The sequence below is a fragment of the Podarcis pityusensis genome (assembly GCF_964106645.2).
Source record: "Podarcis pityusensis genome assembly, chromosome: 1".
Lineage (NCBI taxonomy): Eukaryota > Metazoa > Chordata > Lepidosauria > Squamata > Lacertidae > Podarcis > Podarcis pityusensis.
The window spans coordinates 100,887,758-101,031,936 of record NC_138028.1 but is presented as its reverse complement, the minus strand read 5'-3'; the positions used below and the strand labels follow the sequence as shown (position 1 = coordinate 101,031,936).

Genomic DNA, 144,179 nt, shown 5'->3' with positions numbered 1-144,179 from the left:
GCTTAAGAAACAGGTTCCTTTCCTCCCGGTAATTATTTCATAAGCAGAATGTGGTCTAATTACTTTGTGATTAGGAAAGGGAAACACTTCACTTCAATAAAAGTAACTAGACCAGGAAGGTGCCCACTTCAAAGAATCTGCACAGCAACAAAGCTTCCAACCCACCCTTTAAAGCAGCTGGCTAGAGTTCTGGTTGCCAGAGGATTTATTTGCAAGTTATGCCTGCGATTTTGCACATCATCTTTAAGCACATAAAGGTCAGATCAAGGGTCTCCTGGGACACAGGTGAGTCCTAGGAATAACTTAAGTGCAATAGCTGGTACAGACAAAGCCTTAGGTTAGAGCTGAAAAACAATGCTACAAGCTTAATGGGAAAATCACAAAGCCATGCATGTTTCAGTGACTGATGTACGCTTCCTATGACATGAGGCAGGTGTGCCATTATTATTAGTAGCAAGCATACATAACAATTAGATACTTAAGGTGCAAAAATATTATGTCACATATGATAGCTATTGAATTTCAAATTGTTATAAAACAGCATGTCGAATTCATTTTAAAGCCTGGTGCTCTCTGTCTTTCCAGAGTTTAGATGAGCTCTGTGTTTTATGTTTTTGTAAATCAATGCCTCCTCGTCTTTTTAGGCTATAAGGCTACAATCTGACTGTAAGGACACCCAACAGCTCCTTGTCCTTTGGCCTTCTGCCTGCACTATGTGACTGAGCATCCGCATACCTTAAAACCATCCACCCTGTCGGCTGTTATTCAGTTGCATATCACAATTTACTTCCCATTCTCTCCTCAAACATGCAACCCGGATGAGCAACAAGATGTTTCAGCTGCCATGTCATTTCAGTTTTTACATGTCGTCTCCTTTATGCATGCTCTACATCTCAGCTCATGCCTCATCTCCCCCACTTTACTGCCATGGGCTACAAGTCCAGAACAAAGCTGAGTCTCAGGGTCACCGAGAACAAGGCACATGAAGAAAAACCACACGAGAGAAAATCAATGGCCACATAAAGCACTGCTGTGAAAACTCATTTTTGATGGATTTTGCAATGGTGCTTGCTGAAGTTAACAATAATTAGAAGACGACGGATGAAATATGTACTATTGTTAACAGTGTGGATGAAGCAGTGTACAGTGTAGAATGGCTAAAACTATAAACCACACACCACCTGTAACATCTGAGTGCAACTTTCAACTATTTAGACATCTAACAGACTGCAGTGGACATCTACATTAACAAGGTGAATAAGGGATTGGGGTGCAGGGAGGGGATCCCACAAAATGTTTCTCATTGCCGCTGCTTGGAGCCTTGTTTATGTTTAGGCATATGTCACAAAATTACATAAAACACTTTTTAAACATATATGTTTTTACTCATCAGTGAAATCTTTTAGATGCTCAGAACCTGTGCTTACTATATCATTAACTGAATTTCCCCCAAAACATTACTCCAGAGTAGTTGCTATCTGTCCCTGTGATGGACTGCAGATACCCTCAGTCAATTCTTTCCACTTGTTGGGAATTTTAACAGGTGCAGCCTTTCACATATACGGCCAACAGCTACGGATGATGGGAGTTGCTGTGCAGCAACATTTTGAGGCCTGCAGGTTCCTCACCTTAGATAGGAGGCTAGCACTTCCTATAATCTGACCAGGGGCACAGAACACACGTGGTGCGGTGAATTCATTACAAGGACTGTTCCATTAGCACAAGTATTTCTGCTTCCTAGAAGGCACACTTGCCCTCTCCTCACCTTGCATGCTGCTCTGGGAGTTCTCCCAAGCCCCCAGAGCTGATGGGGGACACATGGGGAGGGGAAGGGAGAAAGCCCCATTGCACTGCCAGTTCCTGCTAGAACAGCTCATTAGTTGAATCTGGGCTGTTGTTTATCCATTTGAAGTAATACACATGACCCTGCTTACTATGGGGCATTTATTAACAGACCGTTTAGAACCTTAAGACAAAGCCGCACAATTAAATATTAAAGTGCCCTGTTATATCCAGTACCATTAGCATTGCCCTTTCCTACAAACTTTCTTCCTTCACACTTTGGAAGATGCTTCTGTTGGTATTTCTACTACGTTGTGAGGTTTATTGCAACAGCCTGAACAACTGACTATAAAAATAGTGATCTTATGATCCGAAAATAAGGTGTGAGGGCATTTTTGCACGTGACACTAATTTTTTGATCCTGTTCCCCCACTCCCATTTGTGAGCATGTGTGAATGCTGTTAATACTGAGGAATAGACCTGTTTCAATTTAAACATACATTCAACCCACTGCAGGTATTAAATTCATATTATTGACTGGGTTTCTGTCACGTTTATTAAAAAAAAAATCCAGTAAAAAACAAATCGTTGAGCAGCTATTTCTTTTGGTGCTCTTATGGGGTCCCCTGAAAGACAGGAGTGAATAAACGGGTTCACAGGCTTCACAAGTCTTGGATCTGAGCAACAATGCATGCAGATTTTACAAAACAGAGCTACTGAACAAACTGCCATAGGATATACAACATCCAGCGTGTTCCACGGTATTTAAATTACAGCTTCATATGGCCAACCCACCCTTTCCCTCATCTCTCAGATCCCCATATGGATTTGGCAGCCTAGTTTAAAAGTATAAGTAGACATAAGTGGAAATAGTGGGTACTTCAGTGGATGAGGCAATAGATAATGGCCAAAAGAAAACTAGGGTTCTTTTAACAGAAATCTATCAGAGCAGGACATCTATCAGATTAAATAAGTTCAGGAAGGAGCGTGTATTGGATAGATTCTAGAAGGAACAGAAGAACAGAAGAACATGGTATCTTATAAGAGGAGATATAAGGAAGAGTTACTGTGAGGAAGAAGGCAAAGTATAAGTCCATGATTAAGCCTTTTATCCCAGCCGGCCAAATCCACATTGAACCCATACTGGTTTTTGGAATTTTGCTTGGTAGGTTGAGCACATCTCTATAGAAAAATCACCATGGAGCCCCTTAAATCAATGTATTCTCACCATTCATTATTTATTACAGTTTTAGTTTCAGGTTTCGAAAACAATTAAGGAGAGCGTTTAGTATGAAAATTACCGTAATTGCTTGCTAATTGAGGTTATCTGCTTCACATTATTCAAAAAGCAAATTGTGTTGACACTTGTACCCAGAAATGATTACTTAATAAACAAAGTCAGAATGCATCACAAATAAAACACGGCTGTCTGCTGATGGCTACATTTATCTGGTATGAACCGTTCCCAGGAAAGATGTTAGGGAAGATGTCTTTCCATTGTTTAAACTCACAATTACAACTGAAAGACTATCTTCCTGGATTCCAGTACATGGTACATTTCACACAGTAATCAGGTAAGGGAATTCGTATTCACAGACAGTAAAAATGACCAAATTAAAAGTTTGAACACTTTATATTCCCATGCCTCTCATAGTGCCTCTTCTTTCAGAGCTGAGTTCTACAGTACATTATATGACCAAACATGTTTCTGACTTCAGAATCACCTGTGTCAATCAAACTTCAAAGAAGAGATTCCTCATTTTGATCATCCACTGATCAAACATTATTTCATCAAGATAAAATTTAGGGATTTGATCTTAGGAGGAAGCTTTTTTTCCAATTTGAGCAAAAGCCAGATTTGTAATTCCAAGAAGGGCAATACTTAGAAGGGTAATACCATACATACATAGTATACCCCATTGTACATCAAAGCTTGTTTGTCTAGACATTTTAATATGTTTTTTTTAAAACAGAGCACTGCACCGGAACACGTGAACATCAAAAATCCAGTGGCTAACTTAAGTTCTGATCCACACATTAGGCCAGTTACCCAGTAGATGAGAGGTACATTCTTAGGAATTTACAAAGACTGAATTCTTCAAGAACCCCTATATGTGATTTTCATCAGAAATGCAGAATTACAAAAGTATTGTTCTTTTATTTTCCTTTAAAAAACTAAGTTGCTTTTGAGTGTTTTTCTTTCTCTTTCAACAGTTAAAAGGTGGCTGAAATTACATACTGTTCTCTTTCATTTGGACTCTAGAGCTGAGAAGCAGCATTTTACTTTGATATTAACAAAGATATCTTAACCAGAACCACAAAAGCCCTAGTTTGGGTCCCATGGCACCTGAAAATCTGACTAAGGTTTCAGAAGATCCCATTGAATTCTGTTGGGTTTTACTCTGAGTACCCCAGGATATGTCCTTACAAACGGAATGGCTGTCATTCATTCCTAAAGGAGAAATTAAAGTTCTGCAATTGGGGGAAAAGTTGCAGTGGGGATAAAGATGTGTCTATCATTCAACAAACTTGGTAGTCAGCCATTACCCAATGCAGACACCATGGATGGGAACACAGGCCCATAGTTACCTGCCTAAAGGCAGTCACAGCAGCTCTATAGCAGATGAACAGTGTGTTTATGATTCTCTTCCCTCTCCCTCTGAAAAACTAGAAGCTGGATTCAAAAGAGGAAGGTGGAAGCTGTCATTTCATACACACAAACTGAGCAGTTTTGATGCAGGAGCAGGGAAAACATTCCTCACTCCCTTTTCAGGTATAAACTGAATAATTGTGGCTTTGCCTAGAGGAGCACAAGCTAATAAATCCTGTTTAAGATTGGACTTTGAGTTGTTTTATTAAACAGATCTATTAATACTTGGCTTGCAGTTCATGGCTGGTATATGATGTTGCAATGAAGAGCTATCAAAGGTGATTATCAACCCCCTCCACACCCTGGTTTAACATTTTCTGACTATTAAGCTGCTCACTTTGTGGAGACAATCGTTAGTGTCTTTAATGTGAAACAAAAGCTTCCGGATAAGAGCTACTGGTTGAAGATCAAATAAGCAAGACATCATTTCAGTTACAACTTCAATAACTGTAACCATGGGCAGCCACACTTTGTGCATTAATGCAGTTTAGAATTTATCAGGTACAAATATTTTGTAGTCGCTGCTCGGGGGGGGGGGAGGTTGGTTTTTTTTAAAGTATCACAAGTTTCTGATAGATAAAATAGTGTTTCAAAGTTCCATCAGCCACCATAATATCAGGCAAGGAGCTACACAGACAAAACTTGATATACACAAAGTTGCTGCAGCATTCTGTGTTCATCGCTTGATGGCTCCATCATCAGACAACAACTACCATGTGTGAACAAGCAATTACAAATCAAACCAGCATAATTTTCCTGTCACTTCAAACAATATTTTTCAGTGGAGTCAGTTCATGCATTCAAGTGCTGACTGAAATGGATTCAGGTGCTGACTGTACCTCTAAACTGAGGCTTAGATATTTTTCTAATGTTAATATACAGATTCATGTTGGGATGAATGATGCAGTGCCCTCCATATAAGTGGCCAGGCACTGTGCACTTCCCCTCAGGTCTACATATACCCCTACAGTTTTCAGCTGTACTTTTAGGATTGTACATATAAACCCTATAGGAAGGGGAGTGCTGGTTCTCACAAATTACATCTCTGAATCACAGGACTTAGTTGTGAGCTCAGTGGAGGCACTACAGCCAATACCCCACTGCTGCATACATGTTCAGTTGAACTGGGACCCAAATCAATAATTACTTTTAAAAATGTATATACAGCGACCTATTACATTTTAATAAAAAATGACTGCTTTAGGCAGAAGCAACATTTGATTATTCTTTGTCTATGGCAAGCAACACTCTTAATGCCTGTTGTAATTTAAGTTGTGTAAAGTAGAATTGACAAGCTCTGCAGTCTATGTTATTAGGCTCTGTGGAAAAAGTACACATCTCCCTTCATTATATCTTTATTGCCATCATTTTGTTAAAAGTGGTCTATACATATATACACGCATGGTTAAAAGAATCTGTTTTCTTTACTTCTCCTGTCACGTTGAGTTGGGTCACTTTGTGCCACATGATGTGATGTAATGTAACTCAATGCAAGGAGACACATGTCCCTTCTCATTGGGAATTTAAAGAAACAGAGCTTTCTTTTCCCCTGTGGGAAACTAAGCAGGTCAGGTGCCCAAAACTAGCTGTGGGAAATTTGATCAAATCTTCTCAGTTTCAGTACCTACATATTTCGACTCTAATAGCATTTTGAGCATGACATGTACATGGAAGGGAGCTGATTTTCCCAATTTTAACAAAATAATACAAATGTTACAGAATGTGTATTCTTCAGTGCCACCACTCCTCTGAGCAGTATTTTCTATATGTATTTAGCATTGCAATTCCTCCACTTCAAACAGATGCTTATAAAGAATTTGCAGTATGTCTTAGTAATCATGCAGACCTTGAGAAAAGCAACAGGAGTTATTTAAAAAGTAAAATACATCACCTTCACAAAGCTCAGGTTTTACAGGTGTTGTCCCTTGCTTTTCTCATAATGAATACATGAAGGTAAGGTAGCCTAAGAGATAATGAAGCAGCTTCACAGCTGAGGTGAAATTTGAACTCAGGTGGTTCAAATCCAGCCACTTATCTACTACAGAACACCAGCACTTTCAGAACCATGGTGACCTGTATTATTCTTCAAATCATGGTTACCATAAGATAGTTTTGGAAGTGTCCTGCTTTACTTCATAGTGTGTAATACAAAGTTTACATACAGTTATTACAATTATTGTTTCTAGGAATGTGTAATGGACCCACACATAGAGTTTGGGGTTCCATTTAGAGTTATTTGTACCCCAGTGGTCACAGCTCTCCTTAAAACACGTGTATGTTTCAAGATACAACTTCATTTCTGTGATATCCTTGGTAAGAGGGCTGTATAAACTATGCTTAATAAGAAATTATGAGATAGAAATAATAAAAAAATAACAATTTCAGATGAGGAAAAGCTAAAAGCAAAATGAACAACTCAAAAGCCCACAACCCTGTTTATTTACTTGTACAGCAAGCACCGTGTTTGCTGATAACAAACAACAAACATTCATCTAAAAAATTGTTTTCCTTGAGTTTTACTGTTCAGAGATGCTGCTGTTTATCAGTTTTTAATATACTCTTTGGAAATTGATGTGTACTTTACCCAGTCTTTTAAAAGAACCAAGAGATTCAAAGGCAGGGTAAAATACTTTCATGATTCCCCAAAGAAAACTGAGAGGGCAATTAAACAGATGGTAGCAATAAACTCACTTCTAGCACGTCAGGGAATAGGGTCCCTTATTAAAAGCCTAGCACAATGAAAGCAGGAACAAAACTCCAGGGGAACATTTTTCCTCTAGCCCATACCTTTCAACCAGGTTGTACATAAGGAACAAGATCTCTTTAGAGAACTGCTTTCATACCAAAGGAAGATTTTGAAGTAGCTCCACCTCCAGATTGCCAAGCTAAAAGCCAACATGAATGTTTAAGAGCCCCTTAAGATCTGGGAGTTGCAAAGCAAGGGTGTCTAGCCCAGAATGCATGTGCTGCAGTCAAAGCCTGAAATCAAAGGACTTAAGAATTTAGATTATGACCAAGCAATGAAGCCATATTGAGGGGGCATGCATGCCCTCATTTTATCAATAGCCCCTTTGCCAAGTTGAGAAACATGGTTTTCCTGCTTGAAGCTCAGTAAAGGGGGCGTGGGGGGAACGAGACCACGACAAAATGAAACATAAAATAGACACATCCTTAACACATGTCAGCTCTCAGCAATGTTTCACTGTGGAAAACAACACTGAAGCCAGGTGCCTCGATGCAGAGGGCTTTTGATACCAGGGATGCCAAGATTCCATTAAAATGCTAAGGAAAAAAGTTGGAAAGGAGAAAACACAGTAGATGAGTATCTTTTTTCTAGGCATCAGGCACGTTAATAGATGTCTATCATAACTATCTGTGTTGGCATCTTTTCTAAGGTACGTGTGCACGACAAATGAGGGGTGAACTGAAGAGCGCAATTTGCATACTAACATGCCACAAACTTAGATTTAAAAATAAATAAATAAGAAAAGTAGAAACCTACCAACTATATGAGCCTTTTCATGTATGCAACTCTATTTATTCTCTCTCATATTGGCTTCAAAAGGAAGGTAGTTCAGATGCACTGTGGACCATGGAGCTCATGGAGGTAGCCTGCCATTTCTGATATTGTTTGGCATTTTATTTTCTAGATTTGGTTTCTCATTCATCGGCACAGGTGAGCAAGGAATTCAAGGTGTAGGAAGTCACCGTCAGGTTCTACTCGGACTCTTCAGTTAGGTCCAAATTTTACTCAAGACTTCAGTCAATCTGCTTTTTATACAAGACTTCACTGGTACGATAACAAAAAATAATAATATCTGACTGGCACAAGCAAGCACTTTTGCAGCAGGGAAGGAAGCAAGTTGAATATTGGCTTCACCTGTAATCTCTAATGCTGCTCTGCCCCCTTGTGCTGCTGTAGTGAACTGGACTGAAAAGCAGCTTGGCTGTCTTTGTACATGAAACCCACTCTCTCTCACACACACATACACACACACATACACAAAGCCACTGTCACTTCTCACTGTTCTGGCAAGTTCAAGGTCAGTGCCTAGCTATTTTCAGCTCATCTCTTCTTGATCCATTCAGAGAGATGACAAGGTAACGTGATTTGGGGTCAGCTGTATTACAGGAACCGTTACATAAAGGGAGAAAGTAGAAATCAATCCTAGCTGACAGTGTCTTCAGGATAATCAGCGCTCACTCCATGCCGCTGTCAGCTTCCCTGCATCAAACACCATGTTACTTCTGTCAGATCTTTTTAACAGAACCATATTCTCACTTTTGGCAAAGTAAATAAATATTTCACTTGGGCTTACATTAAATTCATTGTTGGGGAACTTTACCACCTTGGCCTCTTCCAACAAACCCCCCATTACATTTGTTAGAAAAACATATTCTCTCAATATGTAAATTCTTAGCCGTGGCCATAAGAGACGATGGGGGAACGATGCAGTGTTTTTTTTAGGGGGGGTGTCTTCTTTTATACTTTCAATCCTCTCCCCCCGCAACCACAGCCACTTTTCCTCCAACTACATCTGCTTCTCGAAACGTTTGCCTAAATGATGCTCATCGCTGCGCCGATTCTAGTAAGGTTTTGCCGTAATGTTTTAAGACACCTTTCTCAATTTGTTTGATTACGATCCCTCTCCCTGAACCATTTCCTCCCTGCAACTAGACATCTTCTTCTGTGCGGAATTATGAACATATCATTTCACAAGATGGGCTGCAGTTTAGTGGCATTTCAGCGACAGCACATGGTATGTCAGTTTAGGGGAAAGAGCTGCTATTCCATCCCACCCACCTTGTGCTCCCATGAAACTGCCAAAGCCTGCAGTACTTCTCGGAAGAGCAATTTACCATAATATTAGTTGTCAGTAAATTCAAAGACAGAGCTCCTAAAGCCATAAAATGGATTAGAAGCCATTTTTTGAAAGAATTTTTTTTTTTTAACAAACTAGAGTAAGAGTATACTGTCAACAAACAAATGCTTCATCATAGCACTGTAATTTGGAATTTTAATTACCCCTCTGCTTCTGTAACAAAACAATGTCTGAACTGGCAGCCATTTGAATCTCTCACAGGTCATTGAGCATTCTAGTTAATTACTCTATGAATAGCCTGTTTTTCTCCCCTCTGGAAACACGTTTCTAATGGCAGTCAAGGTCTGACAAATGTGTCATCTACATAATTAGCTAGGAAGCAACACAAAACATTAAACATGCTTTGTGCCGACAACTATCAAAACATTTCATTTGTTGTCAATTATTCATTACTTTGTAGGTTCTGAAGGGGTTGTTATTATGGAAATAAGTCCAGATGCTAACAAGGTTAGAGCTTTTGATTCAAATTAGTAATCAGAGGACTAACTTTACCAAAAAAAAAAAAAGTATCCCCTCGTACATTTGTGGCAGCATTCAATCGGCAGTGAATTATAAACGAATTTAGCTAAGTTCAAGTTTAAAATTGTGGCAACATAGTGTGATCACTAATGTGCAGAGTTGCATCCTCCTTTGAAGTGCAAGGATCTAAGCAGAAGTAGTAAACTTTCAGGACCTTTGGCAAGACTAATTTGTACTTGGTAAATAGACTAAAATATTTTCACAGCATGACATGTCAGAACATAGGGGATAGGGGAGAGCCTGGAAATTTTCAAAACGTTTTATCCAATCTATGCATTCTATTTGATAAAATAAAATAAAAATAAAAATGATGGTGGTGACGGAGCAGCCATCCCAGCTCACACAGTATTTCATCTAGTTTTCATCATACTGCCTAACCTTTCTATCAAGGAGTTGGAGTAAATTAAATCTGGCTTTCAAAAATTGTACTGAAGATTTCTCTTCTATGAAACACCATTAGAGTGTTTTCCAGCAAATTAGATGGATAAAACTATAGGGGGGGGGGGGGCAATTTACAATGGAGGGGAATTTTAATTTGATGCCTTTGTCATCCTTACTTCCAGTTACCTGAAACTTGCTCCAACAGGCTAGGAAAAGGGACAGATACAGAGCACAGTTATTTTACCAATAACATATAGCATATCAATAAAATAGGAGAATCTCAGTATTAGAAAAAACGTAGCAAAATACACAGAAGATGCCTAGCCCTAAAGAAATGAGCTTAGACGTGTCTAACTCTGCATATGAATCAAGCTATGTGTCTTAAGTATTAAGATAATCGCTGCTAGAAAAACAGGAAAGGAAGAAATTACTGGCCAGGGAAAGAACAACAAAGTGTGATTCTTATCAAACTGAACCAAATGCTCAGATTGCTATGATTTCATACTAGCTTCCCCATCACCCTTACCCCACTTCTCCAAAATCAGAATTCAGCCCACTGCCCTTCAAAGTAAGAATGCAAACAACCAGCTGTCCAGATGAGCTCTTTTGCCTTCTCTTACTTGGCACCAGGCCTAAGTTTACACATGATGCAGAATGTGGTAGCAGAATGCATGGAAAATGGCAGCAGTATGGGCAGTAGCCTCACTTCATGATTTCCTGTATTAACAACTCCCTGCAAATAGGAAGCCAGCACAGCTGGCAATGGGCTGGGCCTTTCTTCCTGATAATGCTAGTTTCAGTTTGCAGGGAGAATTTTGTTTTATGTGGGAATATTCAAAATTGGTGTCCCTCAGCTGTAGTCTAAGGTGACACAGTCCTTTATACCACCTCAGCAGTCTTAGAGACTCATTCTGCTGTTTGCCTTAGCATTCCGTGCCACGTAGCATGGACAATTTCACCATATCAAGGTCATACCTGTGGTAAAATGGTCATCCATATTGACTTATACGTAGATGTTCTTTAGAATCATACAGTTGGAAGGGACCCAAGGGTCATCTAGTCCAACCCTCTGCAATGCAGGAATCTCAGCTAAAGCATCCATGACAGAAGGCCATCTAACCTCTGTTTAAAAACCTCCAAGGAAGGAGAGGCCACCACTTCTCATGGGAGTCTGTTCCACTGCTGAACACCTCTGTCAGAAAGTTTTTCCGAATGCTTGGTCAGGATCTTCTTTCTTGCAACCTGAAGCCATTGGTTCAAGTTCTACTCTCCAGAGCAGGAGAAAACAATCATGCTCTCTCCTCCATGTGACAGCCCTTAATATACTTGAAGATGGCTATCATATCTCCTCTCAGTCTCCTCTTTTCCAGGCTAAACATATGCAGCTCCTTCAAGCGCTCCTCATAAGGCTTAGTTTCCAGACCCTTGATTATCTTGGTTGCCCTCCTCTGCACACATTCCAGCTTTAGATGTTCTTCAAGCTGTATGGGAGCCACTTATTCATATCTGCCTCCTGTACAGGCAGGATAATATCTAAATGACCCCCTACCATGGGGGCATGGTCTGATTATATGGTTCTTTTTATTCTATAGAATCAGCACCATTCCTACAGCCCACATGGCTGGGCTACTGAAATGCTCTTGTAGCCACACAAGAACTGCTCGTGAATAAGTAATTTTTATGCAGCTGGAAAATACCTAAAGAACACCATATATTTATAACCTCAATCCTGCTAAAGTTAGAGGTAAATCCATCCAAACTGGATTTTCATTAGCACCTTATTGCTTTGATTTATATTTTGACTCGGGCATCCTTTACAGTGAAAAGTTTCATATTATAATCATGCTGTAGAAGTCACTTTTCTATGGGTTCATCCTGTGCCCCTGAATTCACATACCTACTACTACATCAGTGGGGTCTCACCAGTTGTGGTTTGTGGCTTTTAGCATTAAAGCCATAATGCGACAGGAATGAACACATAAAAAAGCAGCTCCCACCAGGGGACTGTAACATGGAAAGCAAATGGGGGGGTGGGGACTCAACTTCATCTGGATTAGAGACAAGGTTTCCTGAACAAAACCTAAACTCACTGATTAGTTTACGTCAGCTTTCTTACATGGGGGGGGGGGGGGGGAGAGTGTACATGATCATGTGTGAAGTACTATGTCAGTGTTTATTTTGCCATGAGTTCAAGCACAAAGAAACTACTCAACACCTATAGTGCAGCACTGTGTGAAGTTGATCTCAAAAATGTAAGACTTGCAGATGAAGCTGTATCTGTGTTGCCCTCAAAACATCCCACCAGGTGAGACTTTTTTCAGAATAATTAGCTGATAGGAGAATAGTCAAAATCTCACTCTGAATACTGTGCTTTATAGAACTATAGAACTGGAAGGGATCCCAGAGGCCATCTAGACCAACCCCCTGCAATGCAGAAATCTCAACTCGATCATATATGGCAGATGGCCATCCAACCTCCAAGGAAGAGTCTACCACCTCTTGTGGGAGTCTGTTCCACTGTTGAACAGCTCTTACTGTCAGAAAGGTATTCCTGATGCTTAGTCAGGATCTCCTTTCCTGTAACTTGAATCCATTGGTTTGAGTCTTACCCTCCAAGCAGGAGAAAACAAGACTGCCCATCTCTCATGTGATAGCAGTTTAGATACTGAAGATGGCTATCATATCTCCTCTCAGTCTCCTCTTTCCCAGGCTAAACCTATCCAGCTCCTTCAACCATTCCTCATAAGGCTTGGTTTCCAGAACCTTGATCATCTGGGTCCTCCTCCTCTTTACACCTTCCAACTTGTCAACATCCTTCTTAAATTGTGTTGCCGAGAACTCAACACAGTACTCCCGGTGTGGTCTGAACAAGGCAGAAGAAAGAAAGACCATTACTTCTCTTGATTGGGACATTATACTTCTGTTAATACAGCTTATAAAAGCATTGACTCATGCTAAGCTTGTGATCCAATAAGACCCATATATCCTTTTCACAAACCAGGTGTCCCCCATTCTATATTTGTGCAGGGGATCAAATGTGCCTCTCCAGGATAGCTCAGTTGGTTAGGGCGTAGTGCTGATAATGCTAAAGTTGCAGGTTCAATCCCCATATGGGACAGCGGCATATTCCTGCACTGCAGGGGGCTGGGCTAGATGATCCTCAGAGTCCCTTCCAACTCTACAATTCTATGTTTCTAGGCCTGTCTACCTGAACCTTAGAACTTTCTCCAGGCCACACCCCTCACTGGTCCTGCTTTGCACCCCAAGTGTTTTTGCCCGGCTGGAATTTGTACTTGACTTTTGCTTCCTGAATATAGTATAGAAAGGAGTGTTTAGACAGGGTGTGTAGAAACTAGCCTACTGTACAAGGGTGCAATTTACATTTGTTTGCTCCATACACTTTAGCCTCTGGCCCTGCCCACCACTGGGATGTGGCCATCAGAAGGCTACCTAGCCTTAAGTTTGAAAAGGGCCCTGCCCACCACCACTGATCTAAAACATTATTGGCATTTGTTGTTTAGTCGTGTCCGACTCTTCGTGACCCCACAGACCAGAGCACGCCAGGCATTCCTGTCTTCCACTGCCTCCCGCAGCTTGGTCAAACGCATGCTGGTAGCTTCGAGAACACTGTCCAACCATCTTGTCCTCTGTGTCCCCTTCTCCTTGTGCCCTCAATCTTTCCCAACATTAGGGTCTTTTCCAGGGAGTCTTCTCTTCTCATGAGGTGGCCAAAGTATTGGAGCCTCAGCTTCAGGATCTGTCCTTCCAGTGAGCACTCGGGGCTGATTTCCTTCAGAATGGATAGGTTTGATCTTCTTGCAGTCCATGGGACTCTCAAGAGTCCCTCCAGCACCATAATTCAAAAGCATTGATTCTTTGGCAATCAGCCTTCTTTATGGTCCAGCTCTCACTTCCATACATCACTACTGGGAAAACCATAGCTTTAACTATACGGACCTTTGTCGGCAAGGTGATGTCTCTGCTTTTTAAGATGCTGTCTAGATTTGTAACTGCTTTTCTCCCAAGAAGCAGGCGTCTTTTAATTTCGTGACTGCTGTCATCATCTGCAGTGTATGCCATTATTGGCATACATGGGGCCAATTCACACTTGTCAATGGCCCCCAACAAAAATGCATCCAGAGCAGGTGAAGTCAACTGCAGTGTGATCTGGCCCCAAAATGGTCAGCTGAATAGTACTAAAAATTCTCACTACCACCTGGTAAAATGTAAAACCTGACTGATTTTGCAAGTGGTTATATAACACCATTGTAGGCTACCACTTGATAAATGGTTATTTACATTCAGCTTGTGCTCCAGACTGTCACAGATGTTAATTTGTTGAGATAAGTACTGGCTGGGAACAGATACTTTTCAATGCTGGTCTTGAACCAACCATGAGAGCCCTTCAATTTATTCTTTCAATCTGTCAGCCAAGATTTTTTCCATTTGGACGCTGCCATTTTGTCATATAGCACCTCACGGTAAAAGTCAAGATGGAGAAGCCATATATAATCCAGTGCACTGACTGTCATGTGCAATGTCTCTGTGTTCAATAAAGGCTAAGAAAATAAGCTCTTGGGGGGGGGGATGACAGGGGAGGGACGGCATGAGGAGTAAAATAATTTTAGTTTTGAGGCAATCTGAAGCAGCAAGGTTTTTTTTTTATTAGAAAACAGAATCTTATGGGTGTCTTGCCCATTATTGCTTGAGAAAATGTTTTTGTTAGTGTCTATATTTCTCCCAGGAAAGAACAAAGTAGAAAGCAAAACAAATCTTCAAAAAAAAGCCCTTCCACTAAATATACTCTTTTAAAAATGTGTTCTAATGATCTTTTCCAAGAAGGAAATAATCCATTTTCAACTAAAATTACCTGCAGCTATAACTGGGGGAGGGGGCAGGGGGGGATCATGAAGCTAGAAACAATTTTGAAAGGACTGCAGTCTCTTTTAATTAAAACTAAACAGATTACATATTTACGCAGAAGTCAAAATATTTTGGAAGCTGATAAACCTGTAAGCCTTAATGCAGTAGAAAAACAAGAAATAAATGCAAAGTGTTACTGTTACACATGCCTGCCTGATCAACGGTTTTCACGTATTGATCTATAAATGGAGTTGACAGTCTGTGTTAGCTGCACATTTTCCAAGCAGCTCTATTTTTGTACAAAACCAATACGGGCAATTACCTTTCTTTGAGATGCCAACTCTTATCAATTCAATGTGATTTAATGTCATATTAATTAAATATCAGGATCTACTTCGGGACAATCTTCACAAAGCAAGCCTCAAACTTGACTACAAGCTTGATGTGAAGTAAACACACACAACAGCCTCGCCTCTCCTGACGTTGCTCAAAAAGCTCTACTCAACAGAAGCACCAGTAATTTTAGCAATTTTATTTGTCTCTTTGGCTAGCTGTAACTTTGGCAAGTAGTCGAGGTTCTGGGAAGGGGGAGGATAGCAAGAAACAAAGGAAAACAGCTTCCTGAATCTTTGATAGTGTATTAGAGATAAATAAGACAACCAAGTCTGTTTCATCTAATCAAAAAGAACTCTAATTCATTAACATTTTGGAATGACTAAACAGACTCTGATTCTTAATCTGAGCACCAATGAAAGACGTTACATGCTTTGAATTTGCACTGAATGAGACAAAATGCACCACTCTGAGATTTAAGAGATGAAAATGGTTAATATTCATGCACAATGAGGGACTGCATATGAACAGAAAGCATAGGAAGAGCTCTTGCTTAATAGAGTCCATGCCCAGCCTTAAGATTTGTGTAGTTGAGATAAGACATTAATATCATTTCATCTATTATGGACTAGTCTTAGCAGCATGGAAATTCCCACTGAAAACTAGGCAAAACTACAGAAGGACTAAGCATATTTTTGCTCCAAGTTGCCAGCTGACAGCACCAGTTCTATATGCATAATGGTGAAACAATTTGATCTCTATCTGAAAAATAGTCCCAGTATGTACATGTATGCAGCCATGAATGCTAAAAATACAACATGTTCTACACATCTGCAACATCAAACGAACCTTGATATTTCATGGTTGCCACAAAAGGCCTTGTACTTTTTCAACTATGTTTTGCAGCATATATTTTTTGTATGATTGGCAGCAACATCTGAAGGCTTAGACAAATTCAGTGAGTTGGCAAAGAAAAATTGGCACAGAGTCAAAAGTTCCAATACAGCAGGCTTAGTAGATTGCTGAATATGAATACAATGAAACTAGAGCTGTCACCTGATTAAAGAACTTTTAGCTGATTAATCATATGGCTTTCAATTGATTAGTTTTTAGTGAATTAAATCCACATATGTATTCTGATGAACAAATCAATTGCTTTTTTGTGGGGGGATGTAATTTCTATATTTTCAGATGGTACATACATCACAGAAACTATATCAGAAGCAACTTCCATTCTGTGTTGAGTAGTAGTAGGAAAGTCTCCTGCAATATCAAATCTGCTACCTGCAGTTCTTACAGTATGTGCATTAAAAATTACTTATGATTTTAAATAAATATCTGGTTGTCCATTAATTGGCGCACCTTAGTTGGTGAAAGTATTTTAATCCACTACAAAACTGAATGTTGCAGCCTCCACCCCCCCAATGTCCCCAAAATCTTCTACAGAGGTTGTCCCAGCCCTGCTAAAGAGATTTGTATGGGTGAGTGGTGAGTTGCATGGAATAGGAGAGGAAGGGGAATTCCTACTGTGTGAGAAGAAGTCTGTTTCACTCATCAACAGGCACCACGGGCTATCACCCTATGATTACACATCCCCAATGAACCAGAATGGATCGGTGAACAAAGTGCTGAGCTTAATAGTTATGGGTTCCGATTCTAGGCCAACTCTAGACTTAATAGCAGCTTTTCCCCATTTTTAACAAATCTCATCTGTAGAACTATGCTAATGTTCTACACATAAATACTTAAAAGCATGTTTATATATAAATGATTAACATTAAAATAGTGCTCATTAAATATTTTATTTACTACTGATGATTATTGCCCATTTGTCACCCAAAGGTCCCAGGATGGGTTACACAGTAAAGAAATCCAAATAAAACTGACAATAATTATATTTAAGTGAAATTGCCAGCAGCTATGGAGATCTACAGAGGCTGCACTTTAAAATGCTTATTGGGAAACCCTACCAAAATCAGGGTATAATCTACTCACAAATCTAGGAGAAAGACCTGTGTATGGGTGCATGAAGCTGGATACAGGTATTTCCAGCTTCCTCTGCTTTGTTCCTGCTATATTGGACTTTTGCTCTGCCAAATAGATATACATTAGTTTGGTGTTGCCAGATTTATACAGGTACACCTTTTCATAAAATCCCACGAACTGCAATATAGTTGGTGTAGCTTACAAATGTGATGGACGTAATTTAATTTCAAAAATATGGGGCAGAGAAAGATTTTTAACCTTCCCTGTTCTAGGACTCTTGACACAACAATCAACCAACATGTACTTCTGTGCAAACCGTTCCCATTCAGAATCCCACTGGTTTTTCAGGATGTGTTTTGTAATGTTTGGGGTTTTGCTTAAGACTCTGGGCCTTTCCCGTTTGCCTTTCGCCAGCCACTTAACAGACTCGCTCGAGCAAATATGCCAAAATACTTTGCATTCTGTCAATATCTAGTCAGGAAACTCTGCATGGAAAAATGAGAGAGATGAAAATACTAGAAAGAGCGAGGAAATGAGGAGCATGGCAAGCTTTCAATCTATTATATCAGAGCCAAGTTTGCATGGTGAAATGACATACCCTGCGTCTCTATAATTAGCTGCTAAGAAAGCACAACTTTTTCAGCTCCCTACAAAAGAACATAAATTGCAACTGTTATGCTTGTGGAAAACCCAGCAGCAAATGTTTGGTGTCTGGTGGAACTTTTTAGATTCCTTTTTTCTTTTATCATCCCCAAGTATTCTTCTCCCCACCCCACCTAGCCACATCCCAGACCGAAAGTTATGTAACAAGGTAATACCAACAATGAGAAACTGCATGATAAAATCCTGCCCAAAAGTGAAAAATGCTAATTTTGTCTCATTTAGCAGCTGGATACAGAAATGCTCATTAGTTTTAAGAGGGTTAATCCTTTTAACTTTTGCATATTGATATGCCAATTATGCCTAATTGTACAAGAGGCATCAGTCAAGGTAATAGTGCATAAACACATGAAAGTTATTAAGTACATCCCAACATGTAATAAAGTAGGTGTTAATTGGTAGCTGAGTTCTGCAGGCTATTGAGGTGGATAATTCATTGAGAGATGGATCACTTGTAATTTCTCTACATAATTCCTTTTGCAGTCTCATGCTGTGATGTTTTCATGCTTGTCAAAAACAACTGCAGCCTAGTGCCTTTTGTTAAACACAGCCAATAAAATATGTTAGGCATCATTAAATATACTTAACTTTTAAACTTTTTCAAAGTTACAGTTCCTACTGATAATACATTATACTATTTCCAAATAAATTACAGTAAACATTCTTTTAACTTCCTAACAGAACATCTCACTTATGGGGGTTGGGGGTTGGTGTGTGTGTTTTTTAAGTACTACGTGCAAATGTGTCGCCAGCAAGTGATAGTTTTAAATTGGAAAGCAAACATAAGGAAATGAATGTTTCATCAGCTACTAGGTTGATATCGAAGGGGGGGGGGATTCAGTTCTGAAATGCAATGCAAGTTTCTCTGAACTAAAGATTTACTTCTGCCAACTGAGAGAAGAATAATTAAAATCATGTATTTGCTGAGCTATGGTGATGAAACGGCTGTGGTTAATTTTGCATTTGAACATGGAGGTAAAAATAGCAGAAGGGCGGGTGCAGGGGGGGAACCAACAACTGCAGCAAGATTATTCCATTTACTGTCTCAGTTAAATAGCTGAATATTTCATAGGGGCTTGTCATATCAGCAAAATAGCCAATTAATAGCTTCCATGGCTCTGAAAAGAGAAATTTTTGGTGCTGGTGTGGGATGCTAGTAGAGTTTTTGGGCTTTCACTTATTTGCTCTGATTTGAAAAACTGAGCTGGAATCCAAAGCGAGTGACTAACATTGCATAAATAATTTTGCAATATCATATGGCCTCAGCTGCAAGTTGCAGCCATTATGGAGGAAAATGAACCAAGGGAGGCTCACACCAATCAGTTTGTTTAGTAGCACAGGATGAGTAAAAGGGAAGGGACATGACTGGCAACAGAGTTCACCTCTAAAGTATTAGCACTTAAATATTTTCAGAAGGGATAAAATAAACAAATCCAGTACCACTTGGCTTTCTCTGCCATGTGTCAGGGTTATTTCAGACTCCAGTTTTTAAATATCACAACTAATCTCAATCATAGTATTTTTGCACAGGTCATTAACAAGTGTTACATGCTAGGAAGAGCTTTCATTTCTCATTTACCTATCTTAATACTATGTTAGGCCATGTCTTTCAGAACTATAATCCAATGTCTGCAACACAAAGGATTTTTGGTTGTTTAGTAAGAGCTTTACATGGGCACAGCTGGCAATCCAAAATTTCCCATTGAATGTGTTTCTTACTCTATGGAATAAAGAGATGCAAGACTTCTTCAAATGCTTTCCCAAACTACATAACAAAGCAGAAAATGCCACTAAATTATTGGACCACTGAAGCCACAGTGTCATTGTGGGAATATGAATGGTCATAAAGATGACTGTAGGTGAGTGGATGGATGAGTACCTAAAATGCCTCAGGTGGAATGGAAGGAAGGTTACATTTTTTTTGGGGGGGGGGCGTATTTTATGCTTTCCCTTGCTTTGATTTTTTTTCCATTCTAATGCCCTGGCATTTAATTATCCCTTAATGGTCTGTTACAGGAATATCATGAAGTGCCTTATATATCTGCTGGTTGTAGCTGAATATGTTTATGTGAGTAAGGGTAGAAATGGGTTTGGGAAGCACCCTATTTTTATTCATCTCTAGTGAGATGGCAGGAGAACTGCGTAATTGCTTTTACTTTCTAAATTATATCTATGTGTTAAGGAGAGTGTAAGTTGAGCAGTTAATGTGCATAATACCTGGCCATTGTGCAATTCACCAGGCCTCATGGAAAATGTGCACATAATCCTTCCTTTCCCGGTCACTATACATAATTCCCAAGAGGCCTGGAGAAAGTGAATATAGTGACTGAATTTTGTACATTTGCGAGGCATAATTCCCAAGAGGCTAGGGGGGGTTGTACGTAACTTAACTTCATTTTGCACATTCTCTGGGCAATATGCACATTTTCTGACCAATATGCATAATCTCCAAGAATGTTCAGGCGTTTTGCAATTTGCAGTCCCCAGGCTGCTTCTGGCCCACTCCAAATTATACATAACCTCCCCACTGATTAGGCAAGAAGCAGGAAGGTGGGAGGGGCTCCAGATAAAGTGGTGGGTTGCTGTTTTTTACCATTATTTACTTAATTTATATCCTACTCTTCCTCAAAAGGAGCCCTTTCCCCTTCAATCCAGCCCTTTTAACCAATCTCAGCTGTTTCCTAGTCAGTTGAGCAACACAAGGGCGATTGCAGGAAGAGGAAAACTAAACACCTTCATCCCTCCCCCCCCCCCCGCCCTGCTTCCTGCAATTCTAATGCCCACCCCTCTCCCCATGGGGTCAGTCATCATGGGACTCACAGAGGAGGGGAGTTTATTCAGCTGAGGAATGCTTACCCAGCAGGGGAAAAGAGAGCTGTGAAGTATCACTGATCCTGCACAATGCCATTTATGGCCCCATCCTATGCAGGCAAATTACTTTCCTTCCCCCTGCCTTTTGCGCCAGCCAGCATGAAATGTTCTCAGTGACACTAACATTTGAAGGAAAACTATATTACTGTGTCAGTTACAGTTTTTTATAACAGCAGGTGAACAATAAATCTACAATGTTTTGCCCATTTTTATTTATTCTTGCAAGAGGCAGTGGGTGGGTGGGTGGGTAGTCCAGGTGAAATGCAGAGGGACAGCCAGGACAGGCATCAGCAGCCCCCCCCCCCACTCTGCTAGCTCCTCTGCCTGCCAGCTGGGGCCCCTGCCCACAGGATCCAGAAGCCCAGGCACCACTACTCACCACCTTCCTCCTCCATGGCCAGCTTGGGGAGCTGCTGCTTCTGCCACCAGTGGTTAGAATTAGTGGTTAGAGTTGCCTCAGAAGGAAAAGCAGCTCAGGATGGAAGAAGGTGGTCAGAAGCAGCTACCAGGACGCCTGGTAATCCACTATTAGGATGAAGAGTCAGTATGGATAAGGCAGTGCCAGCAGCAGAAAATATTCAGGCTGATCAGCTACCACTTCTGGCCCCTTTCCCAGGGGCTGCTGCTGCTGCTGCTACCAACTGCTGCTGCTTCTACCAGGTTGACTTTTCATCTGGCTTGGCTTCAGTGGCAGCATGAGGAGGAAAGGCACATGAGGGTGTGGCAAGGTCTAGGAGGACGCGGTATGATGAATTGGCACAGCCCCTACTGAAAACGGTAATTTAGTAAAGGGCTACCACTGGAATTATAATGGACACAGAGTGATATGGCGACGGGATGGATGTGTCAGGTGAGGAAAAGCTGGGTTAGATGTCTTCAAGCTACTTCTCCTTCCAGCCCATCTGCCAGCCTTGTTACTAGTAGCCTTGCTGTTTGGTTCCTTGAAGTTGTTAAGGTGAAACTAGAAAATTCCAGATCAGCTAATGGAAAGACAATTACTGTCCCTGATCTTGCCCAGGAAGGACACGCTGACCTGGCTTTTGTAATTGAAACCTGACTGGATGAAGGGGAAGATGCAAATGTTTCCCAGATGTATCTCTTTGGGCAGAAAGGAGAAGTAGCTGTTATTTATAAATATATGAATGTATCTATAAATATATCATCTCCCTCATCAGATACTTTGTCCACTCATCAATAATTGTAGTGTCTGTATCTGGTGTAGGGAACTTAAGACAGGAATGATGTTGAGGAACCACAAGGTTTTTGGTCTTGGGGACCTTCAGCACACCTATCCGTGCAAGCTTGTCTGAAGAGGTGTGGCACATCATGGCTGCTAATGTAATTATGGGCTTGTCTCAAATTATAGCAGGTCCAACACATATGGCAGAACACACCCCAGAGCTGGTGTTTTGGAAAGGATTGGGAGAAAGTGATTGGAAAGGATTGAGGGCCAGTGTAGTGTAGTGGTTAAGAGCGGTTGTCTCGTAATCTGGGGAACCGGGTTTGCGTCTCCGCTCCTCCACATGCAGCTGCTGGGTGACCTTGGGCTAGTCACACTTCTTTGAAGTCTCTCAGCCCCACTCACCTCACAGAGTGTCTGTTGTGGGGGAGGAAGGGAAAGGAGAATGTTAGCCGCTTTAAGACTCCTTAAAGGGAGTGAAAGGCGGGATATCAAATCCAAACTCTTCTTCTTCTTCTTCTTCTGTAGGTGAGGGAGCAAATAATGAATCAATTCTAATAGGCCTATAACTGTTTGATAAGGTGTGACCGACATGCTACTGCTAACCTCTGCAAGGATGAAGGACAAATTTCAGTGGTATGAAACAGTGACTGATTAATGGTTTTCTGGTGTCTCCGGCAAAGTTTCCTGATACTCTAGTCCTCCCTATACTGGAGAAGGTAATCCAATTAGTTTCAGAAGACTTCAAAAAATGCAAAATATATACAGTGGTACCTCGGGTTACAAACACTTCAGGTTACAAACGTTTCAGGTTACAGACTACGCTAACCTGGAAGTAGCACCTCGGGTTAAGAACTTTACTTCAGGATGAGAACAGCTATCGCACGGCGGCAGCGCGGCAGCAGCGGGAGGCCCCATTAGCTAAAGTGGTACCTCAGGTTAAGAACAGTTTCAGGTTAAGAACAGACCTCCGGAACAAATTAAGTTCTTAACCAGAGGTACCACTGTATAACAAAACAAATGAGTGGAGACAGAAAATTATTGTAGAGCAGTACTTACAGGCTCAATGACTTTCACATTATCAGACAGTATCATAGATTTGCTTTGGCTGTGTCTGTCATGGGGGCTGTTGGCATTTTTGATCCTCATCTGAACAGCACCTGTGCTTTCATGGGAATGATGCAGCTTTTCTGCACTGGTATCAGCAGACATGAACCGCTGCATGATTATTATGTCAACCTGAAAAATATAATAGCCCGTAAGGTCAGACACACCATGCACTAATTTAGGTTTTATTCCATCTTAGTCAGTAAGAAGACAATGTTAAACACACTGTGTATTAATCCAGGTTTTATTCCAGTTTAGGTAATAAGAAAAAATAATAGTGAAACCAGCTGAGTATCTCTTAAAATCTATCAGTAGAATCAATAATCTAGGGCACCTTATTACTCACCAACTCGTCCAAGAGCGAAGTTTACATAAAAGATTATCTTTATCTCAAAGGCCACTCTTCTGTTGTGTAATCTTTCAGTAACCTTTCCAGTACATCCAGCTGGCAGGCCTTACAGTTTGCCTTTGGTCTTCCCATGTTCACATCTGAGACACATATCTCAAGTTTGCTCACAAGCTAAAAGTGAAGTGCTTGGCCTTTGTTGATTATGCCAGAAAGACCAGCGGAGGATGTTGCATGCACGCCTGCTTCATATATTATGTTTCAAAATGCACCCCATAAAACCTCTTATATGCCGGCTAAAATAGGTAGATGGTTATGGAACTAATTACAGTCTAGAGCAAAGTAGAGGCAAATATGTTGCTATTGCATTGGGGTGGAGGGGTCAGCATCAGACATCAAGGTCACTGGTAGAGATGTCACCTAACTATGCAACTCTTTGGCTACATGTCAAGGTGCTGCTAATGCATATATTTTCCACTTAAACATTAGCCAAGTTTTCAGACATCGTTCCATGCTTTTAAAACACTAAACATGCTTATCTAGTTTCAGAAAGAAAACACATTTTCAAAGCTTCATCCATTTTACTTAAATTGTAACATGATATTTTTTCGTACTTGGGACCTTGGGCTATTATTAAATCTGCCATATCTCATAACTATAGGGTTGTCAGGCCAGATTTGTGCTTAGGTGGGAAATCTTTAAGGAAAGCCTAAGAGCTGTGGGAAGTATAGGCACTTTGATGCAAAGAATGCCATCTTCCGGATGAAATGCAGAGCAACATTTGCCAAATATTTGCTAGGAAGTATCTGTCTGCATCAGCTGTTTTTCATGTGATATGTGTATCTAAACATAAAGCAAATAGAAGGTGCCAGCCATGCTGCATCCTGATTCCTCCTCTGAGTAGGCCTTAATTTCTGCTGCTTGAATGTAAACACCCCAAAAGGTCCTAAATATCAAATGTTATGTCTTATGACAGTCTGCACAAACATCCCATAATGGCTTTTAATCTTGCTATCGAACTGCTATTCATTTTCTAGTAAGCAGCTGTTATTTGTATTTGCCATTATGGTTACTACCATTATGATGGACTTCTCTATGGCAATGACCTCTGTAGATGCAGCACATTTCTATGGCCCGGTTCATACATAACACTAATCCACCATCCACATCACGCTAAGCCACGGTGTTGCATGAGAATCAGGCCTTTGTTTTAAGCCACAATCTCTAGTTAGTGGAGAGTGAAACTGAGGTCCTTCTCTCAGCCATGCGACAGGAGGAGTGGCAGACGGGTGAGAGGAGAGAAGCACATGAGCCTGAAACCTTCCTCTGGCTCTTTCCTCCTTCCAATAAACCATGCTTTCACATTATGTGCAAATGTGGTGCATTTATTCTACAGACACACATTGATCCTCCCTGGATGAGATTGTGCTTCTGTCAAAACAGTGTCCCCGTGTGCCCTACATTTTACCACAGAAGTAAATGGCAGCTATCTATTTGCTTATATGGGAGTGAACTGCAAACCTGATTCCCAAATAGAGATGGCCAAAGAGACTTTGGAATCTGAGGCAGAAAATGCAAACAGCGCTCCACCTCATGGTGCTAAAGTAATACAAACTAAATAACTGGCAATGTGATCATTTTCAATGGTATGCAAAAACCTCCTTCCCCAGACACCAGCATAATGGTAAGGCTGTTCCTGAAACTGGTGAATCTAGCCACTGAGAATCGGGTCTTACCATCTGCATAGCTCAAGCGTGGTTCCACTTCTTCTGAAAACATGAAGCTCAATTATGCTGAGTTTGACAGCACTGGGCTGGACTGGAGTAATAGTTTAATTCTGACTGGAAACACCTTACAAAGATATCAGGCAAAGGCCTTTCCCATTTTCAGTATCTGAGGTCCATTGACTTGGATAAATTGGGGGCTAAACTTGGGTGATGGAAACACCCACACAAGTATATGGATTGGCAATGGGCCGTAAGACCGTGTCCACCACCTATAATCTGATCCTCAAAGTGGCCCCCCTAGTTGCTGACCAGTGTTCTACTAGCTAAAGTGATTTTATAAATCTATCAATATTCACATTCATTTTCTTCTTTGTTTTGTTGCCCACTCAAAGCATGATGGGGCATACAGCTGTCATGAGTTTTTATCTTTAAAAAACTTTCTAAAGATAAACTCTCAGTGCTGGAAGGAGTGTGTAGGTACAATAAATATGCAAAGAATATTGCTGAAGCATAGAAGGAAGGTCTGCTTCTGTTATCTCACTTGGTACGATCCTCTTTGCAGAGGCTGTGGTTTCTATTGTAATTCTCATGGGAAATTTGCACATATTTTCAGAGGCTCTATTTATATACACTTACTAAGCTAGCGCCTGCCAACCTAGCAGTTTGAAAGCACCCCCGGGTGCAAGTAGATAAATAGGGACCGCTTACCAGCGGGAAGGTAAATGGCGTTCCGTGTGCTGCGCTGGCTCGCCAGATGCAGCTTGTCACGCTGGCCACGTGACCCGGAAGTGTCTGCGGACAGCGCTGGCTCCCGGCTTATAGAGTGAGATAAGCGCACAACCCTAGAGTCTGGCAAGACTGGCCCGAACGGGCAGGGGTATCTTTACCTTTACCTTTACTAAGCTAGCAGTACACCTTAGGTTCTGAGTTTGTGAAGAAAGGATTCATAGACCATCTCCTTTTGTAACCTACACACATGTGAGGGGATCCAGCAAATTTAGACTCAGATGTAGAAACCCAAGTTATATTGATCTCTCCCTCACCTCCTTTAAAGGGGAAGAACTGTGTGACTTTATCTTGTCTTCATACATATAAGTTCTGCATCACACTTTCTGTTTTGAGAATGGTGAAGGGGTGGAATGCATACCTGCTATTCCACTAAGAATAGCAAGGGGAGCAGGGAGTGATCAGGTAGCAAGTGAAGTGAAAGAGCTCAGACCCAGGAGAGCTGCTGCAATATAATGTAGACAGTAATGTGCTAGATGGACTGATAGTATGGCCTAGTAAAAAGCAGTTTCTTGTGTAAGGATTTGAAGAACAGGGTAAAGGGAGACTGGTGTGACTTGTAAGACTCATCTGTACGTTTTAAGATGTAACTTTAGAATTTGACTTTCACTGTGCATATACTCTGCAGTCAAGCAAAAGCCACCTAATCTTCATTGCAGGAAGCTACTGTTACTACCAAATTACTGAGGAACTACAGGGGAAAGTCTTTTCAGTAAGATATTAGGGCTCGATATGGGGGGTGGCTCTGGAGAAAGCTGAGGAGAAGATAGAGGGGTGGCTGCCTCCCCTCTGAGGGTGTGGGGAGGTAAGGGAAATGGCAGAAAGACATCTGGAAAGGAGAACTTCGAGAGATACAAACTTTTCAGAAAAACAACAACTATCCATTGCTCAAGAATTTGTAACTCTGGGGTTCCAGTTAATGATGCAGAAGGCAGCAGTTTCCTCTCTGTCTCTCCATAAGCATTGTAGAGCAGAGCTGGTTTGTGCTCTCTCTGCCTCTGTTGGACATTTTTTGCATTAGCGTTTGGAGAAATCTCCTAACTTTCATTACTGCTGATATGGCTCCACCACTGATTTTTAGTGCACACGCGATACTGTAGCTGAGCACGTTTTTCATTCTTAATGATATGCCCACAGGATACTATTTTTACTAGCATTCCCACTGTTTATTACTATTGCTGCTATACTTCAGCAGTGGGACTTCTTACCAAAATTTGCTAATGTGGCTTTATCATCATGCCGTAACATCTTTTAATTTCTTCATTATTTCACTGTCCCTATACTCACCATACCTTTCTCAATCAAAACCATTTGCTGACCAGATTTCTGTAAGAAGTGACACGCCAAAGCTGGCATACACTTTTTGACAAAACCAGTTAAGCCCTTGAAAATATAAAAGTTATTATTGTTTGTGCTCCCAGTGCAAATACAGATGCCAGTATCTGGACCCTTTCTCACATTATATATCTATGTTGGAGGCTCCATTGAATAAGTTGTTGGTGTATTTTCTACTACATTTAACATAACAATGCAAAGCAATCTGTTCTCTCCCCATCCATGTACTGTGCTTATTTTATCATGCACATCTAGCAACATCTAGCAACAGGTTGTATGTAAGACTTCAGAAATAAATGAAGTTTCCTTACCTACAGTTTGCTACACATGACGTTCTTATCCACTGTACCAACATCCACCAGTAGCTTCTAAAAAGCAAATGGAAAACATGAAGCAGTTACGTATCTGAAAGCTACACAAATCTCTCTTCCCCTGAAGCAACAGAAAGAAAGCAAAGAGGAAAGCACGATGTAACCACTTCCTGTTAATGGGAGTTAAGCACCCCCACAGCAAGTCATACATGCAGTTTCATATATAGGAAGAAACTGAAGAGTATAACAGGCAAATGCTCTAGCATGAAAATTACTTAAAGTTACTTCAAGTAGACAAGCAGACTTTCAGAAGATCAGCAAAGCAGTTGAAGAGGAAATACGAGGAGGAATTAAACTAGCTGGAGTCTGAACCAACTTCCTTTTCCTCTGTTTTCTGTAGAAAATAAAAAGTCTTGCAGAAATTTACTTGGGCATGTTGGAGGCAGATGCTTGGTTCTGCTGCCTTTTGCCATCTAATTAGCTCTTGAATTACAGCTCTAACTACTGCATCTAGTTTACATTTGCGTATAACATTAGGTTTTTGGTGTTGCACTTCTGGCAAGCTTAATGTGCCGCTGTTAATGATCCTGCTTTGTCAACTTCCTGTTTGAAAATTACCTACATGAGAGACTTTGCCGAGGCCTCATACATCCTTGTTTGGAAGTCAGTTGCACTGAAATGAAAAGAGCTTACATGTTGGCATTTTTTGTATCAGCGTTCTACCAGACCGTCTAAAATACTGCTCTGTATTATGACTTTCTATAATTAGGGCATAAGGCACTATGAAGATGCAATTTCCACCTCCTTCTCTTATGCAATTTCCACTCATTCTGTAATGAACTATGTAGAATTTTCTACCGAGTCACACCCTGCAATGCAAATCTCAACTAAAGTATTCATGACAGATGACCACCCAACATCTGCTTTAAAACCTCCAATGAAGGAGAACCCACCACCTTCCAAAGTAGTCCATTCCGCTGGAGAACAGCTCTTATTGTCAGAAAGCTCTTATTGATGTTTAGTCAGAGTTTATTTGAGATTTGTTCACTGTTGACTTTTTAACAGATTGTGCTCAATTCTTTGACTTCCATTTTCAACCATAGGGTAGGGTTGTCCAGGGACATACCCGGGATCCTCTCTCTCTCTCTCTCTGTATATATATATATAAAGCTCAACAACTTTTGTGTCCAGATAGGCCTTAAATACACATACAGGTTGCTGGAGCACAGAAAAAAAACATAAGAGGCAAGTTCCATGATCTTTTATACATAAGTGTTGTTGTTTTAAAATAATTCTGCACTTAAAAAAAAACATATTCTAGGGCTGAAGCAAGTTTTATAAATTGAGCAGACTAGCATAATTTACATTAGGGTTGTATCTACCTAATCGTACTGCATTGAAAACAGTGGATTTAAGTTAGTGAAGCCCATTGATTTCATTGGGTCCAATTCAAGAATGCCTTGTTTGGCTGCAACCCTTTTTATTTTGGCTGTTTTGAAAGGATTTTATATTTAAAAGGATTCTAAATTTCATCTCGGGGCAGTCATGCATTTAAAGTTACTTAATTGCATTATATAATTTTGGAAAACTTTACAAACAAGGGCCTAGTACTTCTCACTAATGCTAGTAAACAACTGGACTGAGTATTGACCACATTGTGTTATTTGTATCGCTTACAAATGAAAGCACTTTATGAAAACAAAAGCTGAATATCCCCAAGAGGTATAGAAGGGCTATCCATGCTGGGCCTCCTATGCCTATGGCCCTAAAGAAGCACATTTAGCAAATGAGGCCTACATCCCTGAGGGGAGGTTCTTTAGTCCAGCTCCCATCAACCCCAGCAAACACAGTCAGTGCTCAAAAATGATGGGAACTGGGAAAGATGGCCTCCCCACCACAAGTTTAAATGACAAGGTCTGCAGCACTGAGAGAGAACAGTTTACAAAATGAGGCCTACAGACCTGAGGGCACTGTGTTTAGAAATTAAAGGTGGGAAGAGTGACCAAGGGAAGTTGGTGGGCCTTGTCTCTCTCTCCCCCCTCTCTCTGTCATACGTATAGAGAAGACTGGCTGGTCTTGAAACTCTGAAATAGACAAACCTCTAAATATAGACAAGTATAAGCTGCAGCTGCAACAGAACAATCCAGTGAGATTTATATAGCCAGAAAACAGAGATATGAGGAAAGTTGACAAGCCCACATTGAACCGAATTAACTAGCCAAATATATCGTAAACCTGTCACATACCCAGAGATGCAGAACATAAAAATAAAAATCTATGCAAAATTTCAGTTGGACCCATGAAGAAAAGCCCTGTATGATGTTAAGGGAAGGAGCAAGTGCCTTTAACACTCCTTTTCAAAATGCCAGTATCATAGTGAAAGAAGTTGTGCAACACAGCTTCCTCTTGTCAATATAGCTAATAGTGTCTTGTATACTATAAAGAGCTGGTAGTTTTGCATGTTGCTCAAACTTGAGCCTTCCAGGCTTCCTACCTAAAAATATCTGAAATTTTGACCAAGTTCAGCACAACAAATTGGATGTTGAATTTACTTCAACACAACGAGAATGCCCCAGCCAGAAAACAAAACTTTCAGTTCTAGGCTAAATACCTCATGAAATTCACTATAATTGTCAGGGCCAGTCCAGGACATCTTGCTGCTTCAGGCAAAATTGAAAATGCTTCGCCCTGCAACTACTGCTGCCTCCTCTGTGCCCGACTCCTTTGTCACCTCCTGTGGCCACCACCTCCATTTGATAAGGTGGGTTATTTTGCACCAGATTCAATAAATTTCGGGGGAATAAGAGATGACATACAGGCAATGCAGATGGGAAGACTTGAGGGAGGGTTTGCCCTGAAGGCAACAGCAGTGAAGGAAGAAGAGAGAACAGATGAGTTCACCAAAGGACACTGGATTACAATAAATAACAAGTACATTTCAAACCTATCAGATAATATATCTGTCTCTCTCATAATAAACCGCAATACAGTAGCTCATGAAGAAAAATCAAATTGATAAATGGAGCCCCCTACCCATGTAACTAGAGCAAGGTGTGTTGTTTGCTGAAAGGAAAATATTTGCACCCAGAACAGGTCTATAGAAGAACAGTTTCTGTGATTAAACTTGTGATTAAAGTTTCACTCCATCCAAATTTCCTCTCTCTCTCTAGATTTGTTCACATTCAACTTTTATGATGCCACTGGTTTCAGCAGCAAGCATAGCAGAGTCTACAGAACAGAGCTAGAGGCTTCAATACTCCCCATTACCAAAGCCCACTATCAGTATTTCAGTGGAGGTGTGCTGGAGGTGGTCAAATAATGTGTGAATTTCACCCCTTCCTCGATATAAGTAAGCTGTGAGCAACTGTGCATCCTTTCGTTTAGGGGTGGCTGTCATTAAGTGACAGTGTCACATAACTGATATTTGACAAGCTGGAAGCTGTGCCTGGTGCCATTGACAACAAACCCTCACTTATAATAGTCAGAGTGTATGTACAAAGCCAGCATCACAAACACATGCTGATGCATTATTTAAAGAATGCTTTTGACAGGGTTTAGGAACATGTCAGCTGCAAATGCAGAGCATTCTCATTTGTGATAATGTTAAGACCTTTAGGTGCTAAGAGCACCATGACAGAAGTACTGTGGTGTAAAAAAGAAAGAAAGAAAGAAAGGCGGGGGGGATAATATATTCAGTTCAGTTTAAACAATAAGCCTCTCATGAAAAATATGTCAAATTCTTTACTACTGTCAATATGTTGAAAAGACAGATCCATTGCTATATCAGTATGGGGGTTAGAGGGAAGTGAAACGTTAATTGTACGTACTTTTAAAAGACTCTGTACTTTATCAAAATGCAGTCTCTATAAAATTTGTATTTTTCAAAGCAAAATTCCTTTAACACTTTAACATTATTCCAGTCACCCATTATGTTCAAGTAAGGAGGTCATATTTCACCTGAGTTAAAAGCAGGAACAACTCCAGTGGCAGCTACCACTTTGAGGACCCCCATTTCCCAAAGATCTTAAGCTCCTTTGCTTGAGGTATGTGCCCATTCTGTTTGTTGCTTTAATTTCTTTCATGGACCTTTTCATTTTTGCCTACATAAACCTTTTAATAAGGTCTCTCAAAATCGTCCGTTGGGTCTTTTTTGTGTGTGTGTTTGTGCCACACTTAAAAGGGTATTTACCCCACCCCATATCTAGACCATTTGGCATCCTACTACATGTGTATATCAATGGGATTTGCCTAAGGAAACCAAGCTGTCCTGATCTCCTAGGCAGAGACAGGGGTGAGATGGATGTTCCCTTCATAATGCAGAAGGGCTAGTGGCAGCAAATGTTGGTTTTGAGAGATCACAGTTACTTCTCTTCTTGTGCATGGAGGAAGGAGAGCTCATTACCTCTCTGTACCAACACAGATGTAGATGGTTTTCAGGTTCCAATCCCAAGCTTTAGGACTTGTGGGAGAGGCCTTAATTGTGGTTCCATCTGCATCTGTTACATTATGTGGTGAGCTAGGGTACTTATTCACTGTTTTGGTATCTTTGTGGACTCCTTCCATCAGAAGTATGATTGTCCCCATCAGTACTGATTTTTCATCCTCCGGTAAACATGTTTTTGTTCTATCAGGCATTTAGGAGAATTTGATGGGAACTGTTTTGCTTGTCATGATGATACCACTGGAAGTTACATGACTCTTGGTGGTAATGTATATGATGTTATTGTATTTATTATTTGCTGTACACCATATTGGGATCCCTTTGGGATAAAGGTGGTTTAGAAATTAAATAAATAAACAAAACATGGAGGATGCTATCATTGGCTACTAGCTATGGTGAAGATGCTAGAGGTGTGCCTCTGAATACCACTTGCTGGGCTGAAACAGTGAACAGAAACTGGTTCTTTGGGGCTTCCCAGAGGCATCTGGTTGGTCACTGTGGGAAACAGGATGCTGAGCTAGATAGGCCTTAAGTTTGATCTACTAGGGCTCTTCTTATATTAGGATATGGACCTGCCTGATAATTAAAAAATGACATTGTCATGGCACAGAGATGGAAAGAGGCCAGACCCAAAGCAGAAAGCAGAACAGGCTTCATAGTTTTCAAGGGAACCTTTTGCCCCTAGCCTAAACATAGCAGCCAAATTGGCATTGATCCAGCTAGTTACCCACACTTACGCTCTGTACATGGTTGAAGCCATTCATCCTTACAGCAGTTAGTCAATTTACTAATAAAAGAAGCAAGGTATTGACCCCAACGTCAAATATGTTTTTTTCCTCATTTACTAATAACATTTCATGATCTGACAAGTATTTTGGCTTGGGTTTCTACCCTGATTATTTTGCCTTTTGATTGATAGTAGCTTAATTTCCTATAATCTGATTTGCCTTTTAGTTTAGATTTGTGAAATTTGTCTTCATTTGTGAAAATTGCTTAATGCATCTCTTTAGTGCGTCTAATTAATTTAATTCATCACTGTGAAAAAGAAACTGACATAATAAGCTTAGAAATATCAAGAAATTTGAGATGAATCAAACACACCCCATTCTTGCGTCACATAGTATGCATGTGTTTTATAATGATGTTGAATGATACAATGCCGTTAAACTCAAAATTTTGTTTCATTTTGTGATATTTTCATTTTTTATGTGATTTGTGACATCCAAACTTTTTTGTTAAATGAATTTCCTTGATTCTATTTTGTTTGTAACAACCACAACTAATTCAGAAATAAAATGTCCATATGTGAGCCAAAATGCTTATTCGTCCTCTTCCTTATTTAGCATCTGCAATGTTCTAGCTACAAATAGCCATTATGTTTCTCAAATGCAAAATTCTGATCCTGCCAGGCAGATTGTTCTGTCAAAGGCTCTTTGCATGCATTTCTGGACCTGCTGTCTGGATATCTGTATTCACTATCAACAAAGGGTAGTGGGAAATGCTAGTTCGGTAATTACACATTCAGTGTCATACACACAGCAGGTGTTGATGAGATGGGGTGCACATGTGTATCCAGACTTTAATGCCATGAAGTCTTCATTGTGACTGCACCATGCACATAGGATATGCCTTCTCTTTATCTTGTGATATACATGGGAATTCACACACATCCCTCCAGGGTTGTTTTCTTCATTTCTTATCTATATGCAACTAGTGCTGTCCAAAACAGGAGAAATCAATGTATTTTGGTCTGAGGGCCACAATGGCCCACAGCCAACTCTTTAGGAGGCTGGAAAAGTAGGTATGGTCTAAGTGGAAAACTGACCATTCAGTTATAAAGCTAGCATCCACAAGAATTGCCCATAAACCATTCTACTCTATTTTCATGCTTTAAAAAAATCATTCATTATTAAATTCAGTAATATATATATTTGAGGACAGGTTTTGTTTTTTCCTTCTTGCCTTTTTGTCTTTTCCTAGTGTGGATGGATGGGTGACTATGCTACTAACTTTGTATGTATCAAACGGTTTTGTACCTATTTGTATTTCTAATCTTTTTCCAGTTAAAAAAGAAAAAAAAAGGTAAGAGATTTATATATGAAGGACCACCTGTACCCACTGTTGTAGTCTCGCTGCTGAGCAACAACTCGCAGAGCTCAGTGGAGTAGGAGGCCAGCCAACTGGAAGAATCTCTGAGATATACTTACCTGGAGGCAGAGTCAGCATACAAAGTCAGGTCCAGTCCTAGGGTTCAGCAAACAGCAATCCACATGGTCAGATAGTCCAGGGGTCAGGGAACCCAAGATCATGGGGTCAAAGGTTAAGATGAGCAGGAGGCAGCAAGGTAGAGCCAGGAACTACAAGTGTTGCTACCAGCATTTGACTGTTGCTGGAAGTTCTGCTTAAGACGGCCACAGCCAGCTGGTTCTCATCAGTCCCTTATCCTCTGTGTCCTTGAAGGCTCATCAGCTGCAGGTGGAGTCACTCCACTTTCCCCCCCTTCAGGCTGCTGTTCAGCAGGTGAAGATGACTCCTGGCCCATGACACCCATACACACTTGCTTTGGCCTTAATATCTGCCTCAGAGGTTGTGCTCGTAAGTCTGCCACACAGGTGGGCTATAGAGATGGGGCCTTTTCAGTGGTTATCCCCTATCTCTGGAACTCTCTCCTCAAAGAATGACTTTCTTAAGTGTAACATTTGCATTCCACCTCTTCTCCAAATTGCTCAAGGTGGCATGCATGGTTCTATCCCACTTAGTTTTATCCCCATAAATGTGGGGGAAATTAGGTTGAGAGTCAGTAGCTTTCCCATGATCGTCTAGTAAGCTTCAAGGTCAAGTGGGGATCTGAACCAGGTCTTGGTCCAGTGGTCTAATCACTAAACCATATTTTCATGAATGGCCCCGTATCTGCGAGCTTTTATGATGTTTGATTATTAATGTTTTATGATGTTATGATTATTGATGTTTCATAAGAACTACTGTCCTGGTCTGTTAAACTACAACAGTTTTAAGTAAATTTAAAGTAACTTGATTGTTTTATATTATATATTGTTTGTGAATCATCTTGGGTGGGATTTCGCCCTGAAAAGCAGTATATACACCTTATTTTGTACTATCACTTGTACATGCCACTTAAGAGTTGGAAAATACTATCTACACTTTGGATGGTATTTTATACTATTCTCTATCATGGAAACTATTATAAATAGGAATTACTTGAATTCTATTAATTGCTCATCACAGTTTGTGTACCAGGGTTGGCTGAATGTCCCAGAGCATGCGCAGAACACATTTCTTTTTGTTTCTAAGAAAACAACAGATGTAAGGAATAGCATATCAAAGCGCCATATTATAGAATAAGATGCATAAGCTAAGGAATAAATCATTTGCAAGGCAATACTTAAAATAGATTTTATTGTAATGTATGTGTATATTGTAGTGTGTGTGTGTGTATACACACACATACAGATATATGCCTATACTGCATAACACAAACAGTAACACATTATGAAAATTGCAGATCAAATAAAATGGTAGTGTATTTATAGTTGCAATCTTGCTGATAACCTTTTCCCAGCAATATTTGCTTTAAACTGAAATCCACAGTTGTCTACATAGCTTTTGTAAGTGCAACAGCTCTTAATGTCTGCTTCAGCAGAAACCTCTTCTAGCAACTGACATATCCCTTTCCATATCATAAGGGAAAAATTTCAGCCAATGAAGTGAGGCAAATGTAAATTTGGGCTTCAGAAATTCAGATACACTGATTTTAAAGTCCCAATATACTGCCTATTTGGCACTATGATTATTTTATTCTATTTTGGAGAGCAGTGAGTGATCTAGGGTGACCGAGTGAAAGCTGATGGAGTCTGCACGTGCCCTGTGTAAGAACAGAATTTGTTTATTTATTAATTTATCACACACCTTTCACTCTAAGGTTCCAAGGCGGGTTACCTTATATAAAACACAATGTTAAAAACAGTTTATAATTTGACAGTGGAACAGACTCCCAGGAGAGGTGGTGGACTCTCCTTCCTTGAAGGTTTTTAAGCAGAGGTTGGATGGCCACCTGTCATGGATGCTTTAATTGAGATTCCTGCATTGCAGAGAGTTGGACTAGATGACCCTCAAGGTCCCTTCTAATTCTACAATGGACTATGAAAATACATATGGGGCAGTTGTTGTTTTTAAAGTACAGTGGTACCTCGGGTTACATACGCTTCAGGTTACATACGCTTCAGGTTACAGACTCCGCTAACCCAGAAATAGTGCTTCCGGTTAAGAACTTTGCTTCAGGATGAGAACAGAAATCGTGTTCCGGCGGCGCAGCGGCGGCGGGAGGCCCCATTAGCTAAAGTGGTGCTTCAGTTTCAGGTTAAGAACGGACCTCCAGAACAAATTAAGTACTTAACCTGAGGTACCACTGTAGTACACATAGAGTTCATGAGGTGAATTGTGAGCAAGTATCTGATCTTTTATTCCTTCACATAACATAAGAAGCAAAGTTACACCCTTCCTCATCACTTCACTATGTGGTCAACTGAATGCATATATGCTTTTTGAACTGATAAGAAAATACGCACCTAAAATTATGATTCTTCAGCGTTTCCCAATGTGTGAATTTAAAAGAGAGATATTGAAAGTAAATAGAAGATGACACCAGCTTCCCCTCTGGTCTTTTGAAGACTGAATGATTCTGCACGCATACATACGCTATTCTACACAAAACAGATTCTGAGCTAATTTTTTCTTAAGAGAGGCTTTAAAGTATAAAACTCATCAAACATCTTGTCCTCTGAGACAATGTCATCTAAGTTCAAAGAATGAACAGCCCTACAAAAACAATGTCTTATTTCACTGCATGTTTGAGTTGATGAAATTGAACTGTTTTTCATCTTTTCCGTAACTTAAAAAAAGTTGGAATCATCAAGCTTCCAAAGCTGAAAAGCAGTATTTTATATATTCATTAGCACATATGTAAAGATTTGCATCAGAAGGTAAAACCTTTTAAATATTTTTCTGGGAGAGATTTTGTTTATAATTCAGGGTTAACTCAAAAACAAAAGTTACACAAGTTATTCATGTTAATGAGGGCCCCTTTAATTATTTCTAATTTAGAGATGAATGAACTTCAAACACATTTAAATTTGGTCAAGAATCTCACTGTATTTCCTTTCAACTGAGCGCTGTTTCAAAGGTAGCCAGCCCTTTTCCCTGTGCTGCTAAGGTCTTGTTCATAGGATATCATATACTGTATAGGAGATATTAAGACCGAGCCACAATTTAGGCTCCCATGAGTGAACTGTTCCACTTCTCCACTTATCTGTTATGCCTGGAAATGGATAAGAGATAACAAGAGGAAGCTCCCACTTCACCATCGACTCTCCATGGGATTGTGGACATAATATAATCTCTCATCCTGAGTGTGACAACTATAAAACTGCAGAGAGGATCTATAAGAATTTGCAGGCCATTCACTTCCCTCAGTTTGAGCCTCCCTCTTTCTGCAAACGAATGGGTGGCATCGCCATGCCACCTTCTGCTGTCAGGTTTTGGAGATGCGCCTTTCCTACAGCTGCAGCTTTGAGGGCATCTTCTAGCAAGGTAGCTATCTTTAAGGAAGAATTACAGTTTAACCTCACCCAGCAGTCACAGGCCACAAGGGCTAGCAGCTACCTTTCCTTCCAGCAGAATCTAGATTGCGACAAAGCCTTAGATGTTTGACATCATCAAGGGAATCTTCCTTCTTTATCTGCAGGAAAATAGAGCTATAACTACAGAGCATGGAGCAGTGGCAGCTGAAGTATGAAGACTAGTCTAGACATGGAACATGAATGAGGTAACCACTCTAGAATGCAGATGGTGACTCCATCTATAATGTTCCTTGGCCCTATTCAGGAATTCATTTCCCTCATGTGATGGGAACATGAGAGCAGGGGACTGTTGGCAAGCCCCCCACTCTGCCAGCATACTGTGATCTGTCTTTCAACCTTCCACAATGTTACCTGGAGCACGGAACCTCCTCTCCTTGTGGCAGACTCTTTCCGTAATTTATAACCCTGATACTTTTCAGCACATGAGAGAAATGAGTGCCTAAACAGGGCTCCCATGTGTAAAAAGCTAGCATATAAGGAGAAAAGCTTCTAACCCACTCCTTCCTGTTCAAGATCTCCACTTGCAGGTGGTTTTTAAAAAACCAGCAATACAGAAGAGCATTGAAAATGTGAACCTACTGTCTGTTAAATTTCATACTACTACCTTTCTGCTGCCTGTATCAACTACAGTAGTACCTCAGTTTATGAATATAATCCATTTTGGAAGTCCGTTCTTAAACTGAAACTGTTCTTAAACCGGGGCGCTCTTTCCCTAATGAGGCCTCCTGCTGCCGGTGCCCTTTCACCGTTCGGAGTCTGTTCTTAGACCGAGGTAAAGTTCGCAAACTGGGACACTATTTATGGTTCTGCGGAGTTCATAAACCAAATCGTTCTTAAAAAGGACTGTTCTTAAACCGAAGTACCACTGTATTCTTGAAAAAAAAATACATACAAAATGTGTATTTTAGGGGAAAGTGCATATAAAAATACCATTTAAAACTAATATTTTATAGGTGGTTGAAGGGATGCAAAACTGGCTTGAAATGGAAACAAGCTGATTCATCCATCCCTGCTTAAAAGTGTAATCCTGTTACATATCCCTGCAGAAGCAAAATACCATTGAGATCAATGGAGATTATTCCCAGGTAACTAGGCAAAAGATTGCAGCTTCAGGATTGTTTCCATTGATGGTCCAACTCAGAGCAGACCCATTGAAACCAATGGACATAAGCTAACCTTAGACCATTCCTTTCCATGGGTCCACTGCAATTCTACTACCCACTGCATCTTTTGGTAGGGGTGTGCTTTGGCCTCAGATTAGGGCACACAGGAATTAAGGGCTGACTAAATGCCTTAACTTTGCCCACAGCCTTTTGTACTGTACTACCATGACACAAATACCGCCTGCCTGTTGTCTCAATAGTGACTATAGCATATGTCCTTACTTTAAAATACCTGTAATTTTTCCCCACATACAGGGCTAGAATCACATTCTGATGTGCTAGTACAATACTTGCAGGGAATTTTTCAAATGGATTAACAGCCATGTGGGTTGGCAACTGCGACACAGAATTTATAGCCATTGTAGTGCCCCCTATCTGTTGTACTATAACTCCCATTATCCCTGACCATTGGCTATACTGGCTGGGTCTCATGAGAGACACAGTACATCATCTGAGCACCTACTCCTGCCTTATACACAGAAGAACACTCATTAGTTTAACTGTTGGAGATGGATACATACCTCCACCAAGGCGAGTAAATAAATTCATATTTGTATTCTTCTAATAGGTAAAGGTAAAGGTACCCCTGCCCGTACGGGCCAGTCTTGACAGACTCTAGGGTTGTGTGCTCATCTCACTCTATAGGCCGGGAGCCAGCGCTGTCCGCAGACACTTCCGGGTCACGTGGCCAGCGTGACAAGCTGCATCTGGCGAGCCAGCGCAGCACACGGAACGCCGTTTACCTTCCCGCTATAAAGTGGTACCTATTTATCTACTTGCACCCGGGGGTGCTTTCGAACTGCTAGGTTGGCAGGAGCTGGGACCGAACGACAGGAGCGCACCCCGCTGCGGGGATTCGAACCGCCAACCATGCGATCAGCAAGTCCTAGGCGCTGAGGTTTTACCCACAGCACCACCCACGTCCCTATTCTTCTAATAGGTACCATTTAAAAAGATTTGTTGGAGGTATGTGTGATTTTGTCATCTTTCTAACACACATTTTGTCATATATATGTAAAATCGAAGTATTTTTGTGCATATATTGATTACATGCATACGCCCCTCCAAAATATTACTCAAAAAAACTTCTGGAAGGCACATTTTGAATGTGTGATCCATTCCTAGAGGGTTTTTTTTTTTGTAAAGCTGTTTCATATTATTTGATTAATGGCTGAAAATTGGAATACAAAGATAAAGGGAACTTTGAAATTCATACCTTGGAGTATTAAACTATACTTTGGAGTAGATGTAAATGTCAGAGATGGAAAAGATCTAATGAACTCTTTATTGGCAAAATATAGCTCTGCATCTGCACTGAATTTAAAACTTTTTTTTTTTTTTTTGCAAAGCATATGATTTCAGTCTTAAAATAACCATTGAGAAGTTTTCTTACTATTGTTATGAGTTTGGGGAGTTAAAGTGGATGCCAGGCTCCTCTAATCCCTGGATCCAGCAAGTGTTACAATTTAATCAAGGCTTCTAATTCTTGGAATAGCCAGGCTAGCCTCCTGGTGATGGTGAAAGCCTGGGTAATGAGCCATTAAGGGGGATTAAGGGGCTTTGTGTGAGACAGCAAATGGGTGGGGGCCCCTTCCCCAACAGATAAAGCCAGATTTCAGAGTTTTAGAGACGGATGTGACCTAGACATAAAGCAGCGAGCTGGAGAGTGTGTCTGAGCAATTCTGTTTGAATCCAGGGCTATGGCTATGGGACAAACAAGAGCCTTTGGGGTGTTAGTGCTGTGAACCCCTCCACTGTAGGTTCAAGTTGTATATATGTATAAATAAGTCATGTAACATAAAGATACCACAGTCTCCGCTGTGCTGTCTTTGCAAAAACAAACACGAACTCCGGATAAGCGCCTGAAACCCTGGAATCTTGCATCACTCAGAGACTGGGGCGATGTGCAACACTATATTGACCCTCGTCTATTACAATTAAATGCCTTTGTTTAAGAGCTGTACAGATCACTTTGGCAATGTAGAAGTTGCAGAAACTGGTAGTGAATACAACCAGAAGTGATCACTATTACTTCATAAAACTATTTTCCTTTTAGGACCCCAAGTTTTAATTTGCCCCCGATCTCTTCCCTGCCACAATAATGGCTTCAGGATTTAAATCCGGTGCTGTTATTGTGACTTCAAAGCTTTAAAAAACTGCAGTTGAATGAAGCAGTTCATCTGTCATTATTCAAATAAGAAGCAATTATGATGAAATAAAGATAGAATTCCATGGAGAAATGTCCCCATCAATTTTCACTTATATTTAACAGGAAACATAAAATGATGCATAGAAGAGTACATTTAAGTTAGTTTTTAAAAACACACACACAAAAAACCACATGCTATGAATGTAAAAAATAGGAATTGCTGATCTTTATCAAGTTCATAGTACAACTGCAGGAGCCATATAAATAGTTTTCACAAATATTGACAAAAAGATAGCTTTGAAGGGAGCAATTTTCGCATTAGGTGTGGAAACAAAACTATTTCCATATTCTAGATTTGTTTGGATTGTCCATTCCAATGAGGACGACTTCAGATACCACAATTTTCTGTTATCTAGATAAGCTATGGGCAGGAGAATGCAAGTTTCCTGTGAAACATGGCATGGGTATTTTTTCCAAAATGGTTTCCTGATTGGGGCACTTGTGGCACAAACGTATCTGTACTACAGTTCACCTATCATGCTAAATCTATTAATGCAGATTTTGAATGCAAAGAAAACTGCTTGCCAAGCAGCACAAGGGTTGCTTTTAAATGATAATTGATAACATGCAAAGTGGGGCTTTTCTTTTCTAAGTTAGTGAAGCACTAACTTGACTTTGTTTGATTGGGTCTCAATATTCTAATACAATATGATGTAGGTAGTGATGAAGTAAATGGGAACAAGCAGAAAAAAATTGTCACCATGCCAGAAAACTTGGTTGTATATGATTTTACAACATTCCTATATTTATTTATTTATTTATTTATTTATTTCATAAGATTTATACACCACTTGATTGTAAAAAAAATTAAGCTGTTATCCATTATTCCCATTTTTCTTTTTAGCCATGAAAGTATTATTTCATCAGAAGATTGCTCAATTATTTTTTTTAGTTAAACAATGATATTTAAATGTGTTGCTTATGATAGAGGTATGAAAAGTATGTTTTATTTGACTCGAACAGGTTGTTGTTCTTGTTATTCCAGTTATCGTAACACAAAGCTTTAGAAATGAAAGCCTGAAACATTTATTTTCTGTGCTGTAGCTCTTCTGGGATATCTACTCTCAGCAAATAATATGTAAAATGCTGACACCTAATGTTAAGTTTGAGTATTTTCCTTGAGATGCATTTTCTAACAATTTTAGGAATAAAAATGCTGTTCTGCAAAAAGGCCCATGGCTGACATCAAAGCTTTGGGATGCTCTGTTGCATCATCTTCCAGTCAGTTTTAGGTACGCATTCAAGGTGAGCACAACACTTGAAGAAGCATAAAGTATGTTTCAGCTATTTTTTTGCATTCCCAAGAACCTATATACAATTCCTGATGCCTCAGCATTAAATAATCCCAGGAAACTGAGATGAGAAAGACTTGTCTCAAGCTCTGGAAAGCTTCTGCCCATCACAACTGTATTAGACCATGTGAACTACTGGTCTGAGCTAGCAGCTCATATATTCCAGGAAAATGGCAGTGTTGAGATATGAAGGCATCATTTGACAAAGCAATAAAACCATCCTGTTCTTCTCCGGCTTCTTCAAGCAGGGGAACTACAGTTCTGACATAGATTCTACAGAGTAGCAGAACCAGTCCCAGAATCCCAGTGAATTTATATGATAAATGTGAACACACAAAAAGTTCTGTGCTTATAGTGTCAGCACTCAAGTCTGCAACAGGTCTTTAACTAGTGACTGCAGGACTGTCAGACATAGGATCACCCTGTGTACCAACCCCTGCACAAAGGAGAAAACTACAGGGAAATCAGTCAAGGAAACATGGTGAGAGTGAGTCAGGTAGTGCCCATTGACCCCTTATGAACAATTTTCCCTCATATATAACCTTGTCCTGCAATTGCGCTTCTCAGAGTCACTGCCGATACCACTTGTCCCAAAGGTACACTTAGCTCGTACTAGAAACTGAACCCTCTGGAATCAATTACCAGCTGAAATTAAACAATTACTTAGTGTCTTGATATTTAGGTGGCTGCTGAAGATTCTCTCTGTGTTTGTGTGTAGGCTTTCCCTGGTTACTCAGTTTTTTTGAAATTTTATTTGTAGAACTATATAAATGGTTTTATTGAGTTTTAGAGTCTAATCTTTTGTATTTTGTCTTACTGTACTGTACACTGTTTCTGGGGTGTATGGGGTGTTAGGGGAGGGGTAGTACTTCTGGTGGAGGAGACATCATGCTCCTTCTGGGCTAGTTTGACCACCTTTGGTCCCCACCCTGCACTCAGCTCTCACCTGTGGATCCTAGAAGCTGTTACACCCCAGGAAATGGCTTTGGCTGGCTGGTTAAACCAGGTGAGGGTAGCCGATGGGTCTCAAACTCTTGGTGAATTAGGGACTTCCCCTGCATATGAATCTGGCGGATTGAGTGGATGAGACCAGTAGTAGGACAAATGGTAAAATAAGTTGGTTACAGTGCATGTTGCAGACGGAAATGTGGGCAGATGGGGCTCACCAACCTGGGAAGGTAGCCCAGCTAGGAGAATGAAAACTCTGATCTTAAACCTCTGCTGCCTTGCAGCTATACTCATTTGTGAGGAAGGCTTCAGGAGTAAGGTAAGTAAAAGTAAGGTAAAGGACCCCTGGACAGTTAAGTCCAGTCAAAGGCAACCATGGGGTGCAGCGCTCATCTCGCTTCAGGCTGAGGGAGCCAGCATTTGTCTACAGACAACTTTCCACTTCTGGCACAACAGAACACCGTGACAGAAGCCAGAGCTCACGTAAATGGTGTTTACCTTCCCGCCGCAGCGGGTACCTATTTATCTGCTTGCACTGGCATGCTTTCTAATTGCTAGGTTGACAGAAGCTGGGACAGAGCAATGGGAGCTCACTCCATTGTACGGATTCAAACCGCGACCTTCTGATCAACAAGCCCAAGAGGCTCAGTGGTTTACACCACAGCGCCACCCGCATCCCTGCTTCAGGGGTAAACCCCAAGGAAAAATCTGTACCCACTGCTTTGTGGGACATCTTCAGGAGAATAAAAGGCTAAGGAGTTACACAAATCCAGAGTGGACTCCCTAAGATGGTTGGATGGTGTCTTATACACTTCCTTCTGGCAACTCCTGCAGCCAAGCTGGTACCAAATTTATTCCTGTGGACCACATCAGCAAGGCCGAGGGGGGTGGGTCTTGTTATCTGAACAGCCCAGGACCTCCAAACACACTGCCCAGGCTTGTGTCCTGGAGGGGCCAGTTCAGGGCTGCTAATGCAGCAAAAACAATGCAGAAGGCAGCTGTTATTGTTATTCTCCATTGGTTTGACTTTACTACCTGCTGTAACTAAAAATGCAAATTTCCAGAGTTACAATTCTGCCCCCCCCCAAAAAAAGTTTGCTTTTTAAAAGTTACTCTTTAAAGTCCTCATATTCCTCATTATTTAACAAGTGGCATATATGGAATGTTATACAGCACAGTAAGTTATCATAGGCTTCCTGGGGCTTATTCACACATGGTATCAGCAGTACACTGAAAATGTTGTAAGAATACCCATGTAAATTAAGTATTGGCAGAGAGCTCTTATACAAATACATCCATTCAGAACTGGCTATAGCATCATGGCTGAATTCAAACACAAACCCAGATAATTTTTATGAATATCCAGTAAGCGTTCAGAAAAAAACGTATTAAAAAGGACCAGCTATCTAGATACCATGTCACCAAGACTTACCAGAACTGTGCTCTCCACCTTTCCTTTGTCTTCACACTCATCTCATTTTGCCATATTTCTCTCATACAAAATGTATACTTTATAGATTATAGTTCCCCATATGCAACATATTGGGGGAGGGGGAACCCCTGAAGTACAAGATTAATGCAAAGTTTGTTACAGTGGGATAAAGTGAGTTTGGTGCAATATACACTGATGGCTGATGTACAAAATGTTGGTCTCTTGCTGCTCCTTACATATTCAGACAGCATAATGTCTAAATATTTTTCAGATGGCCCAGTGATTAGACGGATATGGTGGTGGATTACAGTGACAGTTTACTAAGCAGCATACATTTGCCTCAATCATACCACATCTGGTGCACTTACAAGATAAGCCCATGATTCTACACTGAATTAGGAGTCAAGCCCCACTTGCTTAATGGAAGTGTTTCACGATCACTGAGCACGTTGAAGAACAAAACAGTATGATGCCTCAGCATTCCAGAAGATTGGCATTCTTTTAAAACCAATGTCAGAGGTACGATGTCAACACATATACCTTGATGACCACAAGGGCCCAAATAGATATAGATCAGGATCCCCCTGGATCTGTTCTTCTAAAGAAGCAGGCTTCTGGGCCATTATTTTGCCTGGGTATCCAGGGGAGCTGTAAATCCTTCATAAACGGCTATAAGTGAGCAAAGCAACTCAGCAGAAGGTTTGTGAGAAACGCTAAATACATTTAAACAAAAGTTGAGATGTCTAAAACTTAAGTCATTTGTGAATTCTTAAATTCTACTTAGATGTTTATGAATACAATTTCAGCGCAAATTAAAATTCCCTTTAATAGAAATTGTGCTTAAAATCCAATGCAGGTTATATCCACAGAGTTGTATATAGTGCCTTATTCCACACAGTGACATTAGACAAAGATTAGGTTTGCAGCTGTCTTTCTGTTTCGCCTGTCAGAAGTAAACCAGAATTATCTAAATGAAGAAAGTATCTAGAATGCTAAAGACTAACCCTATTAAAATACATAAAGCATATTAATTTATGGAGCCCAAATAAGTAGAAATAATGAGTTTTAATAAAAAGTGTATCTATTGTAAATAACTATCCAAGCAAAATTAATCTTTTGGGGCAAATGGGTGGAATATATATAGCCCAGCCCAAGAGAAACAAACAAACAAACAAAAATTGCTCAGAAGCATTGATGCATCTTAGTAAGAGATTAAAAAGTATAGCTGCACCGTCAGTAAGATCAGGAAAGTGCTGCAGTGTTTGTTCTTTGCTTTACAGATGCCATTGCAGATCCCAGGATTTCAATAAATCTGTGCACGTCATGGAAAGAATTGTAGAGAGGAACTGGGGCAACACGGAGAGCATTGGGTTCCCGAATGTCACACTGCAAAACAGCCAATAAACATCTAGCAAATTAATATAGCTTCATATTTGTTTGCCAAACTCCAAAAGCAGCAAAGCTAACATAAAGTTTGTGCTCCTGTTATAATGCTGGCCAAATGCAATGCTTTCTCCCATTTCTGGCCCATATAAACTGAGAATAGAGGGGAAAGATGGAGAGCTAGGGTTCTTGGTATTGATTTTTCCATGGTATATTTTACAGTGCAATTCTATATATGTTTACTCAAAGAAGTAAGTCTCATGTTTAATGTGGCTTGCTGCTATATAACTAAGTGTAGGGTTGGGATGTTAAAATCACAATAAGCCTTTTTTTAGAAGGGAAGGTAGATACTAATTCATGTTTTGCCATTCCAAGCTGAAAAATCAGGGGGACAAGGGGAAGAGAAATTAATACAAATGAGTTATTATGTGATATTTGGAAACTAGTTGCTATATGCATCAGAATGTTTTCAGAGACCTCTGAGCTCTGGCATAGTCACACCCTATGCCAGAGGACAAGGACCAATGCAGAAATAAAGGAATAAGAAATCCCATTGCTTTAGGAGCCCAGATTATCATTTCCTACACAGGGAAGGTGTAGGAAACTAATAGTCATGTGTCTAATCAGTTAATACTGATTTTCAGGACTGGTTTCTTAAAAGAAAAGGGAATTGTGGTGGCGGCCCCCAAAGACCTGCTGTTCTAGAATGTTGGTGCTCTGGGATTCTGAGAATTCTTGTGAGGAAAAGGGATTGTGGGTGGGAAATATAGTGGCAGTGGAGAGCAAGAATGATAAAGTAGGTCAGGTCAGGGAAGCTGCCTCTGACTTTGTGCATTACATTATCTTACAAATAAGTAATAGCTGAGAGACTGTCATGGCAGCATATTATTGAAACACATAGGCACATACCGCCCTTTCAAATGATACGTTAAGAAGCCATTTCTAGTAGATTGTAAAAACATCTCACTTTTGTTTTGTCAGTGGCTAGAAAGATGACAAGCGGAGCCCCCTCTTTCCTGGGCAGACGCCTTCACAGTTTAGTTTCCCCTTCCATAGCACACAACTCCTCTTAATCTTAATGCTGTGGATTTGCTTCAGATCCGTTTCTCCAACTAGTCCCTTCTTGCCTCAGTTTTCCATTTCCTCTGTCTTCTACTCTCAACTCCTTTTGAACTACACTCTCTTCTAACTATTCAGCCCATTACTCACTCTTCTGCATTCTACCTTCAGCCTCCTCACCTCTACAGTTCCTGTTTGGGACCTCTCCCCAGTCTTTTAATCTATTCCTGTGCAAGATTTTAATCCTAGCCCAACTGGCAACTTTCTGTTCTCTTCCAGAAGCTGCGAACTGTTTAGTTCTGTGAGCGTTCCGGGCCATCACACCAGCTCAGTTAATCAGTGCCACTACTATAAGTCCAATACAATATAGACAGCTTCAAAAGTGATTTGAATTAAGCCTTAAAATGCTCAAGATAGTCAAGTGATACCTTTTCTTGCATGCATGCATTTATTTTTGCTGTGGAAGTCTACAATAACGGTATCACCTTATATATTTTATTTTGTTTGTCCCCCAGGGCAAACATAATAACACCACTATAAACCAATTAATGTGTTTTGAAGAACCATATCAGTATTCTGATTCCCCCTCTTCCTTCTGACCTAAGCAGCGGTGAATAGAAGCAATTCTAGAATTATCACAGAGCCCACTATCTTTGTTAAATAAAGCAATGTGAAGCCTTGGTTACTTACAGCGACACCTCTTTTTTCCAACTCTTTAAAAATATCCTTAATTGGAACTGAGAAGACCAGTGTGAGCTGGCATCCTCTTTCTTCAATTTGGGAAGGTGTGATTATTCTTACAAAGGGCTGCTCAGGGTCATTTGTATCTTCACTATAGTAATGCTTTATCAAATATTCCAAGTAACCAGTCAGAAGAATGGATTTCCTTCTCAGGAGTTTCATTGTAGTTTGACCAAATACCTATATTTAAAATAAAAACAGACAACTACATCATTGCAGCAAAACAAAGAGAGCCCAGACAAATATAAACTGCATCCTTCTCTACAAAGCCTATATCCTATGATCTACTTTAGCTTTGCAAAAAGTGACTTTTGAGTATTGTAGGATAAAAACTTAGTACCAGAAATAAAGCCAGTCATTTTAATGAAAGTAGATATATCTGCACCTGAGTGCACAAGAGCACTCATATGGTTGGGAAGAACATTTGTGAACATAAATGTATGAATGCTGTCGTGAGTTTCATTCTCAAGCTGTCCACAATATGCAGATGCTGTGCTCAGGAGAAAAATGTTTTCTCTCAGTAATCCTTATAAGAGCAATGCAAACTAGGTCAGAAATGTTATCCTCATAGTACAGCTATATTTAAAGTCCCTTCTTCTGGTCCCCGTTTTGGCTGATGCGAGATGGGTAATGACTGGTGATAGCGGCTTCTTGGTGGTGCTATCCTAGGGAGATTTTCCTGGTTCTAAGTCTGTTCTATTTTTTGGCACCAAGTAAAGATCTTTTCATTATCATCTAATGAAATTGTTGTTTCAATCTGATTGCTGTAGTTCCAAGGAAGAACAGACTCATCCCTAGAAAGGAACGACTAGGGATGGGAGAATCTTTCAGTTTATGTTCTTCTCTGTTTCTTATTTTTCCAATCTTAAATTCATTTCTACACATTCTCACATCACTCTGAATTTTTTCTTTAAATGTCATGAAAATTCACCAGAATTGTAGTGTGAATTTCTACCTAATATACTCAATGTAAGCAATCCTGCCTAATATAAACATCTTCCAAAGCAGTTTCCCCTAATCTAACACATTTTCTCTTATTCTTGCTAAAGTTTACATTTTTATGCACACTTGACTCTAGTACATGTATTTTTTTGCATATACATTCCTTAGCTGAAGAACTGTGCTGCAAAATTTGGAGAAGAATGAATTTCAAGGATGGCCGTGTTCCAGTTTGAATATTGTTTCGGAAAGCAGTTAGGCAGGTTTGCCTTTAAATGTGAACTGAACTGAATTTCTCCCTCTTCCCTAGGAACAGCATAAGGCGATTGTTTTTTTGGAACTCGTACCCTACACTGCTTGGAGGGTGGCCTTGAGAATAAGAATGCCACCAGTTTAATGGCACTGAGACTTGGGGATGCACAAGGGGGTAAAAATATTGTGCGCCTTTATGTAGAAGCTGCCTACGGTTGCAGAAACTTAGGGTTTCTTCTGCAAGATTAGGCCATATAAAGTCTATTCACTTGTGACTTTGCAAGGGGTGTGGGAATGCTGCCAGGAATAATGTCCCCACAACAAACCTTCTCCCCTCGCAAAAGGCAAGAGATTGTCCTTGCTGTGCATTTACACTTACACTGCTTAGTATTTTCTTTAGAAGCTGTACCCTCTGTTTAATGCATCCCAGAGCAAGATGGGAAACAATTTTGCAAGCCATCTCTTGCCAGATACACATTCTATTTCACTGTACTACAGCAATTAGCACAAGGGAATCCTGACTGTGCCAAAAGAGGAACATAGGCGCAAAAAGGCAAGTCCATAGAAACTGATGAGCTCTCATTGCCTTTGACCCCCTGCCGTGGGCTAAATGGCTGCTCCCCCTCCCCCTTATGAACAGCACCATCTGGGTCAGAGCGGAGAAGCATCTCTAAGGTCACATAAAGTTTACAAAAATACAAGAGATGTTTAAGGACAAACAAAATGAATTGCCAAACAGAAGAAAAAGTATTGCCGTGCCCCTTTGCAATTTTTCAGAGCAGGAAAAGCAAACAGTAAAATTACTGATAATTCTCTGGCTTTATTTATTTAGGACTGATGATAGCATTTAGAAAATTATTTTCCCCCCAGATGGATTCAGAACGTCCCTAACAGACAACTAAAGGCTGCAATGAATACAAGTATGTTTTAAAAACTTTGAATGTTGCAGGTTACAGAAAGTTATAAAATATTATTTTTCATTCAAATATGCATGCACTAAATTAGCATCTGACAGAAATCAGCATGTAAGTGGCATTATGAGTCAACATCATTATATAATCCCATCCTGAAGATTGCTGATGGTTTTCTACAAACAAGCCAATTCCAGGAATCATCACAGAACACTAGACATTCTGTGCATGGAAATGACAATTGATAGAAGTCTCTCTTTTAAGCTCTGAGAAAATATTTTCCCCCTTAGGAACTCACATATGAGAAGGAAGTTGGGACAATAATGATTCCCTATCTCAAATATTGTTCCAAGATACATTATCTATTTCCATTGTATCTGTATTGGATGCATACTTTACTTCCTTGTAGAAACCTTGCAGATTCACAAGCGAAACTTTTATAACACATTTAAATTTCGCATCTACCTTCATTTTGTTCTCCTGTGCATCAACTGATAAATCAAGCAAGGGAGCCATAAGATCTTATTCTACATTATGGGTGACTGCTAGATGTACGTCAAGATACAAACATCTGTGGTCACATGCCTGGCCTTTTGGTACATAGTCCAGGTCAGTCTGCTAAGCAATGAACAGAAAAAATATAAAGGTATCTTGAAATGCAAGTGAAAATGACCCTGGAAATTTTATGAGATGAAGCAGTCTTACTTTGTAGCCATTATAAGAATGGGGGAAATGACCTAGTGACTTGGCACTCTGTGTCTAGTAGTGTAAAACATTCAAAATTAAGTGATGTTAAGGAAGAGCAGATGGTTGTGATCCAAGATATGGCTAGTTCAAATTAATATTTGTAAGTCAGCCCCATAAGGCTGAGATGAATATTTTGAATGCCCATTCACAGCTGTGAAAGTTGGGACTGTTTTGGCTATTTTTCTCCATTGGGCATAAAATAACTATTTTCAGGAGAAAGGGACTTACTGTGAAAAGTGATGTTGGCAGCACACCCACCCTCTCCACACAATTTCTTAACTTTAAACATACTGTACTTTTGTTGCCACTGAAAGCAATGACAATCCAGACAGCACATTCCTTGCCTGGGACAATGTACTAGGATACTGTTGGGGGAGAGGGGATGGTGACATCTACTACTGGCAGCAGCAGCAAAATTATTTTATAAAGCAAGAAGAGGGGAAGGGGCACTGCTACTACTTTTCCTAGAAAATCCCAATGCACCAATCCCCCCCTTACTTCTGTCTTTTCTTCTTTCTCTTTGCCCACAGCGCCACCCTATTTTCACTGGGAAAACATCCTTAAGGGACTTTCAGCTCACCAGTAGCTGTATACGACACCTATCTGACCTCTTGATTTCTTGCCAAAAAAATAAAAATCCACATGTGAACACACAAGTGCTGCTTTAGTATAAGTGACAACTAGCTGAAGACAGGTTCATTATTTTAAAAAAAGAATTCATGGTGCTAGAACATACTTCAGCTTTGTTTTAAAATTAATGCCTGTCTCTAGCATTCCATCAAGATGCTACTTCTGCTTTCTCCTCCTCCAAGCAAGTTATGCGGCACAAAATTATTATTATTATTATTATTATTATTATTATTACCCTGACCATATGGCTGGGTTTCTCCAGCCACTCTGGGGAAGGGAAGGAGTGGCATTTTGTTTGAAACCATGGTAGAGGCAGCAACCAGGCAAGAATTCCAGTGTTCTCTTCACTGGTATGCTACAAGCAGATGTTAAGGCTGGCAGTATATTCATAGCAGTGAGATCATCCTTTTTATATTACATTAGTCTTCAACCAGACTTTTTGTTTAACTGCTGTATAGAACGCAATGTAGGTTAATACTACACAAATTGCTTCATTTGTTTGTACTTGATCTGTCATGAAAATGTAATTGCTCACCTCTAAACTAGCATGGAGGGCGCACACCAATAAAATCGAAGGGTTTGATAGTCGAAATCCATTGATGCCAGGGCTCAGTTGCAATTCTGCAAGATGAACACATTCTATTAGATCCCTAGCTTTTGTTTGTTCCCAGAACGAAGAACCAATCACTCACAGGGATTCCATCTTGTCAGAAAGTACTTTTGGTTTTGTTAGCCCTCATCCAGTGTACCAAGGCATACAGGCATCATACATACAATGCATACAGCGTTGGTTAGGACCTGCATGCCCCCCTCCCCCCCAAAAAATTAGAGAAATATAGCTAAGCATTATCAACTTCACATATTGATGACACCAGGCTCCAAATCTCTACATAACTGCTCCCAACAGCTTCATATTGAAGTTAAACTAGCTTTGGCAATGAAATGGTTCCCTATGGCAGAACTCCAGGGATTCATGGTATAATCACCTTATGCTCTCTGGATCCTGCCATAGGTAGGAGCAGAACCGTTGCAAAACAGAGCCTCTCAACTCTTTCCCACAGAGACAGCCTAATAAAACACCATAGTTCGTTATATCAAAACCAGCCAAAATATTGAGTGGAAGCCACAGGGTTGCAGTCCTACCCCTCTCTCCATAAAGGTCAATGGGGCAACAGATTATGATTCAGTCCGTGAAATGGGCCTGAACCTATCCTGGGAAGGATAAAGAGAATCAGTATCTTCCAAGAGTTGCTGCAGCTGAAGCACCTTCCTCAAAAAAAAAGTATTAGCAATCAGGTGGTAGCTGTCAAAAGCCTTTGAGTCCAATATCGGTTTTTAAGGAGTAGATGCAATACCATCTTCTTCTTCACGGCAGTATATCCTTTTCCTTCACACAGTGAGACATTCACCACACCCTAGACCCACCTGACCACACCCAGCTCGCCTTTATTAGGCAAAGTGAGCAAATCAAGAAGGCTGGCAGCTGCAACCACCTTGTTCACATTTTCAGGCCTCAAAAAATGAAACTGATCCCATAAAATGTGACCAGGTGGTGTGTTGGACACTTCATTTGTACCTGCCACAACCAGAACATTCAAGTTCTTGTGAAGACTAATACTTTTATAATTCAAGTGCTTAGCAAACATGTCACAGCAATCTTCAGGGGGCGCCAACATCCCATTTATCAGGAGAGATGTTAACAAACCTCTCACCACTCAGAAAAACTCTGCTGGACAGCTACTTGAGAGTGCAATAGAAGCGGCAAAAGAAGCTTTCTTTGCCATCCCTGTTGCCGTGAAACAGGCAGAAGTTTATGCTCTAGTACATGTTAAGTCGTTGGAAATAATATATATATCTGACATGTTCTTGGCCTTCTCTATTTCTGGCCCAGGGATTTGTGGGACAAGGAATAATTGTTACTCACTATTACAAAAGCCTTTCAGCTCAGCAAATCACAACATAGCAAAATGATATAGCATCTTAAAAACATTTTAATATTGAGTCACCAGGCTGTAAAGTACAGCAACTCAAAAAATGACATAAAACTTTGCTCTGCAAAGGCCTGTTAAATCAGAAGTAGGAATGTGGCCTTCTTGGTCATTGTTTGTTCTTCTTTTTATGGTTGGGGGAAAGAATCTGATTATACAATCTATATAAACCATAAAATAAATCCTTACATAAAACTGAATATGAAATATACATACTGTTTTCCATGAGAAACCGGGTTTTGAAGTCATGACCCCACCATCCTACCAGCCTAAAAAGAAGGTAAAGGGGTAATAGCACAGTTGGTGACACAATAAAAATATTGTTGAATGAACAATATGACCAGTGTCAACAGACACAGAAATGTACAGATGCTGATGAAGTTCTCAAGAGTCTGGCCTGAATGAGAGCTTCAGGGCCTTGAAAAGCTCAGCTCAATGAAGATACAAGCATTGCAAATTCATTTTCCCCCCCGTTCAGAATAAAATCCAAGCTGGAGGAGCATTCCTGACTAATGCTAGCCCATCTGTTGCTCCCACACACAGACACACACCACCCAAACTCCTGAAATGACAGCTCTGTGAGGTCCGGACAAGTTTCCACTAGGACCTCATCCCGCGACAGGAAGCATTTGCAACCAGAAATCATGGAGGCTCAATAATTAACAGCCGTAAATGGCAAATTTCTGTCCAGACTTCTGCTGGCTGTGCAAAGCTGTCCGAGGCAGCCAAGGGATAGGGGAGGCCTGCAAATGATGAGGCAGCATATACAAAGATGGTTGAGGGGGAAGCCCCTTCCCACAGTGAACCCTCTTGGTCCACGGAACCTCTGCAGGGGGTGGACTTTCCAACCCAACTGGAGGATTTCAAGGCTGTAGCTCGTTTGTCTCAAATGCTTTATGTACAACCAGGAGAGAGCTCTCCTGACCACACAAGTTTGGGAGCAATTTCTGGCCATTTCTACAGGTGAGAAGGCCCTCAGAAGGTGCAGTGAAGTGACGTGAATCAATTAATGATATCAGTACAACACAAGAGCCAGTCATGTTGTGCTGCAATGACAGACACTGTATTCCATCCTGAGAATATATTCTAAGCAACTCATGAGTTGCAGTGGTTAGTCACAATGTGTGCCAGTGACTATTAGAATAAACTGTACCAAATAACATGTTGATTTTCTAAAACTTGTGAATATTAATTTGGGGGGATAATAGATTCTTTACAATCCTCTCTAATCTATAATGGAATGTCATTATAGACAACAAAGTTGAGAAACATCACACTACTGCTTAGTATTATTATGGCCATTCAAATTTCTATTGAAACCACTAACAAAATAATAGCTTTTGGTTATGACACAACACGGAATTGTCAAAATAAATATATAAAGCATCGTAAAATTAATGCCTGAGAGATTTTGTTCATGATGCTTTGAATCACATATGAAAACATCAGCAACCGTTTTACAGTTTCAAGCTACATTTTATATTTTACCATAAAACACAATGTTAGTACATATTCATGTTATTGCAACATCCCAACTAATTCAATTTTGCAGGTCTTGCATCATTTTAATAGGGTTGGTACAGCAAAAAAACAAAAACTAACTCAATGATCTTGATGCTTCACAGAATGACGTTCTAAACTAAGGTCAAAAACACCAGAGCAAATTAACACTCTCTCAGAATGTCTACATGGACAATAGTAGTCTAACCTTATGACAAATAAGATTCAAATCTTGGGTGCTGACCATGTTGAGGTCACTACACAACCCTAATTTTTCCTGTGGTGGTAGCTCTCCTGAGAGGGGAAATGGGACAAAATGATGTTAATGAAGGCCTTTTAAGGGTCTCTGAACAACCTTTTCATAAAATTCCAAAGACTGATTAGTAGCCTTCAAATGGGCTTCAAATCTCTCTGCTGTACAATCAGCAAAATGACCATCCAGCATGCACTGTGAAAAAAAATGACATTTCTCATCTTCCACAACAAAAACACAAGGGAGGGGGAAACAGAAAGAGAGCACAATATATTGAGAGGGTGGAAATGAGGAAGTGCAAAATGCAGATGGGACGGGAAGAAAAATGGCAAGTAATAAAACCTGGGTGTTCATCAAATACACCAACAAAGCTAGCCTTTTATTCTGCTAATGCAGATTCAGGTATCAAGTCATAAAGTGTTCAATAGCAAAATGTCAACAAAAAAGATGGTGAACCAACATAAAGATTTCAGATAACTGAAAAATCTATTTTAACTCCCCAATTATTTCTGAAGGCTAATTTAGTCACTGCCTTGTGTACGAGATTTTTCAATTATCTGAAACTATGCATTATCCTTAGTGCTATGAACTACCATTTCTTTGGAATGTCAGGAGATGACAGCAAGACAGGACAGGTGGTATTGGGCAGAGGTCATTTGCAGGGGGACAACTGAGTGCTGAGACTGCTGCCTACACCTCCTGCCTTCTTCCATGAGCAAGAAAGCTTTCCCCAGAAAGGCAATATAACAGTTGGTTTGTTCCACACATTTTCTCATTAAGAAGGCAACATGTGAATGCATTCTGTAACCCTTGTGATAACCACTCAAAAGTAGTCCATAAGCATTTTTGAGGATAGTGGAGACAATAAAAATAAAATAGAGAGCAATTAAATCTCCAAAATGGAGATGTTAGGTTTCAGTGGTGAGCTTCTTGTTCTTTGTGTTCCCTGCCCCCACCCATCCTCTACCTTATCACATGAACTGTTTCTTTAGAATCCCATAGACATAGCTCAGGTTATAGTTGCACTTAATTCTCAGTTGTTCTTAGTTGTACATTTGGGGGCATTCTACCTCCCGACTAATGACCTCCATAAACATTAATGACCTGAGAAGGGGCTGCAAATTGAAACTCTAAAGGATTATTGAGTCTGGAAAGGGTGAGGGCAAACATAAAATTAGGGCTGACAAATTTCTGCAAAATATTAGCCTGTGATGATTTGAAATAGCTAAGGTCTTAAGACCTGACTATAATGGCTTTACAAATACATGTTTTTAAAAATAAAATATAGTAAAACTGAATAAGATGCTAAAGTAAAATTTATTGAGGAGCAAATATTTGGAATGCAAAATGAGTATTTATAATCCATTAACTATTTAGAATATCCTCAGTCTCTAGACACCACAAACATGCTTAACATAAATGGCTTCTTCATTTTAGAGTTTGAATAACCATTTTGCAACAACTTATACTTGGTGGTCCCCCGGGCTTTGTGTCTTGATGTGATGCTACCCAAAAGGCAACTGATAGCTGGGGGTAGTAAAGACATGGGCTGGTTCTGTGCCCATAGTCGCCTTTGACTGGACTTGACTGTCCAGGGGTCCTTTACCTTTTACCTTTGCCTCTGTGCCTTAGAAGCCAACACATGCAGTGACCACTTTACTGACTGACTGGTATCAGTGTGAAGAGGCTGTGTGTGCATGTGTTGGATTCCTTGCAAGACTTCTGATTGACTGGGATTCCAATGGCCATGGACCCCTATGTGAATACATATGGTGCCCTATATACTCTTGCAACACACTAAGAGCCTTTTAAATCTACTGTACATTATTTTAATGCTGTATTGTGTGTGTGTGTGTGTGTGTGTGTGTGTGTGTGTTTAATTTTTGCTGGTTTCCATTTTTTGTTTGGTTTAATTGTAACTTTTTGTAAGCCGCCCTGGGAACCTGTTGGATGGACAGGAGCCAAATTAAATAAAGAAGCAAAACTAAACTGGAGTAATAGTGCACAGCTACAGCAGGTAATAATAGATGGACTATACAGTTGTTGCCCAATTTCAAGGTGGTAATGTCATATGATTAGAAATTAAAAGCATATTTCAGCAACATCTGGTTTTTAACCTACACAGCAAGCTCCCGTTTTGCTAGTCAAAGGCAGCAAGACAGAAAATTTCTGGAGAGCAAGAATTATGCCCGAAAGGATCATAATTTGCCCCCATTGCTTTCAAGCATGGTTATGCTAGGGAGCAATCCCATCAGTAAAAGTTTTGTGTGTTTTTATCGAGCTCAAGATTTCCTTTCACATCTGTGTGCTTATAGTGAAGCACTGGGCATTCAAAACTTGACTTGTTTCGTTTGTAGTTGCATTAATGATGCAAGAGCGTGGGATATAATGATTGCTATGTACCGTATTTTTCGCTCTATAACACGCACCAGACCATAACACGCACGTAGTTTTTAGAGGAGGAAAACAAGAAAAAAAATATTCTAAATGAAACAGTGGGTGTATGATTTTTGTGGTTCATGCTGTGGCCACAGACATGTGATCTGACAGTGAGTTTGGAGTAGCCCAATGCAAAAATCCTGAGGATCCATGTGGATCCATGCTTTGTAACCACGTTTTTGCACCATTGCAGCCCCAGGCAACAGTGGGTGCGTGATTTTTTTGGTACAGACTGTAGCCATGGACATGTAATGTGATCTGATGGTGAATTTGGGGTGACCCAGTGCAAAAATCCTGAGGATCCATGTGGATCCGTGCTTTGTCACCACGTTTTAAATGGGGAGGGAAGGAAAGCAAAAGCCCCCCCCCCCAAGCCAGACAGGATATACGAAGTATGATTTCTTTTTTATTTACGGTATTTCTTTTTTGGCCACCTCTGTCACTGCAACCTTTGCTCTGTGCTTGCACACTTTTGGGCAATAGGGCATGTAACACACTTTTTTTCATCTGCCAAGATATAGAAAATCAATTTTAATGTCCCTATATAAAATGCCTAGTGAAGCAGAAGGGTATTACATCAGCCACTGTATTAAGGCTAAACGTTTGAAGAACAGCTCTCTATGGGGGGGGGGGGAGACTAAATTCCATTTTCAATCAATTGTTATTGTGGCAGCAATTATCAGTGTATAGCGCACAATGAGGAAAAGAACTTTAAAAAATATATATAAAAAACATTCTCACGTTATACTTCAAAGAAGAGTATTAGGCTTTTAATGAAGGGGAGAGGAGAGATGCTGTAATCCTCCTGGCTCAGGAGATTCTGATTTACCAGCCGCGTGTAGAAAGTATAGATTAAGATATTTGATATACAGCATATAAATCCAGAGATTTCCATGTCTCACTCTGCAATCCAGCCTGCTGTTACTTACGAGCAGGGAAGCAGGGTTTCTCTTCCAAACAAGCATACTGTCTCCCTCCAGCAGTACATTGCTTGGAGAAGCTGTAATTTGGAGGGGGCCTGGGGGCAGGGCTCTCTGCTTTTGGAAAAGAAATGAGAAACCTACCATTGTAAAGCAAAAGTCCCCCCCCCCCCACCCAAGCCAGCCCTCTCTCTCTCTCTCTCTCTCTCTCCCACCTGCATGCTTTTGCTTTTCGGCTGCCTGCGAGTCCCTAGAGCACGGAGAGGAGGAAGTGGTGGGCTGGAGCCTGCACGCAGTGTGACTAGGAAAGAATTAGAAGGGAGGACTCGATCCTTTCCTTAACCCTCTGCTTGCCAGGAGGGCAGGGGATTCCCTGCTCTTTGTTGAGTTTGAGCAAACGCAGCAACAGAAGCGGGTGGGCAGTAAGACCCTGAGGCAGAATGCAGGAAAGCTTCCGCCTTCCCCCTTCCCTCCGCCCGCCCGCCCGATCTTTTTTTTGCTTGATTTTTGCCTATTTTGCCCCTGCGCTCCGGCGAGTCAGCGCCAGGGTCCACACATTCGCTCAATAACACGCACAGACATTTCCCCTTACTCTTTAGGAGAAAAAATCTGCGTGTTATAGAGCGAAATTTACGGTATATGCGGTGTAGACATCAAAGGAGATCCAGTTTAAAGAACGTAAGGGTGGGGGGAATCCTTTGACCTTTGCTTCTGAATAACAGATGAGCATGCTGCTCATTTATAATTTATAACCCGGAGGATCACAAGGTTCATTTGTGTTCTAGGGAGGGAAGGATCCCATCTCCACCGACTACTGATTTATATATTTTTTTTTTTTTAAAAAAAAGAATGAACAAAATTGGGCTTGTATTTATGTGGCTTGAGTTTCAGGGCAAACCTTCCTGTCCAAGGGGACAGTCTGTGCATTCCCCACACACCGTCAACAAGACAGAGAAGCAAATGAATGGCAGCAGGTGAAACACCCTATAAAAAGGGCAACTTTTCTATAGCGCTGTAGTTCATAAACCTTCTCATCATGAGCTTTCTCTGCTCCATCACACTTGTCTTTTTCCTGCTCAGCTTTGAAAGAGGCACCCTCAGAATTTATGATCACCACTTATAAAAGTGCAGTCAATGCCTGCAAAGCTTACAAGGGCAGGCTTTGCAGAGCAGAAATGGGCAGAGATGGTCATGTCGCACTCTGGACTCATACACACTTCCATTTGTCCCATGTTGTCTAGACATGGGTCTGAGAGGTTCTTCTTTTGCCTTGCCAGTTCCCGTGGCAAAACCCAATGTTTACTGCTGAATCGGAACAAACGTCAACTGAGTCTTCTACGGATTGACGTTTGTTCTGATTCAGCAATAAACTGTGGGTTGCCCCAGGGAAAGTGGCAGGACAGAAGAAAAACCTCTTGGATCCATGCCTAAAAATCATGGGAGAAATGGAAGAAATAGCGGGACAAAGGAAGTGGAGCTGAGCTATGCTGAAGCACTGCTGCACCTCGAAATAGGCATATCTATTTTTCCTCCCCTTTCCAACACACATTTTGTCACTCTTCCAGAGTTTTAAACTACATCACATGGCTTTCTAAGGAACAAGCCACATGAGAGTTGTAAAATACATAGCTTAAAACTGAAAAGCCAAATAAAAACAATGATATACTACTACACTGTTATACTACTTGTGTTTAAGGAAGATCTGCAGGGGTGGTGCTATAGGTTGAGGGTCTTTTGTGTTAAACTTTTCTTGCATGTCTAATTATCAGTTTTGTCCAGTCTACATACTATACATCCTTGCAGTTCATTATTAGCAGATTTCTCTCTTAGAATGCTGTAGCTATCCTATAGTTCTATGAAAATGTTGTAAAAAAAATATCTAGCGTTAACAATAGTCAAATAATGAGACATTTTCATTAGAAACAAAACATTTTTTTTTCCTATTTAGCCTTTTGTACAGCCCAGGAACAAAATTTAATGAGAGAAAAATAATATTTTTTTTAAAAAAACGACAAAAAACCCCCGGTGACTGGCATAACTATCTTGACTTGGTTGTGGCATGTTAAATGCCACAATTTGGAATAATTGTTTTACCCAAGAAGTAACTGGATGTCCTTTCTGATTGCAGCTTTTATTTTCACATTTGGTAGAGAGTTTAATTTAACAGTTGTAGCAAATGCACTTTGTGCATGAAAAACGCATTGGCTCTTTGGTCAACCAAGTGCAAGGTGATTTACTGCTGATGGGGATTTGAAAACAGAGGGTGCAGATGTCCTCTTTAAAGATATATTTTTTTCCTTGTTAGTCTTTTAGATTCAGTTCAACTGGGAATACACCAATCTCTGAGCATGTCCCTCCATATTACCCCTCCAGGTCAAAACAAAGGGAGATTGAGTTCACTTTTATAACAAGATACAAGTTTTCTGTGCTCAGAGTATGTGAAAGAGAAATAGCCATTATACTGGGAATCCAATCAGGGCTTGTTGAATTCATACAGAACTCCTCTGGAAGCCTCTGAGGCTTTTGTGATGAGGAAAGGTAATTTCATTCACAGAGAGCAGGCAGAGAAAAAGTATGAGGAAGCTGCAAAAAGAATTGAAGTCTAAATTACATCCTAAGAAAATATCTTACCCAAACCAACCCCTCTAAGGCTAATGAAGTTGAATTAAAACTGTTAAATCAGCTTATGATCAACTGTTACTGCAGAGTGTACATATATCACTTTTATTTAACTACATCTACAGAGAAGAAAGGGGGGGCAGGAGAGAATACAGCCAGAAATACTTTGGAACTGCTATTGAGAGTATCAATCCACTGCTTTCATTCAGAAATTAAAAATCAACCTGGGAGACAATTTATTCCTACATATTATTAATGAAGTACGCAGTAATTATTCTAAAAGTATTGGGGGGGAAACCAATACCATAATAGTGAAAAATTATAAGACAATGCCTTGCTGCTTTAAAAAGCCTGTGAAAATGTGATAAAACTTTCTAGAGTGCCTCAAAAAGATTAAAGATAACACATGTGCTCTTTCAAAGATGCAACTTCTTCCTTAACGTTGTTAGTTGCTGTTGACTCTCATGATAGTTTGTAAATCACTTTGTCTTTCTTTAGCACCATGAATTAATTCACAAAGACTATGTAACTATGCAGAGTCCTTGTAATGCATCCATCAAAATAAGCAATACTAAAGGGCCCTACATTTCTGAACAGAGAAAATGATATATATTTCTACTAGACATCTGCTATATTAGACAGAAATTAAAGAATATATTAACTGGGTCAAGAATTGCAAGTAGCATTTTGCATTGCCTTCTAAGCTGAATATACTGTACATCTCAGAAATCAATATAAAGCAGTGATGCAAAATTATATTCAATTAAAAATACTTTCCAGTGCTAATAATGCAATAATAATCATTTCCCCCAGTAAGGTTTAGGGATAGCCAAATAGAAAATTTTTAATGCACACATCTTTCACTATGTTAAAAGAGCTAGAATCAAATATAGAAAAGCACCCAAGAATAAATTCTCCTTATTACAAGGTGATCTTTTCTGTTTACCTTGTGACAAGGATCATGCATATATTAAGCTTGCTTATTGTCCCACATTATACAGAATCGTACAATAATACAAGCCGATATACTTATTATGGCTTGGTTTTTGTATCAGTCACATGCTGAATATTTAAGGTTGCCCTGTTTTTGCTATACATATAACTTTGTAAATGATTACACTTCTTGTGTTGTGTAAAATAAACCGAACAAAATAGCTCTTTTCTTTTTTGAAATTTGTACTCCTTACTAGCTCCAGATGTTTGCAGAACCTTAGATTATTCTTATTCAATTCTCTTGACAGTTTTGGGCATCCTTGACAACCTCTTTCTATCAAATTCCCAAGACAGGTAGTTGTGATCTTTGACTTCTCATGTGCATTTATTGAGAAAGAGGAGCTGAGTGTTGGGTGGATATACAGAACAGAAACTGATGAAAGGCCTACATATTCAGCACAATATGGTTTCTTAGCTTATGTTAATAGGGAATTGCCTCCAGTATAAAGATGACCTCCCTGATGACTCATAATGTGACTATAGAAACTTCTTCAGTCAGCATTCAACAACCTGATGCTTGTGTGTGAAGCTGTATTGTGAATCCTCTCTTTATGATGCATCTGCCTCCCCAAAGAGATTGTGATAATTTCCACGTTGATACAAGACTTTTCAAATCTCCCACACAGAAAACGCCCAAACTCTTACGCCGTACACATCCCACCTAGTTTCATCTTAGCTTTGACTAGTTTCCAAAGAGGCAGATGTGGAAGTAGTGCTGCATAGTACTCTACTCTGCCTGTTCTGTGAAAGGACTTCTAGAAATCTGGATAGCTTAGCTATAGAAAAGTGCCTGAAAGGGAGAAAGGTAAAAAGATAATATAGATCAACTGTGCAACATTCTGCATGCTTAGGGGTATACATGTAAGAGCAGGTAATGAAACCTCAATGGAATCCCAATGGAATCCCATAGAAGAAAATAAGCTAGGGGCATTTTTGAATGGGAAAGGCTTAAGGAACTCAATGCTCACCACTTCTACACTCAAAATTGCAGCATCTTGAGGCTGCTTTTCATCCACAAAACTTTACATGAATGTGTGCATGACATGTAGGTGCCACACACTTTCTTAATGTTCCCTCTAATATTTTTTTAAAAAAATGCCCTTGGATATTTGCCATTCACTTGGAGAATCCAAGAATTAAACCCTGCAGGCCTATTCTGTGTCTAGATTGGCCTAATCAATCACATCTCCCAAGACAATGTCCCATTAAACCTAATTAGCCAAAGCCTTTATTCCTAAACTGCCTCTACTCAGGGGAAGTTTTAACTTTTGGTTTTCAAATGAGCTAGAGGCACTTAAAATGCTCTCCCCTCTTCATTTGGCAGCAAAAATAGCTTATTTTTGAGTACAGTCAAGGGTACTTTAAGAAGTTGGTGTAAAATTTTGATACAGCCCATGAACATTTTAATGTTATCTTGCAACATTATATGAGAAATGGGTAGCTGCTCAGATGAGAAATTCACTTTCTTTCCTTTTGTGCAAAGTCTCAATACAAATGCCGTCTAAACCACCAGCATCTAAATAGTTAGAAACCATTTCCTTTATTAGCTTTGTAAATTACTGTCATTAGAATCCCCTTGCTCTGCTTTCACATGACCCTTCTTAAGAAACAATTACAGTCTATCAGTAACAGAAGCAAGTCTTTCCAAGGACATCCTCTATATTACCACTAAATTCTTTCATCTCATTCCAATGACAACAACTTTTAGGGATGTTAATCAAAGCTGACTTGGTTACACTCTTGAAATAGAAGCCTTTCAGGTCAAGTCATTTATTTATTATCAGAATAAATGTGTGTGTTTGTGTGTACACAGATAAGATTTCATTGTAAAAGTCATGACATCTCTCCTGTTTCAAATCCCACTTCAAATAAGGCATTTTCCAGAGCATGTGACAGTGATGCCCTGTAATGCTTTTGACACAGCATCATTGAAGCCATGCAGCTGTTTATTTCTCTTTCTAACTCAAGTGCAGGTTAGCCACACATGAAGGAAAAAACTTACTTATGAACTGTAGTCTGAAGCAGAAGAATGAAAGAATAAAGCACAAGAATGAAAGCAATTCACTTCGTTGACAGCCAAGAAGTCATCTGAATGTATTATAAGCTTTTCTTCAAACCTGGAGCCTGCTGTGCAAGGTATGTCACTCCCTACCCACCTCACCCCCACTAAACTTTGAATAGCTGTTTATTTCTATCATTTTTTTTAAAAAAAAGATTGATGCTTTTAAAACATGTTTCTTCTCGGTATAGCATCCCACCAAAACATCGCAGAAAACTCTGTTTTATTTCAAGACCCTACCTGCTGGTAAGCCTGTGATAAGTTTAAGACTTCATAATAAATCCTTTCATTTTAATACTAGGCGGTGTACTGTTTTGCTTTAATCCTCTGCTGAAGCTTATCTATTATTCTCTTGCCTGCTTTACATATATTTATAACCCTTTCATCTTTTTGAATTGTACATTTTGAAAGCATTCAGCTTAGGAAAAGTTGTTCCCACCCCAGAACTCAATTGCTCAGAAAAAAAGACTTTTGTTGTGCTGCCTGAACCACGAAGCTGCAACAGCAAACATGCTACCCCTACCCTGGCTTCAGGACGTGCCTTACTTAAGGCAAATTAATGATCATAAATATCCTGCCATGGATACCTACCATATGCTAAAGACATTAAAGATAGCATCGCATGGCAATAAGTCAGCCATCCCTCGCTTTGATCAGCCTATGTTTCGGAGATGCTAAAAACATAATGATGCTTGTCTTTTTACTCCACATCCAACCACCAAAATTCACACCTTTAAATACTATTTAAATACTATTTACAATCCCACTGCAGACATCGCAGTAAGATCAACTTTCACAATGCACATAACTCACAGTTCAACACACATTTATGACATGAACAGGGACCATTCTCACATCAGCACATGGTTGCTACAGGGAAATACCTCTCAGCTGCCATAGTCTATGATGAGCTAGTCATATATACCCGCTGTCATGCATAGACAAAAGTTGGTAGTCAGCATATACTTTGCTACAACAGAATGCGGTAATAGCCACCAATCTTAAAATTGGATTAGATAAATTTTTGGAGGATAAGGCTATCAATGGCTACTACTCATTATGATGACTATATACGCCTTCCAAGATAAGAGGCCTCCGAACACGAGTTGCTGGGTAGGAGGGTGGGGGAAGCTACAACAATAGGAGAGGTCTATTGCCCCTAAGTCCTGCTTTTGTGCTTCTCTGAGTCATTTACTTTGACATGATGGGAACCTGATTGCTGGACTAACTAGGACTTCAATCTAATCCAGGAGGGCTCATCTTCAAAGTGTTAACGAGCTGAACTAGAACTTGCAAGTTTAGTTCTGTTGAATTAACCCTATAGAATGTAAGTGTCAACAAACTGGATTGTGAGTGGAATAATTTATAAAAACAAATAAAAATATAACAGAAAAAACTATAACTGACTCTAAGAGTTAAATCAGAACAGCAAAAATGAGTCCTATCAGTCATCACTGCTGTGAAGGAGTCACACTGTTCTTATTTACATAGATGTGGGCTTCTACAGGTGAAACTAAAAAAATTAGAGTATCGTGGAAAAATTCATTTATTTCAGTAATTCAACTTAAAAGGTGAAACCAATACCAGCTGATGGCATGGCTCCCCAAATCAACACAGACTGTGGAAACTTCACACTGGACTTCAAGTATCTGGCATTGTGTGCCTCCCCATTATTCCTCCAGACTCTGGGTCCTTGGTTTCCAAATGAGATGCAAAAGCTGCTCTCATCAGAAAAGAGATTTGGCGAGCCATGTCATCAGCTGGTGTTGGTCCACTGTGCTTCATTAAGTCCAGGGTCAATGCAGCCGTCTACCAGGAGATTTTGGAGCACTTCATGCTTCCTTCCGCAGATGAGCTTTATGGGGATGCTGACTTCATTTTCCAGCAGGACTTTGGCACCTGCCCACACTGCCAAAAGTACCAAAACCTGGTTCAATGCCCATGGGATTACTGTGCTTGATTGTCCAGCAAACTTGCCTGACCTGAACCCCATAGAGAATCTATGGGGCATTGCCAAGAGAAAGATGAGAGACATGAGACCGAGCAATGCAGAAGGGCTAAAGGCTGCTATTGAAGCATCCTTGTCTTCCATAACACCTCAGCAGTGCCGCAGGCTGATAGCATCCATGCCACGCCGCATTGAGGCAGTAATTGATGAAAAGGGGCCCAAACCAAATACTGAGTACATATGCATGCTTCTACTTCTCAGAGGTTCAATATTGCTCTATTTGCAATCCTTGTTTTTGCTGATTTCATTTAGTATTCTAATTTTCTGAGATTGTTAATTTGGGGTTTTCATCAGCTGTAGGCCATGATAACCACAATTATAACAAATAAAGGCTTGACATATCTCGCTTTGCATGTCATGACTCTATCTCATATATTAGTTTCACATTTTAAGTTGAATTACTGAAATAAATGAACTTTTCCACGATATTCTAATTTTTCGAGTTTCACCTGTACATAGGCCTACCATTACCCTTTCCAGTTCATAGCCTTTTGGTTTTGTGTACAAAGAGAGGGGGAGCACTCTTGTGCCTAGCAGCTACAGATAAATTCATAATTAAGATGAAGTGCGCTCTGGTAACAAAAACTCAGAAAAAAAGAAATGTGTTAGTGAGAGGACTCTGCTGTTTTAGTGTTGCAAACTCAAACTTTTTGAGTTTTTGCAATGGTATTGTTATGTGTTTGTGCTAGTCGGAACTCACCATGAATGTCTCCCTTGTTCTCTTATAAGGCCAATGGTGTCCAAATGAGAGGTGCTGGAACTGAGTTCTGCTTGCTGTGTCCAGATCAGCAAGAGTTGTTCAGATTAGCCAATTCACTTCCAGTTGCTAGCATTTGTCACCTTTCCTTTTTTTGCTTTCTCTTACCCCTATACGAATAAAGGTTCTGTTCTCTCTCTCTTTACAAAGCACCTATTTCCACCATCCCTCAAGATTATTTTGAGAATCATTTAGTCCATAAAGCCTTTCCTGCATTACCATAAGCAATGGCTTTAGAGTGCTTCTTTCTACTAGTTAATACACATCTGACCTTTCCTAACTACTCCTTTATATCCTTCAGTTCTGCTTCATCCAACTTGCTTAGAACACATGGCACTTGATGTGTCCTCACTTTAGTATCTTTTCATATCTAGCACTATGTAAAAGGATAAAGTATCTCCTCTTCACTTTTCTCAAATTATTCACAATTTTATATATATCCTCTCCCTATTAATTTGCATGGTCTTGAAATCATGTTCAGCAGCCTGAAGTTCCCAGGCATTTAAAATAATAATAATGGTATTCCTTTAGCTATCATCTCACCCTCTAAAAGAGAGGCTGGTGTTAAGAGACATTTACATTTCAAAATGTGTGGTTCAGCAATTTTAAAATTGAGACCTTCCAGACTCAATCTATACCTAGCGACATATTGCTGCTTAATCTATTTACTCTAAAACCTCTTACACGAAGCTTCTGATGTGTGGGGATTCATTAAATTTGTCATCTGAAAGTGATATTTAAGATATGAGTACCTCACCAGCATCTTTAGTGAAGATAGATGCTAATTATTCATTTGGTTCTGGCAGGGATCCTGCTTTTAATGCTTTTCACTTTCTTATTGTTTGATTATAAAAAGGGAAAGAAAGCCATTACTTACTGAGCCATTCTACGAACCACTATGAACTGACATCACTTTATAGGATTGACTTTTAGAGTCTCACCATTTCTGATATGCTGGGAGGGGTTGTTCCCTTCCTGTGATGTAATACAGCTGCACTGATTTGACTGAGGCACTCAATAGGCCCCACTGTTTACCATGGGTACAAATTATTGTGATGTCTGTGACCAGAAAACCCACTGCATCTTATATATGCAGAAATCAGTTGCCATTACTGAGGGTAGGAAATACTCTGCCTAGTGCTATGGTAGCCAGTTTCCCTCAATTTGACAGTACGGGACCTGAACATCTACCCTTGGTCTTATATGTATCTGTATGTTTATAGCACTGTATATAATACATAAATGCATAGGGCAAACATTTTGTGTAACAAGAATTCCTGCAATTGCAGTCATGAGTGTCTGCATGTACCCTGTTTATAAGATTATGTGTGTCCATAGGACTGAAGTTGTTCAAACAGGAAATCTGTGAACAGGTGGAAGAAATGCAGTAATGGCATGAGCTTCTGTGTGAATCAGACCTAACTGAGATATATAAAAAAGCATTAATATGCTGGATATACACAACATGTTCTACTCTTATATGCTTCACATGTTGAACAGCTCAGCATTGCCACTGAAAACAAGTGCTGGGTTTAAGAATGGAAAAATGTTTGAGATGCAGGAGTTCATAATACGAGTCCCCCCATCTCAAATAAGGTTGATCAAAGGTTCCTTTGAGCTTTCTCCAACTAGATGGGGATAACTGTTTGTAGCCAGAGACTGGGCCCTTTCAATTGTTGCTGTCAGGGACTGGGCAGAGGAGGAATGGTGGAGATCACCTCCCCATCCTGACCCTTCCAGGGAGGAGGAAGAGGAAGACAGTATAGATTTACAACAGTGGTTTGTGGGAGGTCACAGCTCATAGGCATATGAGGGGGAAAGTTGGGAAATAATGGGAGAGGAGGAGGAGGAGAGGGAGGAAGCGGAGCGACAGCTGACTGACACAGTGTCATTTGAAAGTATCCCAGACCCTCCATCTCCCAGAACCCAGCGAGCCTTGAAAGTAGGAGAGCAAAGAGCTCAAAGACAGAAGGAACGTAGCAACACCTGCAGAAGTGATGAATGAGGAAGTGGGAGAGATGGGGTGGTGGAGATTCACTCAGGACAATGCCATTATCCAAGAGGCTGGGTCTATAGCCCTCTCTGTAAATATTGAATAACAAAGGATGGTAAGAAACTTTTTCTTGTCTTTATGCTTTCCTGGGCAACCAGCCAGGAGCAACTGACGGCATCCTGACAGGGGCTTTTAAAATAGAAAAATAGGTGCCAGTACTCACCATGAAGTTGTTACAGTAAGTGCCACACTTTTTAATAACAAAAAAGAGGTGCCAGTACTATGTACCCTTGGGTATCCCCTGAAAAAAAGCACTGGGTGTAGAGATGAAGAAGGGGAAGGAACAGGTTAACAATGTGTCTCCAAAAACATCATTATGGGAGTGACAGGACTCTACACTTTTTTGAACTAGAGCTGTGTACAAATGGACTCTAGAAATTACCCACCTTATTTGTAAGTAGAAAAAATGAGGGACCATTTCACTAAATCTCTTTGGGGAGGAGAAAGAGAAATTCTCCAACAGTTTATTGGAGGTGTAACTCACTATTACCAGTGACAGTAGCAAAGCATTCTTTTTCCAGCCCCAAAGGTATTGTGGCTGCTTCTGCTGCAACAAGTGGAAGCAGCAGCAACTACCTTAGTAGATGTGGCTTGCTGGGCATCACAAAAGCGGAGAAGAGTATTAGAGGGAAATTCCGCAAAGCAGCCTTCAGAGAAAAATATCAGAAATTTTATCAGAAAAATGTCTTCTGTGAAATATGGTAACAGCTCTGCTTTGAGCCCCTATATCAATTATTTTCACCAAATAGAATTCATTCTTTTTTCATAATTCCTCACGTAAGTAACTATTCTTTTAAATTATAGCTTTTTTTGTCTTTATTTGTTACCATATTTTAAATTGTCATGAACTGCCCCATTGTTGGGTTGAAGTAATTTCTGTCCCGTCAACCCTGGCGAACTTATTTCGGGCATTCGCTGGCATACCACGTATCCCGAAGTATTTTTGTCTTATTCACCCAGAAATCATATAGTAACACCTCGCAAATAAGAAAAGAAAGGGGGAGATGCTGGGAAGTTTTTGCCTCTGCACATGAGTCTGAGAATGTTCTGAACAGTTCCCATTGAGTTCATGAAACAGTGTACCTTGACCTGTTCTTAATGCATTGCTGACCACATCTACGGAACATGATCGTTGTATTCTTTCATGTTATGATCAATCATTAGTAATTGTTTTGGTCTTGCTATATCAATCATTAGTTATAATTTAATTAGGAGGTTTCATGCCTGTCTAGTTCTGTGCTCCCTTTCCCAGCCTTTAATCTATTGGTGATTAATGCCTATATGTAACCCTTGCTCTGTACTTGTGTTAACCAATCAGCAACAAGTTGCTTTGTGTTTGTATCAACCAATCAGCAACAAGCGCACCTGTGGCAATGTTGTAATATTCAATAAAAGAGTCTTCTCAGGGCTTGCTCCAGAGATGCCTCCCATATGACACTTGCTACTCGTCTGTCGTTATTTCAACCCAACATCTGGTGACCCCCGACGTGCCAGATCCCTTCATGCAGCCTCATACTTCACTCGACTGGAAAAGTCTCAGCGCGCTACTCCGTGAGTATGGGGGGGAGCTTACAAAGTCCCAAAAAGAGCATGCTAAAGAACTGTTTCATTTAGTCAGACAGAGAGTAGCAGGTGCGCATATTTCCTTAAAAGAAATTGAACGATTGTTATGTCATATCGCTTGTGAGTGCCCCTGGTACCCAGAAATAGGGTCTTTGGGGATGGAAACTTGGCAAAAGATCGGAAAAACCCTCTTTGCAGAACCGAGGGCTCCAATTCATTGTCTGCTCACTTGGCAGAAATGTGCAGATGCCGTTGCTAAATTAGGACCTCAGGCGTCTCCCTCGGCCCCTGCCCTTTTAGCCGTTGCAGACAATCCCCCACCTTACCCCAAGCTTTTGCCCCCTTCGCAACCCTGCCAATCCCTTCCTACGTCTCAACCGTCTCAGCCTGCATCCTCCCCCCCCATCCCTCCTTCGCCTGCCACAGCCCCTGTTTGCTCTACAGGAGCTGTGCGCGCTGCGCTTTCTCTGGCTAGGCAGAAAGGGCTCCTGTCCTTAGAGGAAGAGTCTGAATGGGCTGGTGAAATGCCATCTGCTTTCCCTATCACCTATACAAACCCAGGAACTGCTCAACAGCAGGTATTGTACGAGACGCTTCCTTATTCTGTAATGAGAGAATTAAGGAAAGCCATTACTGATTCCAGTCTAAAATCCTCTTATGTAATAGGAATGCTAGAGGGAATAGCAACTGGTTATACAATGCTACCTCAAGACTGGAAAGACCTGATGCGCATGCTTTTATCCCCGGCTCAGTATGTGGTGTTTGAGAGTGAATTTAAACATAGCGCATCAGCCCTATCTGATCCGCAGCATACAGCCAATCAACTTTATGGCGCGGGTCAGTATGATAATATACCAGCCCAGGCGACGCTGACACCTTTACATTTTAGTCGCACTGCAACCTGTGTACAACGCGCCTTCCGGAAAGTCCCTGTCTGAGGGCAACCGCTGAGCTCCTTTGTCAATATTAAGCAACAGCATTCGGAGCCCTACCATCAGTTTATAGATAGATTGAAAGAATTAGTCACTAGGCAGATTGATAACACTACAGCTCAAAATGAATTGATGAAAAAATTGGCCTTTGAAAATGCAAACACCGATTGCAAGAAAGCGTTGCAGTCCATCATACATCGCCCTAAATATGACCTGGCCGATATGATTCAAGCTTGTGCGGATGTCGGTAGCCAGAGCCATGCGATGTCTTTGCTTGCAATCCAAGCTAACAATAACCTACAGGCAACTGCTTTAATTGCAAGCGCCCAGGCCATTTTGCTAAACAATGCAGAGCCCCTGGCGGGGGGGGGGGGGGCAAGCAGGGATGCTGCTGCCAACAAGGCTAGACTTTCCAAAAAATGCCCAAAATGTGGAAAAGGCTATCATTGGGCAAATCAGTGCAGGAGTCCAGGAAACTCCTTAGGGGCCCCACTCCCGGGCCAGGACAAATAGGGAGCCCTCCACCGTTAGTCTCCACTATTAAAACCATCTCAAAGGATACACGCTCTGATTTTACCATCGACTTAATTAATCAAGAAACCAAAGACACTGTTTTACCTGGTGAAATTGTGCTTATGCCCACCCAATTGGCAGGCCCACTACCTCCTAAAGTCGCAGGCTTAATTTTACCCAAATTTTCTGCGGCCAAAGAAGGAATCCAGGTTATTCCAGGAGTTCTGGATCCTGACTATGTGGGCACAATAATGGTTCAACTTTGGAGCCACATGCCCATGCAGTTAAAAAAGGGTGAGTCCTGGGCGCATTTGGTGATGCTCCCTTCTCATCCTACTGCTTCTATTATGGATAGTAATTTGCACGAGCTCTCTCCTTTTCCTCCACAGCTGTTAGCTGTAATCCAGCGGATTGGTGAACAGAAGCTTCTTCGTAAGTATAAAATCAATGGCAAGGTTCTGGAAGGCTTGATTGACACGGGCGTGGACATTTCTGTAATTTCCAGTACTTGCTGGGACCCCACGTGGCCCCTTGAGTCTGCCTCTGCAGTTTGGGGTGTAGGTGGACCTCAAACCTCTTCCAAAAGCGTACAGTGGCTGCCTGTTTCTCTGCCTGATAGTTCTGAAACCATTGCATATATCCAGCCCTGTGTTCTGAAAATCCACCTCAATCTGTGGGGCAGAGACTTACTACAACAATTACAGGCTACCGTTCAATTTAATGAGTAAGCTTGCACTCCCCCTCCACTGGAAATCAACCACCCCGGTATGGGTAGAACAATGGCCCATAACGGGGGAAAAGCTACTTGCTTTAAAACAATTGGTGAGTGAACAATGAAAAGCATCATTTGTCCCGCTCTCGATATCGCCGCTCTGTGGAATTGACTAATGATTGTGATGATTTTGTCTCTCTTCCCAGTAGGTCTGAATATATCTCTTTAGCTGTTTCTCTCTTTGGAGTCCCTGGATTGGCTGTACGGAATCGTATGAACATTAATTCTTTAGTTTGTTCTGCAGCAAAAGCCCTGAATTTTACTTCACAAGCTCTTCACCTTTTGAATAAAGAACAGAGTGAACTCCACCATGGACTTTTACGAAATCGTGCTGCTATCACTATTTGCTCATGCTTCATCATTATGGCTGTGAACAAGTGAATGACATGTGTTGTTTCAATATTACTGATAATTCTAAAGCCATTCAAAGCCAAATCTCTCATTTGCAAAATCTTGCACACCACATTAAACAGGACGTTGGATTTTCTGGCGTCTGGGATTCTTTCACCCAGTGGCTTACCGCTTGGTTACCAAACCTGACTTGGCTTCGTAATCTCTTTCAATATGCCATTGTCATTATATGTATATTAATTTTGCTATGTTGCTTCCTCCAATGCATTCCTGGCCTCATAAGTCTTTTGTCTCGGCTTCTCTCTCCCCCTCAGCCACCCAATAAACTCCTTGCTGCCTACTTTGCGAAATGGCAGCACCAACAGTAAACATTAGGGGAGATGTGGGCAGACTTATTTCGGGCATGCGCTGGCAGACCACGTATCCCGAAGTATTTCTGTCCCGTCAACCCTGGAGAACTTATTTCGGGCATTCGCTGGCATACCACGTATCCCAAAGTATTTTTGTCTTATTCACCCAGAAATCATATAGTAACACCTCGCAAATAAGAAAAGAAAGGGGGAGATGCTGGGAAGTTTTTGCCTCTGCACATGAGTCTGAGAATGTTCTGAACAGTTCCCATTGAGTTCATGAAACAGTGTACCCTGACCTGTTCTTAATGCATAGTTGACCACATCTACGGAACACGATTGTTGTATTCTTTCATGTTATGATCAATCATTAGTAATTGTTTTAGTCTTGCTATATCAATCATTAGTTATAATTTAATTAGGAGGTTTCATGCCTGTCTAGTTCTGTGCTCCCTTTCCCAGCCTTTAATCTATTGGTGATTAATGCCTATATGTAACCTTTGCTTTGTACTTGTGTTAACCCATCAGCAACGAGCGCACCTGTGGCAATGTTGTAATATTCAATAAAAGCTTCTTCTCGGGACTTGCTTGAGAGACGCCTCTCACATGACACCTGCTACTCGTCTGTCGTGATTTCATTCCAACACCCCATGATAACTATTATTATTACTTAATTAAATTTATATAACACCCTATACCTGCAGGTCTTAGGGCAGTTCACAAGATAAAATTGCAAAATAAAAACACAAAATACATAAGCAAAATTTATATAAGCAGAAACAGCCAAATAACCCCCCTCAAAACACATAAAAACCTTTAAAAACAATTCATTTTTGTAAAAAATAAATAAATTTTAAAAAATTAAAAACACAATTTAAAAACAATTTAAAAGACTGTTAACAGTACTCTCTGCTGGGCAGCAGCAGTTCTTTTGTAGTCTGTCTTGTGGAGAAAAGCAGGAGGGGAAAGCTACAAACTGTACAAAAAAAATAAATACAAATAAGCTAGAATGGTATCCTAGACTGATGCTTATGTACTCACTGGAACACTTTCTAGCTAGAATCTGTTACAACATTTTTATGGATGTCACTGAACATCTAATGGCTATCAAACAGTATAGTTCATATATTCTTCTCTGGAGCCCCATGTCCAAACAATTGATGGTGGCCTGTAAGAATGGTAGAGCCATCCATAGTATATGATCACATATCAATATACTTGTTACTTCTAGGAATATTTCCCAGTCTAGGAAAATTGGATTCCCTGTGTTTTTCAATAATGTGCTGAACTGGAAACATGGAAATTCCCATACAGATATGCTTCGCAGCTCCTAACTTATTTCCTGAATTTTTTATCCTATCAAGGATCTCAGGCTATCATACATGATTTTCCCCTCCCAGCCCACACCCCATTTTTACTTTTATAACAACCCTATCAGGGAATATGGCTAGCCCAAGATTACCCAATAAGCTTCAGGACTGAGTAGAAATTTGAACTTTGTCACTCCAGTTTCAGCTAAAGACTAGCCATTACATCAGTCCGGCTTTCACAAGATACATTATTAACATCACCATTTGCTAGGATGCAATTGTGGTCTCTAGGGCTTGAAAAATACAAGGCAAGACAGGGAATACTTGAACGTTCCAGAAATGTAAAAAAAAAAAAAAAAAAGGTTTGTAGCTAATGGTGTTGTTTTATGCCCTGTGTTTTTGAAGAAATATAAAGTGTGTATCTGATCCAAAGCAAGATAAATTACATTAGAGACCAAGATTGCATCTTAATACATCTTGTTAAGTGGTATTAAATATTAAACTTCCTTGACAGGTGGACAAGAATAAGGACTCTTCTGTGGCTTACCCCATTGGCATTTTGTTTAAAGAAAGCTATAATTTACAGCATACATTGTAATTTAATAAATTTCAGAAAAATTACTTTCCTATAAATATCAATAAAGTGAAGAGAATATGAAAAATGAGAAGTTAAAAACAAATCTATAATGGGCAGGGGAAAGGGTAGCCATAAGATTGGTCATTGGATGAAAGCAATTGATCAAATCATTTAAATGGCATCAGGAAGATCAAGTGGATAGGAATTTAATTACTTCTTTAAGAGGAGGCTAAAAGGCAAGGAAATGAAATCTTAATACCAGTTTATATGTTGGAATGACCCTGTATGGCCACTGGGTGTCATCCTTGATTCAAATGAGGAGTAAAGACCTTCCAGACACAGCATAACACCTGCAACTTCAACAGCAGTTAAATTCTACTCTATTTGATGGTATGGGATACAGCAAATTGTTCTGCATTTAAATCAGCTATAAAATGGAATACTCTGACATAGACAAATTCACTTTTGTCTCACTCCCTTATTTGGAGACCTGGAACATCCTGGTGATATAGGAAGCAAAAAGCAGAAAAACACAAGGATGTGATTGCTCAAAAACAATATGAGGACTAATCTTAAAGTCCCAAATAAATGCTAAATACTAAGGCTAATTTTGAAGGTTTCACATTTCCCATGGTACCCAGATTTAAACTGTATTTGATTTCCTAGATTTCGCTCCCCACTGTTTATGTTTGAGCATGGAAGGACATGAGAATTACTGGTTTATGTGACTGAAAAGCGCATGCTGTACACTGATGGTACTATAAAATACTTGTACTACTAAGATACTCCAGCAGATATTGCATTTCCATTGCTTTGTTCTGCTGTGTTTCTGTGTTCTGTCTTGTTTTTAGTTTTAAAGATTGCACATACAGTTCTGCAGGTGTACAAATCCACATTATTACCATTATTATGTTTTCAGAAATTATGGCAAAACATAGCCTTTTTCAGTATTTGAAATAAAGGAAATCATTGTATAAGTGGCGTTTAACCTTTTATGCCAAATAATGTTGGAAATCCATAGTTAATAGCTCCGCTCCACAGACTATACTGTCAGTCATAGTTTATTATGAATATCCAGGAAAGGTTGATCTAGAATATAAACCTAGTCAGCATATGCTACAGTTCTTTTGCTTTGCAAAGGCATGGTCTATGCAGCTTTGACTAGTTTCTTAAATGGGTACAAAAAATGCCTTTTCCTGAAGGCATCAGGTCTGGCAAAACTCATGCCCCTAAATGTTGTGGGCTGAAGAGATGAGGCATTCAGGTCCCAGAGCATCAATGTTTTACATAATAATGGTAAGTAATGGGTTTCCCAAAACTGTCTAATTCAAGTATGCTCCTCCTCCATCTCAAACCCATCACTTCATTCCCCATCCTCCAACTCAGGATAACAGAAATAGATTCAGGCGGTTGTTTGCTAGGCAAAAGTTATCTATGTGCAGGTGTTGTTCTTTTTATTAGGGCTTGTTTTTAGCTCTGAAGCGCTTTCCACATCCTCTTCAGAAGGGGAGTGCTGTTACAGGCTTAGCATGTTACTTGGGGGACCTGGAGGGTGGATGCTCTCCTGACCACTCAATGCTGAGGGATGAGACCCCAAAGCCTTGCTCTGCCCAAGCATCTCAGCTGAAAGGTCCAATAATAAGGTGCTTTTTATCTGCATTGAGATCCCCTGACCTAAACAAAAGAATCGACAGGCCTTGCTTGAGACTAGACATGGGGACTCCTGAAACACCACAAACTCATCCTCAGATGTGGATGAGTCTAAATTTGATGGCAAAATATGTTACCTGTCGTCGTCTGAGAGTCATGTCTTGCTCACGATAGAAGATGTGAAGGAGTTCCAGGCTCTCTCTCAAGGCCTGTGGATTTTGGACCTTCTCCAAGTCTACAAAAGCCGTGCAGGAGAATTGACCACACCCTCCCTAGCTCAACTGAGCTAACACTGTAACCGTGTGTCTACTCAGCTGGAACTGGGACAGTCCACCGCCAAAGCATGTGTGTGTGTGTGTGTGTGTGTGTGTGCACGTGCGCACTAGTTAGGAGGTGCTGCAGATCCTGAATCCTAGCTAGCACATACCCACAAGTGCTCCGACAGCAGCTACTGCTGAGCTTGATGAGAAACATGCACACTGAGTTGTGAGAGGTAGTGAATCTTTTCCTAGATGCCTTTCCCATTGTTTTGATGCACACCTTGCCTTCACCAGAGCAACAGAAAGGCAACTGAGGTGTGGAAGGGAAGGGGCCAGAAAGACTATAGAATTTTTTTTTTATTTATTTTTTTAGAATGCTGAGAGGGGGGGATGCAGAGAATTTGGCTCAGAAGCAGATGGAAATAATATTAGCCAGAAATTTAATCAAGGAACCTTTGGAAAGGACTGAGGTGGCTGTGGGGAGAGAAACAAGCACCAGTCACAGCTAAGAAGCTGACTGAGAGATTTAAAAAAATCAGAAAAGGACCAGGTGGAGAGGCTAACCTCACACACAACAAAGAAGTCAAGGGAAAGGACAAAATACACAGGCCTAGGGAAGAGGACACAGACAACAGTAGACCTAGAGCAAACGGTCTGCTCCAAGCAAAGACAGGAAATGAACTGAGGCCTCGAAGAGAGGGAAAGGCAACAATTTCATTCTAAGTTACAGAGTTTCTTTCCTTTGAGCAGTAGGGGGAGCTAAGCCTATTGGAAGAAATTCAACACCCAAGGGAGAAAAAACACATTACAACAAATGCTCCTAAAATAGAACGTTTCACAATTTACACTTTAGTCATCTATGTGATGGTTCTTGGATCTTTCTGTCCCAAAGAAAGCTGAAAATGCTTCCTCCTAGAGCATTTTTAAAACAGACCTGCAAATTTCAAACAAGGTTACAGGAGAGTAGTGGCTGCAAGCATTTTATACATCCAATAGAACATAATTGGCATTGCTAGTATTCTGTGAGAAGCAATAACCTTGTAACCCCAACTATTTTTATTTCTTTAATTTGGATGATGGAAATTGCAGGGGGGGGTAATATTTCTGTCATGCTCCCTTTGTGCATAAATTACCAAAGACAATGTAAGAAGATCCATAAAATACATTTATACGGGACAGGAGAGGCGACATAGACAAGTGAAAGAAAAACAAAGAAAATAGTTTAAAGAAGGAACAAACTTCTTGGCATTTATCTCAAGCAAATCAGAATCTCCAAGAATCAGCTTGTAAATTGCTGTTATCTCCCATAATGAGTTCTTCTCAATTAGAAGTACTAAAAATGATTCCAAGAATTAATCAGAATTATTGTGTCTAGACTGTTGTGAACAATATTATCTGTCTAGACAGCCTTGCTTATAATGCAATTGTGCTTGTACCATAACTACTTTTACTCTGAGATTTAAACTTCCTAATTCTAGCTAATATCAAAATATAAACCAGCAGTGTGTTAAAACATTAGCACTAGAAAGAAATATTTACACTTGTTAAGATCTTTTAAAATATATAATGCTACTATTCTTAAAGAATGTGATGTACTGAAAAATATTTGTTTTCATGCAGCAAGCGTACCATCGAAGAGCACTTAATTTTCATAGATTATAAAGGCTTTGATAATGCATATCTTTGCCTAATGCTTCCTAGCTTTATAGTTGGATATAATTTTAATGAAAACATGACACTATTAAAAAGCCATTAGCCACAGAGCTGAATTTCTCTTTGATTTTGTTCACAAACCAAAGACATTAAAGATACTATTTAAAAGAATAATTTTAAAAATCAAAACTACTCTATTAAAGCATCTATTTGACCTGACTTGGGGTTACTTATTTTTAAACATTATTTTTTCACTATTAGATGCATTTATAGGAGAAAGCAGATTCCCAGCAGACTGACATTGGATGAACTCCTCAATGCAAAGCTTTGGGATGGCTTCCCTAAACAGTGACTGATGCTACCATGCTACCAAACTGTGGAAGATTTGGCTTAACAACCCTTCCAGATATTTAGGGGGGGTGTATGTACACACATACAGTGAGCCTGCCACTTATGTGAGTGTTCGGTTCTGGGGGTCTACATGCAAAGATAAAATTGCGAAAAGTCAGGTACCCGCAGAACCGCCCCGTCCCACAATGTGGAGTGCTGCTTACTGGGGCCTGGGAAGATCGTAGGAGGGCCCCAAGAACTTCTCAAAGCCTTCCTGTGAATATCCCAGAGCCCGGAAGCGTGAAGGCATATTCCTTAACAGGCTCTGCGATACTACCAGAGTCCCCACACTGCCTTCCCAAAGCACAATAAGCAAGGAAAACCCACTGGGTCACTGGTGGTGGGAAAAATAAATAAGTGGAGAGTAATGGGTTTCCCCCATTTACTTATTCATCTCCCATCATGTGTAAGGTTGCAATTGCTTAAGTAAAGCAAGCACAAGTTGTGGGCTAACTGTACACACCCACACCCCTTTGTTCTTTATTTACAAATTCTGCTGCCACCATAACATCTTTAATAATATTTTATCTTGTCCACTTTATATGTAATTTATTAAAACTTATTTTTTCTTTCTTTTATTATAAACTACCCTTGGGACTGTAGTATAAGGTGATGATTGAATAATGGAATGAACATGCACAGGTGTTTTAAAATGTTAAAGGAATATATTTGCATTTATTAAACTCTTTGTTTATATAGGGTGAGATTCAATGAAGCCCAGGTTGTCATCCACTCATGCAATGGGGCTTCTACTTCCTCTTCTCTTTGCTGAACTGCACTGCAAGTGCCTATGATCAGCTCTGGAAAGTTGGTGAACCCTCCAGAGCAGATATAGGTGGCAAGAGGGGGTTGCAAGTGGGTGAGAAGAGAAACTGAAGACCCATTGCACATGCAGACAAACAGCACTGGATGCTGCCCATACAATATATATTAATAGACTAGACGACCACAGAGACTAGGGCTTGCCGATCAGAAAGTCGGTGATTCGAATCCCTGCAATGGGGTGAGCTCCTGTTGTTCAGTCTCTGCTCCTGCCAACCTAGTAGTTTGAAAGCATGTCAAAGTGCAAGTAGATAAATAGGTACCGCTCTGGCGGGAAGGTAAACAGTGTTTCCGTGCGCTGCTCTGGTTTGTCAGAAGCTGCTTAGTCATGCTGGCCACATGACCCGGAAAAACTGCCTGCGGACAAACGCCAGCTCCCTCAACCAGTAAAGCAAGATGAGTGCCGCAACCCCAGAGTCATCCGTGACTGGACCTAACGGTCAGACGGCCCTTTACCATTACATTTAAACTGTTTCTGATTCAAATTTGTACTATTATATTAAGGAATCGGTTATATTCTTATCTCAGTTTATTGTCCTGATTAAAATCCCAGAAATGCTAAAGAACAAGACTTGAAGCTCTCTCTCCGGAAGGGCCGGCCCACCCAAGAGGCAGGCTGAGTCAGCCGCCTCAGGTGGTAGAACACTATGAGGAAGTGTCCCTGCAGGGCCCCTGCCCACCCTGCCATTAGTGAAGAAGCAGCAGTGGCCACACCAATATCACCAGAAACTGCCATCACCACTGCTGCTTAGTGGGCGCCACCACATGGCCCAAGTAAAGAGGTGGTGGCAGCATGGCCATAACATCTTTACATTTCGGACTGCACCTGCTCTCTGATTCAGTACTTAATGGAAAGATACAGGGCTGAAAAGATCTGGCAAGTTTCCTTCAGCTTCTCCTGAAGTTTGTCTTTGGGTCAGGTCATACATGTGTCTTGTCTTAAGCCTTATTGTTTCCTGAGGCCAACTGCCTCCTGCTGTCACTCTCATACCTTCTGCCTTCCTTTCATCTCAACTCCTGTTCCTCTGCCTGCTACTTCCTCGGGCTCTTTTCTGCCTGAACTGTTCACAGTGCCCATGGAGGCCACACATTGATCCTTAGCAATTCTGGGAGTGTGCTTTTATACAATTTCAGACCTTTCACCAACAATCACTTCTATTATCTGACATCCCATTGGTTTATAACTATGAGTCAATGTGAGCCAGCAGAATGTTAATTAACTGGCCTTTCATAACGTGACCTTTTGAATCCTCCTATCTTGTATAAATGCTGACAGGTTTAACTATGAACCACAAAGGCCTATAACAGCTTCTCTGTATATGCAGCAACTGACAGCAAGCTGCTTATAACCCCTTACACTTACCTACTTCTAAATACAATATTACACACTCACACATTTATTACCATATTACTTTCTGCTCTCCATATTTTCATAGCATTTTTTTTAAAAAAAGCTATCTCAGTCTTTGTCAATTCTCCATACTATATAGTCAGTAAAACATGAGACTCTTGATCTCAGGGTCGTGGATTTGAACCTGTTATTGTGCTTCTAGCACACTCTTGCAGTTCTATCACACAGAAGCGAAAATATATTTCATGCATTTATTTATGCATTGTGGTATTCTTTCAGTGTGATCAGTCCCAGTGCCATAGTCTTAGAAAATCAAGGCTGTTTAAAACAACAAAGAATACTCAAGGAAGTAGAAGCAGTTAGTTCCTAGGAAGCTATTTTTCAAAATGAAGAATCACGAGTATGAAGGAGGTGGTTTTCTTGATTACTTGATTCCCTGGTTAAAAGAATACCGCTAAGAAATTTTGGTTTGCTGCTATGTATGACTGAGCTGATATCAATCTCCATGAAGGCAAAATAGACTGTGTGTGCACATAAACAAAGCAAGTTATCACAATTTTGAAACACCAATTCAAACACCATGCTTGTTTTATCTCTTCAGATGGGTTTTATTTGTCTAAAAAAGTATTAACACTGTTACTTGTAAAACTGTGTATTCCTGCAAAATAACACTGGCTGGTTTACAGCATCATCTTATAAATGAATGCTCAGGGGAAAAAACTTTTCTGGAAGTAAGTGTGTATAGGACTGCAACCTTAGTGTACATTTCCATTTGTAGGGTTGGGTTTAACACACAAAAATAAATGAATTGTATATGTTAGTACACACACAAATAAAAAAAATGTATTTAGCAAACTCTTCATTATTAGGATAGTTTTTTTAAAATGTGAAAGATACTTACGTTGGTTTTACAGTCTGGGAATGTTTCTCATGAATGAAAGCACCGGCTAGACCTCCTGCTCCCGAATTGAGGTACTGTAAGATAGAAGTCAGCATTTACATATATTTTTAGTTTTATCATGCATGAAAGCATAACTGACCTCTCTTTGGAAACTGCAGACTGACTTTGATTTAAGTATAATGTGAGCGAGTGTGAACCGGTAAGGAAAGTGTTCCTTAAAACAGCTTTATATTTTAAATTGCATAGCTTCTTGTAATATTGGCTAAGAGCACGTAAAGTGGTTTCTTCAGATGATGCTCCATATTAGTGGATTTCCGTTTCCCTACAGTCTTGCAGAACCTTCAGCATATTTTGAAAGCGTTTCTTCATGACCATGTTTTGAATTGCCAACTGTTGAGGGCAAAGCTGTACTGAAGCAGCTTACCTAGCTTACATGTATTTAAAATGTAATACATATAACACAGGTTTATATGAAGCAAATAATGAACAGTTCTCTTCAGTCTTTAACCAACTGTTCTGTTTGGCTGTTTTTGCAATATCTGTTGATATTTAACTGTATTACAAATACTCCAGAATACTAAAGACATTCTCACCTTATAGGAACACCAGCAGGCAAAGTCTACTCCCCATTCGTGTAAATGCAGTTCTACGTTGCCTACAGCATGAGCCAGGTCAAATCCAACAAAGCAACCCTTGTGGACAAAGAAGTGACTTTAAGTTTGCTTTGTATATACAGAAATCTTCATTTCCATGCAATGTAATGGTTGGAAAGCCACAAAATGACAACAATGGGCGCATCTGTCTAGAAATGATGCAAGAAGCATCATGACCCTTCCACAACTATGCTCTGTACAGCGCTATTGTAATAGGACTGCTAGCTGTGGCCCGAAAAATATGTGACACAACCACCAGTATACCAAAACCATTCAACCCCAAGACTTATGAAAGCAAATGCAACTCACGACCTAGATGGGGCCTGCCTGGAGCTACAGACTTCCTGTCAGCTCTTCTGTGGTGGGCTGGATTCACTTTGGTAGGATCTAATATTGTACATGCCTAGAACATGCTCTTTTCCTACCTGAGAATGCTAGTTGTGGGAAACATACCTGAACCCCCAGCAAAGAACAACTGCACATTGATTAAACAACAGCATGAACATTTGGGAAGTTTCAAGTATGTTGTTTGTTGGCAATGATGAACTCAGCCGCATTTACATCTGAGTAGATATGTATAGGATTGCTCTGTCATCTACTGTAGTTCCATACTACTGAAATAAGCTCCCCACATCTGGAAGCAAGCGAAGAAGCAAGTTCTCAAAATCTACTGAGGATTTCTGAGGGAAGGCAGGCTCTGCAGGGCCTTACGTGCATTTTGATGTGAAACTCCAAGAAAATACTAGAAATGAACTATGTAAGCATGCATAGAAATTACCACTTGATGGCAGCATTTTTAAAGTAAAGAATAATACAAAAATTAGTATTATAAAGCTGCTGTATTCATGAAACTGAAGAATAACGATGGTACATTTTGTGCATGGACTACAAATTAAAGAATATTTTACTTTTTTTTTTTTTAAAAAAAGGTCTCTTTATAAGCAAGGTGTGAAGATGAATAGCGAGGGCATAAATTCCTGTATCTTTACATAAAAATAGCACGAAAGCTTGAGACTATTGAGTTCTTTCTTATGCTCCATCTAAATTATTAAAACAATACTTCGGTATATTAAATCTCCTCTAAACTATGTAGCTCTCAGAAAGTAATTGCATTTATAAGTGTGATGTGCTAATTCTAATGAAGCCACTAATGAGGCTGTCAGCCTATAAAATTCTTTCAAAATGAAGGGATGAACTTGTAGGCCTCATCACTTGTCAAATGTAGCTAGAAATGATGGATTAAAGAAAACTATATAAGGGTGGGCAAAAGGGAGACAATATTCTATTGACAGGTTGCTAAGATTCTTGCAAAGAATCTGGACAGGGCAAGCATGATTTGAACTGGGAAGACATTTTGTATGTGATTTTGCAAGAAGGTGTACTCAGGAGGATAACCTAATGAAAGTTAATTATGGCTTAACTATGGATAGAAGTTGAGTATGCGTTGCACATTTAAAACATGTTGGTGCGAAATTACGAGGCTTCGATAAAGACAGATATCATCTCGTGACTAGGTAACATACTGACTGAAAGTACTTGTCCTTCCTCTTTTCACAGCTTCTTATCGTATGCAACTATGTAAATGAATCATCACACATAACTTCACAGCAAACAAGACTTCTTTTCAATAGAGTTAGTACAGTGACCTGTTTCACAGAAGCTTGTAGCCAATGCAGTGCTGAGTGTCCCATCAGCACAAGGATTTACACTTGTGCAACAAGACTTTCTCTTCCTCTCCTACGCCCCACACAAAATGCTCCTTCCCAAAATCTGCTCCAGAGGGTTTGGGGAAACCCCAGTACAGTTACAGGGGCTGTAAGGGGTCGGGGGGGAGGGGCGGGTAGAAGGGGAAATCCTACTACACAAGTGTAAATCCTTGTGCTGACAGGATGCTTACTTGGTGCTACGTTAGATGCAAGCCACACAATTCTAGCCCAACTGCATTGGCTGCCAATTAGACTCTGGGCCCAATTCAAAGTGCTGCTTTTGACCTATAAATCCTTAAATGGCTCAGGATATTAATATCTCAAGGACCGGCTTTCCCCATATGACCTGACCTAGACACTGCAATAATTCTGAGAGGCCTGGAGGGCAGCAATACAAGAAAGGGCCTTTTATGCAGTGGCTCCCCATTTGTGGAATGATCTCCCCAGGGTGGCTCGCCGGGAGACTTCATTTCATATCTTTATGTGGCAGGCATAAAGTTTATCTATAACTAGGCCTTTGACTAAGTGAACTTTTCATGGCCTTTTAAATGTGTTTGTGGGAAGGGGTTATTGGTTGGTTGGTTGGTTTTCTTATTTTGTATTTTGCATTCTCATTTTGTATTTTTATGTTGTGCTCTGCGCTGTGATCCTTGGCAGAAGGGCAGTATACAAAAGTAATAAACAAAATAATAATAATAAATAATGCTAAACCATAGTTTAGGACTATGTGAAGGGACAGAAGTAAGGCTTGCACAGAAGCAAGCTCTCTTTATACAGCTATAATTTAAACTAACCAGAGTTTAGCATTAAACCCAATCTGGCTATATGCACGGTAAGGAGAAAGTGGATAAAGAAAAGCTTTTCTGCCTCTCACATAACCATCCAATGAACCTGAATGCCGGAAGATTCGGGATAGGCAGAAATAAAGTACTTCTTCACACCATGCATACCAAAACTGTGGGCTTCATTCAAAATCTTCCCTCACTCTAAACCTGCCCCCTGATCTTGAACCCAGTTGCTTCAGAGTAAGTCCAGATCTGACCATCAAGTGAGAAGTCAGCTGAGAGCACAGATCAATAGTTCTTACATATATACTTTCTTATCAAGATCCATGTTCCAAAGTCTATTATATACTGGAAAGCTTAGCTGAACTCTCCAGCAGTAGTTAAGGTTTCATTTGCTGAGCTTCTCTTGCTACCATTACCATTTTGCCAACATAGGTTATTGCAGAACTATGCAATATGTATAGTATATGCAATATTCAATGTGTATGTATAAATACTATAAAAGCACAACCTCATAAGAATACTGGAATATACTCTGCTCCTAAAACAAGAAAATCCCTTTGAATAAAACAGTTACAAAAAAAGGACTGGTTTGGGGACGACTTAAAAAAGGCTTTATGCATTGGAAAGATGAAATGGCTTGTATTGCATGGGTGAAAACATATTAATGCCTCCACAAAAATCCAAAACATCATAATACTCAAGCAGTGACTCTCCGAGACAGTTAGCCGTCTGAAGTGGTAATCTTATATACACTTCTTTGTCTCATTTAGCATGTGTCATTTACTTCCAAGTAAATGTACTTAAGAAAAACTGAGGTGAGGAGATTTCACAAATTACAACACCATCACCTAGCTTCTATTCATGAATACCAATACAGAAAAGTTGCAGCAAAAACCTCATTGTCCTTTTCAGTATTTTTATCATGTGCCAATGATAAAAGTGTGATTTAGCTATCTAGACACAAATCAATTGATAAGATGCAATGGAGACACTGTGGTCTAGACTTCTTTCCAAATATAGATTTCATTCCAAATATACCCTTATACATGTACTTTCTTCTGATGACATTAGAAGTGTTTTTAATTTTTAATTATATAATTACTCATCTAGGTGAATTATCACACCACTTTTAAGACAGACATTGGGAGTGGTGGACATGTTGCCCAAAACCATCCACCTTGCTTTAACCAAATTAAATGAATATAATGAGCAGTTCTCTGAACAGTGACTTGTTTGAGTTGAGGCCATGTTTGAGGCCTCATTACACATGAATAGTGATGCACCCTACAACCAAACACACCCCACAACCTATTATATGGGCTACAATAGAATGCTTCTTTCAAACCTATCTTCAGCCAGAGGGTGATATCCTGTGGGTGCCAGGGAAGGCCACTGATGATGCATGAGCACCATGTTGGTGACGCTGACATGCATTAATAGCAGACTCATAATGAGTTTGCTAATCCCTATGTTGCCAATATGATACTATTTACAATTTAAAGGGAGGCATGTACCAGAAGAATGAAATGGAGAATCCTCAAGGTAAGTATTGGTATTGGAATGAAATTCTGAACATGAGCAGTCCATGCAGCATTTTATCGCCGGGCCAGTTTTTATAGTGAACTCATTAATTAATAGTGAACTTATTTTCCAACCATCCATGCTTATCCTGTCACAAAGGCACCACCCACAAACAATAAAGAAGCAAAAGCAGACCCAGAAGTACCCCCCCCAAAAAAATATATATGCAGGGGGAAGCCCTCTAAGGGGCCAAATCACAACCACCACCAAACAGTCCAATGAGGGATGAACAGGCTCAGTTGCCGCATAATGTTGAGAACAACAATAGCAGTAGTACAGTAGTTTAAACTCGTAATTTTCACAAGTAATCAATGTGAAATATTTCTTTTATAAAATATAAAACTGGGAGAAAGAGTCATAAGTTTTCTGAAACAATCATTTTTTATTTTTTATTTTTAAAGCTTCCTGAAGGGGTTGGGAAAAAAGCATGTAATATAAAACTGGATTACAAACTCATGACATAGTTAGTGGTTGTATTTTGGTAAAGAAAAAGCATCCAACCATGCTAGGACAACTATTTTGCAAAATGCTTTCAAACTCATCCTCCACCACCAATCATGGCAGGAATGCATTTTGTGTGTGGGTTCATTTTGTGTGTGCATTTTGTATTGTGTTTAAAACTTGCTTACAGAAGCAAGTTTTCAATCAATGATTACAAACTTACAAAAGGAAAAACTGTCTTTTGATTTCTTTTGTAAATCTATCTACTAAATAAATAAATATTTGCACAGCACAGATTTTCGCAAAATGGCTCTCGTCTGCTTTCCTTCTTTTATTAATATTCACGGTTTCATTTTTATAAGTTATGAACTTACCAATGTCATGGTGCTCTGTGCTTTCACTCTCACCTCCCACAAGTGACAGCTAATAACATTGAACAGGGGCAGACCAACACAGGGTATCGTGACATCAGGAGACAAATATAATCTATTAGATAATATAGAGAGTAAACTGGCAACAACAGGTGTGGCTGACATTTTTGATAGCAGCAATATATCCACCATAATGTCTAGTTTGGCCCAAAGATAAGATCTGTAGCTTAATGTGTTGAATGTTCTTACTTACAGAAGGAGATGCAATGATCTACCAGCCTTTCTCAACCTGTGGGTCCCCAGATGTTGAACTACAACTCCCATCACCCCTAGCTAGCAAGGCAAGAGCTCAGGGATGATGGGAGTTGTACTCCAACATCTGGGGACCCACAGGTTGAGAACCGCTGATAGGCCTACCAGGGAACATCTTTCTCGATATGAAACCCATCTGTTAAGAAAGCTCAGCAGAAGAAGCCTAGCTTAAGGCTGTCCCTTACCTCCACCAAACATTCAGCTATTAGGACTAGGGCATGGTGTACGTGTACTGTATTTCTCATGAAGTAGCCTTCTATTTCAGACAAAGGGAGAATTTCCTGATCCTAAGTTTAGAGATTTTCAGAACATAATGGAAAGAACTTGTTTTTAGAATAATGCTTAGTGATCTTATTGAAATGAGTGTTACATTTTAGTAAACTATTAATCTGTGCATAAAGACTAGCTACTTTTTAGATACAATGTCTAGTTTTAATATTTAATTAATTGAAACTCAACTGTTTACATGAAAATGGGTTTCTTACTATTGTAAGATGTCTAGATCATTTCTGTTTAGACACAGTTCAAATTTAATAAAGCTAAAAATTGTACTGTTTTAGAAAAAGTATCAACAGTTTGTGCAACAATTCTTAATCAATAGAATGATATGTATTAGGATATTCACTTACTATTTAGCATTGCTAGCATGTCCACTGTGACTCTCTCAATTCCTGCAATGCTTTTTAAAAATGTCTCTAGCTAGATAAGGCACATCCAATAAAAGATACACCTCCTGAAATTCTGTTGACCTCTTGATAAGAACACTTAATTGACAATTGTTCTTTCTGATTCCTGAGGTTAAAAAGAATCCCTGAGAGTCTGTCTTTTTTGTAAATTCCCCAAGGATGAGTCACTGAAGAGTCTGTCTTTTTTGTAAATTCCCCAAGGATGAGTCACTGAAAATGAGTTACCTCATGGAGGTGATATACTCAGTAATCTGCCTGTCTCCTGTGAAATTGCTGAGCTGAATAGGAATACTGTCAGTACCACCAGGAGCAAACCGGCCCTCCTGATGGAATGCAAAATATTTCAACAGCAGATGCTATTGAGTTGGGGAAAAGGCAGCCACTGAACCAACTGTTGATGAAATACACAAACACCTCTTATATTGAAGCAAATTAAGCTTCAACTTGCTTGACCATTTTTAATGTGTTGAACTGAAAAGGAATGCAAAGTTTCAGTGGATTTGGCTATGTTGAACTGGCCTTGCAATTGCTCTAGTCCCAGTACAGATCATTCTGAAAAATAAAGTGAGTAAAACATGACAATATGGATGCCCATTTAATAATAAATAAAAAAACAGTCCACCATGCAAACTGTGCCTAATTTTGTTCCTTTATAGCAGGGGTGTGGAGCTGGATCCAACCAGCAGACCAGATCCTGACCTTCCCCCAGCCTCCCCCTCCCTCAACCCTTTCCAATTCCACTGCCCACTTTTCAGTCACCTGACATCACCATGAAATCAAACCACATCAGCAAAGGCACATGGGTTATGAGCTCTGACAATCAGCTGATCAACATCTGTAGGCCCTTTTTTCAGAAAGGAGCCACTTCTTTACCTGCCCCGCTCCAGACTCCATAGGTGCAGGGCAGGTGGGCATGGCTTGGGGAAAACTGCCTTGAGAGCCAAACTGGGCCCCTGCCAGGCTTAATTACGCCAGCAGACCAGTGGTTCCTTGCCACAACTTCACAGGATTAAATGACTAAATTAGCAACAACCTCAAGGCCATGATCATGTAGAACTTGTACCGAGTTTATAGTTCACAAATGCCAGTAAGAATAAGCAGCAGTGTTGAAGGCCCAGCAGTGAACATTTTCCATTATTGTCCTCCTCAGAACTTTCATCAGGCTACTGGGAAGAGCCAAGAGCTGCAGAGCATACAGCTGTCCTGGTGAGGAGAAACTCCACCCCCCATGGACCAAAACCTCTAGTCCTACCTGGCCCTAGTTGCTAGGGGGCAGGGAGAGAAGGGAGAATAATTTCCCACTATGGCCATCATGGTACTTTCAAAGAGCAGCAGTTTAAGCAGTATCAGCAACAGTGCTATCTGCAGCTTGGGTAGTGAACATTTCCCATCAGGGCTTTTGTAAGACATCACTGAATTGCAAAGGTATCATATTATGTATCCCTTGTAAAGAAATTCGTAACAGTTACTAGCCTGAAAAAAATGTTTGCTAGTAGGCTCAGGGTTGGTGGAAGGAGGTTTAAGAACACCATCCCTCCTGCAAGAGCCTACTTCACATCTATGTGAATATGAATGAGACACTCTGTCCCTCCTTCACCAGCCATTCACTCTCCTGCATGCACTCACCAACATCCAATTCCCTTCTTACCTATGTTTGTCAGGCCAATGCGTAAATACAAAGCTGCTTATGTGTTTTTTATATATTAATTCTTCTCTTATTAGTACAGTGGTACCTCGGGTTACATACGCTTCAGGTTACAGACTCCGCTAACCCAGAAATAGTACCTTGGGTTAAGAACTTTGCTTCAGGATGAGAACAGAAATCATGCTTTGGTGGCGCGGCGGCAGCAGGAGGTCCCATTAGCTAAAGTGGTGCTTCAGGTTAAGAACAGTTTCTGGTTAAGAACGGACCTCCGGAACGAATTAAGTACTTAACCCGAGGTACCACTGTAACTGCATTGGAGGAGGCATAAATATTATAAACAAGCAAATAATACATAGTCACCTATTCCCCAAACTTTCAAAGCAAGGCATGCTAAAAAGCTAGATTTGTCAAGGTTGCACTTCAGGGTTCCTTCACCCACCCACTGAGATAGGCTTCTTGCTCCCTAGAGAGCTCCTGAACAGAAGCCCTTTAAATTCAACATGGCTTTTAAGAGCTGGTCAAGGAGAATGCTATGTATACTCTGCATTAATAAAACCTTAATTCCTAACCAAAAAACATCCTGCTAGCTGAACATATTGTGAATATTAATAAAAATGTGCATTCATTTGCAAATTTTAATGTATCGCTTGGCATGCCTGCTAGCAAATAACAAAACCCTTTACATCTGGAGGTCCTGTTTCCTTCCCTACTTTATCTTAGCATACACTGCCCAGATGTTTTCAAGTATAATTCCACAGCCTAAGCAACTAAAACAATGGCCTTAAACAACCAACCCAAAAGATTACTTGAAAGTAAGTCCCACTGAACTCAGCTGAACTTACTTCTGAGTAAATGTGCTGTAAAAAACAACCACCTTTCTTGAGATTTTGGATACATAATTCTGCATGTGTGATTTAGATGAACAGCATACACCCAGATCCTAGGCAGCAGCTGTCAATACTAATTGTATAAAGTTGATTACAGGGTTTGGGGTTTTTTTAAAAGGAAGACCTGAGAGGGTGTGCTTAATTCTTGGTGCCACTCATCGATGAAAAGCTTCTCACACCCAAAATGGTTGGCTTTGAAATATAAAGCCTCTCCTGAGAATTAGAGGAATGGTTTTTCACAACAGCAGCATGAATAGATCTTTGAACTACGTGAGCACTTGGGTATTTCTTGAAAGGGTTGGGACAAAGAACTAGTTAGGCCTGACATGGTACACAGAAGAGCACTTAAGGAGTGTGAATGCTGTCAATTTGGAGATCATTTTATACAGCATTTCTGGAGTTTAAGGCAGAGAATAGGTTCCAATGACACTGGAGGAACTCAAGTGTCAAATGAGTGAAACTTCAAGACCTTTCAACTTTGTCTACTAGCTAGTGTTAAAGGAGTCAATGAATAGAAAACACAGCCAATCTTTTGCTAAGTAGATGGTACTTTTGAACAAATACAGGCACACCTCATTTTATTGCATTCCACTTTCTTGTGCTTCGCAGCTATTGTTCCCTATGAGGATTTGGTGCAGCTCAAGGCAGCTGGCCATTTCCAAAGGAAGGAAGCCCCTACAGCCTCTGTACTGTCCATGGGAATGGAGTTGGCTAGGGCTGGAGCCGGGTTTTTCCACTTCCGCCCCTGCAGCCAAGGGGGCCTGGCTTAATAGACTACAGTACAGTTTAAAAATAACTTTTAAGGGCACTGGGAACCCAAAATTTCTTTGACTCATATTATTGCGACATTCACTTTATTGTGGTGGTCTGGAACTGCAATATCCCTGAGGTATGCCTGTACAGAAAAGCTGATGCATCAGGTGGAGCTCTACGTTACAGCACATTTAGCATAAGGTTACCAGATTTTTTTCAATTAATCCGGGGACACTTTTCAATTTCAATGGATTCTGTATGGGGACTGATTTGTAAATCCAGGGACTGTCCCCAGGAAAAGGGGACATCTGGTAACCTTAATTAAGCACAATGGTTAATTCAGTCTGGCTGCCAGGCTTAATAGCAGAAAAAGGGTGCAGTTCTAATATTCTATTTTGACAAGCCTCTCACTTCCCAGCCCTATCCCTCAACAGTATCTCCTGAATTGACAATTTTTTTAAAAAAAGACAATTTGTTTAAGTATCAGTATTGTTAAGCAGGCTGCTCATTATTATGTCAAACACTTAGCCAGCACAACTGTTCCCTGGCAGCAACCAATATACATTTGCAACAAACCATGTTTGATTTCTACTTGAACCATTGTTGGCAGAGGCGCTGACTTGAACCCAAGATTGAGGGGCCCAACATGTGGTACACATGATGTTATGTGCGATATCATGTGTGATATCATGTGTGCGACACACATCATGCATATGTTACATCGCCTGGAGAAGGCCAAGCACGGAGAGCAGCATGGCGTGGCTTCAATGACCAGAGGCTCCTACTCTCTCGTGCTCAGGAGGAGCCAGCCACTGAAGCCGCACCATGCTCAGCCACTTCTGCCCCCTGAGGGGGCCCAGCCCCTTCCCAACAGATATTGAGGGGGTCAAAGAGACTTTGGCCCCATAGAGTTGGTGGGCCTGGTTGTTGGTGACATTTGTCATTGGTTCATTTTCATAAAAGTGTCAAACCTGTCGAGAACATGAGGGGTTTCTGTTTTTTTGTGGGGAAGGATGTGTGAATCTTTACTACTGTAGCAATTGTACCTTCTCTTGACCAGCCTTTGTTATTCTTGGGATGTCAAACAGCTGTCCTGTGTAGTACTGCACACCACTGAACAGAATTATGGCAATAGAGTCCCCTTCCTTCTCAATTACAGCAAGGATATCTTCAGTTCTCAAGGTCTCCTCCCCCTGAAATAAATTTAAGCACATATTTTATATCAACCCTGGCAGTGCTGAAACTGTCATTTCTTGTTTCATAATCTATTTTTTATGATGTGCCTTGCTGACTTCAGTAAGCGATCAAAAGCAAATCCTTAACATGGCAGTAATCTACGAAAGTAAGAGTCCTGGAGTAACCTTTGAATGGGTGAATGATCATTAGTAACATAGCTTCAAGATGGTAAATTATTCTTATTACTATTCTTATCATTATCGTTATCATTATTATTAAAAAGGAGATTCATGTTGCTTCCTTATATGTTTTGCTTGCCTGAACACTTCAAGATTCCCTTAACTGCCTTTGTTTTTGTTTTTTAAGATGTAAAAAGATGTAAATTTTGATTCAAAGAGCATACACAGAGGGGGACATGCTGGTGACTACTGTGAGCCTTCCCCAAGAAGCTATGGCCCAGCTTACTACTAACGATGCGTCATCAAGAGAAGACTCAGTTTTCCAATCTAAAATTAAGACACTCGCAATTGAGAATGGAAATTATGGTATCACCATATGGACACATGACAATTGTCCAAACATGCCACATTTCTATCTCCTGTGAGCCTTAATTTAGTCATATTATTTGCAGCCTTTCACAAAATGTTATAATGTGCACTACTTCATATAGTTTTAAAAATCCACAGAATATGTGTCTATAACCATAGGTGTTCGTCATGGCAGTATGTGGAATGTATGGAACTTCAAGATTCAGAGTTAAATATGCCGCTGAATAGCAGCTTCTGAGGAATAATAGCAGGAGAGAGTTATCGCCTTTGAGCTGCGCTTGTGGACTCACCAGAATTACGTGGCTGTGGGAAACAAGATGCTGGTATAGATAGGCCTTTGTTCCGATTCTGAAGAGCTCTTCTTATGTGAACCTGTGTGCATAGCATAAAGCATAGCCACACACACCCCAGTTGATGGACACTGCCATTCTTAAGGGGAAAGCAGTGCCAATCACTGTGCATCCTGTGGTTCCCTGCCAAATTAGGATTTCAGTGACATCCTAATTTGTCCTAACATGTCACCATTGACATATACACAACAACATAAAGATGTCAAGCTGGTCCAAGACTCAGCAATCTATTTATATGACATTTTCAGTTCTGACATCTGCACATGACTTAAAAAGCAGCCCCCTGCATCCCTCTTCACACTTTTAAGACAAACTTTGTATCCCACAGAAAGCTATTAAAAATGTTACCGTATTTGTCTTTCAGAAACAATAGCATTCATATAATTCAAAAATGTTAAAACCCTTAAGTCATTAAATATAGAGAAATTTGAATGGGGGTGGGGGGTGGAATCACTTTTTATCCTTTAAAGCCTGTATCCCCCACTCCCTCTCCTCATTTCCTCTTAGCAAGGGATCATGTAAAACACACCATCACCAAGGGATCAATTAAGCAGTGAAAACTCCAAATGAAATTAGACATGCCACTGCAAAGAGCTGAGATAAGATTTGCTGATTTGAAAGTAGCTCCTATTATCTTAACGATCTCTCAACATCTATCAAGGACTTGAGAGTAGCTTCTCACTTCTCTGGAAAGGGACTTTTTTCAAGAATCAAAAGGTCATCAACAGTTCTACTATAAAGTAACAAAAGTTCTTCATGGTATTCTTTTATAACGATCCTAATTACATACTCCTCCAAGCAGAAACGTGTTGCTGTGGTAATAAAGGAAACTGTATGTAGTCTTCATAGGACTTCTATGAAACAGAGAGTATTCTACATACTGAGACTCACATATACTGAAGCTCACAAATATATATATTCAGAGGAAGTACAGTATGAGGAACATACAAGTATCAGTGTAGGAGTATTCAATGTAAGGAATATCATCTTCCGATTATTCAGTTTAGATTTGTAGAAACATTTAAAAATAACTAAAAAACATGACTTAAATATATTGAAAAATATAAGTCCACTCCATTTTAATACAGTCCTAAAAACACATACAAAATAATAAAGTGGAAAACTATTTATTTGTGTAAATTCCCTTAATTATGAATAAAATCAGGATATCTAATACTATAAAAAAGTAAAAAACAATCCACAATGAAACAATGGTTTTAAAAATGTAAGATTTAAAGCTTAGAGGAGTGGATAAAATCAATTTCATTTAAGCTAATGCTTCTTCTTCTTTTTTAAAAAAGCTTTTTCATCATACCTGCTCGGGATATGTGTCTATATACAGTGGTACTTTGGTTTACAAACTTAATCTGTTCCGGAAGTCCGTTCTTAAACCAAAGTGTTCTTAAACCGAGGCGTGCTTTCCCATAGCAGAGGGGGACTCAATTTACAAATGGAACACACTCAACAGGAAGCGAAAAATGTTCCTATTCCAAGGCAAAGTTCACAAACCAAAACACCTACTTCCGGGTTTGCAGCGTTCTTAATCCAAGTTGTTCATAAACTAAGCTGTTCTTAAACCAAGGTACCACTGCAGTCATCTAAAATCTACTCTCCTGTGTTCAGAGAATAAGTCCCCCTGGAGAGGGGAAGGTCTGGTGCAAGGAGAACATTTTTTCACTGTGGGTGTGGTTCTACTCTACTGAGTGCATCTCAGCAACAATTCCCCCCTCCACCTGAAATCACACGATGTTCAGGGTTCCAAGACTAGTTATAGACTGAGGATGATGAACAAAAACTAGGGCAGCAACACAAAGGGAAATTTTCAGGTGCACAAAAGACAAATATTGTCATCTGTACTTTTCTGAATAGAGGGGTATTTGGGCTTTAGGTGAGTGTGTTTCAGCATGAATTGGAAGGTCATATAAGGACTCAGGGCTCTCAGCAGCCAATTGATTTGGGGCACAGTGTTGTCTTGAGTGAAATAATACACAAAGATTTGGCTTTGGTTCAACCAAATGTTGCCAGGCTGATATATACAGTGTTCATATATAGTGTAAGGGCATTCTCTTTTCTATTTCAATGAAATGTCAATGAGACCTGCAAAATAAATTATTTCCAAATTTGTTAGGTTTTGCCAGCTAAGATATCCAGAAAAAACAAGAGAATTTGAGTCAAGGTAGGGACAAAATGCAGGGAGGCACTGATACTTTCTGGTAGCACCTATAAAAAAATGACTTTGCCTGGTGTTAAAAAGACATATGGGCTGATTCCATGTGAGCAAAACAACAACAACAACAACAACAACAACACATACACCCTTTCCCCAGTTGCTCCTGCCCATGTTTTTATGGTCTGTGAAAATGGGCAGGCTTCTATGGGGGAAAGTAGTCCTTTAAGTATGCAGGTCCAAGGTCATATTAGTGACAATACAAATTATCTCACATTAGAAAGAAATATAAGGGCTGAGCAAGTAAATCATAAATACAGGTTCTGATTCAGATGATCTGAATGCACAGCACAATGAAGTTATAACAATTCACTGTCAGTATTTTATACACCTTCACAATCAATGCTGGTAAAATCCCAAATCACTTCTTAAACTCATGAATGTTTAAAAGGATGTGGGAATTTGCTGTGAAGAACCACTGGAGGGCTACACTGAAAACTGAATATATACTTTAGCAAAATGCTAACAGAGATGTACTATATTAGACAGTGTGCGATGAATAACCCCTATACAGTCAAGTATAGCATCAGCAGGGGTTTCACAATCATCCATCAACGTGGAAGCTTTTTAGACAAAAAAAGTAGATCTGGGAAGACAAGGAGATTCTAAGAATAATATGCATTTAGTTTTCTTGTCTCAGAAGTTCACAATAGGTTATTTATAATAAGTTGCAAAGAAAATAAAGCATAAGCATACCAATATCCATTCTTGATATCAATATCAAATATCCATTACAAACCTCTTGTGGTTCTATCATAAGCATACTGCTCTCCATATCTAGCCCATGAAACTGGAGTTGAGACTCAACAGCATACTGTAAATAAAATATGGATTGTTTTTAGTGAGCAAATGTAAACAACAAAAGAAGCATTTCTTTCGCATAGCAACAATCATCAGGATGTGTGTGCATGATGTACTTGGGCAAATCTCTGCAAAATGTTTCCAGTTCTACATGGCTCTTCCTCTTTGCAATTCAGGGAACCATAGAAACATAGTATCATAGAATTCTAGAGTTGGAAGGGACCCTGAGGTTCATCTAGTCCAACCCCCTGCAATGCAGGAATAAGCAGCTGTCCCATACAGGGTTCAAACCTGCAACTTTGGCATTATTAGCATCATGCTCTAACCAACTGAGCTATCCAAGGACATAACTCAGTGGTAGAACACATGCTTTGCATCCATAAAGTTGTAGGTTCAGTGCCTGGCATCTCCAGTTTAAAGGACTAGGTGGCAGGTGATGTGGAAGACTTCTGCATGAGAGCCTGGAAAGCTGCTCCCAGTCAGAGTAGATAATACTTGATTAAATGGTATGGTTGACATGTTCTAACAGCAAAAGGCCCTGCTAAGCCCACACAGATCATTGCTATCTTCCTCTTGCTTCAGTACTTCTAAAGATTATAGGGGGTTGGGTACTTGGCTAATCTTCATGGTTTTCCCCAATGCTCTTTGGATATGATGCTATATGCAAACACAGGAATTTCTGTCACTTTTTTTCATGGGACCCACCCCTTATCTGAGTGCAGCTGGTTGGTGTGGAACAGGCAAATTAGGAATTCACTCTCAAAACGCTTAACTTCCATCCAAACCCCTGGCCTGAAACCAGTCCTCTGGAACTGTATCCATGGCTTGATACAAATGAAAGAAATAACTTTCCAACAGCAACCTCTATGGTAGATTATGCATAGTATTATGAAGTAGGCTTGCTAAATTGTTGTACTTGGGGAGACCAATGGAAATCATGATAAAAAATATACAGTATAACCAGCTTGATAGTCAAAAAAGCAGCAAGTTGTATTAATCTCACAGGTGCACTGCCCCCATTCCCCACACCCAATCTCCTTTAAACTGAGAGTTAGTTGTAGAACTGTCTTGCGGTATCAGATGGAGGAAAGGCATGCTACTGTCTTCCTTTTAAAATCTGGGTAATGTATGCCAGAGCACATAAGAGGAATACTCAGCCTGCAGAGACAATCGGGGAGAAAACAGACTAGACAGAAGCCACATCGGATTTATCACAGCTACAAGGGTTAATATTAAAAGACTGAAGAGAAAAGACCTTTGAGGGGTCTTTTCCACTCAGCGCCAACTACATGGAATACACTCATGCAATCTGCCCTCCCTGGATGTTAGTATTATTTCTATGCAGCCCTCAGCCGTGTGGGACGAAAGCACAAAAACACAGCTCTTCCTTGGTTTCATATTGTTATAGATCTGGGATACCAGAGTCTGAAGGTGCAAAGGCCCTCACAATTCTAGGAGGTTAGTGAATGTTGGAAATTAATGAATGTCAGAATTTAGCTAATACTTGGGGTATTGAAGGAGACATACAGGCTGCAGAAGTTCTCCTGAACTGGGCAAAACGTGGAAGTTTAGCTTCTGCAATCTAGCCTGGCTGGGCTAGTTGAGTGCAAGCCATTATGAAACAGTGGCTGGACATCAACACATCAAAGAAAGACCCTGGGGTCTGTGCAAAAAAAGAGGTTGCCAAGTTTACAGGGAAGGGGTGTGATGCCAACGCAGGAAAAAAACGTTTCCCTTTTAAAACAGAAAAGTTTGGAGAAGTGGAGGGGCCGCTTAACAAAGCTTGGGATATAGAAAGAAGGTTGCCAGAACTTGAGGTAGAACTCCATGCGGGGGCGGAAGGGCAAAACCATATTGGTGGGCTAGCTGAAGGCAGGCAGGGGCAGAGACACAGAGATACCTTGGAATCTGTCTATGGCTCAAACAACATCTAACATTAGTTGTGCAGTTGTGCCTTTAAATGCAGGGTTTTTTAAAAGTAAATTGTCAGTGCATACATAACTCCCTATCCCAAATTCTTACATGAGTAGGGGACTTGAACTCTTTGTCCTCCACTATCATTCCAATCCAAGTAGGGAACCCCATGTATGCATTCCATAGAGGGGGAAATGTTCTCACTGAAGTGAAGGAGACACCCATTCATGCAAAGTAAATTACAGGTGCAGTTTCCAAGCTGAAATTTTTTTGTAATATTCCCAAAACTAAACTACTGCATTGAAGGAAGATGTTTGTATTTCATACAACGTATGAGCAACAAAAGAATATTAGCTGGAAAAAGGTGTCATGTCAACTAATTGTCTGGCAGCCCAGAAAGGGTCTGAATTGCACCCTATGTGAGTTGCATTTCTAAGGATTTTTATAGTGCCTCGGTGATCAAATATCCCATCAATTTCTGAGTGTTTACAGAGTTTGATAAAGTAGCAGTGAGTCACAAATCTGAAGATTAATTTGCTGCAATCTGTGATGCATGGGCTATTGTCTCATTTTATAGCACACAATGATGTTTGAATTAGTAATCTAAAGCACCATGGACAAGCATTTCCCTATCTGTCTAGGGATATAAAACTGTTAATGTTGTGAGCTTTGTATTGATTTGGTTTCATAAAGTAAAACAGAAACAAGAATTAATAAAACATTTACAACCTGTTGTTGATTTAGACCAACAGCTTGTTCAATGTCTTTAAAAGGACTAATAAATCAATATGGCCATTCAATCTTTTCCTTGTGCAAGGTTTTTATTTGAACGAAAAGAATAAAGGCATGATCAGTAAAATATGCCAAGCCCAAGAGTACATGACCAGATTTCCTGTTATTTCCAAAGGAGGATCAGGTAATAAATAATGAGACAGGATTGCTGGTATGCTTTTGAAAGTCACAATGGATAACACAAATATTATGCAATATTAATTCCTTACATGGTCGGAGGGGAAAGCTTTGGCTTCCAGAAGGATTTTATAGCGATCTGAGGTAGGCTTAAAGAATGATAACTGTAAAAAAAGGTAAAATATTTATTAGTCCATAATTATTAACACTTATTCATTTCATTAGTTTAAAGTGGCCCTACCCCTAAGCTGCAACTTTTTCAGAAGTAACCAGCCACATCAACATGGTGCAAGATACAGTTATGAAATTTATGGATGCCAATACGAAATAGATATATAACTGCCCAGAGAAGCTGGGGAAACCCAGCCAGATGGGCGGGGTATTAACAACAACAACAACAACCCAGTTCTTTGTAAATTGATGGAGGAACAAGATGAATGGTTCCTGCACGCCACGATGGTGGCTAAATTCTCCAGTCTTCCTTCTCCCCACAGCTGCTTGTGTTGCTGAAATGTGTCTGCATGAATTGAAAGCATGAAAAGAACCAGAGGCTGGCAGGGAAGGAAGTTTGCTGGGTAGGGTGGGAATTTGTTTCTGACTTGGATTTTGATCAAAGCAGGAGAACAATTTGGGGCTCCTAATACTTCCTGAAACTTGTATCCACTCCAAAAATACAAGTTTCATGGGCATCTATCTCTATTTGCAATAGAAAGACTGCTCAGAACTTGGGAAATAAAGGTTTCAATCTCAACAATTCTCTATTTCTAGTCCTCACTCAGTGACAGTGATATGTTGGTGGTGTGTGCAGTATACTAGCATGGGTAGTGCAACATGGGACCTGCAAATTTTTATTTCTATGAAAGACGAACTGCAATCTCACATGAATTTATGGCTCTCATGATACACTGCTCACAAGTATGCTACTCAAATAAACTACTCTTTAGTTTAAGCCGGTAACCAAGTATATTGTTAGAACTGATGGCAAGAACCACACAGTAACAAGTCTGACATTCTCAGGGTACACACACCAGGGCCTATCCCTTCCTATCTCCCTGACCCCACCTTGATTGTCATGCATCTAATATATTTAGTCTGCTTCTGCCAATGACTTCTGAAAATTTACTTCCACACTCTTTTGGCAAATAAGTGGTTCAGAACTACAACAGTTTCTGATAAATGTCAGGAAAGCAGTCAAAATATAATTTTAGAGATGCATGTGGAAGCCTAAGAAGTAAGTAACAGGAGTGAGCATCTGATAGTGCTTTGAAAAGGGTGAGGTGGGTGGGTAGAACTCTGAGAGGAAATTCATAGGGCAGGGCGGTTGCGAATGCACTAACCTTATTGTGTAAACAAGGTAGCCAATGAAAAGTTTCATGAAAGCCCTGCAGCTGCTCACAGCAGCAAAGGGCTCTTTGCAGTTAGGCTTCCAACCTGAGATGTCTTCCTGGCATGACCTTGTTCCAATTCAAACTGTTCAATGAATATGTTTATTAATAAAAAACTGGGGCTTTGACATTAGGGATAATTGTGGTAAGCTGTAAATTGTAAACGAAGTATTGCACACAGATAATTAGAAGACCACTTATGATTCCTTATAAGGATTTTATGGCCTCACGGGTTTAGAACCATATAATCACAGAATCAAAGAATTATAGAGTTGGAAGGGACCCCAATTCAATGCAGGAATCTCAACTAGATCATACATGACAGAAAGCCACCCAAACTCTGTTAAGGGCTATAAAAAGAAGTAACCCTGACACAACACCTAAATTATAATGCATTTTATTATAACTTACAGAATGCATTGTTTTGAAATATGATGCTGGAAACTAGGTTAGAAGACTTTAAAAGGGCATTCACTGATCCATCAAAGTCAGATCCATGATTTTAAGTAGGCAAGCTTTTTCTAATTTTATGGTTAATTTTAACTGATTTATTATTTTATTTTATGCTTTATCCCTTTTTTATCCTTCCAGTATTCCTAGTATACATTGCTTAGAAACTGTGGTATTTATATAAATTATTAAAATAAAAAGACAACTAAAATAGAATCTTCATGTTCACAGGCAGTGTAGTTTTCAATATCAGATGCTCACGGACAAATAATACCTTCATACACACACGGAAGAATCAAGCTCTCTTTTAAACAGAATTCTGAACTAGATATATCTAGCAAAGAAATTCTTATGACTTACCATTAGGAGATGCAGATTAACTGTCAAGCCGTTCATTAATGCTACCTCTTCTTTATGAGCCCCTGAAAAGCAATAAGGCAGATGTTTCCTTATTTCTTTTGTCCTGTGCAAGGTCTGTGCCAGTGCTGTGCAAAACCTCATGACATTGGCTTGTAGTCAATGTCTCCCTAATGACTGAGAAGTAAATACATGTTTGATGTGTCACCATGGAGAAATTTAAGTAAAAAAAGTTCCCCTGTTGACATAGTACACCATTCTAACAGGGAAATATTTATTTTTACCATTCTGTTGTGGCAAATAAAGCAGATAATGAAGCAGTAACACTTCCTTCCTTGAAATCTACCTGTTGATTTGTTGCTATCATTAACAACTTGGTCAAATTCAGTACTAGTGTGCCTTTGCCCATTAAATATATCTTCAATATAAAGGCCTAAATTGTCTTAGGGGCAATCATCTATTTTTAAAGTGGCCATTGTAATGCCAAGCTAAAATGTGCCCTTAATAAAAATAAAGAGACTTGCCTAACAATTATTCAGACCTTCATTACAGTAGACATAACGGTGGTCTGTAAGACAACTGGTGCAAAGATGGGAACATGGTTAAACTATTGCATTTTGGTCATGGATTCTGAGCTTTATGGCAATTAATAAAATAAATGAAATTTAATGGGAATCAGAAGCACAACAAATGGATTTTTCCAATACACCAGAAACAATAAGGTGCTCTCTGACTCCTGTTAGTCAATACAGTGAGAGAAAAGGATGAATAAATTCACGTTACGAATGGAAGAACACAAAGAAAAAAACCATCCCCAGGGTTTAGATGAAAATAACATGAACCAGAAAAATATGCAAGCATTATAAGAAGCTTTTAACTCTGATGTGGTTTGTTAAGTCATAAAGAGGAAGGGGTTATTGGCTGGATTGTTTTTTGTCATCTTTTTTCTCTATCAATGGTTCTTAGTTGTTCATTTTCTAGCAGTTGCAAGGGAGATAACCAGGAGAACAATCACAAAGGAGAAAAATGGATGGAGATTGACAACAACAACAACAACAACAACAAAACCAGGACAACAGGTTCTCAGGTTCTCCTCTGCGTGTTTCCCTGGGATTTGCTTCAGCTTTCTCTGCTGAGGAGGAGGATTGAGCTCTACAATTTCTAAACAGGCACAGCCATGTTGCTTGCATGTGGTGAGCATAATATGTAGCTCCATTTTCTTAAATCGGCCCAATCAAATTTACACAAATGTATAGTACATTGTCCAGAGTTTTACTCTTAAAGAAAAAGAAAAATTCCCAGGTATAAAAAACCAATAGTAGTCCACACTGCTGCACTACACCTCTCTTCTGGATTTTGCATGTATCAGACATGCAGTATGCGAATATATTGAACTGTATGCAGAACAACAGCACATACGCTCCATAAGTGAGAAACATTTACTGCTAAATGCCATTATTTTTATTGTAGATTTTGGTCATGTGTGCAGACACACAGAGATAACTGCTATCTGCATTCTCTGCTGCCTTTTCTATTCCAAGAGAGATCCTGCAAGTCTATACAATTCTGCTCAGGGGTTGTGCGTCCTGTTTTGCTGTGCACACTCCACTTCTGCCCCTCCCACGCCTCTGTTACCTGCCTTGCATGGCAAGAGCTTGCTGAAGTCTCGTGAGATCTCATGCGCTCTGTGCGATCTCGCAGGATTTTGGTGAGATCTCACCAATAAAAGGTGCAGCTTGTGGTGCAGTTTTTCCGGTGCTGGCAAAGACAGCAGGATGAGTGGCAGACGCAAGGTAGGTGTGAGGCAGGCATTGCGTCTAGGGCTTCTTCCACTCGAGGCGGGAGCTTCAACTTGGCTCATCAGTGGGCTGAGCTGGATTCTGCCTATGAAAGTAATGGTCCTAGATGTACACTTGTTGTCATCTGTCTGTCTCAAGAGACAATGGAATGTGCCTCCAGGGGTGAAGTCAAACCACTGGAGAATCACAGTGCCTGCTGTGGCTGCAAAAACCATTGATTCATAACTGCTGCCTGCTGTGTTGTTTTTGTTGCATTAGCAACACCAAAATGACCTCTCTGGGGAGCAAACCAGGGCAATATGTATGGGGGTCCTGGGCTGCGCAGACAACAAGACCCTCCTCTCGGCCTTGCTGATGTGGCCCCAAAGGAAAGCAGAGCAATCCTTTTGGCACCATCATGGCTGGAGGAATTGCCATAAGGAAGCGTGCAAGATGCCATCCAACCCTCTTAGGGACTCCACTCTATGGATAGGGTACTGAAACATAAGCCCCAAATCCTGGTGCTTTTACAACCTGACTGATCCACTTCCAAAATATTTCCAGAATATAAATATAACTACTGTTAGTTCAGTTACAGATAGGTAGCCGTGTTGGTCTGCCATAGTCAAAATAAAAAAAATCCTTCCAGTAGCACCTTTAAGACCAACTAAGTTAGTTCTTGGTATGAGCTTTCGTGTGCAAGCACACTTCTTCTTAAAGGTGCTACTGGAAGGATTTTTTTTACTGTTAGTTCACTTGCTGTTCAAAGCACAGACCAAAAATAAACGGTTAATCTGAAGTTCACCTTTAGATGCATGCCAATATCCTATATTGAATATGACACCACATTTGTCATGTAAGTCTTAGACTCTTGTAAATGATATATTTATTAAAAGCTTTTCTTTATTGGATTTTGGTGCCCACAAAACAAGCCTTATCTGTGCCCTAGGAAAATCGTTATCCTTCATAGCCTGCACTGCATTTCGGAAATGATGCTTCTGTGATCCAATTAATCTATTACAATATTCAAAGACAAGTATCCAGTAGACAAAATGAAGTTTGCTCTCTCCAACTCATTACTCAGCACCACATATCCTGGACAGCATAAACCCCCATATGTCCTTCCTGATAAATCTTTTCTGTAATGGAAAAAAGCATGACTTGTGATGCGCCACTGTAACTTTGGAAAGTACAGCAGTTGCATTAGTGCAACATGAACCAAGCCCTTGCCTGAAATTTGTGTGGAAAATAAAGGGAGAAACGGCTGGATGAACTGGAAAAAAGAAAGAATACAAGACTTCAAAAAAAGAAAAGACAAGACAGTTTTGGTATTTCAAATAATCCTTATAATTCAAAGTTAAAGCAAAACAGCCCAGTATACATTCTCTCTCAGCACAAGCATAAGAAGGAGCAATGCAGTTAATCTTATTCCATCAGAAGGTTGCAATATATTAATAACATGCTGTGGAAAAAAAGAACAAATTTTTATTTTCCTGTTCTTTTGCTTAATATGGGAATGAATGGAAGAAGGGGTGGAGAAAGTTTGGGTCTCTGGTGACCTTGACTCTGCATTTCACAACATATTTACTATTGGAGTCTTCATTTAACAAGAAAAAGGTATGCTCATTTAATAAGCAAGGTGTTATAGAGACATAAACCTTTAAATGGCCCAAAGGAAAAACCATTTACTGCCTTTATTGTATTCCTGAATAAATCCCACAAGACAACACTCACTTTTTGTTCTACAGATAGAACAAGCTCCAGCGGTTCTTCCTCCTCCATAAAATGCTAAGCATAAAAAAACTAACTTAAAAATTCAGTTTATTTTCTCTTGTCAAGCCTACCACAGGAACACAAATCCCTTCTTTTCCTCCATGTAACTGCATCCATTGTTACTGGAAAGAATGCATACCCATCTTAAATACTATGCTGGATGGACAATATTTTAATAGTGGTTTATTTTGTATTTTATCTTTTTTGCATTTTTTCTTTTTACCTAAAGCCAAATGATGTAGTCATTAACCAGTTGAGATTGTCAACATAATGGGACCATAATTTGGAATTCTTGAAAAGTTAATTTGTTTTCCTTTCTCATTATTGGAGAGGGGGGCAACTCACTAACGTGGCAAAATCAATAAAGAGAAATTTACCCACAATAAAATAATGCTAATACTTGTAAGGTGAATGCCAAGCCACACTTTGAAATTCAGTTGTACAGCCACTGAGGGGTGTGGCGGGATTATCTGTACAAGCAAGGAGGGAGAGATCATGATAGCACTAACATGATAGCAAACTTAATAGTCCCTGGTGTGCAACAGACCTATGAAATACTGCCCAAAGCAAAACAAAACAGGTTAAGGATGTGAAGATCTTTATTCATAGTTTCTTTTATAGAGAGCTTAAAACATGGTTCCCCAACAAAGAGAATACAAATAGGCTTCTGCATACAGGTCTACTGTTTTGGGTACGGAAAACTTAGCTGGTGGATAATGGGCAGAAGGGCCTCACTGAGCAGACATAAGCTGTGTGACAGCAAATAGAGTATGTTCCTATTAGTTCTAAAACTCCACTTGTATTTAAAGGCAAAATAACTTCCAAACTTTTTAAAAAAGTGTCTGAATGCTGAAGGCATAGTTGAAAGAGCAAAGCTTTAAAAATCTTTTTTTTAAAAAACTCTTCTTGTTTTCCTTGAGAAAATGTTGTTATATTTGACTGCATATGTGGGTCCCAGATCTAAAAATAACAAGATTCTTCTTTTTTTTCTGACCAAGGTGAACAAGAAAGTGTAAAACAGATTTATTGGCTGTCTAGCAGATTTTACATTAAATTTTCTCATGTAACATTCACAGCCAGTAATTGCTTTGTTTGTTGCTATGTTGTTCTGTGTCTCTAGCTTCCCTTCCTCTTGGTTTGCATTGCTATTTTCTGGACCCCATTTGTTTTTTAAAAGGACACTGCGGACCGTGGTCTTACTGAAGATTTTGCTAAAGACAGAATGGCAACCCTGCAGCAGAGAATTAATTGTGTGTGGCATGCATTGCCACAGACATGAGGTAAGCTCTGACTCTCTAGCTGAAGCAAGAAGTCCAAATGGAGGCAGAAAAACCAGATTTTGCAGCCAGCCACTGAATTCCATATCCACCCCTCTCTAGTGTATTCACCTTCACATCTTACAGCAGCCCGGCAGCAGAAGCACAAGAGAAGGACAGCCAAGGCCACACACAAGATATGAGACCAGAGGCAGCACTGCAGTGCCTCTCTGGAAATACTCACAGATGTGATGAAGAACTTCAATTAGAATAATGAACAAGCAGTCTTGTGATACCTTAAAGGCTCCCAATTTTATTATGTTTTATGCTTTCATGGATCACAATCCACTTCATCAAATGCATAAAGTTACATGAAGGAAGGTAAACTTTCCAAGACATGGATGTTTTAATAGAAATTCCTGCATTTGACTAGATGCCATTCAGGGTCCATTCCAACTCTTGGATTCTATTAATTCTTATATAGTATTTCATTAATAGAGAGGCCCACACAAGCATATGTGCTGTTGGGGGTGTAACTAATAGAGTTATTAGATAAGGCAGGAGTACTTAACATGGGGCCCTCCAGATGTTTTTGGACATCTCCCAACATCCTTCACCACTGGCTATTCTGCTTAAGGCTGATGGAAGCTGGACTCCCAACAACATTTGAAGGGTACACTGGCTACCCGCAATGTGTCTATTTCTGTATAATCAATTTCTGCACAGTAAATATACACCTCAGATTTGATCTGTATGCTTGCATGTTTCCTTCAAGGTAGTACTGTTATTGAGAGGATAATTTATTTTCATATCACTCACAGTAAAATAATTATGTCTGAGAATAAGTAATGCCAACCCTTACCCTGGGTATTGCATCCATTGCTTTTGTGACTGCTTTGGGGGAAATGGTTGTTCAAGTGTTACAGTCATCTAGTGACTGCTGCTTGAGGCATAATTGCAGAGGAGTGGCACCACTATTCACACCTCCACTGTTTACTTCATTTCGATCCCAAGTCCTCTCCTTTCCCTGAAGATTCTTTAGACAATTTGACAGGTAGTATCAACTCTAATTTTCATCATTTTCTGCACTATTAATTCTTTTTCAAAAAAATTTGACTTCCTTGACAGCAATTAAAGACATTATCATGTAACAAGCAGCTATTGCTTTGTAAACAAAAGAAATGATCACTGATTCATGGTGACATTTGTAGGAGTGCCAAGTTTTCTTTGGTTTCATGCATTAGACCAAATAGTTTATGACGATCCCAGAACCACATACTGCAATTAGTTTCAAGATATACATTTGCTCATATATTACTGTCTGCATTAAATCTTCTCAGTACAAAGTTTTAAAATGCAGTTACTTCACATACTTACTGAGAAGCACTCAAAGCAGAACAAAAAAAACCCCAACGGTAAATTTTTGGAAGAAAAGTTCCATTGTCTGGTTTTTTTTCTAGTGCTACATAAACAGTGGGGAAAAATGAAATATTTTCCAAAAAAAATATTTTCTTACCCACAATATCAGCCACAAGCTCCACAATGCACTCATCCCCTAAAGCCCAAGGTCGTTTCCCTGTGAAATGACCGTGAACACCCCTGAAAGAGAGAACAAATGAAAATTCATATATGTGCCTTTGGTATAGTCCTAACATCAAGAATGCAACACTTATTGGGGAGCTAGAAGAGAATATAAATAATTTTATTGCACTTCATGTACCTGTAGCAAACAAGAAGTCTACTGTAGTTTTGTATTGTACACAGACAAAACAAAGTCAACAGACACGGGACAGATTCTAATGAGCCATCTTCATGCTTTGTTATAAGAGAAACAAAAAATAGCAACAGCAAACAGCTAGGGAATAGGACTGTGAATGGTTCAAAGTCACAGTAAACCAAGTTCAGAGTAAACTACGGTAAGCCAGGAAGCTTAGGTTATCATTATGTGTGAATGCAGCCAAAGCGAACCTGCAGCCAGGGGCCTACAATGCAAAACAGTCATGTCTCTTCTATGTCAGGTAACTTGCTCGTGAAGCAAGATGAAATGGTGATAGCGTACAAGAGTGCAATGGGTCTGGCAGGAATGGGTGACGGGCTAATTTCTCAGTTCAGAGGCAAAACCTGCCTAAATAATGTACTAGAAAATTAATGGTGTGTCCTCTTTTTATATTACACATCTTTGTCCTCAGTTACTTAGTAGGATTTAGAAAAGTGCCCGCAAATGAATCCTCTCATTTGCTCTGTCATTTTACAAGATTCACTGTTAAACTTCTTCGTTCTCTGCCAATTCCCCAACAGAAAGGATCTCACATTTTAAATATTTTATGTAACACTCCTATGAGCTATTACAAATTTTTCAATGTGATTATTATTACAATGGGAAAAGATCTGTGTACAATAAATCCAAACCCAAGTAACTAAATTAAACATAAAGAAAAGACAGTAAGAAACAGGTTCACGTGAGTCACTTGAATGAAAAGTTTCAATTATTACATAGGCAGAAGTATTTCTTTAGTGACTCATAGATTAATATTTAATCTAGACTAAATAGATTTCAGTGCTGCATTTTCCTACCTTCTTTTTTTACATTAGATGATAGGTCATAGTTTTTCTATGTACTCAATTCTGAAGTACTGGGCATACTATAGATTGAAAGTTCTGAAAACAGCTGTGAAATTTTACAATATATAGCACCCTAAAACACACCTATATCAAATTAGTTTTACCATGTATCAGACTCAGCCCTCACTTATTCCCGACTCCCAACCTGAAAGGCACATGGTCAATATGATATGTTAACTAATTTCATGAAGCAAAAAGATAGATGACCTAGGCCTGGTTTTCACATTACATGAAACCATAATTAATATAAACAAGCAATTTGCTGATATATAGTGCACCAAAATTCCAACCTTGTCCCCACTCCTGGCTGTGCCACAAGCAACATGCTACATGTCTTGGTGTGTCATCTGTACTTGGGTTTGTGGTTTGTTTCTCTTCAAAGCATAAATAGTAGCCAAGGTCTGATCTTGGCAACGGAAGACCAGTTTAAACATAATTTGAGGATAGTGTTGGTGATGAAAAGCTATGTGTTTTATAAGATACAGGGTAAAACAATGATGTTGTACCCCTTTCTAACAGAATACTTTCAAACACTGTCACATCAGGGTCTTCATTAACAAATTGAAATCACTGTAAGATAGATGTTATAGTAAAACATTATAGTCACTGCATTTCTTAAAAGTAACAGAAATTTGCATAACATTCATTTGCTTCTATTGCTTTCTTGCAGTCTTCTCTTCCTCAACACGGCAAAATACTAATTTGCCAGTTTCAGTAGCTCTATAAGCTAGTAAGTAGCCATGAAATAGCAACCTTCAGCCACGACAGACTGGCACTGCCTTCAAATAGGACCAAAAGGTTTCCAATTCATTTTTCAGAAGTCTTTAGCCTTCTGAAAGGCTTGCATTTGTACTGGATTTTGGGCACTGACTTTTCTAAATATAAGCTGCTCTTCCCTTACTGTTCTACTTTGGTCTGGCCTTATTCTGACATTTTCTTTTCTTTTCTTTCGTTTCTGTGAAATAACAGACTGCTATCTACTTCTAGTATTTTCTCAATACGTTGCTTTGGCCTGAGTTTATATTTTTGAAACTGTCTTATCTACACAATCTAAACTAATGTTTATCTACAATTGGTCCCATCCACACTATATATTTAAAACACATTTAAAGCAATGGCTTTCCCCACAAATCCTGGGAAATGTGAAGGTTGTTGGGAATTGTAGCTCTATGATGGAACAACTCTATTCTTTGGGGGAAGTCGTGTGCTTTAAATGTATGGTGTGGGTGTGACTGGAGTGTGCATGTATCAGCACACAATCATACTTAATATCAGTCTTTCTATTTCCAAAGTTCAGAGGTGAATGTTGATACTTTTGTACACAAAACAGCACCATGAACATATTAGCATGGATATATTAGCAAGCTTCAAGCAACTCCAAAGTTTGCAGACATACCAAAAAACTACTAAGGGAGAAGGACATCACCCCCCCCCCCGGCCAAAAACCAGCCAAATGAGGAATGAGCATGCTCAGAAAGCTGACTGATTGGCATGGGGCTGTAAAACCAGGTGGTAGGAATAATAGATTGGAGTACCATGGAAAAGGACATGGCTGGCTGGCTAGCTGACTGGAACACTGAAAAGGAGAACTGCTTGTCCACACTGTTGTAACTGTAGTTTTCTAGACCAAACACAACAATCATCTCTTTTATTTATATCTATTGGCATTCATTCTGTATATAAAAATAAGAGTAAAGATAGACCCAAGCAAGGGAGGCTGCAATCTTGTGCACAGTTTACTTGGCAGTAAGCCCCACTGAAGAGTAAACATGTTGTAGGTGTGATGGGTTTGTTTCGTTACAGGAGTGTCAAAGATATGGCAGAAGCTGTATTCCTTGTTTCATGAAAGGTAATGGACCACAGATACATATAAGATATACAGAATCATATTTACTTCTTTTCACAAACTGAGAAAGAAGGGGGGAATTGATTCTGCTCCCTGAAAATAAATGCCTTGGACTGCAGTGAATTTTGTTCAAACTATTATCACCACACTTAAGTACATCTGTCTTGAGTATAAAATTCTTTCATTGTACCCAAGGCAAACAGATGCATGGAAAATGAACAAATGCAAAGTTAATGTGTGAGAAATGAAATATTACCTCTCTTGGTCCCTTTAAATGGAGAAGAGAGCTATTTAACTTTAACTTCTTGAATGAAGTCAGCCATTTCCCTGAGCTACTACAATAATCACAGAAAAATTGACAGGATTGCATTTTCTTAAAATGGCTGGCAAAACTGCAGAGCTGTGCTAAATGAACAGAGAGAAGTGCTAACTGAAGTTCATATGCTCCTATTCCCTCCTTCCTTCCCTCACAGCTATCTAAAAAAGTAGCTGCCTTTTTATTATTAATTGTAACTCTCCTGTTTTAACAAGAGAATAGGTAAGGACAACGCTTTCCCTCTGAAGTCCAATTGTGTTCAATTGTGCTTATTCCCTGGTAGGAAGATGTAGGATTGAACTGCTAGTAGGTGATATCTAAGTCATGGTCAGAACAGACCCACTGAAACCAATGGGCATTATCACACAGCAAAGTCAGATTGTGTGAAATCAGTCTTAAATCTAATATGATGGAGCAAAAGATGAGCTTGAACCAATAAAAAAAATTTAAGGACATGAGGAAAAGTATTTCAAGAGTAGATAAAATACACCATTTTCTTGAATGATATAAACATTTCCTGGTTATAAGCTCTCTTCACAACTTACACGGGAGCACTGATTTCTTCAGGCTGCTATGAACCTCAGCCCAGCACAACCCTAACTCTCTGGGCTTGATCCTCCCTTCCTGAACTTTAATTATGGCCACCAATCCATGCTTACTCACACTCTACCATCCTTCCATCTTCCACCACCTTCCTAGGGCCATTTCTCCTGGGAGGAGTGTGAATATGGGCAACTGAAATAAACCACTTGAAGAATTTACCATGGACACAAAAATGCTGGTGGGACTAGTAAATGGGGTTCAGTGGCTGATTTTAGTAATAATGAGGGGCCAAGGAAAAAAAGAAAGAAATAGTTGCAAGCACAGCAATACTGCATGCCTGGAGTTCCACAATTTCAGATTTTGAAACTGAACCAAATTCTGAGTTTATGACAGACCTTATTACAACTCTGTTTTATTTTTTGAAATGCAAATTTCAGATTTCAGAATGTGAATTTTACAAGCATCTCAAAAGTTTGAGGCTACAAAGCAATATTCTTTATTCTAGTGTCTCAGATTTAGGATTGACCAAGCAAAGGGTCAATCTGAATACTGCTGAAATAGGCACCAGGTTACCTATCAAAGAACATCTAAAGATTTGTGGGAACTACAATTCTCCCACCAGAGCTAGAGTTCCCAGCACACTCAACAAACTACAGTTCCCATGATTATTTGGGACATACACATTATCTATAGATATAGATATAGAGATATAGATACAGATATAAATATAGATATGGTGTATGTAGCCTGAAATGCACAGATCAGGACAGAAATAATGAGACAGATACAAGGACTGCAAGAGGTAATCACATAGACTAGTAGTAACAACTACACATACAGACAGTAAGACTTGAACTAGGACCATTAAAAAACAATTAGGCAAATAGCTGTAAGCTGAGGAGGATCCTTCCAATATGAGCTGGTTAAAGGTTACTGCAGCCATTTCTTGTTTTCCTATTGTTGGGAAAGCACTGACTATTCATTGTATTTCCATGAGAAAGGGTTTTTAACAGAATATCACCATATTCAGGCCCATTTTCAAAATGAAATAATTTTTCTTTACCCTCAAAAAAGCAGTTAGTGATTTATGTCACTAGGAACTACTCACAGTTTAGCCCACTTGTCAAGTTCTTCATCCAAGTAAGTCTTAACTTTCTTTGGCTGAAGACCAAGAGAGTTCCCAGCAAAGTAGACGCAGGTCTCATTCTTATGCACTAAGGCTAGATTGGCTGAAGGAGGAAAATCCAAGAAAGCCATTAAAAATGCTGCCACCATTCCCTTTCTTATCTACACAAAAGATTCCCCATGAAAAACGTCATATCCATTCACTAATGATGAACCCAATATACAACTATATTCCTGAGATAGCCCTCCAATTAACGAACATGTAAAATTCATTTCATTAAAAAAACACTTATTCATTATGTCATAGATTCTATGAAAACTATGCCAAAAATACTGACATAAAATTCACCATAGTACAGACAAGTGTAGAAAAATATACCAGCTGTGTTAAAAGTATAGTAAAAGCAAGCTATTCACTTTCTCTCAGTAACAAAAAGCAAAACTTCTGAGAAAGGAACTTCTTGGTTTTTCCATTACTATTATTTTCTAAAGAGAAACCAGAGTATATTAATTAATACTGTGATATACAAGTACTTGTACTTAATATTGATACAATAATAATGATGATGATGCTAGACTTCTATTCAACAGTTTGTTGGGTGCTAGACATCACACAAAAGCTATACGCTCCCCAAGTTCCAATACAAAATATAAATATACAGTCATACCTCGGGTTAAAGACGCTTCAGGTTGAGCATTTTAAGGTTGTGTTCTGCGGCGACCCGGAAGTAACGGAACGGGTTACTTCCAGGTTTCGCCACTCGCACATGCGGAGACGCTCAAAATGACGTCACACGCATGCGCAGAAGCAGCAAATCGTGACCTGCGCATACGTGGGTTGCGTTCGGCTCAGGGTGCGAATGGGGCTCCGGAACGGATCCCGTTCGCATCCAGACGTACCACTGTGCATGGAACAAATTCCATGGACCTGATATTGTCTTTCAGTGGATCCAAGCCAACATGATACTCCAAGCTTAGTCAACAGTGCCTGCTCATATAAATGGCAAAAATAAGAGATCTAACATGGGTTGTAGCCTCAGTGGTAAAATATTAGCACAAGATTCTTCCATTCTATATATCACATCTTTTTAAAAGACAATTCCTAATGTTTACTACAAAAAGGGCAAACTGGGGACATTAGAAGCTCAAATGCCATTGCACATGCAGTTAGATAAGATTAACTTAACTCAGAACATCAGTGAAAGGAAAGGAATACTATACACTAGCATATGATTTCACATTTCTATCTTTTGTTTACAGGGATGTATTTGCAACAGTGAACTTTAATTCCAAATTTTAAGCAAAAAATAAATAAATGTTTTGAAGTGGTCCCTCTGTATCATTTATTCTAGTAGCGGGGGGAGTCTTGTGCGGCTCAGAAATTTGTAGAAACCAAAAAATGCTATGATTTTTAAATGGATAGTGCAATTTGAGAGTTTGGAGTCGTCATGCCAAAGTCAAGTCCATCATCATGATTTGAAATGGTGTCAGGCGTCCAAACATCAATGAAGATAACACATCCCTGTTTAACACCTGATGCCACTGTGAATGGTTCACTTTGAGAGCCATTGTTATCCATTCAGGGAAAAAGGGAGGCAGACTATGTTTAGGGCACCTTTTCTAGCCCCTTCCCCTTTTGGGGGTGAGCAGAGTAGATCCTAAATAGGACTGCTCAGTTGTGGATACAGCTGCCAAGCTACTCAATTGCCTCATTCCTCGAGTCAGAACAAATTAATCTGTATCCACCACTCATGCGCAGGTCCCTGACTAGGGTTCCAGATTTCACGGTTCTGCCCCCGTTACCATTTGCCGATCACCATGAGACTTTTTTGGTTTGGGATGGGTTTTTGGAAGACGCCTATGCATGAATTTGCTTGATGTGTGTAGATCAGTGCTCGCTGACCAACGCAGATTCTTCACGGTATGGCTCTATTCCGATGGCATGAATATCACGACGACCAGTAGATTCTTATCTGCTGCAGCCTTCATCTGCCTTCACAGCTCTTGTAACATACCGCTTGTTATCTTCTGCCTGTTCTGCTATTGAGGACTTCTTGGATCATTCTTTGTCTAGCTCCTGCCCCTTGACCTTACTGTCTTGGGTGACCCTACTGGGAATATGAGACTCCCAACGGCTTCGCTCACAAGGATCATAGGAACATGCAAGCCCACTTACCATGACAAGGTGATGATCCAGCGAGAAGCAAATATGTATATGGCTGTAGCACTAGTCCTCTAAAAATTTAACTAAAAATATAGGGCAATATCCAAGTAAGTTGTATTCAGATATATTCATTTTAATGTATTTAAGTTACTTAAGTCCACTGAGTTCAATGAGTCTACTCTGAGCATGCCTAATGTTGGATAACACTCATCTTTTTTGATGGATAATGCAAAATATTCCCTAAGCTGGAAATACGTATATTAAAAATTTAAGTATTTCTTTAGACTTTCATAAGTTGCCAATATGAAATGTGGGCAAGCACAGTTCACTTGTGAAGGAGGAAAATATCTGTTGAAAATGTTTTCTGCTCTGTAGGGGAAACGCAAGCTATTATGCCTGTAAATGATAAAACGGGCGATTAGCCCTTTTCATCACCTTTCATTCTATATGCTACTGTTTCCTGCCAAGGGTCATAAGGAACAGTGCTCATTTTTGCATGTCTCAGTCATCAATAGCTTGTGCAAGAATGTATACCAGTCAGCAGCTTGAGCAAATGCATTAAAATTTACATAAACACTTCTAACATTATATAAAGAAGAATAAGTTTACATTTGTCTGAGGCAATTTCATTTTAGGGCTATAGGGAAACATTAAACCACAAAGCTACTCAAACTACATTTTAAAGATACTACTTTGAACTCAACCACTAATACATTTTCCAGGCGTAAGAGACAACGAAGATAACTTCTTAATTAAAGCTTTAAAGGCTTTTAAAAAGCCTAAATCACAAAACCAGTTTCAATCTAATCTATATTACTGACGCTCTCCTTGTTTTCATCAGCATCCTTTTTAAAATGAGCAATAACAGAGGTGTAAATATTATTCACACTTCCAAATTGGTTCTGTTCACAGGCCTTTGTTATTCTGAAGAACAATAAGGGAGTCTCATTGAGATTAGAGGAAGCAAGCATTTTATTTGTGACTGGGGCAACCCAGTCAGATTGGTGGGGTACGAATAATAATAAAACTATTATTATTATTATTATTATTATTATTATTGTCTTTGAGCAATTTTCAGAAGGATTTATTGAAATCTAGTCAAGCATTAGAACAGGCAATGTTAAGGTATGTTTTCATCTGCTCCTTCTATACCATTTAGAGCTTAATATATAAGGCAGTTTTAAAGGTTTTTAAATATACAAAACCATTGTTCCTGATCATTGGCGCACAATACTAGATTGCTACTTACTGATATTTTCTTAACTGGGTGTGGTATGCAACCAAATCACTGTAGCACGGATCCATTTCCATGAGCGTAACAGAACTTTCCCTCCCTCTCCTCCTCCCGTGCAAATGTGCACACGCACAACACACACATGCACAATGTGCTCTGGGTTTTCCACAACAGTCCACAAGAAGCATGTTGGGGTGACCTTTTACTTGCAGATATCATTCCACGTGCACAACAATTTAGATGGACTCAGATTTACACCATTTTGCTTGCTCATTCCACTTCGAATCAACTTACATTTTTTCTATCTAAACACCACTACAGTCCATCATTCACAGCACCTCACTTTCACTAAATAGATCCTTGCTTTGCAGTACTACTTCTCCTCTTGTCTGGACTTCAGTGTGCTCATGATATTAGCTCCTCTAATATTTCTTCTGAAGACGTAACCTCTAAGTGGTGAATAGGGTTTAATAATTCTAGAGGAGAAACAGCACTGATTGCTTGGTCCACTTTGTGAGTGAGATCATACCTTGACTATGTATATGTTTGTGTGAGCGTAACAAAGAAGCTGGGGAAGTTATAAAGATTAGCAGATGAAAAATAAGATTAGTTAGAGTAGATGTGGGGAACCTTTGGCCCTCCACATATTGCTGAATTACAACTCACACCTGCATCAGCAAGCATGGGCAATGACTAGGGATGGTGAGAGCTGTGTTCCAGCAACAAAGTTTCTGAGTTAAAAGTTTCTTACAGTCCTTTTTTATTACAATCTTTACAGAGAGAGGCTATAGAACCCAGCCTCTTGGATAATGGCATTGTCTCAAGTAAATTTCCGGGGCCCCCTCTCTCCCACTTCCTCATTCGTCACCATCATCACCTCCTCTACGGTTGCTGCTAAGTGCCCTGTCTTCAAGCTCTTTGCTCTCCTACTTTTAAGACTCACCAGGTTCTGGGAGATGGTGGGTCTGGAACACTTTCTAATGACAATGTGTCAGCCAGGTGCTGCGCTGGCTCTCCTATGATTTCCCAACTTTCCCCCTCATCTGCCTCTGAGCTGTGACCTACCTCAAACCCCTGTTGTTAATCTATACTGTCTTCCTCTTCCTCCTCCCTGGAGGGGTCAGGATGGGGAGGCGGTCTCCATCATTCCTCCTCTGCCCAGTCCCTGACACTTACCAATCAAGACTGTCTAGCTGGAAATATGGAGACTGGTTTCATTCTGAATCTGTTCCTTTTAATACAATTCCAAAATGACATTCGGTACAGTAACTTACTGTTGACTCATGTTTACATTAGACTTCCGTGACTCAAAGCAACATTAGGAAAAACTATTTTAAAGAAAAACCCTCCCTACCACCGTCTCCCTGCCAATTAAACAAAGGTTGCTTATTACCTGCTTAGAAGAAGTTGAAATGATACTACTGGAGTTTCAACACTGAGGTTTGAGGACAAGATGTATGTTTGTGTGAGAGGGTAGTATCTCTTACACAACTCACTTCTGCACAAATTGAGACAAACTGCAAGATATCTAAATGTAGAAATCTGTTTCAACATACAGAAGCACATCTACATCTGGGTGTCTTGATTAATTTTTTTATCTACACAAATGATGTGAAGGCAGACAAAATATGTGGCAATCAAGTGCTTTAACAAGTACTGGACAGAACATTTTAAAAATAGGTCTGTTGTATTTTCCCTTGCACATTTCTTGATTACAATGGCTAAATCTCTGCCACCTTAAACTGCAGAAAGAAGTGGAATGCAAAAAAACCCCTTTGGCAGCTTCTCTCTTGATTTATGTCATGACTACGTAAAACAAGCTGTTACTAAAACTTAGACAAGATTAATATATAGTTTATAAGCTTCTCCCCTCCCCCTTTTAAATGGCATACCTGCTTTATAGGATTTGCTCTACCCTGCTTTCAAGACAATGCTGTGCAATGTTTTATGTAAATATATAAAGAACTTGGATTATCTCTTTTAGCTTCATGAGTGAGACATCCAAGATCCATTTGGTGCACAGATAAATGTCAAGCAAGATCACTCATGCTTGTACACACCATGTAAATTATGTTTACCCCAACTATTATTTAGATCTGTAACTGGCATTAGTGACAGCTAAAGGGAGCAATCTTAACTTCCAGCTGGAAAGCAGCAGGGCCAAAAGGAGTGACGTAGCCACTGCTACAGCCCAAGCCCATCTGCTTATGTTGGCTAGGGCAGAAGGTTTATGTGGGGGCTTTAAAAGTGCAAAACTAAAGATCTGGTGGGCGACTGAATCTTTCCTGCAAAATAATGACACTGTGAAGGCACCCTCAGAGCAGTTTGATTTTACTGTCTATTTGAATAGACTGTTGCTTTTTTGGGTTGGTTGGTTTCTTTAAAAAGATGATTGTTATTGTTAACTGTACTTTTTTGTTTCTTAACTATCTTGTTAGCCACCCAAGGAGCATAAATTTATGCAGAAGTTGCAGGATACAAATCATGTAAACAAATAAATAGAAAGCTACAAAGTTTTGAGCTCTAGTTGCTGTAAACCAAAGGAGGGAAGTGTGCTCTTGTGCTCGAATCCTGCTTGCAGGTTTTGCACAGCTTTGGCCACTGTGAGAACAGGATGCTGGACTAGATGGGTTACTGGCCTGATCCAGCAGGCTCTTCTTATGTCCTTATTATCTTACCTGAAATCATCACGTTTCTGTTTACTACACCCTGGCCTTTTTGATGTATTGATTACTTTCATGGATTATACAACAATTTCAAGATCTTCCATTATTATACTGTTCATCTTTTTTAGCCTGCTTAATGACTGGAAGCCTTAGACTGGTGTTTTGCTAAGTGCCACTGGTAAGCTAACACAAAGCCATTAAAGATGTCCAATCAATCAAGCTGCCTAATTATCTAATTTATGGTAGACTGACTAAAAAACACACCCCCAGAACGGATTACTTTCTGTAAATGATGGTTCTATTGTAACCACATTAAAGATATTAGGATGGTGTATGGTTTTTTCAAAAAACACATGCTTCAGAATAAAGGTCAGATCTTGATATCTTTAAACACAGCAGACAACACTTTCATAGGCAGTAACACCAAGCTGCATAGATCTGTTGTACAATTCAACGTTCTAGTTTAGTAGATTGTTGTTTAAAAAGAAAATCACCAGTATCCTGAACACTCACACCTTGATCCCACATTTTTAAAAAAACATGGGAAATCAAGTGAACAAATATAGAGAGAGAATATTTTACATGCTTACACAGAGAGAGAAGTTCCCATGATTCACAATCCACACTCACAACCACAACATGAATTCAGAGTTGCTCCACAGTGCTTATTTTGGACTTCAGACTGAGAAAATTACCACAAAATTGATTAGCTGTCACAAACACAAGGATGAAAGGTGGGGATTTCTAGCCAGTCTGCTTGCTTAATTATGAAATAAACACTGCAGAATGCTCATAAAGAAGGGTTGCAAATGTATATTTGAGTGTTTGGGACAGACCTCCCTCCCCGCCCCTTCAATTAGGAGACTTGATAAATGTCATGTGACTTTGTATATTATGTATGTTTTTTACATTTTCAGTAGCTATCTATTCCCAAACTAGACTGCCTGCCAAAATCATTAATAAGAATTATTTAAAAGGTATTTCAAAGGCAGAATGGAAAATAAGATCTTTCAATTGCTATATATATATCAGTTAGTGAATAATTCTGAAAAAATAACTGAGAAAATACTGATTTGAAAATAGTTCATAAATGGGGAATCTGAAGAATCCTTTAAAAAGAGAAAGGGAGCATTCATTATAGATTCCTTGGCCAGATTTACTTTTGGCTCAAGCACCTTTAGCTTAAGAACCTTTAAAACTTTATCACCATAAACTTCATTACTTTTTAACAGATATCCTAGTGAAGTTTTCCTTTTCCAGGCACAGCAGAATAACTTTAGGGACTTGTTAAAACTGAACTCAAAGCAAATATAAGCTTTACAAGCCCCTGAATTCTTCTCTGGCTCAAATTAAAATCTGACACACAAAAATTGTTGGCTTCCCTGGCTGACATGTGCTTTGTAGGGCCAGGAGAGCTCTCCGAGGCCAGCAAAGCTTGCAGGGGGTTGCCCATCCCAGGCTCAGAAATTCCCCATGGCTGTCTCTAAGACAGGGCTGGGCTGGTTTAGCAGCCAGAGATCACATGAGCTGACAGAGTTATCATTCAGTACAATCCCCTGCTGCCAAAGCAGGTAGTTCAGCCTATGGATTCTGGGTAGAAATAAAAGATGAGGGAAAACCCAATTTCCTGCTGCAGTCCCAGATGTGGTGAATTCCCCTACACATCCTTGGACTTTGCACCTGAAATCTCATAAATCTACTCCTATTGAATGTAATGGAACAGAGTTAAGGAGACATGGTTCATATTTCGGGTCATGGATTGGCTAAAAAATTATTCAATATATTCCTCTCCCCTTTTCCTTCCTTCCTTCCTTTCTTGCATGCTTTTTTTTAAAAAAAAAGATCTCATTGTATTATGTTGAATTGGCTACTTTTTCACATCAGAAGCACATCTCCTAAAACAAGAAGAGTTGCAACCTGAATAAAGAAATCTTAGCCAATGAATTATATGAGTTTTAATATATTACTTGAAAACATATACACACACATATTACGACAGGGGCATAACCTGGTTTTCAACACTGCAATATATCACCAGCTAAACATCACAATATACCGATATATCACAATGTCTGAAATAAGAATGGAGCTACTATATAGAGAGGCATTTGCTGGCTTCAGAGTTTTTCCCCACATTGTGATTTTTGCATAGCATGCACACGCACACACCCCATGATTTGTGATATATTGCCAGGTCAAAAAATATGAAACCAATATCACGATATGGACTTCAAACCGGATTTGGGCAATATATTGAAATATCTCCCAGCCCTAACACATATGAATAAAAAATACCATATTTTTCTATGTATAAGACTAGGCTTTCCCCCTTAAAAATAATGTCAAAAATTAGGGGGGATCTTATACATGGAGCTGTCTCCCCCCATTTTCTTAAATCTGAGTCCCCCAAAATAGGGGGTATCTTATACGTGGAGGCGTCTTATAGATGAAAAATATGGTATTTCCAAATTTGAATTTAGGCAATATATGCAACAGTAGCAGCATTAGCCATCTCAGAAGCAGTATTCTCACCTGTGTATAACAAAAGCAGTGTGTCATGAGATGGTGATTGCTGTGACATTAAAACTAGCTGTCCAATTAATCAGGGACATTGGTTTAACTGATCAGAATATTTTGTCAATTAATTTAACTTATTTATCAACTCAAACAACATTGTAACCCTCATACCTGGTATGAGGCCTCTTATAGTGCCAAAATAACCTCCTGCCAAGTGTGTTGTTCCTGCTCCTTCCAAATGAGGTTTGTGCCAGAGGCCTCCCCAGTGGATTCCAATCAACCATAAAAAACTGATAGTGCAAAACTTTCCTGAATGCCCAAAGTAGTAGCTTCTTTTGGCAATAAGCACCTGGAGGCAAAGTAGCTCAAATCCATTAAAAAACACTCCTGCCTATAATTTTCAATCAGTCACTATATTGTTGAAAGAGACTGAGTGACAGCCTAAGCACGGCATAAGTGCTGTATTGTATTCTTCCATTCTAATCAGAATGGGAATGAGAGCATATAAGGCACTCAACTTGAGGTGCTGATTTTACAACGCAGGGGACATGCTGTGATCAAAGATGTGGCACCAATCGCTCCATTTATCCTTTAGGCAGCAAGGCTTCCTGCAGATTTGCAATAAACATATGCAAGGAGATACAAAGCCACCTTGGTATAACTGTGGTTCTTACTTGGAGGCAGATCCTTCACTCTGGGAATATGAAAACATGCACGCAGGTGTTTTAGTTCATCTTCTTCATCTAACTGAACAGCAACTTCCTTATCCACTGGACTGCATGCTAGCTGTGACGCAACGGTTTCTATAATGGCTGCCGGCGAGGCATAAGAAGACAGATCCATTTCTCACTCTAAAAATGAAAAGGGAGAAAATATTTTCATTTAGATTCTGTTGGCTAGTGTCTGATGCAAAGATTATAGTTATGTCTGCTGAGGTACAGCCTTCCAGCTTTAAAAAGTGAAATACTTGGGAGTGTAAGGAAAGAGTGAGAAGTTCTCAATTCCAGCATATTGCTGTAGCCCTAAAGCCATTAGTTTTAAATACAATGCTTTCTCTATAGAGCTACATCAGCAACTTCTGTTTTCTACCACTGCTCCAATAGCAGTAACAAATTCTATAGTGTCATTCAAACTTGCAGAATCAGAAAGCCGCAGGCAGCATTATTGTTTCTACAATCTGTGCTCCTGAAAATGGCAGGTGCATTGCCACATTTAAACTTGCATTTTCAAGCCTGAGCAATCTTTTGGCTCCTTTAGCTTCTTGATGTGGATGTGCAAGTTTTTAGCTTGGGAGGCACGACTGGAATAGGCAGACTAGGCACTAAAGAAATAGTGCAAGAGGAAATTTCAGTGGAATAGGCCTCTGCCGGAGAAAAGCTGTTTTCTCACAAACCACAAGGATATAAAATCTAAACAGTCGTCCCCTAAAATTCCTTTTCACTGACACCAAGATTTCCTATAGAGCCAGATTCAGTTTCTAGCCTCCATCTGCATTTATCAGATTGTCTGCATCACTGGAAAACACATCTTGATGAACTAGCGTGCTTCTTTCTGTGTGGCAGAAAGAAGCTCAATGCAAGGTACAGATGAGATCCCTACTGAACGTGAAAAACACAATCACATATTCAAAATGGTTTCTGTAGTATTTTTTATTTAGTTTTATTTAGTTTCAGCATCTCCCCAGGCCTCATTATTGTACCCTCTTGCCTTCCTATTTTCTATTTCCAGTCTTATCCTGATTCCACTTGTCTTAACTCAGACAACATTCTAGTTGACTAAAATTGTGTTGAGCACAAATCTGGCAATTGGAGCATTCAAAGTGGTCACCACTCATAGTGTCTTCACTACCTTCATGTTTCAGTTAAAAAAAATAAGATCAAACAAAAGCTACAAGACAGAAATATTTTCTTTTACATATTTCTGCATGCTCAAATTTGAGGCCCTAATGAAAAGCCATTTTTATGTGGAAAGTGGCCAGATAGTGGCTTTCAAAAGGTTTATTCAAAACTTAGCCACTTCCATTGATTAATGCAAATAATGAATTAGTCATTCATTTGGTGGTAGGTGATGAATCAGCCTACATCCACTATGAAACAAGCTTTTTCTGCAGCACAGAATCCATTTGTTACTAATTAAAGTAAGTACTGATTACTAATTAATTACTTATCCTAATTAATAGAAGAGCACCACTTGGTCACCTTCAAAACATAATTTGCTATTCACCTAAGTTCCACAATTGAGCAAGAGAATTATTCTTTCTCCATCATTGCCCACAGAATGCTTCAAAATACAGCCTCATTTGTACTATCAGACACAATTGAGCGCAGCATCTGGAAAACTGATCAAAAGCCTTGGCCTGTTTTTCACATAACACTAAGCCAAACTATAGCTTACCATAAGCGAGCAAGTGGGCTGGTACAGAAAGAGAAAGTCATGACCACTTTGCTTCTCCCCTGCTCCTGCTGCACTACCAGAAGCTAGGCCATGGTATGGCTCAGTGCTATGTGCAAACCTGGGCTAGTGGTTTGTCTCGCTTCAAACAAACCATGCTGTAGCTAAGATTTGCTCTTGGTTAACTACTTGTGGTTTGTTGGGGGAAAACAAACTGTGAGTCTGGGTTAGGATAATGCTAAGCCAAATCATGACTTAGCTCTGAGTAGTATGGAAACAGCATAAGTGGGTAAAGAACGAAGCAGCTGAAATTTTCTCCTTGTGCTTGTTTTTGGTAGGACATAGTCTGGCATAGTGCTATGTGTGAACAAAGCCATTGTGCGCCATGGGCCAAAACACTGATCCAGCTATTCAGAACCAGATGACAATGGGATGGAGCTGGCACATACAAGATTTAAATGCATTTCCCTCATACCCAACAATTGTACAAAAATCATACAAATATTCAGTATGAGGCAGTTTCATTCACATCATGAGAGCTAGTATGGTACAGTGGTTAGAATATCAGACTAAGACTTGGGAAACCAGGGCTCAAATCACCCAAGTTGGCCATGAAGCTCAATGGGTAACCTTGAGCCAGTCAATGCCTCTCAGCCTAACCAGTGTTAGAAACTGAGATATGAAAGCTAGAAGCTAAATGGCACCTTATCACTAGAGATGAAGAACCAGATAATGTGGTTTTTCCACGGAATTATAGTTTGGAGAGAGTGTGAGCGAGAAACAGCATTAATTCATTTTATTTTTGTGCCTAAAATAAGAACAGCCCTAATAGGTACCAGCTAGGCCCAGATTAGAACTGGTGCTTGCAGAAAAAAATCTTGCATTGTGCCAGTCAGCCAGCCATGTTGTCTGAGCATATTCCATTTGATCCCTATCCCCTGGTTTTCCAATTATCCTCTTATCAACAGTCAGCCAGCATTCTGGGGGGGGGGGTTGTTTTGTTTTGTTTTTTAAAATACTTCTGCATCTCTAGTGCAGTCGATGTGCCTGAACAGTGATTTTCATTAAATCTGGATACTTAAGTTATATTAAATTTTGACATAAATAGAGCAGTAAATGCACAAGTCCTGCATCTAAGTGGAAAAATGGAAAATATTCAATTTAATATAAGAATTATGAAGTGTAATAAAATAACTAAAATGAAAATCAATTAAATACTATGGATTGAGTTTGACCAAACTGCGGGAGGCAGTGGAAGACAGGAGTGCCTGGCATGCTCTGGTCCATGGGGTCACGAAGAGTAGGACACAACTAAACGACTAAACAACAACAGCTAAAGTCTAAACAAGTCTAAACTTTAGGAAAACAATAAGGGAAATATTTTACTTGTAGAATAACAATTAGGGTAGTGACCCAAGTCAAAAGTTAAGCACTTTTAAGTCGTCCTTTCATTTCAGTGGGAGATTGAAGTATACATGCATTTCTACACCACTATTGATATTACTTTAAAAGGCCTAACTTTGGCTAGAATACACACTAGATTTTATAACAATGAATAACTTTCCCTTGCATTAATTAAATACTGTGACTACTACTAGTTACAAGACCTTTTGCAATTGGCACCAAGAATAATATCAGTTTTACTGAACCACTGATTCTTCTAGTAATCTTAAATTAGATGAAATTTAATGTGTGCTGTGTCCCTCTGAAACAGATTTTGCTTACCTTCAGCTAACAATGTTACTTCTTACGAATTCATTCTCTTTTCCCCTTTGCACCATAACACACATTTCCCTCCCCTTACTATCTCCTCTGTTTGCTTTTCCTTTCTACTTTTTGGACTTTGACCTCTTTTCACCCCCACTTCAATCTGGAACTCGAGCATACTTGTCAGCAATCCTGTTCCTATCTCACACAGCACAATACAGTGGTACCTCGGGTTACATACGCTTCAGGTTACAGACTCCGCAAACCCAGAAATAGTACCTCGGGTTAAGAACTTTGCTTCAGGATGAGAACAGAAATAGTGCAGCGGCGGCGTGGCAGCAGCGGGAGGCCCCATTAGCTAAAGTGGTGCTTTAGGTCAAGAACAGTTTCAGGTTAAGAATGGACCTCGGGAACCAATTAAGTACGTAACCAGAGGTACCACTGTACAACAAACCTAAAACCTCCATATGTTTAAGCTGCATTTTAATTTCATTCTCCAAATCTTTGATTTAATGCTTAAGGAGATTCCAACTAAACATCAGGAAGAACTTTCTGATAGTAAGAGCTGTTCAACAGTAGAACAGAATCCCTTGGGAGGTTGTGGACAATCCTTCATTGGAGTTTTTAAGTAGAGGTTGGTTGGCCATCTGCCACTGATGCTTTAGTTGAGATTCCTGCATTGCAGGGGGCTGGACTAGATGACACTCAGGGTCCCTTCCAACTCTACTATTCTATGGTTCTATGATCCCCTTCTCACATTTATTCTTTAAGTGTACATATTCTGTTCCACTTCTGCTTTGTAAAGTTGCTATCAGCTTCCAGTTCTCATCTTTTAGAAAATGATTTCACAAAACAGAACTCACCACTAGCTTTGGCAATCTATATAGTCTCAGTCTCAGTCAGTTTTATTACACATAGCCAAAGGCTGCCGCAATGTACACAGAATTATTTGACAATTAAAAGAAAACAGACAAGATACGGTCTATATTAAGCTAGGGAAAATCTACTCTATTATTCTATCAGTATAAATATCTGATATACTACATATTAATATCGCTTTTAAAAACAACATGAAACAAACCGCAATGACATATAGTCCATGAAGATTCAAAAACTGTCACACTGCAGAAGGAACTTGAAATATTTTAAAATATTTGCTAGTGCACCAATAAAGTGTCTCAAATAAAGAGTAAAAAAATGCAGTCTCATGTAAACCATCATACAAAGACACAATGCTAAAGGTTTTGGGTTATATTTTGGAAAGAAAAAAAACGCACACATGCAGTTTATTATTATGCATGTTTGTTCAGAAATAAGTTCAACTGAGTTTAATGGGACTTGTTTCTCAGTATCCAACCTTTCTAAGCTGTAAGTTTAACTGAACTCTGAGATGTGGTTCCAAAAAGATGTGCCCATGATCAGATGTCAGTAAGTATTCATAACTGTATTACTGATGCCATAGCTACTGAATGCAAAATGAACAATTCAGCAAACATGTAATCGTGTAATTAAGTAAGTTATGCAATATGGTGCTTGCATCTGGAATAACAGACTGTGGCATGGGGGGGGGTGGAATGAGAAAGGGCTGAATTACTGAGAATAATTTGTACAGTCCATTTACCTTATCAAAAACTGCAACAATGTTGGAAGTTCAAGGCTCCATAAATAAATAAATAAATCCTGTCTCTCACACAGAATTAAGAGAAAATTTTGAAAACTTGACAAATTTCAATTTAACTTTTTTAAAAAATGACTTCACAGCTAACTGAAAGAGAGACTAGACTGACTGACTGACTGCACAATTCAAATTCTGATATAGTAACTTTTTTAACATCCTGTTTTTTCTCAGGTGAAAAAAAATACCAAAATGCTATACAGATGTCAACGTTAACATACTGTCAGAGTTCAAATACTAAATACCACTAGAGGTCAACTTGTCAAACTGTGTATCAAGTTAGAATTTTTCCAGACAAATATTTTGAGGAGGTATGGGAGGGGAAAAATCAGATTTATCTTCATTATAGTAAATTAAAATACTTATTTACAATTACAGCCTTGCAATTAGTCATTCAGAGGACAAGCGATATGCAAGATCCCACTGCTCTAGCTGTGGTGGGAAATATGAATGGGTTGATGTGTTTGTTTGTTTTTTAAAGCAAGAATTTATGACTGGAATGGACAAGGATTTAAATCAGATACATGTTTCTGAATGCTTATCTGTGTTGCTTGTCACATATGTACCAGAGTAGATCAACTGAAAAGGTAATTAAACTGTAAGTATGTAAGTAAACACCAAGGCAGTGGAGAACATAGCAGTCAGTATATGCAGGTAGCAAAGAATATAGCAAAAAGATTGGAAGGCATCTGCGTAACAATAGTAGATGTGTGACATGTAGAGCCAACACTCTGTTTGAGAAAATCCTACTTTATTTTTGTTGATATTGACACAATTAATAAAAAGCAATTGCTTCTCCGTTCATCCTTCAACCTGTCCAATAAAAGAGGGCAGGCATTGACTCCATGCTTATAATAAAAAAGTTTAAGGCAACCACAGCAGCAGCAACAGACAACACAATGAACTACAATAAATTCAGCTGCTCTGGGGAAAAAATGCAAACGCTGCAAACGTGACCAAAATTAAAAACTACATTTCTGAGCGTACCTAATTTGAAAGTAAGTTGAAATCAATGGTATTTGTTTCTCAGTAAAAATGTATATACTTCAGAGTGAAAAAACCTGCCATACTTCAAGTTCTATGTTCTCCCTTGTCCGCAGTGTGTGGCAGGATATCATCTACAGTGGTACCTCGGGTTACATATGCTTCAGGTTACACACTCCGCTAACCCAGAAATAGTGCTTCAGGTTAAGAACTTTGCTTCAGGATAAGAACAGAAATTGGGCTCCGGCGGCGCGGCGGCAGCAGGAGGCCCCATTAGCTAAAGTGGTGCTTCAGGTTAAGAACAGTTTCAGGTTAAGAACTGACCTCCAGAACTAATTAGGTACTTAACCCAAGGTACCACTGTATTTCAATGTTGAAAAATAGGTTTAACATGGTCACAACTATTACTGGTTTCAGGCAGTTTACAGTTTTTGGTGTGGCATATGGTGAGGATCCAAATAAACAGGCTAACTAGTGACCAATACAACCACACTGCCTACATGGTAGGAAAATGTTGAGGGGTGTCAGAAAGCTCACATGTAGCCCAGTACCGTGAGCATCTGTGAAACCTAGGTGTGCGGCAGGTATGTTAGCTCCCAAACAGGCCGGGGCCTCGAAGTGACAACCAAAGATCCCTTAAGAGGGTCATCCAGTGAGGAATCATTCCTGCTTACCCCTGCAATAGATCCAGCCACGAGTTGTGACAAAACTATGCACCACACACTTTGTCCCTCTACCGGGCTAGCACTCTTGCTCACCTGCTCTGTTCCACTCATAGTGGTCAGTGGGGCTCTAAGTAGCAGGAGGAGGAGCAAGTCTCCTTGGAAAAGCATGTTTACACTCACGAAGAAAATGGAATTAGAATCTTCAAGAATCTGTCCCGAATCCTTTGTGCCTGTTCGTTATTAAGACCTATAATGACTTTAATGCATTTTGTACTTCTTTTATGAATGCAACCTCATTGTAAGTTTTATGCTGTCCGCCACCATATTTCCCCCCTTAATGTTAGCGGTGTAAAATTTTTCTCAAATAAATTAAATCAATAATGTATTGACAATAATGTATTTTCTTTTCTTTTTTTTCTTGTTTTGTCTCTGAAGCACTGTGGGGGATGGGAGAAATAATTATGGGTTTTTACCAGGTCCTCATATTTCTATCTTACTCATTAAGTCAGTATTCAATCTATTTAACGGAGCTGCATCCTACCTGGAGCTGAATCCTACCTGCAATATATTTACAACGTCCGCCTATGAGTTGTGAAGGCCACTCCCTGCAAGGCCTTTCCACATGGTTTAAAGGGCGGGGCCCAGACTCACCCAGCTCTATTACAGAGGCCCCTGGGGAGACTGGAGGGACATTGCTATGCCTGACAACAAATCCTAATTACAGTGGTACCTCAGGTTAAGAACTTAATTCGTTCTGGAGGTCTGTTCTTAACCTGAAACTGTTCTTAACCTGAAGCACCACTTTAGCTAATGGGGCCTCCTGCTGCTGCCGCGCTGCTGGAGCACGATTTCTGTTCTCATCTTGAAGCAAAGTTCTTAACCCAAGGTAATATTTCTGGGTTAGCAGAGTCTGTAACCTGAAGCGTATGTAACCCGAGGTACCACTGTATTATTCTTTTGCCCCCTCTTTTTGTTACTGCCAAACAGCCGTGTCATGCTTATAATATTTTGTTCTTGTTAATTATGCTGTTTTAAATGTGCATTTTATATTTGACTTCACTTAGCAATGTTTTCCTTGAAATGTTTAAGCTTTTGTTTTTGTTTTTTGTTAACTTTGTTTGTGTTAAATATGTATTCTGTAGTTGACCTCCACTGTAATGTTTTATTTTGAAACCTTTGAGATGGTATTTTGGTTTCCTGTTAATTGTTTTGCTTTGACTGTGTACTTTATGTTTGACTTTCTTCAGAAATGTTTGATTGTGCATTGTTTTATTGATGTTTAATATGCTGTAAACCGCTTTGAGATTTTTCTTAAAAATATAAAGCGGTATAGAAATGAAATAATAATAACACATAATACAACATATATTGGGGAAAATTCAAGATTTCATGTTCCTTATTTACTTGCCTACATTGATATTCAACACAACCCTGCTAAAAGTAAGCGGTTGCAATTGGTGGTGGTGGTAAAAACAATAACTGTAACAACAACAACCACACAGTAAAAGGTGATTTATAGCAAAACAAAACACAGGGCCTGCTTCCACAAGGAACTAAAAATCTTTACTTTGTCCAAAAAGATTTTTTTTAAGAATGTGTAAAATGTAAATAAATGTATCAATAATAATAATAATAAATTAAAAATCTTAAGTGTGACAGAAGTGGGAGAACAGTAGCAGTAAATTGGGGAATGGTGGGATAAACCACAGAAAATTAAAATGTACTTACAGTTAATTGTGGCTTGAGGGGAAAATGGAGACTGTCAGGGCCTAGCCCAGCTTGAGGCTTTTAGGACAAATCTGAATGCAAAGAGACCTTATGAGTGCTGAGTTCAAGGACTACATTTCCCAAAAACTTTTCTGTCTTCCTTAAGACTGAAAGCCAGAGAAAAATGGGGGGGGGGCTGCTGGTTCCGGGAAGTAGGGAGAGGTAAATTGGGAATGAAGTTGGGGGGGGCGGGGTTGCAGGTGAGCTCAGGTGGGGCCTAAACAGGTTGCAGCAACTGAGGTAAGAGAATGGGCTGTGCCATTCCAGACGGGGGGGGGGGTCGTCATATTTTTGACTGCTCTCCTGCATTCAAAACCCAGCTTCAGTTGAAAACACAGCAAAACAGCACAGTGACCAAAGGGATGGGGTAGATCTTTCCTCCCTGCTGTGCTCCTTTTCTGTATTCTGGCAGGTTTTTGCAGAAAGAAGATTTGTCGTCGTCCCCTCCCCATACACCCAGTCTGAAATGGTGCAACCCACTCCACCTTTCAGCTTCCTGTGTTTCCTCTGTACTGCGGAACAAGTCTCTCAAAGCCCAACCATAAACAAGTGAAGTTCTGTTCTGATGGTCTTTCTTTCTTTCTTTCTTTCTTTCTTTCTTTCTTTCTTTCTTTCTTTCTTTCTTTCTTTCTTTCTTTCTTCTTAAGCTTGTTTTGTAGTTTCTATAAATAAATAGAACAAACAAAGCCCATGTACCCACCCCAAAAAACATTCAATGCAAATACAATGTAAATAGTTCTGTCACACGCCTAGGTTTGTAAATGGTTTACAGTTGCTTTCATCAGTTAGGAGTCTTCTGCTCTCTATCTTAACATATTATCCCAGGTGATTGTCCTCTCCAATGTTCTGAATAAACATGTACTATAACAGGTTAAAAATAATTGTTGATCTTCATGCTCCTGAGCACACTTAAGATGCTTCATTTGTTGCTTCATAAGGGCTATATTATTCCATATTCCATCCCACCATGCCCCTGATGGCTTCCTAACACATTATACAGACTATGAAAGCCTTGGAAGAGCCCTTGGAAGGGCTTAAAATAATATTGAATTGCAATCACATAAAGATTTGGATTCATTCATTTTTAATCCAGGTACTATGTTAGTGCACCTGGTTTGGTTAGCTGTATGTCATTTCGATTTCCAGGGCAATAACAGGGTTAGATCATTAACACAAGTGGTGGCCAGGTTACACTAGTTTATCTTCGAAGTACACCAGACAAAGGAAGAACTTCAGAAGAGACCGTTGAATCAGGCTAATGTCCCAACTAGGTCACCACCCTGTTCTCACATGGCTAGAAAAGGGAACAAGCTACACCTTTTCATTTACTTCATTTTAATATATAAATACAGTGTGCCTCTGGTTGGTCTGAAACCTGTATGTTAAAGTAAGCACATATTTGATTAACTCATGGCTTGACTAGTTATAATTCCCTTTTCTTGCCTGCTGTAAGAAACCAGAGATTTGCTGAGTATTGCATCTCCTGTTTTCCATTTAGTGCATATTGCTAATGTGCTCCATTATACTGTTTCTGCTTCATATTTCTGTCCATTTGTATTGAGTCTTCTGACCTTGTAAAGTGATAATTCTGACACCACTTAAACCCAATTTCAGATTTTCAGACTTCCTACCTTGTTTCTTTGTCCTACAGTTAGTTCTATCCCCTTTCTTCCCCTTTCTTCCTAATTAGGATCCTTCCTTCTAAATTTATAGAACAGCATGTTGTAGTGTCTCTAAAACCACAAACTGCCTTTTTCACAACCATGCTGGAATCTACTTGCTTGTTCGACATTACTTTTTCTTTCCTGTTTTTATTTCATCTGAGCTTTGGGGAACACCCCCTTTGCTACATGTGGCAGTTCTTCATCATATGACCTGTTACTGACCTCTCTCTGTCTTTATGCTTCTATACCAAGTAGTGCAGTCTCTTTCAGCTTTTTGAGCTCCAGCTCCTGGTACAATAGGCCATATGGAAGAAATAAGCACACCTTCATATGTAGGGTTATGTCTGTTAGCAGTTGGATTTCACAGGAATATAGGTCGCTGCCTTATACCAAGTCTGACCACTGGTCCATCTAATTCAGTCAGTCTTGCCCAGCCTGGTGTCCTCCAGATGTATGGGGCTACACCTACCATTAGCCTGGCTAGCATCTCCCCTTCTGGCTGGTATGTGCAATGGTGGTTTCACTTCCCTAAGGCCTGCTGGGCAGCCAACGATCAAGGTTTCAATTGCACTATCACTTAACCAGCCTGTAGTCTTCTCTCTCAAATATGTCCTAGAACACTTTCCAGTACCCTTTATCTCAAGGTCTTCCCAATAGTCCAAAGCAGTTCAATTGATATAGCTGATGGGGTGGGGGGAAACACAACATGCTTTATTATGGTTTAAATATTATATTTAACAATAACAACAAAGAGTCTTGTGCCATCTTAAAGATTACAGCATAAGCTTTTGTGGACTACAGTCCACTGATACATGAAATGTTTGGAGGAAAGAGGGAATTATAAACAGAGAGGCCATAGGTAATGAAATGCAGAAAAGCACAGATGTTGATAATGCCATATTTGACATTCCAAAAAACAGCTGGGTTGATAACACAGGCATCCTGGCATTGGTGAGCCACCCATGCATGCACACACCTCCCCTCTGGCCCCACCTGTCACTGACATACAGCCATCAAAACGGGCCATGAAGCAATGCGACAGTTGTGCTGAAAAAGTTCCACCACCCCTGCTTTCAGCCCAAGCCCAAGCCCAAGCCCTGCTGTCAGCCCATGAACAGGAAAATTAGAACAGGCCCAACCAAGATGAAGTCTCTTCGGCATTTCACTTTATACATATATATCTAATAGAGCTACATTTGAACTACAGCTGACTTATCTTTTAAAGGGTCCTTTATTAGTACTCCCTGAGGCACTGCTAAAACATTTCTAAGCCAATTGCAATTGTCTCACTTGTGAAGAGAACAAACCTATCAGTTTCTGGTGAGTTGCTTCATGGAAGGTTACAGGTCTCCATAGGGACTGCCTGTGATCTTTAGAAAGTGCATTTCCCTCCAGCAAGGCATAAACACTCAGGAGAATTGCTAAATGTCACTCAGAACCTATTACTGAACACTCTGTTGTTGCACTTCTCATTTTACTTACATTATGGTACAATCTCCTTTAAGTATATGAAAATCCTTCCTAAATGAAAAAAGTGGATTCAGTCAGTTATGTGGAATAATAGTGTGTGTCACTTTTCCCAGCCTAGAGAAAATAACTTTTTCTGTAATCTATATAAAAAGCTGTTATTTCTGCTCCAACAGGATGGAGCATGAAAAAGGATTCATCTTTTTCACTGTTGTGCTTTCTTTTGGCTATTTCAAAATATTGTCTCCTGAAGTTTTAACAATACATTGATTACACAGAATTTTCGAGATCCTGCTTTGGAACAATTTCCTTGATGGAAATTAAGGCAGCAATCCTTATCTGGAGGTTACTCCCATTGAATTTAGTTGGACTTACTCCTAAGAACATAGCTGTCAACTTACAGATTTGAAAATAAGGGACCAGCAGCCAAAATAAGGGACCTGCAGCCTCACCTGTTCCAGGCACTCCAGTCTTCCTGTCCTCCTGCAGTCTGGTCAAACTCATGCTGGTAGCTTCGAGAACACTGTCCAACCAACTTTGTAACCAGAGGTTCAACTGAATAGACTCTGAATCACATGCACCACAAGGCCTATGCAGCCTCAACTTAAGATGGCTCCCCGGCCTGGCTTTGCACTGCAAAGTTTGTAGCAGCACGTGCAACAAAATGGCATCCAGCATTCAAAACCCCCCTCAGCTTGCATTAACTAGCCACACACACACAGCCTCCCCCCCTCCCACGAGATCTCTTTTCCTTTTCCCCCACCATGTGCCCCCGCTCCAGACAGACCTTTTCGCTGGCAAGGGTGAGTGGGCCGTCAATGACGTATCCATCAGATTCCAATCCGAGCACTCAGCACAGGTATGTTCAACTTCTGAGCCCCTCTGAGCCAAAGGCAGAAAGCCCAGCCAGCAGCCAAACGAAGCCTCAAGGAAAACCACCATCACCTCTCCGCTGGGAAGCGCTGAGCAAAGGCAAGTCCCCAGGGAACGCAGCCGATTTGATCAGCACAAGGCATGCAAGCTCCACCCCCCAGTCGTTCTTAGACCTCTTATTGGGTGAGCAACATAGCCAAGCAACACAGTTGGAGCCTCCCTCCTCCCTGGCCGGCAGGGGGGGAGGGAGGGAGAGGAGCTGCTTCCTTTGAAATTTAAGGGACATCATTTAAGGGACATCCATCAATAAGGGACAGCAGCGGACATGGCGCTGGAATAAGGGACTGTCCCTTCAAATAAGGGGCACTTGACAGCTATGTAAGAAGTCTTGCATAAGTTTGCATTGCCGGGAATATAGGCTTGAATAAAGTGAAGCCTGTCCTCCTATTCAAAGTGCTCCTGCACACATGGATACTGGCAAGTTGTAGGGTCTGGCAGCAGTTCCTTATCCCACGTGGACTTTTGCAGGGAGGCTATTACTGGAAAAGAGAAGTTGAAATTGCTTGCAGAACCAATCTTCTGCCTTTCTGGATCTAAACCTTATTGAGGAAATGACTGTGACAAAAGGTAATACAGATCACCTTAAAAAAAAACACCCTTACAGATCTGTCATCTATGACACTTTGTTCACAAGCATGTTCATTAATGAACAACAATTCAGAATGTGAACATTTCATTATCTGAAAAAAAAAAAAATCCATGGAATGTTAGTCTTGTGAGGAAGTTCCTGTTACGTATTGAAGTTCTCACCCTGGCCACCAGGAGTATCGAGTTGCTTCCTTAGAAGTCTGCTCACCTTTCATGGTGGGCGGTGTTGCGGCTGGGCATCGGGTCATTGTGGTGATCTGGCATGGGGGTGGGAGGTTGACGCTCCCCTCATGCCGACCCCCCGCTGCGTCACGCCCTTGCCAGCCAATCAACACTGGCAGAGATTTAAACCACGGTGCAGCCAGGGGCATTCCTTCTTTTGCCTCCTCGCCGGATCTCCCAACCCACCTGCCCTCTTTTTATGCTTTGGCACGACACGACCTGGCTATGGACAAATGTTGGCGGCCATATTGTTGTGGTCGGGTAGGAATTTTTCCACTTGGCAAATTGGCACCAGCCATTTTGTTTTCGCCTATCTTGTAGCAATCGTCACAATGTTGTAAGGTTAGGCATTATGTAAGCCTTTTTCAATGGAGGGGAGGTTGTAGCTTCCGCCTGCCCCTCCTCAATAAGGGTATCCTGTTAAAGGGATCCAGGGGTGTGGATCCTGTCAGATTCCCGGACATCAGCTAGGGTCATGCCACGACCCCAGGAGGGACCCCTCTGGTGCCCCTATTTGCTGTAAGTCATAGGGCTCCCCTGTTGGTGGTTTACTCTTAGTTGAACTCCCTGCAGATGGGTGGGAGTCAAGATAAAGCCTGGCTTCACCCAATGCTTAAGCCAAACCACTCACATCTGTAACCAATAAAGTTGTGGCCTTTTTTATCCCATGAACCTAAATACTCATGTCCATGTGTTTATTAATCAGTAGGGACCTGCGGGGCACGGAGCCTCAGCATACAAGCATGAAATTTTTGTACTATTTCATTCATATGTTCAGGGACACCATAAAGTTGATGCTATTCTGCTCCTTGGAACAGCGACACTTTTGTGTGAGAGATGTTCTACCCAAAATAAACATGCTACAGATTTCTAAGGACTGTATTATATATATATCAATTTATATAAAATATATTTTTTTGAAAAATGAAAAGAAAAACCTTGCATTTAGAAAAGTAGCACATTAGGTAGAAACCAGTCCAGAAATTTGTTTTTCTTTGTAATTATAATTTCCAAAGGAGCATGCAATCTCATGTGATTCAGTTTCAACAGGGCTGTATCCCATGATTCTTTACAGTGAGGGAAAATGGCATGTAATCAAATCTAGGCTACATCACAACCAATGAGATTATGAAGGCATGCCTTTATGTCAATCTCCTATACCTCCAATTTAGCATATCATTCTCAGTCTGAAAAGACAAAGCTGTACGTAAAGAAAGATTGTATTCCATGCTGCTCAGGTGGATTGTAGTGCTGAGAACAACACCATTCTCATCTAGTTTCTTAGACCTTCTGTGAGGGCTACCATCGGATCAACATCAGTAAAATAGTGCACCAGAGCCCTGGGTATAAGAAGAACAGGTTCCCATGGGAAAAGGCTCATAAAGCCAAATTTCAGGTTATAGCCACCCCACGGAAACTGCTTGAAATAGCCTCCATATGTCACCTGCTCCGTGGGATGGCAAGGATGTGCACTCTCCATTCAACAGCGATGTTTCATGTGGCAAGCTACTGTACAAATTGTGGTAATCTGAACACGCTGCAATAGCAGTTAGAAATTTGGGGTACTAGTGTTTTAAGGGGGGAGGGCTTTTTTTACACCCACAGTCTTAAGTGTCTTCACAAATAGTGTGTGCGTGCTGCTGCCATCAATAAATAGTGTGTGGCTTCCCTGTTCTGCTTGTTTCCCCTCCAGTCTTGCTGTAATTCTTTCCAAGAGATGGGGCAGGAGGGGTGGGTGTGTGGTGCACTCCTAGTAATAATTATATTGTTCACCCCAGAAAATGAATCCATATTAGACTTGTTAAGTCCAATACCCTGGGGTTCTAGGGCTGACTGTTAAGGTTCATCATAGGCACTTGTGGCAATCTATTCATACATTTGATTTGTATGAGTTGGGGAATGAGGCCTTCCAGGCTCAGGATGGGATTCAACTGAGTCCCATCAACGGAACCCTTGTGCAAAAACTTCCGCTTGTGCAATGGGATTCCCTCCTCTTCTTCCTCGGCATCCCACCTGTGTTTCCTGAAATTAAATTCCCTCCAAGAAAGTGTGGGAGGGAGGGGGTCATTCCATTTGGCAAGCCAAAATGCTTGTGCTGACAGAACAATCAGAAGAGCGCTATGCTGAATTCCTCTATTTTCTGAGCTGGCTTTTGAAACACTTTTTTAAAAAAAAAATCTTGATTTCTGAAATCCTATCCACCTTCCTCAATCAATATTCCTGAAGATATGGCCAATTATTTTAATCACATATGAAACCTCCATCGTTATCATATTGTTTCCCTCCCACTTTAATCAGCCTGCTGAGGGTTTATTGTTAACTGGGGCACTTCAAACAAATTTTCAATATGGGGTACAATCAAAAGACTTCCTTTCTTAATGGGGAAGTAGGTCTGCCAAGCTTATTTTGTGTTTTCTTTTTGATTTATTATTTCGCAGCATGTTGAGTTCCTTTGTCGGGGGGGAGAAATAACATTGCTTTCTAATATGAACTCAGTAAAATCTTTGCATTAAAGTCAGATGTTCGGCATTAAATATCCAAAGCTAAATTGGTGTCCTCAATTTTTCTGTTATAAACTTTATTCTACATAGTTATGCTCGTGCTAAATAAACAAACATTCTGGGTCTATTTTCCTAAATTAAGCATGCTTTTTCTTTAACAGAGCTTTGCTTTTGTCTAGATGTGGGAAAGCAGCTTGAAATGTTACTTAAAAACATATTTGTCATGATTTAGTGCGGAAGAGCAGATAGATATTTGGAAAGGCATCTGAATTCTTTTTAAAGTGTTCATGGATGTATCTCAGCTCAACTTCTGACACTGGAAGAGCACTGGGATGCTCACAATGAACAAGTTGTGCCAGCTAAGTTTACCCTGATTCACTTCAGCATGACTGCCTCCTCTTGTTCACCTTGAACCATAATTGCAGAGCTTGCATTTGCAAGCTATAAAGGTGGCTATAAACTCCCAGGCTGCAAAAGGCCTCTGCCACAAAGAGGAAGATAAGAGGCAGCAAAAGTGACTTTGTGGAAAGGGTGAATCAACACTCAAGACACAAAGAGAGGACCAGTCATTGATAAAGGCATGTGTTGTACATGCCTGTGCTTGCTTACTCAGAAGTAAATCCAACTGAGTTCAATGATACTTACTCTCAAGTATGGATGGCTAGCATTTAGCCTTAGGATGGGTTGTTTGATCCTGTTCGACTGCTGTTTTGCAAGATGGCTAGCTGCCTCTTTTTAAACTTCGCTAGCCCTGCAACTATTTCTTTTTCCTCCATGGCATTTCTGAATATTATTACAGTTTTCTGATGTGGCATTTTGCCAGGCATGGAGCAAAATGATGGATAGCTAGTCATGCTGTGAGCAGTTTATTGTAGTTAAGGTCAATTCTTGAATCATCTCAGCCCATTTTTTCCCATTACGCTTGAGGGGGAAAGCCCTTTTCATATTTTCCATAGTTTGCTTAAACCTTTCAATTCATTCCCTATGGGAGGGAATGAGCTGCTGCTTAGAATTATTTAAATGTTTCAGTTGATAGCATCGTATGAAAAGGTTGCTCTTAAATTCTGGTTCTTCATCAGATTATAACACAGGGAGGCAGCTGACAGCACGAGAAGCGTTAGCAATATCACTTTACTGATAGCAAAAAAAAGTTTTTGGTTCCATTAATATAATGTATTAGCCATAGTCTCCCTCAAGATCAAATTCAGAAATGTAGAGCTGATGGGTTATTCCTATTCCATCTGGCTCCATGCAGTTATGACTGTAGCGTGTCTGCATTGCCAACCAGAAAATATGGAGAACTCTCAAGATTCCACTATATGGGGGGGATGTTCTAAATATATTTTTTGCCAAATGTTGGCTCAAGCAGGGTTCTGCCACACATAAGATACAAGACAAGCCAGAGCAAAACTCAGCTACTTGACCATTTGCTTCGGAAGCTATTATTCCACCTTTCCTACTAGTTGTGGCAGGTACATTTCTATGGTAGCCCCATGGTTTGATGGGTTACTGGACTTGATGCTTGGCCTTGGGGGGGGCACATAAAAATGGGCCCTCGGCCACAGGTTGCCCACCTGTTGTGCTTTAAACATTCAAACTCTAATCCCGACATCATCTATTTCCCTCCCCTACCCTCATACTGCCACCTGAAGCAAGTCGTTTCACCCTGTTCATGGTAGAACCAGTCCAGAGCTGGTTGTGGTATATTCAGTGACACAGAAGTTATCGTAAGAATCTCAGTAAAATATCTGTGAGAAACTTTGCACTTGAAACATCCACATTGGTAATGCGAGCATCACAGATGTAAAAATTAGCTGCCAATTGCCCCCCCCAAAAAACCCCACCCAACAACAATATTACTGACCACATCACTAGTTTGACATGAAAATTGCTTATTGATTCTCCCAAACCATGATAATATAATTTATGAATACTGGGGAAATTCCATATTTGCTATAACACAAAAATTTGTATCATTATTACCTGGGCAGATTTGCAGAATTAGGTTCAAAACACCAATATATATATGTGTGTGTGTGTGTGTGTGTGTGTGTGTGTAATAAGTCATTTGTTACAATCCCACTATCAATTCATATAAAAGAAATGTTAAAATTGATACAAATGTATGTGAAATAAACAAAAAATTGTGTGCCTTTCCTGAGTAATTCTAATTTGCAGAAAATCAATGCAACCTGGCTACAGTAAGTGATTTTCAGCCATTTTCCATTTTCAGCCAAGCAACAGTGAAGCAAGTAATTGGGATACATCACTACTGGATATATTACAACTAAAAGATTAAGTGTATACTATTACCCCCACAAATAAAACTCATAACTCTGATACAATCCTACACTTTCTTCGGATGAAAATACATAAAGTATATATGTACAACAATAACCTAGCCACATAACATGATTACACTTGCTTCTTAAAAATAGTGTTCTTATCCCTGCTTGCGGCTTATTCAGCACCACTGGAAAGATATTAGTCAGGTATGCAGCATGACATGGGCTGGTCAGAGATCTACCAGCTGTATAAATTGTTTACAGAAGGACTGGAAAATAAACTTTGCCTAGAGATCTGATCGTTACTTTAAACAAGCGTTTTTCAAAGACGCTTTGGATGGCATGCAGTCTTGATACCATAGTGAAAGCTGGTAACTTAATGGTTCGAACTGCTTTCCCTGCCTAATTCCAGTTTATTAGGGATCACATAGTCAATACAGGCATCTCCCCACTTATGAGCATTCGACCCGCTCATGACTGTGTATATGCACGGCTCCAGGAAATAAGTAAATAAATGGATTTAAACTGCAAAAAGGGCGAAACTGGCCCAGAAAGAGTGGGGAAACTGCAAAAATGACACAAAAATAGTGGGAAAATGACTAGCAACCTCAGGAACCTTTGCAACTACAATCCCATGAGACTTTGCACTGGCCTTTGAGCCCCGTGGAGAATTTGAGTTTGAGAAAGGAGGTTTGGAGGGAGTGATTGTGATGCAGTTTGGCCATCTTTTGTGGAATTTTGACAGAATTTGGCTTTTTAGATGCTGTTCCCCACTATACACTACACACCTGTGCGCAGTGCCTGGGAATGTAACCTCCGCATAAGTTGGGAGATGCCTGTATGGCACCATTTTGCTCATCAGATTGAGGTGGTTTAAATAATGAGTTTAGGTAAGCCTCAGGCTTGCCTGCTCACCCTCCTCCTCTGAAACAGCCCTGAGGAGAGGAGCCATTTGGGAGCTTTTGCTTCTGTTCTAGATTAACCATGTCATCAGACCTGACAAGCTTGCCATGTCATCCAGACCAAACAAATGGTGGTTAATCTTAACTATGGGTTTTTTTTAAAAAAAATGGTAGTTTGAATAGCTAGCTTGTTTTCAGTAACTTTTTTTTTGTTTTGCGCTAGCCAAAGGTCATGGCAACATCCAAAGAAGGAAGAAAGAAAGAGAAAAACAGCAGTCACTATATTTGCAGTAAAACCATGGTCAAATCCACCAAAATTTCTTATTACATAGAATACAAAGTACCGTACTTTTCCATGTATAAGACTAGTCCCCCCCCCTTAACAATCATGCTAAAATAGTGGGTAGTTCATAGGGTGGACGTTTGATTGGTTGCTACTGCGGCTGTCAGCAGCTATTGTGCATGTTATTGATTGGGCGGGTGATTAGCACCTTCTGCTAGTGAGGGGACAGACGGGAGGTGGACTTTGTGAAGCGTGCGGGTGAGCGATTTTCAGCATTCCCACCTAAAAAAAGCTCAACAACTTTGGGTTGTGGTACCTCAGGTTAAGTACTTAATTCATTCCTGAAACTGTTCTTAACCTGAAGCACCACTTTAGCTAATGGGGCCTCCTGCTGCTGCCGCGCCGCCGGAGCACAATTTCTGTTCTCATCCTGAAGCAAAGTTCTCAACCCGAGGTAATATTTATGGGTTAGCAGAGTCTGTAACCTGAAGCGTATGTAACCTGAAGCGTATGTAACCCGAGGTACCACTGTAATTGTTACATGCATTACATGTGAGCCAGGCTCATGTGGCGTTATTGAGAGCAATGGGATAGTTTCCTAAGAAATAACTGTTTTATGCTATTGTGTAGGTATGATAGTTTCAGAAAAAATTGCTGGGATGTCATATTTCAATGCAGATATTGGACAAACTAAATTAGGAATGGGACTGCCATGCTAAATCATTGCTTTTTATTTTGGCCTGCAAGATCAAGAAACAGCCATCACAATTCTTAATGGATAAGAATTTTACTTCACCGTGAAGAATATTAACAGAAATCACACAGGGAATGTAATGGAGCCAAGGGGCTCTATTGAGGGGCTTCATTGTCTTGGCATACCTCCTTGCATCTCCTATATCTATCAGAAGAAGTGCAAAATAAATCAATATATGTAAATTTATATAATTTACACAGTTTAGGTCTCTTCCCTCCCTTACAGGTTATTAATCCACCCCAGCACAAATGCACATTGATTAAATTAAAGAGCAATGAAGGGCCTTGATGTGATCACATCAGGATTCCTTTCTCGTGCCCTGCTTTAAATCACTGACAGTTTGCTTTCATATGCATTGACTAAATCACAGTGGAAAAGGGGGGACTTGATCTGTTCGTGTGAAATCACACCAAGCCCCCTTTCTACCTTGTGATTTAAAACCATGTGTGATTCAGTGAAGCACTTTTGTAAACTGTAAAGGGGGGTGCGGGATGACGTGAAAATTGCAGACATCATATACCAATTTTTAATATAATTTCAAAATTATATTTATCGAACTGGAAGGCAGGTGGCATGGAACCTTGTTGTTGTTTGGTCGTTTAGTTGTGTCCGACTCTTCGTGACCCCATGGACCAGAGCACGCCAGGCACTCCTGTCTTCCACTGCCTCCCGCAGTTTGGTCAAACTCATGTTGGTAGCTTCGGGAACACTATCCAACCATCTCGTCCTCTGTTGTCCCCTTCTCCTTGTGCCCTCCATCTTTCCCAACATCAGGGTCTTTTCCAGGGAGTCTTCTCTTCTCATGAGGTGGCCAAAGTATTGGAGCCTCAGCTTCACAATTTGTCCTTCCAGTGAGCACTCAGGGCTGATTTCCTTAAGAATGGACAGGTTTGATCTTCTTGCAGTCCATGGGACTCTCAAGAGTCTCCTCCAGCACCATAATTCAAAAGCATCAATTCTTCGGCGGTCAGCCTTCTTTACGGCCCAGCTCTCAGCTCTTAGGCATGGAACATAAGGCTGTACAAATACACTGAGCAATACTGGAACAGAAAAAGGAGAACTCTGTTCAGCCCTAGACTTTTCTGCCTGTGTAGACTGTATTC

General features: G+C 40.0%; 2 protein-coding genes and 2 long non-coding RNA genes across 22 annotated transcripts in view; 2 read left to right on the top strand and 2 right to left on the bottom strand.

Annotated features, from left to right (window-relative positions):
- Positions 1-30,451, bottom strand: part of ARHGAP15 (Rho GTPase activating protein 15) — a 379,294-nt gene extending 348,843 nt beyond the window's left edge. Inside the window, exons 1-4 of one of the 15 annotated variants that reach the window (XM_081008181.1) lie at positions 30,332-30,426; positions 28,343-28,393; positions 27,721-27,777; positions 23,168-23,347 (exon numbers count right to left, since the gene is read on the bottom strand). In XM_081008181.1, coding sequence (XP_080864307.1) covers positions 23,168-23,332 — 165 coding nt within the window. In that variant the 5' untranslated portion in view covers positions 23,333-23,347; positions 27,721-27,777; positions 28,343-28,393; positions 30,332-30,426. Of the gene's footprint in view, positions 1-23,167; positions 23,348-27,720; positions 27,778-27,995; positions 28,015-28,147; positions 28,253-28,338; positions 28,394-29,102; positions 29,332-29,397; positions 29,552-29,681; positions 29,790-29,819; positions 30,177-30,331 lie in introns of those variants that run through there. The other 14 variants (XM_081008188.1, XM_081008194.1, XM_081008191.1 and 11 more) reach the window with 14 other exon arrangements.
- LOC308479394 lies at positions 29,588-33,414 on the top strand. The gene is made up of 4 exons (XR_013987662.1): positions 29,588-29,634; positions 30,358-30,481; positions 30,891-31,763; positions 32,352-33,414. It is a non-coding gene; the product is annotated as an uncharacterized lncRNA (long non-coding RNA).
- A 12,255-nt stretch (positions 33,415-45,669) lies between these two features.
- KYNU (kynureninase) lies at positions 45,670-131,632 on the bottom strand. 5 transcript variants are annotated; one of them, XM_081008380.1, is made up of 14 exons: positions 131,439-131,627; positions 122,963-123,139; positions 113,691-113,811; positions 108,772-108,854; positions 102,452-102,513; positions 100,349-100,420; positions 97,372-97,446; positions 93,378-93,524; positions 83,102-83,200; positions 82,509-82,582; positions 53,729-53,781; positions 52,060-52,145; positions 47,995-48,225; positions 45,670-46,248 (listed from the first exon to the last, which is right to left on the bottom strand). In XM_081008380.1, the coding sequence occupies exons 2-14, from the start codon at positions 123,129-123,131 to the stop codon at positions 46,105-46,107; spliced, it is 1,416 nt and encodes a 471-aa protein (XP_080864506.1). In that variant the 5' UTR covers positions 123,132-123,139; positions 131,439-131,627; the 3' UTR covers positions 45,670-46,104. The 5 variants fall into 5 exon arrangements, with proteins under 5 accessions (XP_080864506.1, XP_080864507.1, XP_080864509.1 ...); XM_081008381.1 differs by lacking the exon at positions 131,439-131,627 and adding an exon at positions 126,405-126,511; XM_081008383.1 differs by lacking the exon at positions 83,102-83,200 and having other exon boundaries at positions 131,439-131,632.
- On the top strand, positions 62,438-64,595 carry LOC308479540. The gene is made up of 3 exons (XR_013987722.1): positions 62,438-62,530; positions 64,205-64,372; positions 64,487-64,595. It is a non-coding gene; the product is annotated as an uncharacterized lncRNA (long non-coding RNA).
- Positions 131,633-144,179: the final 12,547 nt, after the last annotated feature.

Coding starts and splice junctions, on each gene's coding strand:
- KYNU (XM_081008380.1), bottom strand. CDS start 123,131: ATGGATCTGTCTTCTTATGCCTCGCCGGCAGCCATTATAGAAACCGTT. Junction 100,421..102,451: donor TTAATCTGCATCTCCTAATG/GTAAGTCATAAG, acceptor CTTTTTTTACAG/TTATCATTCTTTAAGCCTAC. Junction 48,226..52,059: donor CCCTCCATGCTAGTTTAGAG/GTGAGCAATTAC, acceptor TTTTAAATATAG/GTATTTGGTCAAACTACAAT.